At 38.3% G+C, this 139744-nt stretch overlaps 1 protein-coding gene across 1 annotated transcript; it reads left to right on the top strand.

Moving 5' to 3' along the window:
* Positions 1-20104: 20104 nt before the first annotated feature.
* Positions 20105-106394, top strand: HEPH (hephaestin). The gene is made up of 21 exons (XM_078063955.1): positions 20105-20210; positions 26336-26541; positions 28356-28600; positions 30175-30387; positions 31070-31252; positions 32375-32629; positions 34618-34786; positions 36485-36621; positions 47673-47804; positions 53865-54076; positions 55028-55178; positions 57564-57776; positions 63228-63441; positions 65396-65535; positions 66530-66661; positions 94574-94680; positions 95658-95883; positions 98477-98616; positions 99507-99669; positions 102626-102670; positions 105328-106394. Exons 1-21 carry the CDS (start codon positions 20187-20189, stop codon positions 105558-105560), a joined length of 3540 nt encoding a protein of 1179 aa, XP_077920081.1. The 5' UTR covers positions 20105-20186; the 3' UTR covers positions 105561-106394.
* Positions 106395-139744: the final 33350 nt, after the last annotated feature.

Genomic DNA, 139744 nt, shown 5'->3' with positions numbered 1-139744 from the left:
AAAACCAGGCAAAGACTCGAACAAAAAGGAGAATTACAGACCAATATTCCTGATGAACATGAATGCCAAAATACTCAACAAGATCCTAGCCCATAGGATCCAACAGTACATTAAAAGGTTTATCCATCACGACAAGGTGGGGTTTATTTCTAGAATGCAAGGGTGGTTCAACATTTGCAAAATAATCAACGTGATAGAACACATTAATAAAAGAAAAGACAAAAACCATATGATCCTTTCAATTGATGTAGAAAAAGCATTTGACAAAATAACCTAAACTTTCCTGATTAAAACTCTTCAGAGTGTAGGGATAGAGGGAGCATTCTCAATATCATAAAAACCATCTATGAAAAGCCCACAGCAAATATCATTATCAGTGTGGAAAAGCTGAGAGCTTTCCCCTTAAGGTCAGGAACATGACAGGGATGTCCACTCTCACCATTATTGTTCAACGTAGTACTAGAAGTCCTAGCCTCAGCAATCAGACAGCAAAAAGAAATAAAAGGCATTCAAATTAGCAAAGAAGTCAAACTCTCTCTCTTCACCGATGACATGATACTTTATGTGGAAAACCCAAAAGACTCCACCCCCAAGTTATTAGAACTCATACTGCAATTCAGCAAGGTGGCAGGATACAAAATCAATGCACAGAAATCAGTTGATTTTCTATACACTAACAATATAACTGTACAAAGAGAAATTAGGGAACTGATTCCATTTACAATAGCACCAAAAACCATGATACCTAGGAATAAACCTAACCAAAGAGGTAAAGGATAGAAACTACAGAACACTTATGAAAGGAATAGAGGAAGACTCAAAGAGATGGAAAAACATTCCATGCTGATGGATTGGACATTGTTAAAATGTTTATACTTCCCAGAGCAATCTATACAATCAACGTTATCCCTATCAAACTACCATTGACATTTTTCACAGAGCTGGAACAAACAACCCTAAAATTTGTATGGAATCAGAAAAGACTCCAAATCACTAGGGGAACGTTTAAAAAGAAAAACAAAGCTGGGGGCATCACAATGGCTGATTTCAAGCTATATTACAAAGCATGATCACCAAGACAGCTTGGTATTGGCACAAAAACAGGCCCATAGAACAATGGAACAGAATAGACAGACCAGATATGGACCCTCTACTCTATGGTCAACTAATCTTTGACAAAGGATGAAAAAATATGCAATGGAAAAACACAGTCTCTTTAATAAATGGTACTGGGAAAATTGGACAGCTATATACAGAAGAATGAAACCCAACCATTCTCTTACACCATACACAAAGATGAATTCTAAATGGATGAAAGACCTCAATGTGAGACAGGAATCCATCAAAATCCTAGAGGAGAACATAGGCAGTAACCTCTTTGACATCGGCCACAGCAACTTCTTTCAAGATACATCTCCAAAGGCAAGGGAAACAAAAGGGAAAATGAACTTTTGGGACTTCATCAAGATAAAAAGCTTCTGCACAGCAAAGGAAACAGTCAACAAAACAAAGAGGCAACCCACAGAATGGGAGAAGATATTTGCAAATGACCTATCAGATAAAGTGTTGGTATCTGAGATCTATAAAGAACTTCTCAAACTCAACACCCAAAAAACAAATAATTCAGTCAAAAAGTGGGCAGAAGACATGAACAGACACTTCTCCAAAGAAGACATATGAATGGCTAACACACAGATGAAAAAAATGTTCATCATCATTAGCCATCAGGGAAATTCAAATCAAAGCCACATTGAGACACTACCTTACACCAGTTAGAATGGCAAAAATTAACAAAGCAGGAAACAACAAATGTTGGCGAGGATGTGGAGAAAGGGGAACCCTCTTACACTGTTGGTGGTAATGCAAGCAGTATAGCCACTCTGGAAAATGGTATGGAGGTTCCTCAGGAAGTTGAAAATACAGCTACCCTATGACCCAGCAATTGCACTACTGGGTATTTAGCCCAAAGATACAGATGTGTAGTGAAAAGAAGGGGCACATGTACCCCAGTGTTCATAGCAGCAATGTCCACAATAGCCAAACTGTAGAAGGAGCCGAGATGCCCTTCAACAGATGAATAGATAAAGAAGATGTGGTTCATATATACAATGGAATATTACTCAACCATCAGAAAGGATGAATACCCACCATTTGCATTGACATGGATAGAACTGGAGGGGATTATGCTAAGTGAAACAAGTTAAGCAGAGAAAGACAATTATTATGGATTCACACATATGTGGAACATAAGGAATAGCATGGAAGACCATAGTGGAAAGAAGGGAAAAGAACAGGTGAAATCAGCGGGGGAGAGAAACCATGAGAGACTTTGGACTCTGGGAATCAAATTGAGGGTTTTGAAGGAGATGGGTAGGGGGATCAGGTAGCCGGGTGTTGGGTATTAAGGAGGGCATGTGTTGTGATGAGCATTTGGTGTTATAGCAACTAATGAATCATTGAACACTTCATCAGAAACTGATGATGTACTGTATGGTGGCTAACTTAACATAATAAAAATAAACAAACAAACAAATAAATAAATATAAAGCTGACTTACTCAGTAAAAAAATAAGGGATAATTTTGACTTATTAAAAGAAAAAGAAGAAGCAGGCTCCCCACTGAGCAGGGAGCCCAATGTGGGATTTGATCCTAGTACCCTGGGATCAGGACCCAAGCCAAAGCAGGCTCTTAACTGACTGAACCACCCAGGTTCCTGATAATCAGCTGACTTTAAAATGAGATTATTGTGCATTATTTGGTTGAGTCCAATATTATCACAAGAGTCCTTTAAATTGGAAGAGGAAGACAGAGGACGATGCCAGAGTGAGGAAGTGTGAGGAGGACTCAACCCACGCTTGTTGGGTTGGAAGATGGAGAAAACAATCGATAAGGCATGTCTTGAGAAGTTGGAAAAGGCAAGTAAATAGATTGTCTTATAGAACCTCCCAAAGAATGTAGCACTGTTGACATCTTGATTTTAGCCCAGTGGGACACATCTTAGACTTCTAATCTATTAGAATTTTAAAATAATAAATATGTGTTATATTAAGCAAACAAGATTTGCTAATTTGTTACAATAGCAATGGGAAACTAATAGAGGGATCAATAGACTTAACTCTGCATCCTGCTATTGCCACATACTAGCGTGTAATACCAGGATATTTCTTTATCTCTCTAAGATTTAGAGCCCTCATTTGTAAAATGAGGAAAACACCTTGCTGGTTAATATCACAAGTAGTCTTGGAGATCAAATAAAGTAAAAGTGCCATATAAATGTAAGACAGAATAGTTCTGCACAATGAAAACCTCATGAAGAAAAAGGAAATATGAGCAATATACCAGGGAAATTTCTCCCACATATGTAACAACATATAAAAATAATAAATTACTATCCAGAAAAATATGTATATATATGGCAAATACATGAAAAAAAGAAAACCCAAATAAAAAAATAAACACATGAAAAGATGCTCAATCTCATTAATAATCAGGGAAATGAAAACTGAAAATCAAAGTAACAAATGATACCATTTCTCACCAACCAACTATAATGGTTAACATTCTTAAAGCATTTCAAATATTCATAAATGTGCGTGCAAATGTGTGAAAAAACAAACCCTCTCTTACTTTATTTTATTTTTTGAGAGGGAGAGAATGAGAGAGAGAGCACGAGAGGGGGGAGGGTCAGAGGGAGAAGCAGGCTCCCCGCTGAGCAGGGAGCCCGATGTGGGCCTCGGTCCCAGGACTCCAGGATCATGACCCGAGCCAAAGGCAGTTGCCCAACCAACTGAGCCACCCAGGTGCCCAACCCTCTCTTACTTTAATGTGGACTGTATATTGAAATGACCTTGAAGAGTAATTGGTTTATATCTGCTAATATTTAAAATGAATGTACCTTCTACCACAGCAACACTTGCTCATATTCACCAAAATGGACATAAATGGACAAGAATATTCATTGCATCATGCTATATACAATGATCTGGGACAAATAAATTTGGTTATCACAATACATGAATTTCTATTAACCATTATTTTTTTTAGTTTTATTATTTTAATTATTTATTTTAATTCCAGTTAGATAACATACAGTGTTATATTAGTTTCAGGTGTGCAATATAGTGATTCAACACTTTCATATATCAAACTGTGCTCATCACAACTGCATGCCATAATCCCCATCAGCTATTTAAGTCATTCCACCCACGCATGCCCCTCCTAGTAACCTTCAGTTTGTTCTCGACAATAAAGAGTCAGTTTTTTGGTTTGCTTTGCTCCCTCTCTCTTTTTTTTTTTCCATTGCTCATTTGCTATGTTTCTTAAATTACACATAGATGTGAAATTGTGTTATTTGTCTTTTTTTATTATGTGCAGTTAACCAACGTATAATTAGTTTTTGATGTAGTGTTCAACGATTCATTAGTTGCGTATAACACCTAGAGCTCATCACAAAACATGCCCTCCTTAATACCCATCACCCAGTTACCCCATCCCCCCAGCCCCCTCCCTGCTGTAATCCTCAGTTTGTTTCCTGGAGTCCATAGTCTCTCATGGTTTGTCTCCTCTCTGATTTCTTCCCATTCAGTTTTCCCTCCCTTTCCTTGTGGCCCTCCATACTTTGCATTATGTACCACATATGAGTGAAACTATATGATAATTATCTTTCTCTGCTTGACTTATTTCACTTAGCATATTCCCCTCCAGTTCCATCCATGTCGATGCAAATGGTAGGTATTCATCCTTTCTGATGGCTGAGTATACACGAGACACATCTTCTTTATCCATTCATCTGTTGAAGGGCACCTCAGCTCCTTCCACTTTGGCTATTGCAGACATTGCTACTATGAACATAAAGGGGCATGTGCCCCTTCTTTTCACTACATCTGTATCTTTGGGGTAAATACCAAGTACTGCAATTGCTGGGTTGTAGGGTAGCTGTATTTTTAACATTTTGAGGAACCTCCATACTGTTTTCCAAAGTGGCTGTAACAGATTGCATTCCTACCACCAGGGTAAGAGGGTTCCCCTTTCTCCACATCTTCTCCAACATTTGTTGTTTCCTGCCTTGTTAATTTTTGCCATTCTAACTGGTATAAGATGGTATCTCACTGAGGTTTTGATTTGTATTTTCCTGATGGCTAGTGATGTTAAACATTTTTTCATGTCTGTGTTAGCCATTCATATGTCTTCTTTGGAGAAGTGTCTGTTCATGTCTCCTGCCCATTTTTTGACTGAATTAATTGTTTTTTGGGTGTTGAGTTTGATAACTTTTTATGCATCTTGGACACCAGGCCTTATCAGATATGTCATTTGCAAATATCTTCTCCCATTCCGTGGGTTGCCTCTTAGTTTTGTTGACTGTTTCCTTTGCTGTGTAGATGCTTTTTATCTTGATGAAGTTCCAAAATTTCATTTTTGCATTTGTTTCCCTTCCTTTAGAGACATGTCTTGAAAGAAGTTGCTGTGGGCGATGTCAAAGGCGTTACTGCCTAAGTTTTACTCTAGGATTTTGAAAAATTCCAGTCTCACATTGAGGTCCTTCATACATTTAAAGTTTATCTTTGTGTATAGTGTTAGAGAATGGTCCAGTTTCATTCTTCTGCATGAAGCTGTCCAATTTACCCAGGACAATTTATTGAAGAGACTGTCTTTTTTCCATTGGATATTCTTTCTTGCTTTGTGGAATATTAGTTGACCATAGAGTAGAAGGTCCATATCTGGACTTTCTATTCTGTTCCATTGATCTATGGGTCTCTTTTTGTGCCAGTACCATGCTGTCTTGGTGATCACAGCTTTGTAATATAGCTTGAAATCGGGCAACGTGATGCCCCCCAGCTTTGTTTTTCTTTTTCAACATTTCCTTGGCTATTCGGGGTCTTTTCTGATTCCATACAAATTTTAGGATTGTTTGTTCCAGCACTTTGAAAAATGTCATTGGAATTTTGATTGGGATGGCATTGAACGTATAGATTGCTCTGGGCAGCATAGACATTTTGACAATGTTTATTCTTCTGATCCATGAGCATAGATAGTTTTTCCATCTTTTTGTGTCTTCTTCAATTTCTTTCATGAGTGTTCTGTAGTTCTTAGAGTATAGATCCTTCACCTCTTTGGTTAGGTTTATTCCAAGGTATCTTATGGCTTTTTGGTGCTATTCTAAATGGAATCAATTCTCTAATTTCTCTTACTACAGTTACATTGTTAGTGTATAAAAAAGCAACTGAGTTCCGTGCATTGATTTTTTATCCTGCCACATTACTGAATTGCTGGATGAGTTCTAGCAATTTGGGGGTGGAGTCTTTTGGGTTTTCCACATAAAGTATCATGTTGTCTGTGAAAAGAGAGAGTTGGACTTCTTCTTTGCCAATTTGAATACCTTTTATTTCTTTTTGTTGTCTGATTGTTGTTGCTAGGACTTCTTGTACTATGTTGAAGAATAGTGGCAAGAGTGGGCATCCTTGTCCTGTTCCTGATCTTGATGAAAAGGCTCTTAGTGGGGCGCCTGGGTGGCTCAGTCATTAAGCATCTGCCTTCGGCTCAGGTCATGATCCCAGGGTCCTGGGATCGAGCCCCACATCAGGCTCCCTGCTCCGTGGGGAGCCTGCTTCTCCCTCTCCCACTCCCCCTGCTTCTGTTCCCTCTCTCACTGTGTCTCTGTCAAATAAATAAATAAAATCTTTAAAAAAAAAAAAGAAAGAAAAGGCTCTTAGCTTTTCCCCATTGAGGATGATATTCGCTGTGGGTTTTTCATAAATGGATTTTATGAACTTGAGGAATGTTCCCTCTACCCCTATATCTGAAGAATTTTAATCAGGAAAGGATGCTGTATTTTGTCAAATGCTTTTTCTGCATCAATTGAGTGGACCATATGGTTCTTCTCTCTCCTCTTATTAATATATTCTATCACATTGATTGATTCGTGAATGTTGAACCACACTTGCATCTCGGGGATAAATCCCACTTGGTCATGGGGGATGACCCTTTTAATGTATTGTTGGATCTTATTAGCTAGGATTTTGTTGAGAATTTTAGAGTCCATATTCATTAGGGATATTGGTCTGAAATTCTTCTTTTTGATGGGGTATTTGCCTGGTTTGGGGATTAAGTTAATGCTGGCCTCATAGAAAGAGTTTGGGGGTTTTCCTTCTGTTTCTATTTTTGAAACAGCTTCAGGAAAATAGGTATTATTTCTTCTTTGAATGTTTGGTAGAATTCCCCAGGGAGTCCATCCAGCCCTGGACTCTTCTTTTTTGGGAGGTTTTTATCACTGCTTCAATCTCGTTACTGGTTATTGGCCTATACAGGTTGTCAATTTCTTCCTGTTTCAGTCTTGGTAGTTTATAGGTTTCCAGGAAGACATCCATTTCTTCCAGGTTGCTCAATTTATTGGCATACAGTTGTTGAGAATAATTTCTAATAATTGTTTCTATTTCCTTGGTGTTAGTCATGATCTCTCCCCTTTCATTCATAATTTTATTAATTTGGGTCCTTTCTCTTTTCTTTCGGATAAGTCTGGCCAGTGGTTTATTGATCTTATTAATTCTTTCAAAGAGCAAACTTCTAGTTCTGCTGATTGGATCTACTGTGTTTCTGTTTTCTCATTTATTGATCTCTGATCTAATCTTAATTATGTTTCTTCTAATGCGTGGCTTAGGCATTGTTTGTTGCTTTTTCTCTAGTTCTTTAAGGTGTAAGGTTAGTTGGTGAATTCGGGATTTTTGTATATTTTTGAGTGAGGATTGGATGGCTATGTATATCCCCCTTAGGACAGCCTTTGCAAAATTCTAAAGGTTTGGACCAATATGTTGTCATTCTCATAGGTTTCCATGAATTGTTTAAGTTCTTCTTTCATTTCCTGGTTGACCCAAATATTCTTGAGCAGAGTGGTCTTTAGCTTCCAAGTGTTTGAATTTCTGCCAAATTTTTTCTTGTGATTGAGTTCCAGTTTTAAAGTATTATGGTCTGAGAAAATGCAGGGAATAATCTCAATCTTTTGGTATCGGTTGAGACCTGTATTGTGACCCAGTATGTGGTATATTCTGGAGAATGTTCTTTGTGCACTCGAGAAGAATGAGTATTCTGTTGTTTTAGTGTGGAATGTTCTGTATATATCTGTGATGTCCCTCTGGTCCAATGTGTCATTCAAAGCTCTTGTTTCTTTGTTGATTTTCTGCTTAGATGATCTGTCTATTGCTGAGAGTGGAGTATTGAGGTCTCCTACAATTAACGTTTTATTATCAATATGACTCTTTATTTTGGTTAACCTTTGTCTTATGTAGTTGGCTGCTCCCATGTTGGGAGGCGTAGATATTTACAATTGTTAGATCTTCTTGTTGGATAGACCCTTTAAGAATGATATAGTGTTCTTCTGTGTCTCTAACTACACTCTTCAGCTTAAAATCTAATTTGTCTGATATAAGAATTGCTACCCCAGGTTTCTTTTGATGTCCATTAGCATGGAAGATGGATCTCCATCCCTTCACTTTCAGTCTGGATGTATCTTTAGGTTCAAAATGAGTCTCTTGTAGACAGCATTTGGATGGGTCCTGTCTTTTTATCCAATCTGCAACCCTGTGCCATTTTATGGGAGCATTTAGGCCTTCATGTTGAGAGTGATTATTAAAAGATATGAATTTATTGTCATCATGTTGCTTGTGAAGTCCTTTTTTTCTATAGATTGTCTGTAAATTTCTGTTCTATATAACTCTTGGGGTTTTTCTCCTTTTATAGAAACCCCTTTAATATTTCTTGCAGAGCCGGCTTAGTGGTCACATATTCTTTCAGTTTCTGCTGGTCTTGGTAGTTCTGTATCTTTCCATCCATTCTATATGACAGCCTTGCTGGATAAAATACTCTTGGCTGCATGTTCTTCTCTTTTAGTATCCTGAATATGTCTTGCTAGCCCTCTCTGGCTTGCCAGGTCTCTGTGGACAGGTATGACATTATTCTGATATTCTTCCCTCCATACGTAAGAAATCTCTCCTCTTTATTGTTCTCAGGATACTTTCCTTGTCTCTAAGATTTGTACATTGTACTATTATATGCAGGGGTGTTGTTCTTTTCTTTTCTTTTTTTTTTTTTTTTTTTTTTGATTTTGGGATGGGTCCTCTCTGCCTCTTGGACATGAGTGTTTCTTTCCTTCCCCAGATTAAGGAAATTCTCAGCTATGTTTTGCTCAAATATACCTTCTAGTCCTCTCTCTCTCTCTCCTCCCCCTCAGGAATCCCCATAATTCTGACATTGGAACTTTTCATGGCATCACTGATCTCTCTAAGTCTGTTCTTATGGGTTTCTAGCTGTTTATCCCAATCCTCCTCGGCTTCCTTCCTTTCCATCAGCTTATTTTCTAAATCACTTATTCGTTCTTCTGCCTCCTTTACCCTGGCTGTTAGAGTATCCAGTTTAGACTGTATCTCATTCATAGCATTTTTAATTTTGGCCTGATTAGATCTCATTTTTGCCCTTAGAGATTCTATATTGTCACTAATGCTTTTCTCAGGCCTAGCTATTGACTTTATGATGGCTACCCTGAAGTATCTCTGACATCTTGCATATATCTATATCCATTAGATCTGCTGCTGAGGCCATTGTCTCTGATTCTTTTCTTAGTTGGGAGTTCCTCTTCCTAGTCATTCTTTTGAGGGGTGGTTGAGGGAATGTACAGAGTCCAAAGTATTAACCACGACCCAAGCAAGATGCACCTGTTTTATGGGGACCCTAGTGTTGTTGTCCTCTTGTTCTTCCAGCCTGGTTCTAGGGGAGGGGCCTGCTGCACTGTTTCTTGGGCATCCCTGCTTTGGCAGAGTTGCCCTGCCCTTGTTGAGAGGCTGGGCTCAGTGGAAACCGTTTTTTTGAGCTTTTGTTCTCTGTCAGCTTTCCGCCCCTCTTCCGAGGTTCAGAGCAAAAATAGCTGCACCCAAACCTCTGTCTCAGAGCATTGAAATCACAGTCTGCTCTTCACTGAGCCTTCCAATACACACAGTTTCCATTTCTGTATGTGCTTCTGAAAACCGCAGCCTCCCATGGTGGTGGGAGCCCACAGCAACTCTTCCAGAGTGTGATTCCAGCCCCGGGCATGTCTCTGCCCTTTGTACTTCTAAAACCAAGAGCTGGCTCAGGCCTGGATCCTGTTTGAGGGCTGCTCTAAAGCCCTTTCCCAGGCACTACTGCTCTGCGAGTTTTTGCCTGGTCCCCAGCGCAGGATGGTTTTGGGCTCCTGTGTTATATCACTTTCCAGGAGCCAGCTTATGGTGGCTCCCTCTCCCTTCTGTTTATCTTCTGATATCTGCCCAAAGATTCACAACTCCACCTTTCCTACCTCCAAACAGATGGCGTTTTTCTGTTCGTAGAGATACAGATATATAGTCTTACATCTCAGGCTGATTTAATCTATGTGCAGTATGGTTTGGTAGATATCCAGCTAAATTCAGGGAACCAGTTGAAACAAGGTCCCCTACTCTTCTGCCATCTTTTTTTTTTTCCCCTGGGGAGCCTGCTTCTCCCTCTCCTCCCTGCTGTTCTTTCTGTCGCTATCTCTGTTTCAAAAATAAATAAATAAAGTCAGCTGATTATCAACCTTAATTCCATCTACAACTTTAATTCCTCTTTGTCATGTAATCTAACATATTCTCAAGTTCTGGAGATTAGGATATGTACATCTTTGGGGAAGGCATTATTCAGCCTTCCTCATCCCCCCAAACAAGTGTCTTTTCCACTGTAACAGAATTAACAGGTAACCAAAGATGAAGATCAATAGATTTGGAAAGTAAGGCTGAGAAAGGACCAATCTGGGCTGGGCTATGCCCTGAGTTTTGACTGTGTTCATCTTTCCTGAAACTGTTGCTTTGTGAGAATGCCTGTGTTTTCTGCATGTGAATAGAGATCCAGATTTTGAAACTGCACACTTCTTTTTTCCAAATGGTTAACTTGCCATAAGTCACTCATGCAAATTAAGGAGGCCCAGAAGTTGTTTTCAGATCCTTACACATGCTTTCTGTATGTAGTATATTCTAATCCAAAAGCCTGAATCATAGTACAAATGGGAAGACTGAGGCCAAAGAAGAAAGGACAAGCAATGAGCTAGAAAGGTTAGGAGGGGCAGATGGCATCATGGAATCCTCCACCACAGTTTGAAGAATGTACTGGCATGAGAACAGAGACAAGATGGGATTTGGGAGCCAGCACTGCATTGTAGGTGCCCAAGAGGATAAACACTGTCCACAAGAGAACAGGTTCCTTTGCTGTTAAAAAATAGCAAGGTGGCACTGACTAAAATTTTTGCTCAGGAGTCCTGAATTCAATAGAAAAAGGAACCAATGAACAGAAGGTAGAAGAAGAAATATGTTTGGCTATTTTATATAAGGAAAAGTAATCCAGAAGTTGACTGAATTGCCTTAGGAGATTGTAAGCTTTCAATTATTGGAGGCATCCAAGCAGAGTTTGTGTAGCCATTTGGAAAGAATGCTGTATTGGGAGTTTCAGATTTATCTCACTAAGAATTCTTTCTTTGAGTGGTGCCTGCAAGGCACAGTCGGTTAAGTGTCTGACTCTTGGTTTCAACTCAGGTTGTGAGATCAGCCCTGAGTCAGACTCTGTGCTCTGTGTGAAGTCTGCTTAAGACTCTCTTTCCCTCTCCCCTTGCCATCCCCCCTGTCTTTCTGTCAAATAAATAAATAAATATTTTTTTTAAGAAAAGAATTATTTCTTTGAATGAGAGGCTACATGGTTGCTTAAACCAGAATATAAAACAGGTTAATTCAGCTCTTTTAAGAGCACTGTGAGGCAGCTTAATCTAGAAGCAAACACCCTCCATTTCTTCTGATGCCTCTTTTTGATAACTATTCTAACCCAAGATACCCCGGAAGAATGGGGTCAGAAGCTTGGAAAAACAAAGTTGGAGCAGTTACAGTGGGTAAATTATAATAGCAGAGGGACTGGCAGTGACATGCCATAGGTATTTTGGGAACAGGCTTTTTGACTAAACAATGAAACATCAGGTACATCTAAGTCAACCCCAAAGCTGGAAAAGTCTCACCTAAGTCATCTTCTTAAACATGAAGCTTACAAATGCAGCCATTTCTAGGAGAATTTTGCTGACTATGAAACCCAGCTCAAAGGCTATCTTATTATTATTTTTTTTAGTCATCACACATTTATTCATTAGCATATTGAGCACCAGTCTTTATCAAATTCTGTACTAGGCTCTGAGGCTAGAGTAGGAAGCATGAAAGAAATCCCTGACCTCACAGAGCTTCCATTATAAGCTTTAAAGACAGGCAATTAAACAAGAAATTTGAATAAACTGTGCTTAAATATACAGGGTGCATTGGGAGTATATGACAGGAGCATCTAACAGAGAAACATAGGAAGTCAAGGAAGACCTCTTGGAAGAAGGAAATTCTAAACTGAGACCCAAAAGATAAGTGGGAAAATGAATAAGGCGAAGCATGATTGAGCCAACTAGAATAACACATAAGATCTGGAGGTAAGAGAAAGAACACAGCACCTTGGAAAAATGGGAAACTGACAGAACTTTGGCATGGGTGGAACATAGCATATGAGGTGAAGAAGGCCAAAATGGTGAGCTAGAAACATTAGGAAGGGGCAGATCACAAAGGGCCATATAGGCCATGTCAAAGAGTTTGACCTTAAACCTAGTGAAAATGCAGTCATTACTTTTCTTAATATACAATTATAAGTTTCTTTCTCATGCATGGAAATACAAAGAAAGAAACAAAAGTGAGTTTATATTCACTTTCCAGAAAACTTTTTAAAAATTAATGTATGAAGTTTTAAAATTCAAACAGTTCAACATGAAAAATGCAAATCACCCTCCTCCCCAACCAGGTCACTCTCCCTAAAGGAAACCACTATTTAAAAAAATGTATATTTTTGTGATGACTTGCAGAAGAAAAATTCTTTATCTTACTTTATTAGTATATACATGTACATAGATGTGTGTGGATGCATGTGTGTGCATGTGTGTATCTATAAAGCAACCTCAAAGGGTGCCTGGGTGGTCGAATTGTTTAAGTGTGTGACTCTTGACTTCAGCTCAGGTCATGATCTCAGGGTTGTGAAATAGAGCCCTGAGTCAGGCTCCATGCTGGGTGTGAACCTGCTTAAGATTCTCTTTCCCTTTGTCCCTGTCCCCCAAAATGGGCAAACACAAAATGCTCCCTCTTTTGTACCCTGCATTGTACTTAATGATATATCTTAGAGATATTTCCATATGTGCAGTCACATATACACACACACACACACATTTTACCAGTTTGAATGTCATCCCTCCCTAGGGGCCCTGCTAAACTCCGTATTATTCCAATTTCAATCAATACAGCAATCACTGTTGGAGGGTGTTAAGGGGGAAATATAATCACCTTTGTGGTTTGGGAAAAGTAGTTTTGGCTGTTATTTGAACAGAATGTGCAGGGCAGGAATTAAGGCAAAAGGAACAGTGAGGAGGTTATTACAGTGATCCAATTAAGAGATGAGCTTGGCTCAAACTAAGGTTATGGCAGTGGAGAAGTAGAGAAGTAGGTGGATTCAAAAGGTATTTAGGGGGCGTCTGGGTGGCTCTGTCAGGTAGGCGTCCAACTCTTGATTTTGGCTCAGGTCATGATCTCAGGGTCATGATCTCAGGGTCATGAAATCTAGCCCTGTGTCAGGTTCCATGTTGGGCATGGAGCCTGCTTAAGATTCTATCTCTCCCTCTCCCTCTCACCCCCTGCACTCTCTCTCTCTCTAATAAAAAAAAAAGATATTTAGGGGTGCCTGGGGGGCTCAATGGGTTAAGTATCTGCCTTCAGCTCAGGTCATGATCCTGGAGTTCTGGAATTGAGCCCCACACCGGGCTCCCTGCTCAGCAGGGAGTCTGCTTCTCCCTCTGCCCCTCACCCAGCTCATGCTCTCTTTCTCTCTCAAATAAATTAATAAAATCTTTAAAAAATACTTAGAATATAAACATGTCATGATTTGTCAATGGAATGGGTGTGGAGGGTGGGAGAGAAACCAGGAATGTTGGAAGACATTCAGGTTTCTAGCTGGAGAAATGGGAGTGGGAGGGAAGATGCTATCACCTTCCTGAAGCTTATCCTGATGTCCACACTTTGAAAATGACCTCTCCCTTCTCTTAAATGATATATCACTTTGTATGGGCCTCCCTTCTCTCACTTACCATGTTCTTTTATAATAATGAAAGACTTTATTCCTGCATTGTTCAATCCTTATTTACTGCCAGCTTCTTAGTAGTGGGGGATGGATAGGCAGGTATAAGGAAAGTAGAGGGAGTAAATAAAAAGAGGCTAGTATTAACTGATAACTGACTTTGTGAAAGGTGTTGTACTAGGCCCTTTTATAGAAATTCTTCCATTTTATTTTCACAACCTGATTTTACAGATGACAAATTGAGACTCAGAGAATTCAAGTGACTTTCTCAAGATCACACACTTCAGGAAGAAGCAGAGCCAAGATTCAAACTAGAATAGTCCACGCCCAAAACCCACAATCAGGAAGCCATATGATAATGTAAAGAAAAGTAAAGTAGGAGCTGATGCCATTCATAGAGCTTTTCAAGGAAGGCAGCCAAAAAAAAAAGAAATGTTAACTGAGCATGAAGGGGAAAGAGAGGTTCACCAAGGCAGGCAGGAGGGGTCTGGGGCAAAGGGAATGGGCAAATAAGTGTTGAGAGGTGCTCAGGGAGACTCTACATGAATAGTGTAACAGGAAGCTAAAGGAAATATACCTTTGGTCGGGGACATGGATGGATACCTGAAGACCAGGAGTGTCAGAAGCCCAAGGATCAATCTGCATATTCAATTTAGCTGGCAGGGAGTGAGTTTCAAAGCAAGAGTCCCTTAGATTTGAGCAGTGGTTCTCAAAGTGTGGTCCTCAGTCCAGCAGCATCAGCATCACCTGGCAACTTGTGGAAAATGCAGATTGTCAGGCCTCACCCCAGATTTACTGAAGTAGACACTCAGTGCCTTAATAAATCCTCCAAGGAAGTCTGGTGCATACTCAAGTGTGAGACCCATTGCTTTGGAGGACAGAGAAAGAAGCACATAGAATTCAAGAACCAGAATTCAAGAACCAGATAGTGAAAAACAAACAAACAAAAGAACCAGATAGTGTTCCCTGAGAGAGCCCAGGACAGTTACACATTGCAGCAGTGTAGATCAATCCTTTCAAAGCATGATGGAGCCTGCTGGTCAGAAGCCATGGTAGGGATGTAAAGGAAAGGCAGTGGTTTCAGAGGTGTGGTCTCTAGGGGACAACCCCTTCCTCCTTGCACCTTTCTACTTTTTCCCATAGGTCTTTTTTTTTTTTTTTTTTTTAAGAACTATTAAGGGCAAGCTCATCAAATGACCCTGAGGTAAAGCAGGCGGACTTGCTATGCCAGGGCACTGCCCATGGCTTTTTATTCTCACTAAGTACCTTATGGTGCCACTAAATTTCACTGTAGGGAAGATGGGATGGAAAAATAAAACATTTGTTGAAGGTCCCTAAGGCATTGAGCACTGTGCTCAAGGTTCATGCAAATGCGAGCTTATTTAATCCTCACAATGTTTCAGTCATGGAAGTTTCATTGTTCCTATTTTATAGATGAGGAACCAACGGCTCAGAAAGGTTAAGTAAATAGTTGGGAAGAAGCCAGACAGGATACAAACCCTAGTTCTTTCTGACTTCAAACACTATGCTTCCCACACTAGATAGTGAGGGACCCTGTGAACTTCTCATCTAGCCATCCCAGGGCCATGCCTTTATGATTGTCCTGTTATAACCTGGAAATATTGATTAGGTGAATATATAACGGTATGAGTTAGTGACATAATTTGAAACTAGAAGAATTCTTTTTTTGTTGTTATTGAAGTGTAATTAACATACAGTGTTATATTAGTTTCAGGTATGTCCTGTAATGATTCAACAATTCTATACATTGCTCAGTGCTCCTCACGGTAAGTGTATTCTTGATCCCCTTTATTTATTTCATCCCTTCCCTCACCCACCTCCCCTCTGGCAACCACCAGTTTGTTTTCTGTATTTAAGAGTCTATTTTTAATCTTTTTTCCTTGTTTTGTTTTTTAAATTCCGCATATGAAAGAAAAAATGTGGTATTTATCTTGATGGATACTTAGGTTGCTTTCATATCTTAGCTATCGTAAATAATGCTGCAGTAAACATAGCGGTGAATGTATCTTTTCAAATTAGTGTTTTCATTTTCTTTGGGTAAATACCCAGTAGTGAAATTGCTGGATTATATAGTAATTTTATTCTTATTTTTTTGAGGAAACTCCATACTGTTTTCCACAGTGGCTGCACCAATTTTCATTCCCACCAAGAGTACATGAGGCTTCTTTTTTCTACACATCCCCTCCAACACTTGGTATTTTTTGTGTTATTTTAGCTATTCTGACAGGTGTGAGGTAATATCTCATTATGGTTTTGATTTGCATTTCCCTTATGATTAGTGATGTTGAGCATATTTCCATGTGTCTTTGGCCATCTAAATGTCTTCTTTGGAAAAATGTCAATTCAGGTGCTCTGACCATTTTTAAATTAGATTATTTGTTTGATTTTGAGTTTTAGTTTTGAGTTGTATAATTTTTTTAAAGATTCACTTATTTATTTTACAGAGAGAGAGAAAGAGAAAGAGAGAGAGAGCACGATCAGAGGGAGGGGCAGAGGGAGAGGAAGAGAGAGAATCTCTAGCAGACTCCCTGCCAAACACAGAGCCCAACACAGGGCTTGATCTCAGAACCCTGAGATCATGACCTGAGCAGAAATCAAGAGTCAGATGCTTAACTGAGCCACCCAGGTGCCCTGTGAGTTGTATAAATTCTTTACATATTTTGGATATTAACTCCTTATTGGATATATCATTTGTAAATATCTTCTCCCATTCAGCAGGTTGTCTTTTTGTTTTGAGACTTAAAGGACTTTTAAGTGCATTCTGGTCTTATGTTTCTCAAATGTGCTTTTAGAGCCATCAAGATTCCTTGCTGGTGCTCCAGGGCTAACCACATTGTCTGAGTGGGCAGCCATACAAATGGGCAGGTCCCTGGGTCCCCTTAGCCCTGCTCATATTCTTTCTCTCTCCTAACCCCACCAGGAAATCTCCACTTTCATCTTCCATAGATAGTGAGGGTTTACTATAAGATTCTGTTTGGGGAAATAGTTTTGCTCCCAAAAATAATTTTGAAAAATGATAAATTTAGATCACCTTTTTCATTTTACAGGTGAAGTAATTGAGTCCCATAAAGGCAAAATGACTTGTCTAAGATTATCTCTGTTTCTTTAGTAATATAACTAGAACTTTAAACCAAGATTCTTGAAATATTCTTTTTTTACCATGAATTAGTACAACTTGTTTTCTAAGAATGAGAAAGGAGAATTTAGATTAATTTATTTATTGAAAAATTTTAAATGTAACTTATTTTCTGGAATTTACTTTTTGCCAGACACTGTGCTAAGTAGTTCATATGTAAAATTTTATTTTGGTTTTCATAAAAGCCCTATTAACAAATACTATAATTATTCTCAATTTTACAGAGGTAAAACTGAGGTGTAGAAGGATTTAGTGACTTTTCCAAGGTCACAGACTCAGGAAGTTGTAGACCTGGGATTTGTATCCAGGATATCTGATTCTAGTTTCTGTGCTCTTAATAAGTTGCCATGTTGCAAGTGTTTATATTAAAAAACAGTCTATAGCAGGGATATTCAACTATAGCTTGTGGGGCAAATCTGTCCTGCTTCTTGTTTTTAAAATTAACTTTTATTAGTTCATAGATATACCTAATGTGCTGCAATGGCCTATTTTAGTAGTTATGACAGAGAGAGGTTACATGTTCTTCAAATAAAATATTTACTAACTGGCCCTTTACTGAAATAGTTTACCAACTGCTGTTCTATAGGTATTGACTTAAACATCTAGGTAACCCCTGAGGAAAGGAGCCAAAAATGTGTCCAGGATTTGTAGAAGAGGTATGCATTGTGTGCCCTCACAGAGAATTGCTGAATGAATAATACAAGCTCAGAAAGCTAGTCTCGCTGGCCTCCTGCAGCCTTCACTGTATTGACTTAAGTGTGTCTATATGACCTGTTTCTTGTTTTCTTTTATGAGTCAGAACAGAGACCTTATCCCCTCCACTCCCTGTCATAAATGCCTTAGAGCCTGGACTTGGATCTCAGCTTAATGGGTTTGATCCCCACCTTCTCCCTGTAACTTCAAGGTCTACATCTGTGCCAAGTAGGGGAAGAGGCAGATAACCTCAAGGGCTGCTATGGCCTGATCCAGCTTCCTTTGATCACTAAGCATTTCTGAGGGAACTGTAGCTTGTGACTCCTCCCTTCTTCCTGCTGGTTGCTTCTACTTGCCTAAGCCTGGGGTGCAGTCTGTGGGGGCAACTCCTAAATGTCTAGGCACCCTTAAGTACCTCCACTGGTTTATGACTCAGACTTTGCCCCACCAGCTCAGTCTTTGAAAGTTCTCCTCCCTGGACCCTGCTCCAGACACTTTAAATCCAGGAGAGAAAAATGTGTCGAGCCTGCCTAGAGAAGAGCATTTGCTTCTAGCCAAGATCTCATCACAAAGTAAGGATATCAGGCGGTGGAACCGCTATCATACCTGTCTCCTTCCTATACCTGGGTCTGGTGGGTAGATGCAGTCCTTTCCGAAGAGGTATGGAGTTCTCTAACTTTTCTCCACAAATTACTCTGTACCCATTCTTTCCTTATACTTTGCTTTTTTGAAACCTCTTTCTCTTCTACTCTTAATGTAAAGAATATGCTGTCTTCATGGAATCCCAGATATGTAAATTTATAGAGCTGGGAGGGTTCATATCTAGTTCAAGGTTCTCAATGTACAAATGGAGAAACGGAGACCAGGAGAAAAGAAGAGTCTGGGCCAAGGCCACATGGTTGATTACTGCCAGAGCAAACCAGGGCTGGAACCTAGGTCATTTGACTCAGGATAGTCATTTTTCACTACCCTCTCTTTCTGGCAGGAACAAGGATGACCTTTGGTTTAAAAAAAAATCCAGACTCCAGTTTTACTCAAGAATTTTAGGGCCCATTTGCTTTCTTTCAGTGTATTTTTTTAATTTAATATTTCCAATTCTTCTGGGTCTCTTAGGTTTTAGGATATTGATCTATGTTAATCCAGACTATCTTTTAGCTACATTTGGTCTCCTTGATGGAAAATGTTGGTAATACAGTCCTGGATTTTCACTCTAGGAGTTGCTAGAAATGGCAGAGGTAGAGTTAATGTACATTAAAAAAAAATCTATCAGTGACTGGTGCACAGCAGGCACATAATTTTGAAGTCACTTTCCTCATCTCAGAAAGGTTCTCTGTTTCTCCCCTTAGTAGCACAGTATGGTAATGTGGTGGCTAAAAGTCTAGATGGACCCAGTAAAATTCCCCCTTCCTTTTAGTTCCTAACAGTGTGTCCTTCAACAAGTTACCTTCTCTCTCAGAGCCTGGTTTTCTTCAGCTGTAAAATAAGAAGAATTAGAGTAGCTGTTTCACAAGATGATCATGAGACTTAAAGAATGCATGTAAAGTGGTTAGCATAGGGCCTGACATGTAGAAAGCTCTTCATTTTATTACCAGTTTCATTTTTTCTCTATTACCAAGCAACCATGGCCTTAGAATAACAGGCAGGGCTGATAACTGTGCTTCACAGCAAGAAGGAAAAAAGTTGGTGGGGGGGGGCCCTTCCCACATCTAATAACTCTTGCAAAGGGCCCCATTTCTTAAATAGGGCTGCTGGAATCTGTCTGTGAGATTTGACTGGCCACTCTGACAATGCATTCCCCTCCCCCTTTCAGCAAAGACCAACTATCAAGCTTTAATAACAAAAACGCAGCTCACCCCCCCCCCCCCCCCCGTAATTCCTCCTGAAATCCTAACCGGGATTTGAAAAACACCCGGATATGGTCAAAGAACCATCCCGGGTTTTGTACCAAACCAGGCCAAACAAGACATTCCAAAAGTTTAGTTTTAGGAAAAAAAGGCTCCCAGCATTGCCCTCTCTTCTATTCACTCCACTCTGGTAACACCAGCCAAATTGGAACCTTGGGCTTATTTATGAGAAGGGCTCTGTAACTCGGGATACTTACTAACTGAACAGGGCTGACCGACTCACGCTGCGGTCTGCAGTTCAGCATCATTGGGCCGCTGGATAAATATGGAAGGGTTTACCCTAGCAAAGGTAAGCTTTGTTTCCTCTCTTTCCAAACCCTACCTCACCTTCCTTTCTTTGCAAAAACCTTTATTTGGCTGGGTTTAAAGGAGTCCTAGGCCACTGGGAAAGTCAGTGTCAGAGAGGTTGGAGGAAGATTGGCTGGGTGGGCAGGGAAGTTAAAGTGAACAATAAGCCCCTTTCATTCCTCTCGCCAAAATGACCAGGACCACACTGGCTTGACCACTTCAAGGATAGTCATGGAGTTGTATAGAGTAGTTAATTTTCTTGTTGAAATAATGTGCTCATTTTCTGGGTCACAAATTGAGTTTATTGAGGTGATGGATCTGAAGGCTACATAAATGGGAACCTCAAACACTTAAAAACAACCACTTGGTTTCATGTTTTGAGATCCAAATTGGCATAGAATAAGCCAATAAATGATAGCTGAACCAAACTATCAGCTTAAAATCAAAATTATTTCTCATGCTTAGTGTCTAAATAGCAGAAATATTTTAGAAAACATGGGTTCATATTCTGGCTTTGCCAGCAACTGGCTGCCTGACTTTGAGCAAATACCTTTACCTCTCTGGCCTCAGTTTTCTGTATGTCACACCAAGGGGTTGAAAAAAGTTGGTTTCTAAAAGTCTTTATGGATGTATGAATCTATAACACATTTGATCTATTGTATTCCAAGCTCTTTGCTAGGCGCTCAAATCCATCATTTTGTTTGAACTTCAAAACAATCCTGTGAGATAAATATTCCCATTTTTGGATTAGAAAACTGAGGCTCAGGTAGGTAAAAGTGATTTGTTGAAAGGTCACATAGCTATTACAGGCAAGAGGAAGGATTTGAATCCAGGTCATCTAATTTAAAATCAGTTTGCTTTCTATGATACCACAACTGAGGTATGAAAATAAAGCAGTCTTATTACCACAAATGCCAATATATAGTGGAATCATATTGTCCCTGGAATGGTATGGTGATGATAAGCTGGACATTATTGCCAGGCTGGGGAATTAGGAATCTTAGGGTTTAGTACTGGCTCTCAGGACTTCAGGTGAGTCCCTACCTTTCTGGGCCTCAATTTTCCCACCTCTGGCATGCTAGGATACAGTAATAATGATTAAATAATAATGTAAATTGTACTTGTACTATCTGGAACACTTTGGGGCTTTTAACACTCTCTCCATTTTCCCTCCCTGAAGAGAAAGGCCTATACCTACTGAAGGTGAGAAAATCTCTATATGGAATCTATTTTTTTTAAGTTTTTATTCAAATCCTGTTAGTTAACATACAGTATAATATTAGTTTCAGGTGTACAATATAGTGATTCAACACTTCCATACAACACGTGGTGCTCATCGCAAGTACACTCCTTAGTCCCCATCACCTATTTAACCCATCCCCCACCCACCTCCCCTTTGGTAACCAGTAGTTTGTTCTCTATAGTTAAGAGTCTGTTTCTTGATTAGCTCCCCCCTTTCTTTCCCCTTTGCTTGTTTGTTTTGTTTGAGTCACAGAGTGAAGAAAGAACATTAAAGCATTAAGAAAACAGAGAACCAAAAGGTCAGTCCTGATGGAGGGTTCTATTAGAAAAGCTGCCAGGATTAGAGACAGGCCCCCAAGATTAGCTCAGCATTCCTGTGTTCAGTTGAGTGATCTTTTGTCTAGAATGAGCCTGTCCAGCCCCGTGTAGCCCAACACAGAGAGATGGAGGGAGAGAAAAGAGCATTGTGGCATTAAAGGAACAACTTGCAAATCCTAGGGAAAACAGTAATGCAAATTGTTAGGGGTAATGGGGACCTGGCCCGTGTGGCATTTTGACGACAGGAAGATGAGGTAAAGGAAGGAGAGGCTTGACTTGCTGCTGAGTTTCTCCCTAAGGCTATTTTCAAGTGTACATTAATTAAACTATGTCTAATTCCAAGTAGTCCAGCAATTAGTTCACCCTTTCTCTCTCTCTTTTTCCATCTCCATCTCTCCCTCTCTCTGTTTCCCCCTCTCCTCCTTTGGGCACCTCTTCATTCTGCCTTTCTTTGCTTTTCTTTCTTCTCTTTTCTTCTTTCTCCCTTTCCTTTCCCTTTCCTCTCCTTTCCTTTCCTTTCCTTTCCTCTCCTCTCCTCTTTCTCTTTCATTTTTCTTTCTTTCTTTCTTTCTTTCTTTCTTTCTTTCTTTCTTTCTTTCTTTCTTTCTTTCTTTCTCTTTCTTTCTTTCTTTCTTTCTTTCTTTCTTTCTTTCTTTCTTCTTTCTTTCTTTCTTCTTTTTCTTTCTTTCTTCTTTCTCCCAGGACTCTTGCTTACCTTACCTATTTCATTTCATTTTTTTTTTTTTTTACCTTTCCCTTGATTTTTCTTCCTCAGTCTGGCCTTTCTTTAAGACTTCCTTCTATGGACTCAGCTGAGAGACAACAGCCCTGCCCAAATGAAAAGTTTACATAAGGATTTACATCCTTTATCTCATCAAATTTCCATAGCAAACAAATGAGGAACCCAAAGCAGAGATTATCTCCATTTAAGAGATCATCACCATGTATGGCTCAGGATATTAGGTGATACAACTAATACATGATGTCATACAACTAATACATTAGGATTCCAGAACTAGAATCTGTGAAACTCTTACCCAGGGTAGTTTTATCTCTAGGTAAGTGAGTTTAAGGCACAATAGCTTTGCTGGCATCTTTATGAAATGGAAGTTTAAATGAGGCCTATGTTATATCCAGACTTTTATTGAACCAAGGACACCCCCTTCCTGTCAAGGGTTACCTTATGTGGGACTATATTTAAACACATGTAAATGCACCTATGTTTTATCACTGAATGTGAGTATTGGCAGAGTGTGAGAGCCTAAAATAATTCTTTATGTAAAACATTTTTTGTAGTTCTGCATTTTTGCATTTCATTATATTCTCAAACATTCATGACCCCCAAAATGTAAGAACTATATAGGGCTGCTCCATTATATTATAGGTAGGAAAACTCAGGCTTACTAAGGTGAATTGCTGAAAGTCACTCTTTGAAATCAGTGGCAAACTTGAACCAGAGTCAACTGGTGGGAAAATGTATGTTTGTGTCACTTTTATGGCACTCTAGTGGTAGCTGTTTATGGTATACCTACAGAGCCCCCATAACCATTTTTGGCAATAGATACACAAAGACTTCTAAGACATGACATCCACCTTCAAAGAGTTTATAGTCCAATCTGGGAAATAAAGACAATTCATGAACCAGCTCACAGAAAGGTAACAAAGCAGTTGGGTGTTATAGAGAATAAGTAGTCTTTCAGAGGACACTGATATGGAGAGCCTACAAGAGGCCTTCTGGGGAAGTTAAGATTTAAGTTAGCCCTTAGAGTAAAAATATAGAACATATGGTGTGTCAGGAGACAGTAAAGATAAATAAACTGTAGCCAGGTGGGAGAAGGAGAAGTAAACCAGCAGTTACTTTCTGTTATGTTCTAAACACGAATTGTACTGGGACCTTTTCATGTAAGTTTTCTAATTTATTTCTCCAAGGTTGACATTATTATAAATATTTTATAAGTAAAAAAACAAGTTTAGGGTGGTAAAGTATTACCCAAGTCTACACAACTGGTCAGTGGGAGACCCAGGTTTTGGAAAGAAAAACCCAGGAACTGGTCCTCCTCTATATCAAGAGCTTTCTGACAAATGTCATATGGAAACTGGGAATTAATACTTGGGCCACTGTTGTGTGTTGAAGGGCCTGAGATTTTGTAGGGGTGTCTATTGTTCTGTTTATTAACCAAGGTAAATATCTAGGCCTAGCCAGGGTAAATATCCAGGAATTTCCTGTCCATATGTGAGTCTATGCATACCTTTGATTTTCTGTTTTTTTTTAAAGATTTTATTTATTTATTTGACAGAGACAGCGGGAGCAGGAACACAAGCAGGGGGAGTGGGAGAGGGAGAAGCAGGCTTCCCGCTGAGCAGGGAGCCTGATGTGGGACTCGATCCCAGGACTCCGGGATCATGACCTGAGCCGAAGGCAGATGCTTAATGACTGAGCCACCCAGGCGCCCTGATTTTCTATTTTTGATTAATAGTCCCTATCTCATGTGTTTAGGACTAGAATTTAGTGAAATAACTTATATAAACCACTGAACATGGTGTTTAGTATACAGTAATCTCTCAATGAATGGTAGCTTCCATAATTATTATCCTTATCATGAATGGTATCAATTAGATGTAACTCTTCCTATATGAGTATGTATGTCTGTTTCTAGAAGTGATTATAACAACATGTGGTTGCATATTTCAGAGTGTATGGGGCTTTCCCAGATATAGCTATGGCTATGAGCATATGCATATTCTCTGTGTATATATGTATGTGAGTGTGCAAGTCTATTTTGTGGAAGGTGGTATAGTATAGTGATCAAGAACATAGACATTAAAGTCATACCTTCTGGGCTCACAAACCAATTTTACTGATTGCTAATGAGGTGACCTTGGGCAAATTACTTTATACTTCTGTAGTTTCTTCTTCTGTAATATAGGGAAAATAATGGCATATGCTTCATAGTGTGGTTTTCATGATTAAATTATTTAATCTATATAAAACACATAGAATAGTGTCTGGCTTGCCATGCACACACAATAATATTGATTTATTATTATTATTATTTTAAGATTTTATTTATTTATTTGACAGACACACAGTGATAGAGGGAACACAAGCAGGGGGAGTATGAGATGGAGAAGCAGGCTCCCCACTCAGCAGGGAGCCCGATGTGGGGCTCGATCCCAAGACCCTGGGATCATGACCTGAGCTGAGGCAGACGTTTAACAACTGAGCCACCCCTGTTGTTGTTGTTATTATTATTATTATTATTATTATTATTATGAAAGTAATAAGGCTCTGTGTGACAGTGTGATTTTATATGTGGATGCAAGTGTGTGCATTTCTGGTTTTAATTAAGACTACATGCACTTATGTCTGCTTTTAGATAAGACTGCATGTACTTATGTATATGTGTATTTATATTATTGTCTGTGTTTCTGGGTTTGACTGTAGCTGTGTATAATTTGACTGAATGCTTCATCCCATCCCCAAGAAGTCTAGCCTTTTGGCTGATGTACTGGAATGAGAGGCTAGAGACTCAGTTCTGACTCTGACTCGGGATTGGTCTAATGAAATGGGTTTGTGCATAGCAGAGAACCAGCAGAGAATATTTCTTCTGAGACGTTAATATTTGCCTCACATATTTTCACTTGTTTTCTTTCATTATTCACTCTTTTTGAGGCATAACACACATGCAGAAAAGTGCACAAATGTTAAATTCATAGCTTAATATATTTTCACAAACTGAATACACCCATGTAACCAGTATGTAGATCAAGAAACATAACATTACCTAGAAGCCTTTATCCTCTTCTTTCCTCAGTCACTTATCCCTTCCTAAAGGGCAAACACTATTCTGGCTTCTAACAGCATAGATTAGTTTTGCCTGATTTTGTACTTTACATAAATGAAATCATACAGTATGTATTCTTTTATCTGGTTTCTGGTGTCTTTTTTCTTTCTGCAACATTACATTTGTGAAAGACATCTATATTTTTATTTGTAGTCATAGTTTGTTCATCATCATTGTTATATACAATTCCATTGTATGAATAAAATACAATTTAGTCATTCATTCTAGTGTTCATGGACATTTTGGCTATTTCCATTTTTAGGTCTATGAACATTCTAGTAAATGTTTTTTGGTAAATTATCATTTGTTTTGAAACAATTCATGGAGGATGGAAAGTGGCAACAAAGGAAAAAGGCATAGGGAGAATTGGTGACTTGATTTAGACACCAAGTGAGTCAGTGGCCTAATCAGGTTTCTGGTGCCTGTTTCCTGATTCTTGGGCCAGAGTACATTCTTCCTTTTATGCTTCTGAAGGAACTGTGTCCAGGCTTCTAATCTGAAAGAAGTGATGCATAATTATCACTATAAGTGACTTTTCAACTTTGCTCTCCGAAGTCCAATGTACACAGATCATTGAATGTTTCTTGAACTGAAATGTATGAGGTAAGGGAGAGATTCTGGGCTAATTGATTTTTGCTTTCTCAGGCACTTGGTTTGGCTCTTGCCTCTTTAGTTTTCCAGACACATGCAAAGCCCTTCTGTTTTCTTTCTTTCATTCCAGCAGCTATTCATTTGCCAGTTTCCCAGAGTAATGTGGGCCATGGAAGCAGGCCATCTCATCTGGGCTCTGTTGTTGATGCAACCTTTGTGGCCCCATCTGACTGAAGGGGCCACTCGAGTCTACTACTTGGGCATCCAGGACGTGCAGTGGAACTATGCTCCCAAGGGAAGGAACGTCATCATGAACCAGACTCTGGACAATGACACGTATGTTTAATCATTTGTGGAATTATAGCTGGAGTTGGTGGGGGGGGGCACCCTTGAGGTCAGGAAGTAGCCTTTTGAAGATCTTTTCTCAGGGTGTGTCAGCAGCCGGCTCCTGATCTCCATGGCCATATACCCAGTGGTACATTTGCTGGTAAGAGTGTTAGTTGACTCAGGAGACAGAAACCTACATGGAGTCTGCTTTTCCACACTGAGGTGCCTCAGCATTTTTAGGGTCCTAAAAGTAATTCCATATTCTCTTGATTTTAAAATGATATCTATAACACTTTCAAAAAAGAAAAAAAACATGAAATATATACAGTATTTATAAGATGTGTGTGATGGAACTATGCTCCTATAGTTGAGTGGAACTACATTGATTTTGGATATGTGAAAATGTGAAAAAATATGGTAAGCCTCAGAATCAAGGAAATAATAGTAATAGCTATCACTTATGTAACAGTCTCTCTGTGACAGTCACCATACTAGGAATTTACATACTTTCTCTCACCTAATTCTCACAAAAGCTTTAGGAGGTGAGTATGAATATCCTCATCTTACAGATGAGAAAACTGAGATTCAAGCCCAAGTCCTACAGCTAGTAAATGGAAGAGCTGGAATTCAAGCCTGGGTAATGTGGATGCAAAGCTAGTACTCTTCTCACCATTCTGCCTTTCACAGATTCCATAAGATTAACCTTTCTTAATCTTAGAGCCTTGCTGATGTTCCACAAATATCTGTTAAAAAGAATATATTAAAGAATCTTTTGTGATCTTGAATCACTTTGCCTCCCCAAAGCCTCAGAATTTTCCAAAGTTGACTGTAATATCTCAGAGCTCTCTAGGACGTATTAAAGTAAGAAAAGCAGCTTTTTTTTTTTTTACAAACCACCTTCTGGTCCATCTAGTTTTGGAGTAACAGAGTCTTTTTATCAGAGGTGTCCTTGAGGGATAACTTCATTATCTTCCATCCCCAATACTTTGAAATAATAGTTAGCATTTATTAAGCTTTTACTATTTTCCAGGCACTGTCCTAGGCTCTTTATGTATTTTAATTTTTTTAGTCACCAGTATTGACTGTCTGAACTTGGTACCATGATTATGTCCATTTTACAGATGGGAAAATTGTGCATAAAGTAGTTAAGTAACTGGCTCAAAGTCCCACAGAGTTGGAAATGGTAATACGGGCATTTAATCAAGTCATCCCGGCTCCAGAACTTGTGATCTTAACAACTATGCTATAAGATCTCTCATATATAGCAAGATGACGCAAGGTCAGGCCATATGGATTGGGAGTTGATCACTTAAAAAGAGTCAGTCCATATTTGATTGTCTCCCCATTACTATATATTAGGTGGAACTATGTGAAATTGCCTTTTTTGGAGGTTAAAAGTGGTCAAATATCAGCAATTTTATATGCTTTATTTTTTAAAAGATTTTTTTTATTTATTTGAGATAGAGAGAGCATGAGCAGGGGGAGGGACAGAGGGAGAGGGAGGAGCAGACTCCCCACTGAGCAGGGACCCCCCCCCCCAAAGCAGGGCTCGATCCCAGGACCCTGGGATCACGACCCAAGCCGAAGGCAGGCGCTTAACTGACTGAGCCACTCAGGTGCCCCAATTTTATATGCTTTAATTTAATGCTTCCCATTGTCTAAAAGTTAGACTCTAACCTGTGTTTTGATCAGTACAATCTCATTTTCCCTTGTTTTGCCCTAAACAAAAATAGACATTTTTGGTCAGCTTCATGTGGAAAAGAACTCTCCAGAGTTTTGAAGACTGTGGCAAAATTCTGAGTCTTTCTCTTCTTCCTTCCCAGAGTAGCTTCCAGCTTCCTAAAATCTGACAAGAACCGGATAGGGGGCAGTTACAAGAAAACCATTTATAAGGAATACAGAGATGGTTCATACATGGATGAAATGGTCCAGCCTGCTTGGTTGGGCTTCTTGGGGCCAGTGTTGCAGGCTGAAGTGGGAGATGTCATCCTTATCCACCTGAAGAATTTTGCCACTCGTCCCTACACCATACACCCCCATGGCGTTTTCTATGAAAAGGACTCAGAAGGTAAATCAGACCAACCTTTCTTTCTCCTGTCCACAATAAATTTTCTTTTACTAATATTTGAGAAAGAGGAGCTAGGAATGAGAGTAGACTTTTTTCTCCTTATTGATCTGAGGTAGGAGGGGCACTCCCAGAAAAACTGGTAACTAACGTTATCACTTCTGCTATTCATACGCTATGACTTTGGGCAAGCCACTTCCCCTCTCTGGGCCTCATATTCTTCATTATGTATATGGAGATTCAATCTGCCTTTTATCACAAAGAATTACTTGAAGGACATTTCCACAAAGTATTTGGCTGTGCTTTGGAAAGAGAAATGTGTGCTGTGAATGTAAGGGAAGGCTATTCTAGTGTCATGGTCTTCTGAAAGGTCCATTTTTTTTTCTTAAGAGGAAGTTCAGTTTACTAATCTGTATCCCCCATCCAATGGCCCATAATGACACAACAGTGAGTGACGGGAGTAGAAAGGGAATCCAGGTTTTGACTGGGCCACTAACTCCTGTATAGCCTTGGACAAGTTATTTTTCCTGTTTTCTCCTCCATAAAAAGGGTAAGTGGACCAACTGATCATTAAGTTGGCTTCATTTATAAAATTTTAATTCTAATATAGTTAACATACAGAGTTATATTAATTTTAGATGTACAATAGAGTGATTCAACAATTCCATACCGCAACCAGTGCTCATGACAAGTGCCCTCCTTAATCTTCATCACCTATTTCACCCATCTCCCCACCCACCTCCCCTCTGGTAACCATCAATTTGTTGTCTATAGCTAAGAGTCTATTTCTCAGTTTGTCTCTTTTTTTTCCCTTTGCTCATTTGTTTTATTTTTTAAATTCTACATATGAGTGAAATTATATGGTATTTGTCTTTCTCTGACTGACCTATTTTGCTTAGCGTAATGCTCTCTAGCTCCACTCATGTCATTGAAAATGGCAAGATTTCATTCTTTTTTATGGCTGAATAATATTCCATTATATATATATATATATATATATATATATATATATATATATATATATATATATCTCACATCCTTATCCATTAATGGATGGACACTTGGGTTGCTTCCATAATTTGGCTATTGTAAATAATGTTGCTATAAACATAGGGGTGTATGTACCATTTAGAATTAGTATTTTTGTATTTTGGGGGGTAGATACCCAGTGGTGTGATTATTGGATCATAGCATAGTTCTATTTTTAATGTTCAGAGGAACTTAAGTTGGCTTTAGATTGAAATTCTGTAATCGTCTGCTTTCTGTTTCCAAAGTGAGTGCTTGAAGGGGGGAATTCTGTCTTCTTTCTCACTTCTATGGCACTGGTTTTGTACTAGGATACTATTAGATCAGGCTGTGAAGCACTTTCCATGGCCACAGCTCCTTTTCCAATGGCTGTCACCTCTCCACCCATAGCTGATGTGAGGTCTGGGATTCTTTGGCTGGATATTACCTGAATATGTACACTCAGGTTGTGAGGAACACTGTCTCATATGTCAGCTCTCTCTTGGCTTCTATAGCTGCCAGGCTCCCTCTCACTCACCCTGAGACTGGGCATGTGCAATTTCATTTTCTAGGCTCCTTATATCCAGATGGCTCCTCTGGTCAGCTAAAAGCTGATGATTCTGTTCCTCCGGGAGGCAGCCACATTTACAACTGGACCATTCCAGAAGGCCATGCACCCACTGATGCTGACCCAGCATGCCTCACCTGGATCTACCATTCTCATGTAGATGCTCCACGAGACATTGCAACTGGCCTCGTTGGACCCCTTATCACGTGTAAAAGAGGTACAGGCCCCATAGGGAGCTACTGAGATGCAGTGTGGGATATCTACAGGAAGCGGTGATGTAACTGAATCACCTACATATTGAACAGCAACCTGAAGGGATGTTAATTCAGCACCCTTGTTTATTAGCAGGAATAAACCCTGCTAAACTTTTTTCCACTATTTTCCTATTTCATTACCTTTAAATCTTTAATATTTTCTTATTTCATTTTAAAACCTTGAATTAGTAATGATGGGAGTCAAACCACATAAAAGTAAGACATGTGATAAGAGTTTAAGTGTGGTTAGGATCAAAAGTATAGCCATCGGTATTTGGGGAGAATTGGGGAACTTTGTTGGAAATATGGTATGTTTAAATATTGTCAGACCTGGAAGACCTGGGTGTTGCAGGAGAATGGTCAGATTAAGGCCCTGGGTTGAAGATACAGGCAGGGATGGTGGGAGGGAATTATTCTAGGTCCTGTATGTCCAGTCTTCAAGTCCTAGGCTCAGCTGAATTGACTTTAACTGGGGAAATAGAAATTTGGAAATAGAAATTAAGAGCAGAAGGCCTTATCTCCTTTTCTGTTGCCAAAAGACTTTAAAGGCACCCTCTCTTCCTATTTATTTTTATAAGTACCCCTTGCAGGTTACTGTTGCTAAGGAGAGAAGGTTCTCAAGGGCACATTTCTTACTTACTCTAGGTACCCTGGATGGGAATTCCCCTCCTCAGCGGAAGGATGTGGATAATGATTTCTTCCTGCTCTTCAGTGTGGTAGATGAGAACCTTAGCTGGCATATCGATGAGAACATTGTCACTTACTGCTCAGATCCTACTTCAGTAGACAAAGAAGATGAGGCCTTTCAGGAAAGCAATAGGATGCATGGTGAGCTGGGAGAGGGTGGCCACACCATGACAGTAAAGACTGATGGAGAGTTTACGTTGGGCCTAGCATTTGGTGGGTACTTCCATATATCTCACAAGAACTAAAAGTAATAGGTATATTTTCCCTGTTTTTACTCCTCACAGGAACTAAGAGTAGTAGGTACCTTTTCCCTGTTTTATCTATGAGGAAATTGAGGCTCCAGGATTACACAATAGAAAAACTGCACAGCTAAAATTCCAACACTGATCTGTATAATTGCACAGGTTGTGCTTTTGCCATTAGGTACCTTGCCTCCTAATGTGTAATAGCCGAGGTTATTGATTCCAAAGTCATGTACTTTATTCTAAGTCTCTCAAGGTGAGGGTTTTCCACTGATATAATTAGTCAACATTTCTTTGTCCTAAAAAGGTTGGGAGAATTACCCACTTTGTGAGGAAAAATGGTTGGCTGTAAGGAAGTTGATCACCTTAATTAAATTTAAAACAAACTAAAGACACAAGAGCCCTGAGGCATGGGTAAATAACTGATTTTAGTAACAAAAACAAGTTGATTTTATTTTTGTTTAATTAAGAAAAAGATTTATGTCCCTTTGGTACCAGAGATGGTCTCAAAGCCTGATAGTCCCAAGGGAAGGTGAAAACTCAGGGGGAAGATTTAAGGGATGGCTTGGGCAGCTCAAATTTCTCTTGGGTTTTACACAAATTACCTTTGATAACCATGGTAATTAGCTAACTTGAAAATTCTCCTGTGGAAATTTCAGAAGGAAATTGGCCTGGAAGGGAAGAATAGCTTGCAAAGTAAGCCCCATTCATTAGAAAGCTTCCTCAGATTGCTGGGTTGGAATCTTGGTTCTACTACTTAACAGCTCTGTGGCCTTGGGAGAGAAGTAACTTCACTTCTCTGGGCCTTGGTTATCTCATTGTTTGCTTGAGATCAATGATATCTGTTTATTTTCCCAGGCTGTTTATGAGATTTTAAATTAAAAAAAGTATATGGTTAGCACAGTGTGCTTTTTAAAAATTCATCTAAATGTCATCTATTATTATTGTCAGATGGCAAATCTTTCATCAGGCTTCTTTCCTAAGATATTTTCTGATATTTTCTTTGGATTTTCCTTTGCAGCAATCAATGGCTTTGTCTTTGGGAACTTACCAGATCTAAGCATGTGTGCACAGAAGCGTGTGGCCTGGCACTTATTTGGCATGGGCAATGAAGTAGATGTCCACACAGCTTTCTTCCATGGACAGATACTGACCATCCGGGGCCACCGCACTGATGTGGCTCACATCTTTCCAGCCACCTTTGTGACTGCTGAGATGATACCTCAGGAACCTGGCACCTGGTTGATTAGTTGTCAAGTGAATAGTCACTTGCGAGGTGAGATCTGACATTTTTGACCCTTGAGGTATGGAAGGGAGATGGCATTAATGATCATCAGGAACCTGGAGCCATAAGATAGGTCTTTCAGATGAGACAGCTAGGTATAAAGGATGAAATACTAGATTGGAATTTTGGGACCTAGCCAGATTTTTCCCTGGATCAGCCATTAACTTGCAGGGTGACCTCAGGGACGTTTCTCTGGGTTTTATCTTCCCCATCTCTAACATAAGATGGTATAGAGATGGATAAGCAGATATTCAAGCTGTTCTTCTTTGCTCAGAATTCTAAGGAATTAATACCTGGAGGTATTTGCAGCTTATTGAACAGGGAGTGAAGGAGAGATTAAAGAAAACAAAGGCTTCTTTGGGAGATCGTAGAGTATTGTGGGCAAGTAATGACACACTATTTGGGACCCAACAGTAACAGGAGTAGAAGGTTTGGTTTTTAGAGAGTAAATTGTTGAAGTAATGGCATAGTGCATCCAGGAGCATCAGAGGAGAAGAGGAATATATGAGACAATGAAAAGAGCACTAAACAAGTGATTAGAAGGTTTGAGTTATTGTCTCAGCTCTGTGAGAAACTCACTGTATGACTTTGGAAAAGTCCTTTCCCATGTATAGGCCTCATTTGCCACATCTATAAAATGAGGGGTTTGGTCTAAATAGTCTCTAAGATCCTTGTTATCTCTTACTTTCTAGAATTATTTGATATATGATAAATTAGGTAGGTGTTAGGAGAGTAATATGAGTATGTGAAAGTAGATTTGAGTAGGTGAGGAGTTATAGACTGGTAGGATAATGAGTCTTTGGTGGTAGGTTTGATGAACAGAGGCCACTTACTCATGCTCCATCATCCAGGGCCCGCCCTTGGCCCCAAAGGTACCTGGGTAAGAGAGTATGAATGAATATGAATGGAGGTTAGGGATGCAGCGCAATAGTGAAGCCAGATAAGCCTGAATTCAAATCTTGGTTCTACCAATTGTTTAATTAACTTTGGTAATTCATATAACTTCTCTGAAAGAAGAGAATGAGCATTTAAATTTTCAGTTAAAAGGAGATTAAGTCTCAGCTTCACGACTGACTAGCCACTTAATCTTGGGCAAGTTACTTAACCTCTCTGATCCTTAGTTTTCTTCATCTGCAAAAAGGGACATTAAAAGTCTGTTTCACATGATGGTTATGAGGACTGAAGGATGTAACACATGTAAAGCACCTGGCACAAGGCTTGGCATGTAATACATATTCAACAAAAATTAATATTATTTTCTCCTTTTTCTTACCTCCAATTTCAAATTTACAAATTTCAAATTTCCTTGGGATGATGTGAGACTCAAATGTGATAGTATACTTGAATGACCTCTGTAAGTTGCCAAGCAAATATAAGGCAGTATCATCCATTATCACTATGCCTCAATGTAAATTTTTCTACATTTGGAGATAATATTTAGAATTCAAATTTTCCTGGTATTCCCAAGTCTGAAGCTTCATCTCCATGTATAGAAGATGTTCCATTATTTTGGGAGCTTCCTACTTTACATGTAACTTACTCCCTTTTTTTTCTTACTCCCTCTTTTTAAAATGTGATGCTTCCACCAGCCCAGTGTGATAGACATCCCTATTCTCCTCATTTACAAAACAGGGGTTAAAGTTCAAATCTAGGAAGTGACTGGCCAAAAGTCCTACAGAGATTGATAAGAATTAGAATGGAACTCAAGTATTCTGACTTCAAATTCTGTGATGTTGCTACAATGTAAGCCTTTTGCAGAAGCAGGAATGAGGATCTGGTAAATGAGTCAGTTGTGGTTAGCAGGTGAAGGTACTTGAATTCCCACATAGGCTCCCTTTCTCCCAGCCAGGTTCTTGAGGAGTGAGAGAAAGTGGTCTAATGAAAGGTGGGAGGGAAAAACATTAGAAGGAGAAAGGTGGGTCATCTGGCTACAAGACCTGTTGGGTGGAATGGAGCCAGCCATGATGTTCTTCCTCCAGATGGCATGCAAGCACTCTACAAGGTCAAGTCTTGCTCCATGACCCCTCCTATGAACCAACTCACAGGCAAAGTTCGGCAGTACTTCATTGAGGCGCATGAGATTCGATGGGACTACGGCCCGATGGGGCATGATGGGAGTACTGGGAAGAATTTGAGGGAACCAGGCAGGTAAGAGGCAATGAGTTTCCTCCCCCAGCTTCTGGGCCCAGCCCAACTCCTATTACTCCCTCTCAGAAATCTCTCACTTCACTTGGGGGTTACAATCATTGTCTGGCTGGAATTACATGACAATGGTTAGCCAAATTCTTGTGGTCCCCTGGAGAACGTGCTCTTGGGAAGCTATAAAACTTTTTGTAGGGTTATGTCACATCCTCAGCAAAGGGTTCAAGCTGAGTTTGAGATTGCTTCTGTTATGATCCCAGGCTGCATTAAGAAAATAAGACCTCCCAAAAAACCAGAACAGTTAAAATGGCACTTATCCAACTCTCCTTTATTTTTCTCTTGTTTACCTCATTGTCCCTTCCTCTCTTTTCTATAATCTGAAGGAGGCACTTGGAGAAATATAGGAAGAGCAGGAACAACCTACCTTGTAGCCATTCCATTCTCATCCTTTGGATGGATTTATCCAAATTCTCCTGCCTCATCCACTACTCAGATGTAGGCAAAATAGGGCAGAAGTTTAGTTCTCTATTCAGATGCTAGGCCTTAAGTCATATTGACTCACTGGGCTATCAAGTGATTCCAGGTCTTTTACAGAAGAGGTACTTAGTAAATGACTAGGAGAGTTTTGGGAGGAATATTCTAGGGCACCCATCATATTTATTCTTCCAGTAAGAAATAATGGAATGAATCTAAAGAAACCATAAGAAAATAGGAACTTGTGTCTCAGCATAGCTTCTAGAATCTCCCAACTGTGCTTGCTAAATTAGTGGACTTTCATTTTGGAATGATATTTTTTAAAAGATTTTATTTCCCGTAGTCCATAGTCTCTCATGGTTCATCTCCCCCTCTTGATCGCCCCGCCTTCATTTTTCCTTTCCTTCTCCTAATGTCCTTCATGAGGGGGGTGGGGGGATGGTTAGCACAGTGATGGATATTACAGAGGGCAAGTATTGCATGGAGCACTGGGTGTTATATGCAAACAATGAATCATGGAACACTCCATCAAAAACTAACAATGTACTGTATGGTGACTAACATAACATAATAAAAAAATAAAAAATAAAAAATAAAACAATTCTAAAAAATTAAAGATTTTATTTATGTATTTGAGAGAGAGAAAGAGAGAGAAAGAGAGCACAAGCAGGAGGAGGGACAGAGGGAGAGGGAGAAGCAGACTCCCTGCTGAGTGCAGAGCCTGACATGGGACTCAATCCCAGGACCCTGAGATCATGACCTGAGCTGAAGTCAGTTGCTTAACTGACTGAGCCACCCAGGTGCCCCAAAATGAAGAATATTTTTTATTAAGGTGAGAAAGGATCTTGAGTATCTGAGGATGATTAGGACAGATGTAAGGCTATTTAACTTCAGAGGGCAGAACTGGTCCCATTGTCTGAAACTTACAAGAGAAGATTTTAGCCTACTATAAAAAAAAAAATTCCAACCATTAAAACTATCCAACAGTAAGAGGGATTGCTATCTCTGAAAATAAGTCCCTTGACTTTTGAAAGACTCAAGCGGGCAGAAGCCGTATATTACTTATTAGTGGTGTCATCAAAGGAGATACATTCATTGGGTGGAACTTAACTTGGATGATCTCTGAGGCTCTTCCTAAACATAAGTATCCATAACTTGATGAGACCAAGGGTGAGATGGGGATCTATTTGATACATAAGTCAGGTGACATTTGCCTTTTTTATATGCCAGTGGCTCAGATAAATTCTTCCAGAAGAGTTCCAGTCGGATTGGGGGCACTTATTGGAAAGTCCGATATGAAGCTTTCCAAGATGAGACGTTCCAGGAAAAGGTGCAGCTGGAGGAAAATAAGCATCTTGGAATTCTGGGTGAGAAATACTTAACTTATGAAATTCATTGACTGGAACTTGAGAACTGGGGAGGACTTAGAAACTGAGCCTGGGGGTACCTCAGAGGTACACTCGAAACAAGCATCTCTCAAACTGAGTTCCAAGGAATAAATGTTTGGTGAAAAAAAATGCTATGAGTCTGAATGTGTTTGCCAAACACTAGGTTAAACATGGTCAAATAGTATTCTTTGTTGCAGGGCTTCTCAGAGCCTTTTATTTATTTTTGTTCATCAAAAAATATCCAAGATGGGAATAGAGTATGTAAAATTTATCATACTTAATTACTGAACCTTTTATTAGTAAACATCTTTTGGTAGCACTGTTATACAGATCACACTTTTAGAAGTGTTTCTCTAAGTGTATTTCTGAAGAGCTATTTAATGCAGTAAGACTGTCCAGGTTCTTGGCAATATGAGGCCAGGAACAGATTGACATCACAGGCAGACATGCTTGCTATGGTGAGGGATGCAGTACAAGGCTTAAAGCCTGGTCTTGGATAAGGTATCCAGCAGCACAGATTTGGGTAAAGCACAGTATTGAAATGACATAGCAAAGTTCGGTGTGGTTTAGGCACTTGGTAGAGCCAGGAAGTAAAATAGATTAGATGGAAGAAAATTTTGGTAATGAAAGTAATATAATTGACCATGTTCTGGGGATAAGTGTGTCACAGTTGATTCTAGGAGATCTGAACATGGACAATAGACCTTACATCTGCTAGACAGGAAGATATAAAGAGCAGAAAATCACTTTGGGAAAGACAGTGGACAGTGAGTATTAAAGCTATCATTAGCTGGTGTTCAGTATGAGTTTCAGTCTTTTTTATTCTTCAATATTTTAAAATATTGGGGTAAAATACACATAACATAAAATTTACCATCTTAACCATTTTAAGTGTACACTCCAGTGGTATTAAATACATTCATAATGTTGTGTAACTATCACCACCATCCATCTTCATAACTCTTTCCATCTTACAAAACTGAAACTCTATACCCATTAAACAATAACTTCTCATTCTTCCCTCCCCCTCACCCCTGGCAACAACCATTCAACTTTCTGTCTCTATGATCTTGACTACTCTAAGTACCTTATATAAGAGGAATCATACAATATTTGTCTTTCTGTGACCAGCTGATTTCACTTAGCATAATGTCTTCAAGTTTCATCCATATTGCAGTGTATACAGAATTTCCTTTTTTTTCCTTGACATCTATCATTCCCATGCCCTTCTTTATCTTTTATTAAGCTTTTAAATTTTAATTCAAATATAGATAACATACAGTGTTATATTAGTTTCAGGTGTACAATAGTGATTCAACAATTCCATACATCACCTGGTGCTCATCAAGACAAGTGCCCTCCTCAATCCCTATCACTTATTTACCCCAACCACCCATCCCCTTTGCTCTGGTAACGATCAGCTTTTCCTCTATTGTTAAGAGTCTGTTTCTTAGTTTATCTCTCTCTCTCTCTTTCCTTTGTTCCTTTGTTTTGTTTCTTAAATTCCACGTATGAGGGAAATCATATGGTATTTGTCTTTCTCTTATTGACTTATTTTATTTTGCATTATACTCTCTAGCTCCATCCATGTTGGTACAAATCACAAGATTTCATATTTTTCATGGATGAATAATATTCCATTGTATGTATATAATATTTTGCTTATCCACTCATCCACTAGTGGACACTTGGGTTGCTTCCACATTTTAGCTATGGGGAATAATGCTTCTATGAACATGGGTGTACAATATGTCTTTGACACATGCTTTGGTTACTTTTCAGTATATGCACAGAAGTGGAAATTCTGGGTCATGTGGTAATTCTATTTTAAATTTTTAAGGAACCACCATACTGTTTTTCATGGTGCCTGTACCATTTTATATTTCCACCAACAGTGCAGAAGGGTGACAATTTCTCCACATCCTTGCCAATGCTTGTTTTCTGTTTTGTTTTGTTTGATAGTAGCCATCCTAATAGGTGTGAAAAGGTATCTCATTGTATTTTTGATTTTCATTTCTTTAATAATTACTGATGTTGGACATTCTTCCATGTACCAGTTGGTCATTTGTGTATTCTTTGGAGAAATGTTTATTTAAGTAATTTGCCCATCTTTAATTGAGTTGTATAATTTTTGTTAAGTTTTAGGAGTTCTCTATATATTCAGGATATTAATCCCTTATCAGACTTATGAACTGCAAATATTTTCTCCCATTCTGTGGGTGGCCTTTTAACTTTATGGTGTATTTTGATGCACAATTAGAAAATAATGAAGTCCATTATGTCTATATTTTTCTCTTATTACCTGTGTATCTGGTGTCATATCCAAGAAATCACTGCCAAAGAAAATGTTGGGAAGATTATGCCATATGTGTTCTTATCAGAGTTGTATAGCTTTAGGTCTTAAATTTAGGTTTTTAATCTATTTTTAAATTTTTTTATTTAAATTCAGTTTAATTAACATATATACCATATTATTAGTTTCAGAGGTAGAATTTAGTGATTCATCAATTGCATACAACATCAAGTGTTCATTACTTCAAGTGCCTGCCCTAATGCCCATCACCCAATCATCCCAATCCCCCACCCACTTCCCTTCCAGCAAACCTGTTTCTTTCCTAAAGTTGAGTCTCTTATGGTTTGCCTCCCTCTCTATTCTTGTCTTACTTTAAGTTCCTTCCTTTCCACTATGTTCATCTGTTTTGTTTCTTAAATTCCACATATAACTGAAACCATATGGTATTTGTCTTTCTCTAACTGAATTATTTCGCTTAGCATAATACCCTCTAGTCCCACCCACATCGTTGCAAATGGCAAGATTTCATTCTTTCTGATAGCTGATTAATATTTCATTACATATATACTGCTTCTTCTTTCTCCATTCATCTGTTGATGAACACCTGGGCTCTTTACATATTTTGGCTATTGTGGACATTGCTGCTCTAAACATTAGGGTTCATGCACTCCTTCGAATCACTATGTCTGTATCTTTTGGATAAATACCTAGTAGTGCAATTGCTGGGTTGCAGGGTAGCTCTATTTTTAACTTCTTGAGGAACCTCCATACTGTTTTCCAGAGTGGCTATACCAGCTTGCATTCCCACCAACAGTGTAAGAGGGTTCCCCTTTCTCCACATCCTCACCAACATTTATTGTTTCCTGTTTTGTTAATTTTTGCCATTCTAACTGGTGTAAGGTGGTATCTCATTATGGATTTGATTTGTATTTCCCTGATGACAAGTGATGAGCATTTTTTCATGTGTCTGTTGGCCATTTGTATGTCTTCTTTGGAGAAGTGTCTGTTCATGTCTTCTGCCCATTTTGTGACTGGATTTTTTGTTTTTTGGGGGTTGAGTTTGAGAAGCTCTTTATATATCTTGGATACCAGCCTTTTACCTGTTATGTCATTTGCAAATATCTTCTCCCATTCTGTAAGTTGCCTTTTAGTTTTGTTGACTGTTTCCTTTGCCATGAGGAAGGTTTTATCTTGATGAAGTACAATAGTTCATTTTTGGTTTTGTTTCTCTTGTCTTTGGAAACCTGTTTTGAAAGAAGTTGCTGTGATTGAAGTCAAAGAGGGTGCTGCCTGTGTTCTCCTCTAGAATTTTGATGGATTCCTAGCTCACATTTTGATTTTTCATCCATTTTGAGTTTATTTTTGTGTATGGTGTAAGAAAGTGGCCCAGTTTCGTTCTTCTGCATATGGCTGTCCAATTTTCCCAACACCATTTGTTGAGGAGACTGTCTTTTTCCATTGCATATTCTTTCCTACTTTGTCAAATATTAGTTGACCATAGAGCTGAGGGTCCTTTTCTGGGTTCTCCATTCTGTTCCCTTGATCTATGTGTCTGTTTTTGTGCCATTACCATGCCTTTGCTGCATCCCAACGGTTCTGAACTATCGCGTTTTCATTTTCATTTGCTTCCATGTATTTTTTTAATTCTTCTTTAATTTTCTTGTTGACCCATTCATTCTTTAGTAGGATGCTCTTTAACCTCCATGTATTTGGGTTCCTTCCAAATTTTTTCTTGTGGCTAACTTCAAGTTTTAAAGCATTGTGGTCTGAAAGTATGTACAGTAGAATCTCAATCTTTTTGTACTGATTGAGACCTGATTTCTGACCCAGTATATGATGTTTTCTGGAGAATTTTCCATGTGCACTCGAGATAATGTGTATTCTGCTGCTTTAGGATGAAATGCTCTGAATATATTTGTTAAGTCCATCTGGTCCAGTGTGTCATTCAAAGCCCTTGTTTCCTTGTTGATTTTCTGCTTAGATGATCTATCCATTGATGTAAGTGGGGTATTCAAGTCCCCTACTATTATTGTATTATAATCAATGAGTTCCTTTATGTTTCTTATTGTTTTATGTATTTGGGTGTTCCCAATTTGGGGGTATCAATATTTATAATTGTTAGATCTTCTTGTTGAGTAGACCCTTTTATTATGATATAGTGTCTTCCTTCATCTCTTATTACAGTCTTTGGTTTAAAATCTAGTTTGTCTGATATAGGGATTGCTACTCCAGATTTCTTTTGATGTCTATTAGCATGATAAGTGTTTCTCCACCCCCTCACTTTCAATCTGGAGATGTCTTTGGGTCTAAAATGAGTCTCTTGTAGCCAGTATATTGATGGTTCTTCTTTTTTTAATCCAGTCTGATACCCCATGTCTTTTTTTAAAGATTATTTATTTATTTATTTGAGAGAGAGAAAGAGAGAGAAAATGTGCATGAGCAGGGGTAGGGGCAGAGGGAGAGGGAGAGAGAGAAGCAGACTCCCCACTGAGCAGGGAGTCTGACATGGTGCTCAATCCCAAGACCCTGAGATCATGACCTGAGCTGAAGGCAGATGCTTCACCAATTGAGCCACCCAGGTGCCCCACTCTATGTATTTGATTGTAGCATTCAGTCCATTTATATTCAGAGTAATTATTGAAAAATATGAATGTAGTGCTCTTGTATTACCTATAAAGTTGATGTTTCTGTAGATTGTCTCTGTTCCTTTCTGGTCTTTGTTACTTTTGTGCTCTCTCTTTGCTCAAAAGATCCCATTTAATATTTCTTCCAGGGCAGGTTTAGTGTTCACAGATTTCTTCAGTTCCCACCCCCCTGGAAACTCTATCTCTCCTTCTATTCTGAATGACAGCCTTTCTGGATAAAGTGTTATTGGCTGCATTTTTTTTCCCATTTAGTATGTTGAATATATCATGCTGGTCTTTCTGGCCTGGCAGGTCTCTCTGGACTCGTTTGCTGCCAGCCTTATGTGTCTACCTTTGTAGATTAAGTATCTCTTGTCCTGAGCTTCTTTCCGGATTTTCTCTTTATCTCTGATGTTTGCAAGCTTCACTATTATATATCGAGGTGTTGACTTATTTTTCTTGATTTTGAGGGGGGTTCTCTTTGCATCCTGGGCTTGAATTCCTGTTTCCTTCCACAGATTAGGGAAGTTCTCAGCTATAATTTGTCCAAGCAAACCTTCTGCTCCCTCTCTCTCTTCATCTTCTGGGACCCCTATTAACTGGATATTATTTCACTTTATGGAATCACTGAGTTCTTGCAGGCTTCCTTTGTGATCCAGCAGTTGTCTTTTTCTCTTCTTTTCAGCATTTTTAAATTTTCCATCATTTTATTTTCTATATCACTGTCTATATCATCTGCCTTGTTCTTCCTTTCTGTTAGCGCCTCCATTTGTGATTGCATCTCAGTAATAGCATTTTTAATTTTATAGCATTTTAATAAGCCTGATTAGATTTAATTCTTTTATTTCTGCAATAAGGCATTCTCAAGTGTCTTCTATGCTTTTTTTAAAGCCCAGCTAGTGTATTTTTAATCATTTGTTTTTAATAGATTTTATTTATTTATTTGAGAGAGAGAGAGAGAGCACGAGCAGAGTTGGAAGGGACAGAGGGAGAGGGAGAAGCAGACTCTCCACTGAGCAGTTAGCCCGACGTGGGGCTCAATCCCAGGACCCTGAGATCATGGCCTGAGCCAAAGGCAGATGCTTAACCAACTGAACCACCAAGGCACCCCTATAATCATTGTTTTAAATTCTAGTTCAGACATAGTACTTATATCTGTATTGATTAAGTCCCTTTAGTGAGTACTACCTCTTGTTCTTCCTTTTGGGGTGAATTTCTTCATCTCATCATTATGTCCAGAAAAGAATAGAAGAGAGAGAGAAAAGACAGCAGTAGCAACAACAACTGAGATTTAAAAAAAAAAAAAAAAGGAGAAAACAAAACCAAACCAAAGTAAGATAAAATAAAACAAGAAACAAAATAGAACAAAACAAAAAACTAGATCTTGGGTGTATTTTGATCTGCTTGATAAGAGAAACTAGATCCCAAAATAGGAAAGAAAGAAAAACATATATATACAAAAATAAAATAAAATAAAATACAATGAACAAAAACCAAAAATCATATATATATATATATATGTGTGTATATATATATACATACATATATATATATATACATATATATGCATATATAGTAAAAAATAAGAAAAAAGAATTGAAAAAATAATAGTTCAAAAATAAAACTGAAAGACTAAAGAATTTTTTTCTTTATTATATTATGTTAATCACCATACATTACATCATCAGTTTTTGATGCAGTGTTCCATGATTTATTGCCTACGCATAACACCCAGTGCTCCATTCAGTACGTGCCCTCCTTGACACCCATCACCAAGCCAACACATCCTCCCATCCCCTTCCCCTCCAGAACCCTCAGTTTGTTTCTCAGAGTCCATAGTCTCTCATGGTTTGTCTCCCTCACCAATTTTCCCCCTTCATTTCTCCCTTCCTACTATCTTCTTTTTTTTTTTTTTTTTAACATATAGTGTATTATTTGTTTCAGAGATACAGGTCTGTGATTCATCAGTCTTACACAATTCACAGTGCTCACCATAGCACATACCCTCCCCAATGTCTATCACCCAGCCACCCCATCCCTCCCACCCCCCACCACTCCAGCAACCCTCAGTTTGTTTCCTGAGATTAAGACTAAAGAATTTTTTTAAAAAACATGAATGTTTTATACTGTTTTCCCCGAGAGCTGAAGTTCTTAGTTCTCTATGATCTGTAAACTTGGTTCTAGCTAGTTGTTCCTGCTGGTCTTCTGGGGAAAAGTGCCTGTTGAGCTGATTCTCAGGTGCCCTTGTAGTTGTGGAAATGTGCTTCCTTTGCCAGGGGGCTGGGCTCAGTGTAAGAGGCACTGGATTCTACTATGTGGTGCTGTTTTGCTCCCTGAAGGCTTTCAGTACAGATGGGCAGGATGAAAATGCTGGCACCCCACTCTTTAGCCCCAGAGCTGAAAGTCTGTGCCCTTCCACTCTTCAGTGAGCACTCACAAAGATGCAATCATCTTGTCTCCCTGGTTTCCATCTGAACTCTGTGTTCACCCAGCCTATGACTGAGTGTTTTCATCTGAGGCATGCAACTAAGTTTCAAGTATCCAAATTTTATGGACTCTTGCTGTGCAGATCCACGCTGTTCCTCCCAGGGGAGGGAGGGAGTCTCACCTCACTTCTGCCTTTTCCTGGGCCCCTGCCAGGAGAGGAGTTGTGGCCCCATGTGGCAGTTCACAGTTTATGGCAACACTGAGCAAAAAGCTGGTGCCAACACTTGTTGTTTTCAGCCAGCTTCCCCACTCTGATGCCTGGGAATTCTGCTGCACTCAAGCACCCCCATTCTTCTTGTGACCCTGGGGATCCAGAGACCACACTGTCCCACCTAGGATTCCACCCCACTTTGCCACTTGAGCACCTTTAATCCAGAGTTGTCCCCCACTAGAGTAGACTTTTAAAGTTCCAATTTTGTCCTCTGCTGCTTATAATACTTTGGTTTAGCCTCTTTAAGCTGGCTCCCTCCCTGCTGCCATCTCCTTCAATATATTGCTCCAGATTCATGTCTCCACACTTCTTACTTTCCCAAAAGTGGTTGCTTTTCTATTAGTAGAATTGCAGCATTTCTTTTCTCAGATCTCTGATTGATTTTGCAGGTGTTCAGAATGATTTGATAACTATCTAGCTGAATTCCAGGGACCAGACAAACTTAAGGTCTCCTACTCCTCTGCCATCTTAACTCCTCCTCTCTCCAGGTCTTTAATGTATTTTGAGTTAATTTTTGTGTATGGTATTAAATAGGAGTCCTGAGGGCGCCTGGGTGGCTCAGTTGGTTAGGCGACTGCCTTCGGCTCAGGTCATGATCCTGGAGTCCCTGGATCGAGTCCCGCATCGGGCTCCCTGCTCAGCGGGGAGTCTGCTTCTCCCTCTGACCCTCCTCCCTCTCATGCTCTCTGCCTCTCATTCTCTCTCTCTCAAATAAATAAATAAAATCTTAAAAAAAAAACTGTAAATAGGAGTCTTGATTCATTCTTTTGCATGTGGGAATCCAGTTTTCACAGCACCATTTGCTCAAAAGACTGTCCCCATTGAAAAACATAGTCTCTTCAACAAATGGTGTTAGCAAAACTGGTCAGCTACATGCAAAAGAATGGAACCAGACCACTCTCTTACACCATACACAAAAATAAACTCAAACTGGATTAAAGACTTAAATGTGAGACCTAAAATCATAAAAATCCTAGAGGAGAGCACAGGAAGTAACCTCTTTGACATTGCCAGTAGCAACTTCTTTCTAGCTATGTCTCCTCAGGCAAGAGAGATAAAAACAAAATAAACTATTGGGACTATATCAAAATAAAAAGCTTCTGCACAGTGAAGCAAACAGTCAACAAAACTAAAAGGCAACCTACAGAATGGGAGAAGATATTTGCAAATATCTTATCTAATAAAGAGTTAGTATCCAAAATATATAAAGAACTTACACAAATCAACACTCAAAAAACAAATAATTCAATTAAAAATGGGTAGAAGAAATGAACAGACATTTCTCCAAAGAAGAAATCCAGATAACCAACAGACACATGAAAAAATGCTCAATATCACTCATCATTAGGCAAATGAAATTAAAACTACAATGAGGTAACACCTCACACCTGTCAGAATGGCTGAAATCAACAACACAAGAAGCAACAAGTGTTGGTGAGGATTTGGAAAGAAGGGACCCCTTTTCACACTGTTGGTGGAAATACAGGAAATTCAGAGATACAGGTCTGTGATTCATCAGTCTTACACAATTCACAGTGCTCACCATGTGAAAGACATGTGCAAAGTGGTGCAGCCACTGTGAAAGACAGTTTTGATTTTCCTCAAAAAGTTATAAATAGAACTATGCAACAATCCAGTAATCCCACTACTGGGTATCTACCAAAAAAATACAACAGTAATTCAAAAGGATACACCTGTAAATTTATAGCAGCAAAATATATAGAAGCAGCCCAAGTGTCCATCAATTGAAGAGGTGGGGTAAATATATACAATAGAATACTATTCAGCCAGAAAAAAGAATGAAATCTTGCCATTGCAGCTACATGGTTAGAGCTAGAGTGAATAATGCTAAATGAAAAATGTCAGTCAAAGAAAGAGAAATACCATATGGTTTCACTCATATGTGGAATTTAAGAAATAAATGAGCAAAGGAAAAGTAAACAATAGAGAGAGAGAGGCAAACCACAAGACAAGACTCTTAACTATAGAAAACAAACTGACAGTTACCAGACGGGGGGTTGGTGGGGGGTGGGTGAAATAAGTGATGGGGATTAAGGAGGGCGCTCCTTGTGATGAGCTTCAGATGTTGTATGGAAGTGTTGAATCACTATATTGTACACCTGAAACTAATATAACACTGTATGTTAACTACACTGTAATAAAGTAAAAATAATAATAAAGAAAAAAATCTCTTTGCTAGTTACAATAAGATTCAGATTTTCTTTAAAAAAAAGATTCAGATTTTCTATTTCTTTATGCTTTAGTCTTGGTAGGTTTTCTATTCTAGGACTCTGTCTATTTCATCTAGGTTATCCAATTTGTTGGTGTACAATTTTTCATAATACTACCTTAGATATATATTTTTTTTTATTTCTGATTTTAGTAATTTCAGTCTTCTCTCTTTTTTCTTAGTCCATCTCACTGAAAGTTCATCAATTTTGTTGATCTTTTCAGAGAACCAACTTTTGGTTTCATTGATTTTATTGTTTTTCTATTCTATGTTTTATTTATCTCTGCTCTAGTCTTTATTATTTCCTTCCTTCTTCTATTTTTGGATTTAGTTTGTATTTCTTTTCCTAATTCCTTAAGTCCTAAAGTTAGGTTGTTAATTTGAGATCTTTTTTAATGTGAATATTCATAGCTATAAATTTCTCCCTTAGCCCATTTTCCATGGCATCTCATGTTTTGCTATGGTTTGTTTTCATTTTCATTTGCTTCTTGGATCACAGGTGTGGCATTAGGTGTAGAAATTGAGTAGAAAACAAGCCAGAAACACTGAAGTAGGGTTTGAGCCAGCATAAATGCTCAGGGTATTGTCTTGGTATTTCTGGTTAATATCAAAGGTGACTCAAGCTAGGTCAGAGGTGGTGGGTGGTGGAAGAAAGAAAACTCCAGGAATCATGGCTCAGCTACCTAGTTCAGGACCTGTACATAGATATGATAATTTTATTGCTCAGAACTGGTTTAGGATTGAGGCAAGATCAGATATTGAGATGGACCCTACCAGGAAATGCAGCTATGAGAAGAGGGACAATAAACGTAGGGGAAATGGGATTGAACCTGACAGTGGGGTGGGAGAAAGCCCTGGCTTTAAGTCCTGATTCTGTTCCTAATCAGTTATTTGAATTTGGGAAGATCAATTCCACCTCTCTGAGCTGTAGTTTCCTTATCTGTAAAATGAAAATATGCCCTGTCCTGTATATGATGTTTGAAGATCAAAATGAGATAATGGATTTTAAAATGCTTTTTATAACTGTAAGTTGTAATAAACTTGGAAGGGATTATTCTTATTATTGCAAATAGAGGATTTTTTAAATCTTTTTCACTTCCCCTTTCTCTCCCTCCTTCTTATTTTGTTTCCATCCCCCCTGGTCATCTCTTTTTATTCCCATTGTCTCTCCTTCCCATCTTCCAGGGCCAGTGATCCGGGCTGAGGTGGGTGACACCATCCAGGTGGTCTTTTACAACCGTGCTTCCCAGCCATTCAGTATACAGCCTCATGGAGTCTTCTATGAGAAAGACTACGAGGGAACTGTGTACAATGATGGTGAGCAAGCAGGGTTTCCAACTAATATGAGCTTCAGGTAATAGCAGATAGGTCTAGAGGAAAAATAAATAGGAGAGGGAATGAGGGAGGAGACAGAATTGATTGTCCTGCATGGATGTTGTTAAATGAATACATGATATTATAGTGAAGCAGAACTGAGTTCAATAAGAGACATGTTCTTTTAAATATATTTAAATATATTCTGATTGACATTTTATTTTTTAAAATCTTTTAAAAGATTTTATTTATTTGAGGGGAGAGAGAGAGAGCATGAGTGGGGAGTGGCAGAGGGACAAGCAGACTCCCCACTGAGCATGGAGCTTTATGTGGGGCTCAATCCCAGGACCCTGAGATCATGACCTGAGCCAAAGTCAGATGCTTCACTGACTGAGCCACCCAAGCACCCCTGATTGACATTTTAATGATATTTGTTCTTCCAATCCATGAGCATGGAATGTCTTTCTATTTCTTTATGTCATCTTCAATTTCTTTCATTTGTGTTTTATAGTTTTCAGAGTATAGTTCTTTCACCTCTTGGGTTAGGTTTATTTCTAAGTTCTTATTATTTTTGGTGCAATTGTAAATGGGATTATTTTCTTAATTTCTGTTTCTACTGCTTCATTATTAGTGTATAGAAATGCACCAGATTTCTACATTGATTTCTATGACTTTACTGAATTCATTTATCAGTTCTAGTGACTTTTTGGTGTAGTCTTTAGAGTTTTCTTTATATAGTATCATGTCATCTGCAAATAGTGAAAGTTTTACTTCTTCCTTACAAATTTGCATGCCTTTTATTTCTTTTTTGTAGTCTAATTGTTGTGGCTAGGACTTTCAGTACTATGTTGAATAAAAGTACTGAGAATGGACATGCTTGTCTTCTTTCTGACCTTAGGTGTAAAGCTTTCAGTTTTTCCCCAGAGTATGATGTTCACTATGGGTTTTTTTCATATAGGGCCTTTAGGGTTAGTATCCCAAATATATAAAGAATTTACACAACTCAACACCCAAAAAATAAATAATCCAATTAAAAAATGGGCAGAAGACATGAACAGACATTTCTCCAAATAAGACATCTGGATGGCCAACAGACACATGAAAAGATGCTCAACATCACTCTTCATCAGGGAGTGCAAATCAAACTACAATGAGATATCACCTCATATCTGTCAGAATGGCTAAAATTAACAACAGAAGAAACAAGTGTTGGCAGGGATGTGGAGAAAGTGGAACCTCTATCCCTCTGGTGGGAATGCAAACTGGTGCAGGCACTATGGAAAACAGTATGGAGGTTCCTCAAAAAGTTAGAAGTAGGGGCACCTGGGTGGCTCAGTCGTTAAGTGTCTGCCTTCGGCTCAGGTCATGATCCCAGGGTCCTGGGATCGAGCCCCACATCAGGCTCCCAGCTCAGCAGGAAGCCTGCTTCTCCCTCTCCCACTCCCTCTACTTGTGTTCCCTCTCTCACTGTGTCTCTTTCTGTCAAATAAATAAAATCTTTAAAAAAAGAAAGTTAGAGGGCGCCTGGGTGGCTCAGTTGGTTAAGCAACTGCCTTCGGCTCAGGTCATGATCCTGGAGTCCCGGGATCAAGTCCCGCATTGGGCTCCCTGCTCAGCGAGGAGCCTGCTTCTCTCTCTGACCCTCCCCCCTCTAATGTACTCTCTCTCATTCTCGCTCTCTCAAATAAATAAATAAATCTTAAAAAAAAAAAAAAGAAAGAAGTAGAACTACCCCTATGATCTAATAATTGCATTAATGGGTATGTACCCCCCAAATACAAAAATACTATTTAGAGTATCATGCCATCTGCATATAATGATGGTTTTTCTTCTTCATTGCTGATTTGGATGCTTTTTATTTCTTTTTGCTGTCTGATTGCTGTGGTTAGGATTTCCAGTACTATGCTAAATAACAGTGGTAAGAGTGAACATCCCTGTCTTGCTCCTGACCACAGAGAAAAAGACCAAATTGACAGTTGCCAGAGGGAAGGTGGGTGGCAGGATGGGGGAAATAAGCGATGGGGACTAAGGGGTGCAATTGTTGTGATGAGCCCTGGGTATGGTATGTAAGTGTTGAATCTTTAAATTGTACAACTAAAACTAATATTATATTGTATGTTAACTAACTGGAATTTAAATATAAGCTTTTATTATTATTATAATAGAAACAATAAAAATTTAAAAATAAATAAATAAATAAATAAATAAATAAATAAAGGCTTCTAAAAATTCCAAAAGCACTAATTCAAAGGGATACATACACCCTATGTTTATAGCAACATTATTTACAATAGCCAAATTATGGAAGAAGCCCAAGTGCCCATCGATAGATGAATGGATAAAGAAGAAGTGTGTGTGTGTGTGTGTGTGTGTGTGTGTGTGTATGTTTGTGATGGAATATTATTCAGCCATGAGAAATAATGAAATCTTGTGGTTTGCTACCAACATGGACGGAGCTAGAGAGTGTAATGCTAAGTGAAATAAGTCAAAGAAAGACAAATACCACATGATTTCACTCATGTGTAATTTAGGAAATGAAGCAAAGGGAAAAAAGAGAGAGAGAAACTATGAAACGGATTCTTAACTATTGAGAATAGAATGATGGTTACCAGAGAGGAGGAGGGTGGGGGGATGGGTGAAATAGGTGATGGAAATTAAGGAGTCCACTTGTCATGATGAGCACCAGGTGATATATGAAATTGTCAAATTACTATATTGGACATCTGAATTTAATATGACACTGTATGTTAACTATACTGGAATTAAAACAAAATTAAAAAAATAAAAATATCTGATTATAAAAGTAACATATATGTTTTATGGAATTTTGAAAAAACATGGAAAATTATAAAATAAATGCCATTCATAGATAAGTCGCCATTACTCTTTTGATATACCTTCTAATATTTTCCTGTGCTTATAAAAACATATCTATTGATATTTTTGTGATCATGTGGTTTTTGCAGGTTTGTATCATACTGTTTTTACTTACCATTATATCAATTTTCCCATGCCATTGTAATGTTATAAACTTGCTACTGATTATAAAATACTCTATTACATGGATTTGGCATAATTTATTTATCTTATCTTCTATTGTTTGAACATTTAGTTTGTTTTCATTATTTTTAAATGTTGTAAATCGTGTTGCAATGAATAAATGCTTATATTTTATTTGGATTACCATCTCAGGAGACAATCCTAGAAGTTTGATTATTGGGTATTAATTTCTTGTTTTCTCTGAGAATATTAATACATGCTAATCCCAAGTCAAAAATATAAAAAAAAATACTAAAAGCATTAAGGGCAACGTTACAGACAAATCTAGAACAAAAGAACATTCTACAAGGTCTAGTCTCTTCAAAAAGTGAATGCTATAGGGGAAAAAATAGGGACAACACAAAAAGCAAACCTTGTCTGATCCAGGTTATTAAAAAAAATAGCCTTAAGAGACATTTTTGGGCCTCTGAGTGGCTAAGTCTGCTTGTCCCTCTCTCTCACCCTCTGCCCCTCCTCTCTCTCTCTCTCTCAAAATTAGTATGTAAAATCTTCTTAAAAAAGAGACATTCTGGAGATGATGGGAAAATTTCTGATATAGACTACATGTTAGATGATATTAGGATATTTTCTTAGATGTAGTAATGTTATTGTGGCAATATAGGATAAAGTTACTGATGTATTTAGAAGTAAGATACCATCATGCTTCCAAATGATTTAGCAAAAGCAAACAATCAAAAACTCGTGTGTGTGTGTGTGTGTGTAGATATACATAGACATAGATGTAGATAAATTAAAGATGGAAAAATGTTAACAACTCCAGTTGGTAGGATGATTATTGTACTATCTATCCTTTAAAGTTTACTGTACGTTTGAAAATTTTAAAAGTTGGGAATAATAAATGAATAAGAAAGGATGTTAAAACCATCTTAAATTATACCACCTGTCATAAGTTCTTACTACAAATATCCTTGTGTATGCTTCTTTTCACCCTTTAATGAATATTTCCTCAGAATATATTTTTAACATGTGGAATTGCTGTGTCCGAGGGTATACACATTAAAATTTTTGATACCTACATCCAAGTTGCTATCTGGAAAAATTTGCAGTGCCATAAACTCCGACTTGCATCAACAGTAACAGCACATGGCAGCCATTTTCATCTTTGTCATATGTCAATCTTGTAGGCAAACAACACAATAACCAAAATCACCATTGTTTCAATTTGTATTAGGTTGGACATTCTTTTCAGTATTTATTGTATATCTTACTTTTTTGTGGGCCTGAACCTTCTTCAGGCTTTTGATACATTTTGTCAACATTTTTTCCTAAAGGTCTATTCTCATTTACACTTACCATTTCTATAGTTGAGTGAGAGGTGTAGGTGCCATTTAAGCCACTTCTCAACAGCATGGATTATTATAATATGTAAAATTTTGCTAAACTGACAGGCAAAACAGTTATATAGCTATTTTTTTCAGAGAGAGCTCTTGTACATTTATTTCATCTCAAATTCACCACAGTTTGTACTTTTGTGTTTTCATTTTTTTAATTTATTTTTTATTATGTTCAGTATGTAGCTATTTTCATTTGTACTTCTTTGATTACAAATAGGTTTAAAATGTTATTTTATTTTTTAAGTTTTTATTTAAATTCCAGTTGATTAACATACTGTGTAATACTAGTTTCAGGTGTGCAGTATAGTGGTTCAACAATTCCATACAACACCCGGTGCTCATCACGACAGGTGCACTCCTTAATCCTCATCACTTATTTCACCCATCCCATCCCCCACTTCCTCTTGTAACTATCAGTTTGTTCTCTACAGTTAAAAGTTTGTTTCTTGGTTTGCCTCTCTCTCTTTCTTCCCCTTTTGCTCATTTATTTTGTTTCTTAAATTATTTTGTTTCTTAAATTACACATATGAGTGAAATCATGTGGTATATGTCTTTCTCTGGATGACAGATTTCACTTAACATAATACTCTCTAACTCCACATCATTGCAAATGGCAAGATTTCATTCTTTTTTATGGCTGAGTAATATTCCATTGTGTATATATATGTATATGCACCACATCTTCCTTATCCATTCATCAGTCGATGGACACGGGCCATTTCCATAATTTGGCTATTATAAATAATACTGCTATAAACATCAGTGTAGATGTATCCCTTTGAATTAGTATTCATGAATAGACAATTTTCCAAAGAACCCATTCAGATGGCCAGTAGACACGTGAAGAGATGCTCAACATCACTGATCATCAGGGAAACACAAATCAAAACTATAATGAGATATCACCTTATGCCTGTCAGAATGGCTAAAAATCAACAACACAAGAAACAACAGGTGTTGGTGACAATGTGGAGAAAGGGGAACCTTGCACTATTGATGAGAATGCAAAATGGTGCAGCCACTATGGAAAACAGTATGGAGGTTCCTCAAAAAGTGAAAAATAGAACGACCCTATGACCCAGCAATTGCACTACTAGGCTTAAAATTTTTAAATAAAATTTCTATGCATCATTTGACCATAACTTGTGTCCATTTAAGGAATTACAGCCTTAGTGCTTGTGTTTTTCATATATATACACATAGATACGTATTTGCATCCACTCATATATACATACATATAGAAAGGAGAATGTGTTCGTTAATCAGAACCATTCAAAGATGAAACAAACTATGAAGGTAGGTAGTGAATCGCCTTTCTCTGGAGATTTTTAAACAATGGTAAGAATACAAGAACAGATGAATATATGTTTTCAAGTGAGGAGTATTCCAAATAAGTTTTAAAGACCCTTTTAATCCTTAGGTCCTTTGAGCTTAGAAAACTGAAACCTGGGAAGTTTAAATTTCCCCAGTTTATATAACAACTATTGTCAGAACCAGAAACTAACTATAGTCTCATCACTCCTATCCAGGATCCTTTTTAATATTCTATATTGCATATTGCTGTTGCTCCAAAATGCCTTGTAGTGTATAATATTTACCCCACTGTTTGGAGCTGATGATTCTCACTCTAGCTAATGTGATAATGAGTCCTAATTTTTTCCCCCTGCAGGCTCATCCTACTCTGGCTTGGTGGCCAAGCCCTTTGAGAAAGTAACATACCGTTGGACAGTCCCCTCCCATGCTGGCCCTACTGCTCAGGATCCTGCCTGTCTCACCTGGATGTACTTCTCTGCTGCAGATCCCATAAGAGATACAAATTCTGGTCTGGTGGGCCCCCTGTTGGTGTGCAAGACTGGTGCCTTGGGTGCAGATGGCAAACAGGTATTACCAAGGTTTTTGGCTGGAAAGCCTGCTGGGAGGAAGATAATGCTGTGTTGCTAAATAGGAGTTGAAAGTGGAACTGGGTTCTAGAGATGTGGAAATAGAAAAAAAATAAGCTATTTAATCAGAAATTAATAGTTGGTGACCTCATGCTATTTTGCATGCTATTCTTTCACTCACACATATCTCTTAGTCTCTATTCCTTTCTATTTTGTATCCTCTCATCATCTTTTCATTTTTTTAAACCTCAGTGTTCCCTAACCCTTGATCCCAATTCTTAAATCTCTTTTAATATTTGCTTGTGTTCTCTCATGTCCAGCTCACCATTCTAGCTGTATATTACTTAACCTCTCTTTGCCTCAGTTTCTTCATCTGTAGTAAAGGGTTAACAATGAAATAATATATCTTGGGTTTCTATGAGGATTAATTAAAATAATCCATATGAAGTGCTTATCACAGTGTCTGGATTACATAGCAAACACTCAGTAAATGTTAGAAGTAATAATAATAGTGATAATAATAAATGATAATAAAAATAACAGTATGTTAATAGCAATTTTATATCCTTTTCTCTTATTTTCTAATCCCCTCTGACTAGAGTCCTTTTCTGATATGCTAACCACCTTACCCCACTCCAAGCTCTCTTTTATCACTGTCTGTACTTGTCCATAATCCCCATCTTGTGCTACTTCCCTGTCCCCTTTCATATATTCGTCCCCTCCAGTCTTGTCATCTTGTTCTAACCTGTTTCACCCACCTTCAAATTTGAAATTACCTGAGGAAAAACTGCCTAGCAACAACTATAGCTCTAGGCAGGAAGTATGGGCTTGTCTCTGTGTCTGGGCAAAAAAAATGGGGAAGAATCAGGGCTCATTGGATCTCGAGCTGCACAACCTCCAACTGCTGAAACCATTGTCATTCTTTCCTATGTTCTCTTTCATGGACCTACAGAAAGAGGTGGATAAGGAGTTTTTTCTCCTTTTTACTGTGTTGGATGAAAACAAGAGCTGGTACAGCAATACCAATCAAGCAGCTGCTATGTTGGATTCCCGACTGCTCTCAGAGGATGTCAAGGGTTTCCAAGACTCCAATCGGATGCATGGTATGGGGAATGCTTTTGCCCTGAGCTACAATTGAGAGGTTACAAGTAAAAATCTAACCTAAACTTAATCATGTCCCATCCTTGAAAGCACTGACCCATTGGTCAGCTCTACCCAAGACATGAGCTAGATTGAAGAATTAAACCTAAGGCAACAGATCTTATATTTAGCACTTGGTTGTGCTGTGTCCTGTGTTACACAGTATGGGGGACACTGGAAAAATGTGTTGTGAAATGAGGATTGAAAACAGGAAAACCACTAGAGAGTGAGGAGAGAAAGCTGGAATGATGCCTTTCCAGTCTTATCTTATTCTCCTTTATTGACCACTACCCATGCTCCTCAACTCCATACTCCAGCCAAATGGGGCTGTTTTTTCTCTATATAGACATACCTTGTGCTTTTCTGACTTCATGCCTTTACAATGCTTTGCTCTCCAGTTGAAATGCCTCTCTTTACATTTTTGCCCTTAGCCTGTGGAAATTCTTTCCATTCTCTAAGGTCCTACTCAAAAGCTACTTTATCCATGTAACCATTTTTTTATCACCCAATCCCAGAATGATGACATCCTTTTCTGAACCACTATTGCATTTTATCAGAATATTTTAATATCATGTTCTATATAGTTATCTGTTACACAGCTTTTCACCTGCTAGAGTGTAGTCTCCTTAAATGTATTGTTTGTTGCTTATCTCTGTATTATCTATGCTTTCTAATACATAGTAAATGTTTATTGAACAAGTGAACTACCAAATTAATGAGTAGGTATGTAGGTGGGTGAGTGAGTGAATGGGAAGACATGGTCCCAGTTTGCAAAGAGCTCCCAGCATTTGCAATGAAATGATACTAACACACATGAAATAATTATAGAACAATCCAAGATCAACTATAATTAAATGCTAAATTATGTAGAACAGGTTTCAAGTGACATGGAGTTCACAGGAGAATATTAATGAAGAACAAACCAATTAAAGGATTCCTGGAAAAAAGGAGTGCTTGAGCTGGGGTTCAAAGGCTAAATAGGTTTGCAATTAGACATTACAGGAAAAGGAAGCAGAATCAGGAGATTAGCAATGTTATCAACAGCATCTAGGGGAATTACCAAGTAGGGTTACTTATTAAAGGTGGTTCCAGTGGATGTGGGGACATTGAAAAGGGGTCAGCTTTAAGCAGGCCTCCCTGTATTTTCAAGAGGAGTATGGAAGATGGGAGGGAGTCATGAATGAGTGTGTTGTCTTATGACTCCATCTCTTGGTTCTCATCACTAGTCAGTTATATCAGCTGGAAAAAGTAAACCAATCCTGTGAACAAAGTTCATTTCAATATGAACTTATGAAGCACCTGGGTAGTACCAGGCAACATGCAAGGCGACTGGGCAGTCACACTTATACAGAAAAAATGTGATTCCTGCTAGGTCAATCTAGTGTGGGAGATAGATTTGTAAGTAAATCATTGGACTGTGTGCTCTGCAGTAAGTGATATGGAAGAAAATTTTTTTTTGGGGGGGGGAGTTTCTTGGAAATGAGAGAGAGAGAAAGAGAGAGGAGGTGACATTTGAACTTCACATGGGAGGTGATATTTGAACTGGGGCATGATGTATGAGTAATAGTTTTCTGTAGAGGGACCAGAGGGAAAATTTATTCCAGGCAGAGGAAACAACATGTGAAAACTCAATATGTGTTTTGTACACACCTAACATGTTTAAGGCCTTGGGGATGCAGAGACAAATAAAACTCACAGCAATGGTGTCTACCTGTGTATGAGGGGGTTGGGAGGATAGACTGCAGCCAGGGGTGCCAGGGAGAGGACTTTTGCAGAAGTTCAAGCCAGAAGTGATGAGGGCTAGAACCTGGGCAGTAACTGCAAAGTGGAAAAAAAAAAAGAGAGAGAGAGATTGAAAGATGAATATGGAAGCTTGGGGGAACCCCAGTACTTTATGGAGGGATGGAGAACAAGAACAAGATGAAGGAGGAACAATCAGAAAGGAGGTAAGAGAACCAGGAATGTGTGGTGCTATAGAAGCCAAGGGAGGAGAATTTCAAGAGAGTGGAAATAGTAGAGGCTGGTACCCTTGTGTATGCATGTGTGTAAGGAGTTCTGGTAGTGGAAAAAAGTTCAGTTTTGCAAGAATTTGAAGTGTGGTAGAGGAGGGACAGGAGGTGAGGTCAGAAAGGCGAGTTGGACTCTCATCTCAAAGGGGCAGATCTTCATAAGTACAACTAAAGTGGCTTAGGGAAGAAGGCAGAAGAGTTAATGACTCAGAAATTTCAAGTTGTGGGAAACCCTAGTACAGAGCTGATGCTATGCTGCTGGCCAGTGCCTGAATATTCTGGTCTCATCTTCTTGTTCTGTTTTATGTTTTTTTTTTTTTTTTTTTTTTTTTTCTCCAGCCATTAATGGGTTTCTGTTCTCTAACCTGCCCAGCCTGGACATGTGCAAGGGAGACACAGTGGCCTGGCACCTGCTTGGCCTGGGCACAGAGACTGATGTGCATGGGGTCATGTTCCAGGGCAACACTGTGAAGCTTCGGGGCATGAGGAAGAGTGCAGCCATGCTGTTTCCTCATACCTTTGTCATGGCCATCATGCAGCCTGACAATGCTGGTAAGTGCCTTAACAGCTGGCCGTAGGCTGAGAGGCTCTGTTGGGCATGGATGAGAGGGGCTGGTGAAAAGAAAAGAAGACATGTTGAGGGTATATGGGAAGTTTTCAAAACACTCTTGTTTTCTCTCTCCTCAATGTGCACTCTGTATTCTGGTTATTTGGATTTTTCTCTTAGCTGCAGACAGAAAGTAAAGAGCTGAGAAAGCTCTTTTCTGGAACAATGGGGAAGAAGTAGGGATGTTGCCCAGCATCAGGGCAATTCTCATATAGGTAGAGGGTGGACTTGCCTGTGTAGTCCCATGGCTATGTAGAAATTTTATAGATACAGTCCTTGTACTGGGAGGGAGGTCCAGGAGATATACCTATAAGTGCTTTAAACTCTGATATTCTGTGAGAATTTCTACCACCTTCTGGTGGGAGTGGGGTGCAGTGTGCTGTGACAGTTTCAGCCCTGGAATCAGAGCATAAAAACTTTTAGTCCAAGCACTTTCATTAATTTGCTATTTAATTTTGGTCTAACCAACCCCCACTCTGTGGCTGCATCTCCTCCTTCTTTTCTTTCTCTGTCCCACTCCCCTACCTCCCTCCCTCACCTTCCTTTCCTAGTTTCCCCTTTCCTCCCTCCTTTCTTTCATTTCTCTCCCTGCCTCTCTCCCCCACCCTCTCTCCCTCTCCCATTTCTCCTCTTTCTCTCTCCCTTCCCCTCATTTCCCTATCTTTCTTTCATGAAAAACCAAAATTGAGTAGAACGTTTCTTTAGATTCCATCTATGTCTGACATTTTATCATGTAACAGTTACTTTGGTAAATACACATATGTAATTAAGCAGCTTTGCAGATGACTTAAAAACACCACGATAAATATTCAACATTTTGTATACTGGATGCTTACAGTTATGTTTAGCAAACTAGAAAAACAAATACCCAGAAAAAATGCAGCAAAGTGTTAAGAATGTTTGAGTCCTGTGGGTTTATTGGTGATTTTTTATCCTCTTTTTGCTTTGCTTTAAATTTTAATAAGTTTATATTGCATTTAATAGAAATTAACAATTGTATTTAAAAATATTATCTTACATACCTCAGCTCTTCCAATAAAACTAATGATACTAGAACTTTAATAGATAGGAAAATTGGCAGATAAAAAGCTAGGGCTTGTAATGTGTTATTTTCCACCAAATTCATGTTAGAGTTCTCAACAGCAAAGAGAAGAATTTATTATTTATAATTGCCCTAGTCCTTCAGGGTGTCTTTCCTTTCTTTCCCCATTGGAACTTTCTTTATTCGTTATTCCCCTCTTCCCCACCCCCTTTTTAATCTTCTTTTCTTTCCACTGCTCCTTTTTCCTGCCCTCTCTCATTTTTCCTCTTCCTCTTTCATCATCTTTTTCTTTTTCTTATCTCTTTTTATCTCTCATTTCTTATTCCTCTTCTCGTTCATTGTTTCCTTCCTTTACTTCCATCTATTTTTTCTCCATCTTACTTTTGTCTTTTCTTCTTTTCATTTTCTTCTTGCATTCATTCTTCTCTCCCTTTTTTCTCTTTCTCTTTTCCTTCCCTCCCCTCTCTTTTCTCCTTTTTCCCTTTTTTTCTTCCTTTGATTTTTCCCTCTTTTTTGGCTTCCCTTCTCTCCATTTCCCTCCTTTCTTTATTTCTCTTTCTTTGTCTCCCTTTCTCTCTCTTTTTTTAAAGATTTTATTTATTTATTTGAGAGAGAGAGAGAGAGAGCACATGAGAGGGGGGAGGGTCAGAGGGAGAAGCAGACTCCCTGCTGAGCAAGGAGCCCAATGCGGGACTCGATCCTGGGACTCCAGGATCATGACCTGAGCCAAAGGCAGTTGCTTAACCAACTGAGTCACCCAGGCAGCCTCCCTTTCTCTCTTTTTAAATTTATTTTCCTTTTCCTTATCTCCTGTTTTCTTTTTTTCCCTTTTCCTTCAATCTGTATGTTTTCTTTCCTCCTCTGTCTTCCTCTATTTTTCCTTATTTTTTATTCCTTACTTCTTTTTATTTTCCCTTTATTTTACAATAACATTTTCACAAAACATAGTAAATATCTGTTGTCTTCCACTTACTGGTCTAGATACTAGGGATGTGAGGATGAATTAGGCAGCTCACAGTTAGTGTGAAAGGGAGATGATGATACAATCTTGCCAAGAGCTATAGTAACACACAGGAAACTATAACAAATTCTGCCTGACTTGTGTAGTAAAGCTTCCCTAGAGAAGCAGGCATTTAAACTGATCATCTGAGGAAGAGTAAACCGTCACCACGCACAGAAAGGGGATGGTTGGTGAAGAGGGTGTTGTTATAAGCAGTAGGAAACTTATGGACAGTGACTTGGAAGCAGCATCTGCCTGAAGAAGTTACACAAACTGATTTTATTCAGTGACCCTCAACTCAAGGTGGTATACTAAAAGGTGTTTGAAATGTGTGGAGGTCATTTTAGTTGTCACAATGACTGGGGATATGGAGGGGATGATACTATTATTTAGATAGTGGGAGTCAGAAATGATAAAACTTTCATCAATATGTAGGGCAGTCTTAAACAGTGAAGAATAATCCCACGCAAAATGCTAATAGCAGCCCTGTGAAGGAATAATGAGAAATAAGCCTTAAGAGGAGGCAAAGTAGGAGGCTACTGCAAGAGGTGATAAGAGCCTGCCAATGGGTGGAAGCAATAAGGATGGGCAGAAGGGGTGGAGTTAAGGGATAGTTGAGAAAGAAATTATGGAACTTTGCTGAGGGGCTGAGCAAGAAGAAAAGATGCCTGAAGTTTCTGGCTTGTGCACTATATATATGGTGACAACCATTAACTAAATGAGCAAGTACAGAAACAAGGGCAGGATAGTAAGGTTTGGGTAGAAAGTATTCATTTTAGGGCATGTCAAGTTTTAAGTTCCTGGTGAAATCCAGGTGGTGTGGATTTTACAGTAGGTAGTTACGGGTAGAAATGTAAAGGTTGGAGAAGAAGTCCAGGTTAGTGAGTTTGAGTGTTCTCATAGTTCAAGTCCATAAGTTGTAAAGTGATAGGAAAGAAAACTTAAAGCAGAAATCAACATTTAAGAGGTACAAGTGAGAAGAGAAGCCAAAATAAGGAAACAGAAAAGAATTTGTCAAAGAGTTAGGAGGAAACTCAGGTTTCAAAAACAGAAGAGTACTGAAAGAGTGGCTTGGATAATAATATCCATATGAGAAAATTTAGATGATGTACTAACTAGTCCAAAGGCACATGACTTCCCAGAATGCCTTCTTTTTTGTTCTCATCCCCTTCAGTGATCATCAGATTTTCTTCTCCACATCAATCCCTGAGCTATGAGTTTTGGGCAGCTTTTACAACCACTCATTTGCACACACATTCATTCACTCAAAACATATTTATTGCACACCTTCAATGTGCTAAAACTGGGGAAGAAAGGTGAAAAAAATAGAATGATTCTTACTCTCTGGGAAGATCCACAATAAGAACATCAAAACACATACATAAAACAATAAGATAATTTTAGATTGTGATATAGATCACGAAGGAAATAAAATGTAGTGTTGTGATAAAATGATAGGGGCATTACTTTAGAGAGGATGTTCAGGGAAGACCTCTCCAAGAATGTGATATTTACACTGAGACCTAAATAATGAGGAGGAAGGAGCGATATAAAGATTTCTAAGGAGAACATTTCAAACAGAGGGACCAACAAGCACAAATGTCCAAAGGTGGGAACAAGCATGGCTTTTCAAGGGTCAGAGTGAAAGATCAGTAGTGTCGGATTGTAGTAAGCTAAGAAAAAGATCGACATAAAATGAGGTTGGCAAGATTCATATGTGGGGTCTTATAGACCATAGTTAGGAGCTTGGTTTGCATTCTGAGTATGAATGAAGCATTTGAAACAAAGGAACAATGTGCTCTGGATCATATTTTTTTAAAGAGGGCCTTGAATCCTGTGTGGGAAATGGTTGAAAAGGGAAGGGGAAGAAGCAGAGAAGACAGTTGGGAGACTGTTGAAGTTTTCCATGTGAGAGACGACGGTGGTTTTGACTGGCGGAGGGAGAGTGAAAATGGGAGGATAATTTGCAAGGAAAAGCCAATAGGATTTACTGATGGAATAGATGTGGAAGGGTAGGAGATATAGAAGAGTTGGGAAGTAGTTGTGGAAAGAAAAGAGTAGATTCTTTCAAGAAGTCTATAAACTAGTGGAAAAGACTGTTTTGTAAAGAGAGGAGTACTTAGTCTTTAATCATGTGGTTTAGGTGTAAAGTGTATTAAGAGTAGGGAGGCCAAGAATGTAAAGGTCAGTGTGAGCCAGAATAGTCATGGAGAGATTTCTGGAAGAGATGAAACATGAATTTGATCTTGGAGAATGAGTGAGCTCTGTAGATATTTGTGGGAGGGTTGGACAGGTACATTCCAGGAAGGGAGCAACAACATGAGTGAAAATTCCAATATATAAATGAGATATGTGATAAGGGATGTCTGGGACAAATTTAGTTGGATCACTGGTTGAATTTGGAACTGAGTCATAGTTTGCAGCTAGTTCACAGAGGCCTTTACAAGCCAGGAAAAAAGAGTTTGTAGTGATGGTATAGGCAGTGGGCAGCAAGTGAAGGAATGATGAAAATAAATGTTCTAAGAAAGTCAACTCTCCTGATCAACATTCTATGAGCCTTAATGTCCTTGACATTAAGAAACCCGAGGCTCTAGGCATTTCTAGGCAGCTCCACAGCCCTGATATTTAAGACTGATATCCAAACATTTTATTGTAAAAACTGAAGGAAAGCCACTCCAAAGCCCTCTGATATAAGCATCCCGATAGTCAAGAAGTATTTTTTTTTTAATCTATTTAACCACACCTTTATTTCTTTGGTACTTTGTAAAAAAGAGAGAAAACTGGTCAATGCATTTTTTGGAATAATAATTATTACAGATCCATTTACTTATTTATAACTTTATTTATTAAAATTTTCTATGCAATATGCTAAGCAATGTGTACATATTATTGTGTTTAATTCTAAAACAACCCAGTGAAATAAGTAAAATGATCCCCATTGTACCATGAGGGAACTGAAACATACAGAGGCTTAAAAATTACTTCAAGGTCATATAGCTAACAAGTTGTCAGGTAGGGTGACCAACTATCCCAGTTTGCTCAGAACTGAGCAGTTTCCACAGGGATATGGGACTTCCAGTGATAAAACTGGGAAAGCCTTGGGTTAACAGGGAGGAGTTGGCCTTCCTAATGGCAGAGTTTAGTTTTAAACCTAAACAATGTAGCTTTGGAGCCAGAACTGTTAACCTCTGTGCTCACTGCTCTCAATAAACTTGTAATAATCTTTTATCCAAAGCATAGAACCTTATCTGAAACTACCCACTCTCTACAGTATGCCTAGAAAGAGGCAGGAAATCCCCCAGGTGCTACACAGGGATATTCAGATTCAGGTTTTGCTCTCTGTTCCTTCCTTAGGGATATTTGAAATTTACTGCCAGGCAGGCAGCCATAGAGAATCAGGGATGAAAGCAGTCTATAATGTCTCCCAGTGTCCTGGCCATCAAGCCAATGATCACCAACGATACCAGGCTGCAAGAATCTACTACATCATGGCAGAAGAGGTGGAGTGGGACTATTGCCCTGACAGGAGCTGGGAACTGGAATGGCACAACCAGTCTGAGAAGGACAGGTAAGGTTTCAGAAAATAAGAGATCACACTTTCAGAGACTCTGGACATTTTGCAGATGAGGAAGATACTGAAATACTGAGAAAAGGAGACACTTATCTAAGGTAACCTGATAAGATACCAGCAAATCTGGAACAGGTGCTAGGATGCAGATAAGCTGGAACTCAGTGCTTCTTCTATATTACTATACTGTGGGTCTGAAGTAAAAGACCTTATCCATAACTTCATACTCTTAATCTTTGCCTCTTTTCCTCTGGTTGCTGGTAGCATCTACAGCAAAATTTAGATTTTATAGAGGTCTTACTCAAAAGACTGAACACCCCAAGCTTACCTGTCACTTGATAAAATGTCACTAAGGTACAGGCTAAGCTGTATAGCAGAAAAAATCCAACATAGAGTAGTTTGAGTGAGTTAGAATTTTATTTCTTGCTCAAATAATAGTATAAATATGAGCTGCCCAGGGCCTGTAGGTAAACTAATCATCCATAATACTTTCTTTCATCTTGGAAACTAAGATGCCTATGCTAGTTGTAGTCATTCCCAGCAATCACAAAAGGGGAAAGCAGTCCAGGGCAAGCAGCAGTATCTGTTAGGTAATGACCTAAAAGTTATATACATCACTTTCTTTCATAACCCATCATCCTAAACTTATTAATGTGGCCGTACCTAGCTGCAAGAAAGTCTAGGACTTGGAGAGGTTGGAGGGTGGGGCAAAATGAATGAAGTAGAGTGGGATATACAAGCTTCCAATTATGCAATAAATAAGTCATGGAAATAAGGCACAGCATAAGGAATGTAGTCAATGATTTTGTAATAAAGATGTACTGGGGCAGATGGTAGCTACACTTGTGGTGAACATAGCACAAATGTATACATTTATCAAATCATTGTGTTGTACATATGAAGCTAATGTAGCATTGTATGTCAACCATACTAAAAAATAAAACCTGGAAAATATAATCTGTATTACATGGTTATGTGGTCATGTACTCAGCTAAAATCTAGGTGATTCTATTACTAAAAAGGAAGGGGAGGAGAATGGAAACTGAAGTACAGCTTAACAATTTCCACTACAATTTATTTTTGGTACTCTCACAACTCTTTAGCAATTCCTGTCTTTTATGTTGGTTGTTGAATGTTGAAGTCTTCTTGCTAACTTCTTCTGAAACCTAGAGAAAGTGAATTTTCTTCCCTGGGACTTAGTTTGCTCATTAAAGTGATGTGGTATATGATGAATTATTGAACTCTACATCTGAAACTAAGGATGTACTATATGTTGGCTAATTGAATTTAACTAAAAAATAAATAAAATGATGTGGTATAGTTGAAAGAACTTGACTAGAAGGAAATAAGGAAGAAGCAGCAGAGTTGTATCCAAGTGCTAGCTCCCTTTCTGGCTGACAGTATCGATGAAGATAAGTTCTGTCACTTCTGGACCACTGATTCTCCTTCTACCTATCTCATTAGCCTATTGGAAATGTCAAATGATAAAACAAATAATACGATTCTTTGAAAACAGGAAAGCATCCCATAAGGGGGAATCTGTTAAATTTCATTTCCTCCTTACCTCTTTCTATTCCTTGCTCTCCATCAGCAGCAGCAGTTAGTGCTCTCCTTCCACCCTGTACCTTGTCCTTTTGTCAAAATAATTCCATCTGAGACAACACTAAGAATAGAGCTAAAGCCCAGAGTTTCTGATTCTTCTTCCAGTGTTCTTGTCATTGTAATTATTTTACAAATTACAATCTGGATTATGATAAACAAGGACATAAATAGATATTTAAATCTGGCATCTTTATTGCAATTATACAGCCAAACGTGGAAAATCTGACATTAGAAGGAACATGTCTTCTCTTTCTTCTATCTGTGATATGATGTTGGGTCTGACTTAGCTTTGTCATACCTGAAAATGAGGGGTCAAGGCCAGGTGCTGATACCACTCTTTGGATTCCTCTAGTTATGGTCACATCTTCCTGAGCAACCAGAATGGGCTCCTGGGTTCCAGATACAAGAAAGCTGTATTCAGAGAATACACTGATGGTACATTCAAGATCCCTCGGCCAAGGACTGGACCAGAGGAACACTTGGGAATATTAGGTAAGTGAGTTCCTCCTAAGGTCTAGATGCTTATGCTGCTCCTAGGAAGGTTATGTCATATCAGGAAGTCTTCTTCATTTCTTTCTATTAGTTTTTCCTTATGATATAATGGAATTATAGTCATAACTTAAAAATTGGCCATAAAAATAAGCAATCAAAGTGGGGGGACTTATGAATTCTGCTGCAACATGAGCCATATTTTTCCAGAAATCTCTCTAGGGATCTCTGACAGTGAGAGATTTTTTAAAAATACTAAAGGCAGGGAACTTAAAAACATCAAAGAGTAAGAAGAACACTGTACAGGGAATAAGTATTACCCTTGCACCCCAGTTTAATTATTGATGCAGTTTCTTCACTTTTGTAGGGGCCAGTGAGTTTCCTCATTCTTGTCCTCACACAGAAGAAACCCATTGGCCCTTCCAGGGGCCCATCAGTTTTTTTTGTTTTTTGTGTTTTTTTGTTGTTTTTTTTTAACTCCGTGCCAAATGCTCAGTCCTTACTGGCAGTGATTCCACAGAGCCTTAATTATCTAGATCCGTGTGATACTAGATATAGATAGATGATAGATAGATAGATAGATAGATAGATAGATAGATAGATAGATAGATGATAGATGATAGATAGATGATAGGTAGATTGATGATAGATAGATAGATAGATAGACAGATAGATAGATAGATAGATGATAGATAGATAGATAGATAGATAGATGATAGATAGATAAATAGATATATGATAGGGATTTGGTGTGGGAAAATTGGGATATTTGGAGGTACAATCTTCTTGTTGAAGTATCCTCATCCTGTAGGTGCCAGTATCAGTTTATGGGCTTCTGACTTTAAAAAAAAAAAATGAAACTAGTCATGATTTTAATTTTAATGACTGAAACCCCTAATTCTAGGGAGCTTGTGTGTATGTCCTTTTCTTCAATGCCTTTAGTATCCTTGTTCCACTACTCCACTAATGAGACTTCCCCTTCTTTTGCATATATTAGGTCCACTTCTCAGAGGAGAGGTTGGTGATATCCTAACTGTGGTGTTCAAGAATAATGCCAGCCGCCCCTACTCTGTGCATGCCCATGGAGTGCTAGAATCAAGCACTGGTTGGCCACTGGCTGCTGCACCTGGTAAGTGGGAACACATAGTTGAAGGGACGAAGGTTGTGTAGCACTTCGGCTTCAGCTCCATGGCTTGCTCCTTTCTTTTTTTTTTTTTTTTAATTGCTCTTTGAGAATTTAAATAAGAATATTAACCAGGACAAAGTCACAGCCTGAATAGGTCTCTATGAAATACTCTTTTTCAATCTCAGAACAGGGTACATATCTTAGGTCTTTAGTTTGACCAGACATCCTTAATACTGGCCACACATGGAGCCTTCTACTGGACTTTACCCTGAATACAGATTGAGCTTCTAACTCTCTCTAGATCTGAAATTAACCTTGGCTATAGTCTGAGTTTCTAATCATGGCTAGAGAGTGACCTGTCCCGCACCACAAACTGATCCTTAAGCTCAGTCATTGATAAGGTTATTGCCTTCTTATTATAGACTAAATTTTAACCCTGGTCATATACTAAATTTTTAATACTAAAATGTAGGGTGGACATAATCTTGACCACATTGTCTTCCATTCATTTATTCATTGAATAAATGCTTACTGGCAGCCTAGTTGGTGAAGACACAATTTCATTTTATTTTTTTTAAGATTTTATTTATTTATTTGAGAGAGAGAGAGTTAGAGAGAGAGAGAGAAGGAGCAGGAAGAGGGGCAGAGGGAGAAGCAGACTCCCCACTGAGCAGGGAGCCTGGTGTGGGGCTCGATCCCAGGACCCTGGGATCATGACCTGAGCCAAAGGCAGACACTCAACTGACTGAGCCACCCAGGTGTCCCAGAGACAATTTTAGAAGTTATGGATGTAGTGGAAAATAATACATGTTCCTACTTTTAAAAAGAAGCGATTATGATAGAGAGACAAGTAAACTTGTAATTGTAATGCAGTGTCTTATGTGTTAATAGGAGTTCTTAAAATATGCCAGAAATGTATAGCAAAGGGTACCTAGGAGGACAGCTAGGATGGTAGCATAGTAGGAGGACCCAAGTCTCCTCTTGTCCCTTGAACAAAACCAGATAATTGTTGGATCATTCTGAATACCTAAGAGATCAGACTGAGGATAGACAGGACAAATTCCACAAATAGAGGGGGAGAAGAGGCCTCATTGAAGAAGGCAAGAAGTACAGAGATACAGTTTGGGGGAGATATGGATCATGTATTCTGCAGAGGGGAAGGAGCCCTGGTCACAGAGAAAGGCACATGAGAGTGGAGCACACAGGGTAATGCAAAAGGAGAACACATCCCCCAAAGCCATTGGCTGGAAAAAAGAGAGGAGCTGATTTTCATGTGTTTTTGCAACAAACAGGGCTTGGAGACTGGAGTTTTAAAGGTCAGCAGGCACCTTAGGCATGCAGGGGAAAGATTGTTTGCTCTTCTTGGAGCACATCTGTGAGAGGTGGTCTTCACAAAGATGCCTCTTTGGGGACAAAAGAGCCACCGGGTGCCATATCACTCCCTTGCCCCTTCATATAGGCACAGAGCCACCTGCCAAGGGCACTTTGGTCCAACATACACTGCTTAGCCTGCTTGCTCCAAGTCCCATGCCCCTGTGCTTTGGTGCAACTACCTGTCTTGGATAAACCTGCATCAGTCCCAGCACAGCAAGACCCTCCCAAGAAGACCAGTGAAGGCCCCCACCCACACGCCATGTTCCTAAAGTTTGGAGTTTTAAAAGTCAGCAGGCTTGGCAAGAATAGAGACTGGAAGGCACTGAGCTGCTCCTAGAGAGAAGGCAGGACAACAACCCAGAGACAGCATGAAAACGGTGATCTGAAAAACACCTGGGATGCACAGGGGGAGATTATTTGCTCTTCTGGAAGTGATTTCCTAAAAGCAGCAAGCAAGGAAACCCCCCTGCTGGGACAAAGGAACTGACTGTTGCTATTGCCTTACCCCACCCCTCAACATAAGCACAGAACCACCTGCACTAGTATCTGCACATTGCACAGCACTGACACTGGCTGCCTAACCTGCTTACACCAAGTCCCACAAATATGCACTCTACCAGTACTGCCCTTCTTGGTCAAACTTGACTAACTCCCAGTGGAGTGGGCCCCTTCCCCAGACCAGCAGAAATCCCCACCCACACCACGTATCCCAAACAGAGATTTTTGCAAAGCTTCAGTTCTGGTGGAAGAAGCATCAGGTCTAATTTAACAAGTGGACCAGTGTACACCTAGATAAAACTCACCACATTCTGGCCAAGGTCCAAATGCTGTCCTATGCAGGCAAGGAGAGCCTCTGTAGAGGACTGGCCTGAAGGATAGAGCAGCCAAAACACAGCAGCAGAGTGCACACAACACACATCCCTGAAGTGTCAGGCCCTGGACACTATATGACCTCTTCTTTATAAAGCCATTTGTCTCAGGAATAAGGAACATAACAGGATTTTCTAACACATGGAAGATAGTGACTTAGACAAAATGCCAAGATGGGGGAATTCATTCCAAATGAAACAAGATAGGGTCATGGCCAGAGATATAATCAAAACCAATGTAAGTGACATGCCTGATGGAGAATTTAAAGCAACAATGGCAAGGATACTCACTGGATTTGAGAAAAGAATGGAAGACTTTAGGGGACCCTTAATGCAGAGATAAAAGAGTTAACAAAGAATCAGTCAGAAACGAAAAACACAAAATAATGAAATGAATGAAATGAAAAACAGACTGTATGTAATGAACATAAGGATAGAAGCAGCAAAGGAACAAATGAGTGATATTGAAGATAAAATAATGGAAAATAATGAAGCTAAACAAAAGAGAGAAAGAAGAATTATGGAACATGAGAATAGACTTACAGGGGCGCCTGGGTGGCTCAGATGGTTAAGCGTCTGCCTTCGGCTCAGGTCATGATCCCAGGGTCCTGGGATCAAGTCCCACATTGGGCTCCCTGCTCCTTGGGAACCTGCTTCTCCCTCTGCCTCTCTCTCTGTCTCTCATGAATAAATAAATAAAATCTTTAAAAAAAAGAGAGAGAATAGACTTACAGTCAGTGATGCCATCAAACATAATAACATTTATAACATAGGACCCCCAGAAGAAGAAGAAGAAGAGAGAGGAAAGAGGGCAGAAAATTTATTTGAGGAAATTATAGCTGAAAACTTCCCTAATCTGGGGAAGGAGACAGACAGCCAAATCCAAGAAGCACAGAGAACTCCCATTAAAATCAACAAAAGTAGGCCAATACCAAAACACATTGTAATTAAATTTGAAAAATATAGTGATACAGAAAAAAGTCCTAACAGCAGAAAGACAAAGGAAGTCCCTAACTTAAAAGGGAAGAGCTATCTAAGCTACAGATCTCTCCACAGAAAGTTGGCAAGCCAGAAGGGCATGATATATTCAAAGTGCTGAATGGAAAAAAAAAATCTGCAGCCAAGAATACCCTATACAGCAATATTATCATTCAGAATAGAAGGAGAGATAAAGAGTTTTTAGACAAATAATAACTAAAGAAGACTGTAACCACTAAACCAGCCCCACAAGAAATATTAAAGGGGACCTTTTGGGTGGGAAGAAAAGTACAAAGGTGACAAGAAAATAAATGATCAGAGAAAATATCCAGAAAAAAATTGACAAAAGAAGTAATAAAATGGCCATAAAAACATCTCTATCAGTAATAACTCTGAATGTGAATGGACTAAACAGTCCAATCAAAAGACATAAGGTGTCAGAATGGATAAAAAACCAAGACCCATATATATGCTGCCTACACTCATTTTAGACCTAAAGACACCTGCAAATTGAAAGGGAGGGAATGGAGAAACATTTACCATGCGAATGGATTAAAAAAAAAAAAAATCTGGAGGAGCAATACATAAAGAATTAGACTTTAAAACAAAGACTGTAACAAGAGATGAAGAAGGGGACTATCCAACAAGAAGATCTAGCAATTGTAAATATTTATGCCTCCAATTTGGGTGCACCCAAATATATTAAACAATAACAAACATGAAGGAACGCATTGATAATAATACAATAATAGTAGGGGATTTTAACACCCCACTTATAGCAATGGACAGATCATCTAAGCAGAAAATTAACAGGGAAACAATGGCTTTGAATGACATACTGGACCAGATGGACTTATATTCAGAACATTTCATCCTAAAACAGCAAAATACACATTCTTTTCAAGTGCACATGGGACATTCTCCAGAATAGACCACACACTAGATCACAAATCAGGCCTCAAACTGTAGAAAAAGATTGAGACAATACCATACATATTTGTGGATCACAGTTCTATGATATTTGAAGTCAACCACAAGAAAAAAATTGAAAAGGTCACAAATACATGGAGGTTAAACAACATGCTACTAAAGAATGAATGGGTCACCAGGATATCAAAGAAGAAATTTTAAAAAATACATGGAAACAAATGGAAATGAAACCACAGTTCTCCAAAAACTTTGTGATGCAGCAAAACTGGGTCTAAAGGGGAAGTATATAGCAGTAGAGGCCTGTCTCAAAAAGCAAGAAAAATCTCAAATAAACAACCTAATGTTACATCTAGAGGAGTTACAGAAAGAATAAGAAATGAAGCCTAAAGTCAGCAGAAGGAAAATAATAAATATTAGAGCAGAAATAAATGATATAGAAACAAACAAAACAAAAACAAAAACAATAAGACAGATCAATGAAACCAGGAACTGGTTCATTGAAAAAAATTAATAAAATTGATAAAATTCTATCCAGACTTATCAAAAAGAAAAGAGAAAGGAGCCAAATAAATAAAATCACAAAAATAGGGGAGAAATAAGAACCAACACCACAGAAATACAAACAATTATAAGAGAATATGATTAAAAAAAAAAAAAAAACTATACGTGAACAAATTGAACAACCTGGAAGAAACAGGTAAATTCCTAGAAACATATAAACTACTAAACTGAAACAGGAAGAAATAGAAAATTCAAACAATAGAATAACCAGCAATGAAATTGAATCAGTAATCAAAAATCTCCCAACAAACAGCTCCTGGGTAGCACAGTTGGTTCGTCATCCAACTCTTGGCTTCAGCTCAGGTCATGATCTCTCAGCTGTGAGATTGAGCCCCATGTGAGGCTCCGCACTCAGTGAGAAGTCTGCTTCAAACTCTTTCTCCCTCTCCCCCCATCTCTTCCTGCTCAAATTCTCTCTCTCTCTCATGAATAAATAAATTCTTTAAAAAAAAAATCTCCCAACAAACAAAAGTCCATGGTCAGATGGCTTCACAGGTGAATTCTACCAAACATATAAAGAAAAGTTAATACCGGGACGCCTGGGTGGCTCAGTCGGTTAAGTGGCTGCCTTCAGCTCAGGTCATGATCTCAGGGTCCTGGGATCGAGTCCCGCATCTCCCTGCTCAGTGGGAGCCTGCTTCTCCCTGTCCCTCTGCTTGTGCTCTGTCAAATAAATAAAATCTTAAAAAAAAAAAAAAGAAAGAAAAGTTAATACCTATTCTTCTCAAACTGTTCCAAAAATAGAAATGGAGGGAAAACTTCCAAATTCTTTCTATGAGGCCAGAATTAACCTAATACCAAAACTAGAAAAAGAATCCACAAAAAAAGTAAAGTATAGGCCAATATCCCTGATATTGGCAAAAATCCTCAATAAAATACTAGCAGAACAAATCCAACAGTACATTAAATAAATCATTCACCATGATCAAGTGGGATTTATTCCTGGGCTGCAAGTATGGTTCAATATTTGCAAATCAATTAACATGATACTCCACATTAATAAAAGAAAGGATAAGATACAAATGATTCTCTCAATAGATACATAAAATGTATTTGACAAAGTAATACATCCATTCATGATAAAAACCCTCAAAAAGTAGGTTTACAGGGAACATACTTCAACATAATAAAGGACATGTACAAAAAAACCCACAGCTAATATGCTCAATGGGGAAAAACTTAGAACTTTTCCTCTATAGTCAGGAACAAGACAGGGATGTCCATTCTCATCACTGTTACTTAACATAGTACTGGAAGTCTTACCCTCAGTAATCAAACAGCGACAACAACAACAAAAAATAAAAGACATCCAAATCAGCAAGGAAGAAGTCAAAATTTCACTATTTGCAGATCACATGATACTCTATAGAAAACCCAAAATACTCCACCAAAAATTTGTTAGAACTGATACACAAATTCAGCAAAGTCACAGAAAACAAAATCAATGCACAGAAATCTGTTGCATTTCTATACACCAAAAATGAAGCAGTAGAAAGAGAAATCAAGGAATCAATCCCATTTACTATTGCACTAAAAACAATGAGATACCTAGGAATAAACCTAACCAAAGAGGCAAAAGATCTGTACTCTGAAAACTATAAAGCACTGATGAAATAAATTGAAGATGACACAAAGAAATGGAAAAACATCCCATGCTCACTGATTGGAAGAACATGTGAACAAGTTGCTATGGTGCTGGCACAAAACAGACACATAGAACAATGGAACAGAATAGAAAAGCCAGAAATGAATCCCTAACTGTATGGTAAATTAATCTTTGACAAGGCAGGAAAGAATATCCAATGGAAAAAAAGACAGTCTCATCCATAAATGGTGTTGGGAAAATTGGACAGCAACATTCAAAACTTTGACATCACCCTTAGCAACTTCTTACTAGATATGTCTCCTGAGGCAAGGGAAACAAAACCAAAAATAAACTGTTGGGACTTCATCAAGATAAAAATCTGCACAATGAAGGAAACAATCCACAAACTAAAAGTCAACCTACAGAATGGGAGAAGATATTTACAAATGACATATTTGATAAATGGTTTGTGTGCAAAATATATGAAGAACTTATCTCAACACCCTAAAACAATCCAGTTAATAAATGGGCAAAAGACATGAATAGACCTTTTTTCAGAGAAGACATACAGATGGCTAACAGATGCATGGAAAGATGATCAACATCTCTCATCATCAGGGAAATATAAATCACAACTCCATTGAGATATCACCTCACACCAGTCAGAATGGCTAAAATTAACAACAGAAGAAACAACAGGTGTTGGCAAGGATGCAGAGAAAGGGGAGCACTCTTAGACTGTTGGGGGGAATGCAAAGTGTTGCAGCTATTCTGAAAAACAGGATGGTGGTTCCTCAAAAAGTTAAAAATGGAACTACCCTATAATCCAGCAATTGCACTACTAGCTATTTACCCAATGGTTACAAAAATACAAATTCAAAAGGATATACGCACCTGGATGTTTATAGTAGCATTGTCAACAATAACAAAATTATGGAAAGAGCCCAAATGTCCATCAACTGAGGAGTGGATAAAGATGTGGTATAGGGCGCCTGGGTGGCTCAGTTGGTTAAGCGACTGCCTTCGGCTCAGGTCATGATCCTGGAGTCCTGGGATCGAGTCCCGCATCAGGCTCCCTGCTCAGCAGGGAGTCTGCTTCTCCCTCTGACACTCCTCCCTCTCATGCTCTCTGTCTCTCATTCTCTCTCTCTCAAATAAAAAAAAAAAAAAAAAAAAAAAGATGTGGTATATATGCAATACATACCATAAAAAATGGTGTCTTGTCATTTACAATGATGTGGATGGAGGTAGAGGGTATTATACTAAGCAAAATGAGTCAGTCAGAGAAAGACAAACACCATATGATTTCACTCACATGTGGAATTGAAGAAACAAAACAAATGAACATAGGGGAAAAAAAGAGAGGCAAACCAAGAAACAGGCTCTCAATTATAGAGAACAAACTGATGGTTACCAGAGGGGAGGTGGGCAGAAAGATGGGTTAAATAGGTGATGGGTAGTAAGGGGGCACTTGCTATGATCTCATAGCATAGATTTGAAAGGCATCAATATTTAAGTAGTAATTGAAGGCAAAGTAATGAACACAGTTGCCACAGAAGAGTTCATTAAATGAGATCATAAGAATCCTGGGATAAGACCCCAAGGAAGGCCAATGTTTAAGGGAGGTAGTGATTGAAAAATAAGCCTGAGAAAAAATGAGCAAGACATTAGAAGGAAAACCAGGAGAAGATGATATCAAAGGTGTTAAGAAGAAGATCATTTTAAGGATGAAAAGATCAACAGTTTCAGTTGCTTCTGAGAGGTTAAATAGGAATGGAAAATTTTCCACTGGATATAGCAATAGAGGAGAGGCTGGTTGTTTTAATAAATTGGTGGAAAAGAAGCCAGATTAGAATGGACTAAAATGTAATTGGAAGATGTGGGAGTGGAAACAGCAAGTGCAGTTTAATTTTGACAGGTAGAGCAATTTCAGGTGATGAAAAGGTTTGGGGTTTGGCTAAGGGATAAAATAAAATGGAGATGAAAGACACTGGAATTGAGGATATCAAGGAACTGATAAACTAGAGTGTTGGATGAGTTATCGATATAGACTTTGAAGTCACTCAGAAGAATGGTGGAGATTGGGGTAAAAAGGAAGATCCAACAATAAAATCGTCAATAAATGACTAAAAGAAAAGTAAGAATGCATTGGAAGCAGGAAATGCAGTTAGAATTGTTGTAATAATCCATACAAGTGATGATAATGACTTAAAGGTGGTAGAAAATGATGACTGAGAGAATTACTTGGGTTTGAGAGTCATTAGGAAGAATCAATAAGATATGGTGATTGATAGTCGAGGGGATGAGGGAGTTGGTTGGGTTATGGTTAACAAGCAGATTCTAGGATTAAGTACCTGGATAGTGGTACCACGCACAAAGAAAGTAAATACAGAAAACAAGGGGTGTTGTTGTTTATTTGTTTAGTGGGGAAAGATAATAAGGTTGTTTTATAACATCTTGAATGTGAGGTATCTGTAAGGCATCCAGGTGGAAATTAGAGTGCTTATAAGAATATGAGGTTATACTTAATTTGAGTATGGGCTTGCAATTTGGAAGAGACACTTACGTATCAGTGTAAAATATGTAATTTTAAAGAGTTGACACCACAAAATATAAAAGATATTATAAATGCACATAATATAATCTATACATGCCAGATTTCTTTTTTAAAGATTTTTATTTTATTAGACCGAGAGAGCACAAGCAGGGGAGCAGCAGGCAGAGGCAGAGGGAGAAGCAGACAAACCACTGAGCAGAGAGTCTGATGTGGGGCTTGATCCCAGAACCATGGGATCTTGACCTGAGCCAAAGGCAGCTGCTTCACTAACTGAGCAACCCAGGCACCCCGGATTTACTTTTTTAAGTTTTTATTTAAATTCCAGTTAATTGGGATGCCTGGGTGGCTCAGTCTCTTAAGTGGCTCCCTTTGGCTCAGGTCATGATCTCAGGGTCCTGGGACAGAGTCCCGCATTGGGCTCCTTGCTCCATGGGGAGCCTGCTTCTCTCTCTTCCTGCTGCTCTCCCTGCTTGTGCTCTCTCTCTCTGACAAATAAATAAATAAATAAAATCTTAAAAAAAATAAATTCCAGTTAGTTAATATGCAGTGTAATGTTAGTTTCAGGTGTACGTTACAGTGATTCAACACTTCCATACATTACCCCGTGCTCATCATGACAAGTAAACTCATAAACCCCATCACCTTTTTAACCCATCCCCCCACACACCTCCCCTCTGGGAGCCATCAGTTTGTTTTCCACAGTTAAGAGTCTGTTTCATGGTTTGCCTCTCTCTTTTTGTCCCTTTGCCCATTTGTTTCTAAATTTCACATGAGTGAAACAATATACTATTTGTCTTTCTCTGGATGATTTATTTCATGTACCATAATGCTCTCTAGCTCCATTCATGACCTTGCAAATGACAAGATTTCACTCTTTTTTATGGCCGAGTAATATTCCGTGTGTGTGTGTGTGTGTGTGTGTGTGTGTGTGTATGTGTGTGTGTGTGTACATCTTCTTTATCCATTCATCAGGTGATACACATTTGGGCTCTTTCCATAATCTGGCTATTGTAGATAATACTGCTATAAACATCAGAGTGCATGTATGCCTTTGAATTAGTGTTTTTGTATTCTTTGGGTAAATACATAATAGAGCAATTGCAGGATCATAGGGTAGATCGATTTTTAACTTCTTAAATTTTGTTCTGTTTTAAAGAGGGAGGGAGGGAGGGACAGAAGGAGAGATAGAGAGAGAATCTTAAGCAGGCTCCACGCCCAACCCAGAGCCCAACATGGGGCTGGATCTCACAACCCTGAGATCATGACCAGGGTGAAAATCAAAAGTTGGATGATTATCCAACTGAGCCACACATGTTCCCCCTATTTTTAACTTTTTGAGGAACCTCCATACTGTTTTCCAGTTTTCCAGACTGACTGCACCAGTTTGGATTCCCACCAACAGTGTATGAGGATTCCACATTCTTCACATCCTTGCTAACACCTGCTGTTTCCTCTGTTGTTGAATTTAGCCAATCTGACTGGTGTAAAGTGCTATCTCATTTTAGACTTGATTTGTATTTCCCTGATAAATGATAATGAGGATCTCTTCATGTGTCTGTTGGCTATCTAGATGTCTTCTTTGGAAAAATGCCTATTCATGACTTCTGCCCATTTTTATTTTTATGTTTTTATTTAATTTTATTATGTTACATTAGTTACCATACAGTACATCATTAGATTTTGACGGAGTGTTCCATGATTTATTATTTTCGAATAACACCCAGTGATGGACCAACACCCTTGGTGATCATGGCTCCATGCAATACGTGCCCTCCTTAATACCCATCACCCCGCTAACCCATTCCCCGACCCCCCTTCCCTCTAAAACCCTCAGTTTGTTTCTCAGAGTCCATAGCCTCTCATGGTTCGTCTCCCCCTCCGATTCCCCCCCCTTCATTTTTCCCTTCCTTCTCCTAATGTCCTCCATACTATTCCTTATGTTTCACAAATAAGTGAAACCATATGATAATTGACTTTCTCTACTTGACTTATGTCACTTAGCATAATCTCCTCCAGTCCCATCCATGTTGATGTAAAAGTTGGGTATTCATCCTTTCTGATGGCTAATATTCCATTGTATATATGGACCACATCTTCTTTATCCATTCATCTGTTGAAGGGCATCTCGGCTCTTTCCACAGTTTGGCTATTGCGGACATTGCTGCTATGAACATTGGGGTGCATATGACCTTTCTTTTTACTGCACCTGTGTCTTTGGGGTAAATACCCAGTAGTGCAATTCCTGGGTCATAGGGTAGCTCTATTTTTAGTTTTTTGAGGCACCTCCACACTGTTTTCCAAAGTGGATGTACTAACTTGCATTCCCACCACCAGTGTAAGAGGGTTCTGCTTTCTCCACAACCTCTCCAAAATTTGTTGTTTCTTGCCATGTCAATTTTTGCCCTTCTAACTGGTGTAAGGTGGTATCTCAATGTGGTTTTGATTTGAATTTCCCTGATGGCTAATGATGATGAACATGTTTGCATGTGTCTGTTAGCCATTTGTATGTCTTCTTTTGAAAAGTGTCTGTTCATGTCTTCTGCCCATTTTTTGACTTGATTACTTGTTTTTTGGGTGTTGAGTTTGAGAAGTTCTCTATAGATCTTGGATATCAGCCCTTTGTCTGTAGTGTCATTTGCAAAAATCTTCTCCCATTCTGTGGGTTGCCTCTTTGTTTTGTTGACTGTTTCCTTTGTTGTGCAGAAGCTTTTTATCTTAAGTCCCAAAAGTTCATTTTCGCTTTTGTTTCCCTTGCCTTTGGAAATGTATCTTGGAAGAAGTTGCTGTGACCCATGTCAAAGAGGTTACTGCCTATGTTCTCCTCTAGGATTTTGATAGATTCCTGTCTCACATGGAGGTCTTTCATCCATTTTGAGTTTATCTTTGTGTATGGAGTAAAAGAATGGTCGGGTTTCATTCTTCTGTATATAGCTGTCCAATTTTCCCAGCACCATTTATTGAAGAGACAGTCTTTTTTCCATTGAATATTTTCTCCTGCTTTGTCGAAGATTATTTGACCATAGAGGTGAAGGTCAATATCTGGGCTCTCTATTCTGTTCCATTGGCCTATATGTCTGTTTTTGTGCCAGTACCATGCCATCTTGGTGATCACGGCTTTGTAATATAGCTTGAATTCAGGCAACATGATGCCCCCAGCTTTGTTTTTCTTTTTCAACATTTCCTTGGCGATTCGGGGTCTTTTCTGATTCCATACAAATTTTAGTATTGTTTGTTCCAGCACTTTGAAAAATGTCAAAAATGTCATTGGAATTTTGATCGGGATTGCATTGAAGGTATAGATTGCTCTGGGCAGCATAGACATTTTAACAATATTTATTCTTCCGATCCATGAGCATAGATTGTTTTTCCATCTTTTTGTGTCTTCTTCAATTTCTTTCATGAGTGTTCTGTAGTTCCCAGAGTATAGGGGTATAGAGCCTTTACCTCTTTGGTTAGTTTTATTCCAAGGTATCTTATGGTTTTTGGTGCTATTGTAAATGGAATCGATTCTCTAGTTTCTCTTTCTATAGTTACATTGTCAGGGTATAAGAAAGCAACTGATTTCTGTGCATTGATTTTGTATCCTGCCACATTACTGAATTGCTGTATGAATTCTGGTAATTTGGGGGTGGGGTCTTTTGGGTTTTGCACATAAAGTATGTCACCTGCAAAGAGAGAGTTTGACTTCCTCTTTGCCAATTTGAATACTTTTTTATTTCTTTTTGTTGTCTGATTGCTGTTGCTAGGACTTCTAACTACTATGTTGAAGAATAGTGGCGAGAGTGGGCATCCTTGTCATGTTTCTGATCTTAAGGGAAAGGCTCTCAGCTTTTCTCCATTGAGAATTATTTTCACTGTGGGTTTTCTATAGATGGATTTTATGAAATTGAGGAATGTTCCCTCTATCCCTATATTCTGAAGAGTTTTAATCAGGAAAGGATGCTGTATTTTGTCAGATGCTTTTTCTGCATCAATTGAGAGGCCCATATCATTCTTCTCTCTCCTATAATCAGTGTGTTCTATCACATTGATTGATTTCTGAATGTTGAACCACCCTTGCATCCCAGGGAATAATCCCACTTGGTCGTGGTGGATGATCCTTTTAATGTACTGCTGGATCTTATTAGGTAGGATTTTGTTGAGGATTTTGGAATCCATTTTCATCAGGGATATCGGTCTGAAATTCTCCTTTTTGATGAGGTCTTTGCCTGATTTGGGATCAAGGTAATGCTGGCCTCACAGAAGAGTCTAGAAGCTTTCCTTCTGTTTCTATTTTTTGAAACAACTTCAGTAGAATAGGCATTATTTCTTCTTTGAATGTTTGGTAGAATTCCCCAGGGAACACATCCGGCCCTGGACTCTTGTTTTTTGGAAGGTTTTGTTCACTGCTTCAGTCTTGTAACCGGTTATTGGTCTATTCAGGTTGTCAATTTCTTCCTGTTTCAGTCTTGGTAGTTTATAGGTTTCCTGGAAGGCATCCATTTTTTCCAGGTTGTTCAGTTTATTGGCATATAGTTGTTGATAATAATTTCTAATAATTGTTTCTATTTCATTGGTGTTAGTCGTGATCTCTCCCCTTTGGTTCATCATTTCAGTAATTTGGGTCCTTTCTCTTTTCTTTTGGATAAGTCTGGCCAGTGGTTTATCGATCTTATTAATTCTTTCAAAGAACCAGCTTCTGGTTTCCTTGATCTGATCTACTGTTTTTCTGGTTTCTAATTCATTGATCTATGCTCTATTATTAATTATTTATTTTCTAATGTGTGGCTTAGGCATCATTTGTTGCTTTTTCTCTAGTTCTTTAAGGTGTAGAGATAGTTGGTGAATTCAGGATTTTTCTATTTTTTTGGAGTGAGGCTTGGATGGCTATGTATTTCCCCCTTAGGACTGCCTTTGCAGCATCCCATAGGTTTTGGACCAATGTGTTTTCATTCTCATTGGTTTCCGTGAATAGTTTAAGTTCTTCTTTGATTTCTTGGTTGACCCAAACATTCTTAAGCAGAATGGCCTTTAGCTTCCAAGTGTTTGAATTTCTTCCAATTTTTTTCTTGTGATTGGGTTCCCATTTTAAAGTGTTATGGTCTGAGAAAATGCAGGGAATAAACTCAATCTTTTGGTATCGGTTGAGACCTGATTTGTGACCCAGTATGTGGTCTATTCTGGAGAAAGTTCCATGTGAGCTCGAGAAAAATGAGTATTCTGTTGTTTTAGGGTGGAATATTCTGTATATACCTATGAGGTCCATCTGGTCCAGTGTGTCATTCAAAGCTCTTGTTTCTTTGTTGATTTTCTGCTTAGATGACCTGTCTATTGCTGAGTGTGGAGTATTGAAGTCTCCTACAATTAACGTATTATTATCAATATGACTCTTTATTTTTGTTAACAGTTGACTTATGTAGTTTTCTGCTCCCATGTTGGGGGCATATTTACAATTTTTAGGTCTTCTTGTTGGATAGACACTTTAAGAATGATGTAATGTCCTTCTGTGTCTCTAACTACAGTCTTTGGCTTACAATCTAATTTGTCTGATACGAGAATTGCTACCCCAGCTTTCTTTTCAGATCCATTAGCATGGACGATGGATCTCCATCCCTTCACTTTCATCCTGGATGTATCTTTAGGTTCAAAATGTGTATCTTATAGGCAGTATATAGATGGGTCCTGTCTTTTTATCCAGTCTGCAACCCTGTGCCATTTTATGGGAGCATTAGGCCATTCATGTTGAAAGTGATTATTGAAAGATATGAATTTATTCTCATCATGTTGCCTGTGAAGTACTTGCATCTACAGATTGTAAATTTCCTTTCTATATCACTCTTGGGGTCTTTCTCCTTTTATAGAACCCCCTTAATATTTCTTGCAGGGCCACCTTAGTGGTCACATATTATTTCAGCTTCTGCCAGTCCTGGAAGCTCTGTACCTCTCCATCTATTCTAAATGACAGCCTTGCCAGATAAAGTATTCTTGGCTGCATGTTCTTCTCATTTAGTACCCTGAATATGTCTTGCCAGGCCTTTCTGGCTTGCCAGTTCTCTGTGGATAGGTCTCACATTATTCTGATGCTCCTCCCTCTTTACATAAGGAATCTCTTCCCCCTAACTGCCCTTAAGACGGTTTCCTTGGTTCTAAGATTTGTGAGTTTTACTATTACATGCTGGGTGTTGGCCTGTTTTCCCTGATCTTGGGAGGGGTCCTCTCTGCCTCTAGGACACGAATGTTTGTTTCATTTCCCAGATTAGGGAAGTTCTCAGCTACAATTTGCTCAAATATATCTTTTAGTCCTCTCTCTCTCTCCACCCCCTCAAGGATTCCAATAATTCTGACATTGGAGCATTTCATGGTGTCACTATTTCTCTCTTTCTGTTTTCATGGATTTTAAACTGTTTCTCCCAGGCCTCCTTGTTTTCCTTCTTTTCTATCAGTTTGTGTTCTAGATCACTAATTCGTTCTTCTGCCTCGTTTACCCTCGCTGTTAGAGTATCTAGATTAGATTGGATCTCAATGATTAAGTTTTGCCAGTTCAGCTTAATTTCTGCCCTTGGAAACTCTATGTTGCCATTAATCTATTTCTCCATTCTAACTATCATCTTCATAACTATTAACTTGAAGTCTAGCTGACATCTTGCTTATGTAGATATCTATTAGGTCTGAGGGAGAGGCTATAGTCTCTGGGTCTTTTGTTTGTTGGGAGTTCCTCCTCCTAGTCATTTTGTTGAGTTGTGTTTGAGGGGATGTACAGTTGAAAATATTAAACACAATCCAGGCAAGGTGCACCCTGGGAATATTTGGAGCAATCGGAGAAGCCACCACCATAAAAACCCAACCAAAATGAATTCCAAGAATAAGATTTATAAAGTACAAAAATAAAAAGAAACAAACAAACAAACAAAACCCACAAACAAAGCCAACAAAAAAAAAATGAAAAGAAAAAGGGGGGTGCAGGGAAGGTGGCTATAATTCCTCTATGCAGGCAAGGTAGAGTGTTTCAGCTCTTCCTGGGTGTATTTTTTTCTCTTTGTTAGAGAACAGTACTTCCCAGAGATACAGGGAAATTAAAACTGGTATATATTATACAGATAGTATTGAGTAGGGAAAAAAGGACTACATCTATATCATCTATCTATCTATCTATCTATCTATCTATCATCTATCTATATATTTATAAAGAAAAAAGTATATGTGTGGAAAAGTTCAAGTTAAAAAGTTACTATGGAATATGTTGTATTAAACATCTGGTTGAAATGATAAGTAGGAAAAAAAAGAAAACAGAAGAAGCATAAGAAAGGATTAAAAAAAGAGAGAATAGTTGTATCTAAAAAATACACAGGCCGTGAGGCAACATCAGGAGCTTAATATACTAATTTTCCCCTGGTGTTGGGGTTTTACAATTTTATGGGGACCCTGGGGCTGTTGTCTTCTTGTTCTTCCAGCTTGTCTTCTGGGGGAGGGGTGCCGCATTTTTCAGTCAATCCTGCTTGGGCGGAGTTGCCCTGCCCCCTATCAAGGGGCTGGGCTCTGTGGAAACCTGTTTTTTGGGCTTTTGTTCTCTGGCAGCTTTTTGCACCTTTTCAAAGGGTCAGAGCAAAGGAAAATGTCTGCACCCAGACCTCTGCCCCAGAGGAGAGAAGCTACAGTCTGCTCCTCTCTGAATCTTCCAGAACACAGTCTCCTGCTCTGTAAGTGCCGCTGAAAACCACAGACTCCGACAGGCAGTGCGCACCCCCAGTGATCACCTCAGCTGTGGACCGCGGCCCCGCTTGTCTCTGCCCACTGTGCCACCAACATCTCAAGCGATCCCGGACTGGGCGGGCCCAGGCCACAGCGGGAGCTGTGACTGGCCCCCGGGTCTGTGGGCACAGTTCCAAACCAGGTCCTCTTGAGCATGGGCAGCGAAGGCGGCAGTAGCGGCACTGGCAGCGGCTGCTTCCAGCCCCGTTTCCGCGGGCTCAGGTCCTTGTCAGGTCCTCCCAGACACTTGTGGTGGCGGTGGCCACTCCAGTGAGCCCCGGGTCCTCTCCGGCATGGGTTTGGGCTCCGGCAGTGGCTGGCCGCGCTGTGACTGCCCGGTCCCAGCGTTCGCCCCTTAAGCCCCTGTGTCCTGTTTGAGAGCTGTTATCAGTCCCTTCCTGTCCCTCAGCCACAGCTCTCCAAGCTATCGCTGGTCCCCAGGCCGCAGGCCGCTTTTGCACTGGGGTATTACTTTGCAAAGGCTAGCTTCTGGCGGTCCCCTTTCCCTTCTGTTTATCCTCTGACATCTGTCCAAGCAATCCCAACTCCGTCTTTTCTACCTCTGGACTGATGATCCTCTGCCCCTGTAGAGATCCAGACCTATAATCTTGTATCTCGGGCTGATTTCATGGGTGTTCAGAGTGGCTTGGTAGATATCTAGCTAAATTCAGGGGACTGGTTGAAATGGAGTCCCCCACTCCTCTGCCATCTTGCCAGGACTCTCTTACCCATTTTTAATTGGATTATTTGGTTTTTGGGTGTTGAGTTTTATAAGTTCTCTATATATTTTGGAAACTAGCCCTTTATCAGTTGTCATTTGCCAATATCTTATCCCATTCAGTAAGTTGCCTTTTAGTTTTGTTGATTATTTTCTTTGCTGTGCAGAAGTTTTTTATTTTGATGAAGTCCTACAAGTTTATTTTTCCTTTTGCTTTCCTTGTCTGAAGAGATATATCTAGAAAGAAGTTGCTACAGCCAATGTTGAAGAAGTTACTTGCTCTGCTCTATTCTAGGATTTTTATGGTTTTAACTCTCACATTAAGGTCTTTAATTCATTTTGAATTTATTTTTGTGTATGGTGTAAGTGGTCCAGTTTCATTCTTTTACGTTACTGTCCAGTTTTCCCATTTGTGGAAGAGGCATTCTTTATGCCACTGTATATTCTTTCCTACTTTGTCAAAGGTTAATTGCCCATACAGTTATGACTTCATTTCTGGGTTTTCTAGTTTGTTCTAATGAACAATGTGCCTAATTTTGTACCAGTACCATACTGTTTGAATTACTGCAGCTTTGTAATATAACTTGAATTCTGGCATTGTGACGCCTCCAGCCTTGCTTTTCTTTTTCAAGGTTGCTTTGGCTATTTGGGGTCTGTGGTGGTTCCATACAAATTTTAGGATTGGTTGTTTTAGCTCTGTAAAAAACACTGGTGATATTTTGATAGGGATTGCATATAATGTGTAGATTGTTTTGGGTAGTGATATTTTAACGATATTTATTCTTCCAATGCATGAGCATATAATGTCTTTCCATTCGTTTGTGTCATCTTCAATTTCTCTCATCAGTGTTCTATAGTTTTCAGAGTAATGGACTTTCACCTCTTTGGTTAGATTTATTCCTAGGTATCTTATGGGGTTTGGTGCAATTGGAAATGGAATTGATTCCTTAATTTCTCTTTCTGCTGTTTCATTATGCAACAGATTTCTGTACCTTGATTTTGAATCCTGTGAGTTTACCAAATTTATCAGTTCTAGACATTTTTTCGTGGAGTCTCGGGTTTTCTGTATATAGTTATCATGCAATCTGCAACTAGTGGAAGTTTTATTTCTTCATTACTGATTTGGGTGTCTTTTATTACTCTTTGTTGTCTGATTGCTGAGGCTAGGATTTCTAGTACTATGTTAAATAACTGTGGTGAGAGTGGACATCCCTGTCTTGTTCCTAACTGTAGAGGAAAAATTCTGTTTTTCCACAATGCGGATGATATTAGCTGTGGGTTTTTCATATATGACCTTTACTATGTTGAGGTATGTTCCCTCTAACCCTACTTTGCTGAAGGTCTTTATCATGAATGGATACTGTACTTTGTCAAATGCCTTTTCTTCATTTAGTGAAATGATCATATGGCTCTTATCATTTCTCTTATTAATGTGATGAATCACATTGATTGATTTGTAAATACTGAACCACCCTTGTAACCCAGAAGTAAATTCCAATTGATTGTGTTGAATGATTTTTTTAATGTATTATTGGATTTGGTTTGCTAGTATTTTATTGAGGATTTTTGCATCTGTGGTCATCAGGGATATTGGCCTGTAGTTCTCTTTTTTAGTAGTGTCTTTATCTGGTTTGGTGTCAGGGTAATGCTGGCATCTTAGAATGAATTTGGAAGTTTTCCTTCCATTCCTAGTTTTTGGAATAGTTTCAGAAGAGTATATATTAACTCTTCTTTACATGTTCAGTAGAATTCGCCTTTGAAGCCATCTGGTCCTTGACTTTTGTTTGTTGGGAGTTGTTTTCTTTTTAAGATTTTATTTTTAAGTAATCTGTACACTCAATGTGGTGCTCTAATGTACAACCCTGAGATCGACAGTTGCATGCTCTACCAACTGAGCCAGCCAGGAGCCCCCTGTTAGGTGTTTTTTGATTACGGATTCAATTTATTTGTTGGTTATCAGTCTGTTCAAGTTTTCTATTTCTTCCTGTTTCAGTATTTGTAATTTATATGTTTCTAGGAATTTATCTAATTCTTCCACGTTGTTCAATTTGTTGGTATATAATTTTTCATATTTCCCTATATTTATTTGTATTTCTGTGGTGTTGGTTTCTATTTTTTCTCTACTTTGTGATTTTAAATATTTGGTTCTTTTGTCTTTTATTTTTGATAAGTCTGGATAGAGGTTTATAATTTTTTTAAATTTTTTCAAAGAACCGCCTCCTGGTTTCATTCATCTGTTTTATTGTTTGTTTTTTTTAGCTTCTATATCATTTATTTCTGCTCTAATCTTTATTATATCCTCCCTTCTACTGGCTTTAGGCTTTGTTTGTTATTCTTTTTCTAGTTCTTTTAGGTGCAAAGTTAGGTTGTTTATTTGAGATTTTTCTTGCTTTTTGAGGTAGGCTTGTGTTGTTACAGGCCCTCTTAGGACCTCTTAGGTCCCTCTTAAGACCACTTCTGCTGCATCCCAAAGTTTTTGGACTGTCATGTTTTCATTTTCATTTGTGACCATGTATCTTTTTTTAATTTATTCTTTGATTTCCTGGTTTACCCATTCATTGTTTAGTAACATGTTGTTTAGCCTCCATGTAGTTCTGGTCTTTCCAGATTTTTTCTTGTGGTTGACTTCTAGTTTCATAGCATTATGGTCAGAAAAGTTGCATTGTATGACTTCAATCTTTTTGTATTTGTTGAGGCCTTATTTGTGATCTAATATGTGATCTTTCCTGGAGAATGTTCCATGTGTACTTGAAAATAATGTGTATTCTGCTGTTTTAGGATGGAATGTTTCAAGTATATCTATTATGTCCATCTGATCCAGAGTGTCCTTCAGATCCATTGTTTCCTTGTTCATTTTCTGTTTAGATGATCTCTCCACTGGTGTAAGTGAGGTGTTAAAATCCCCTACTATTACTGTATTATTATCAATTAGTTCCTTTATTTTTGTTATTGTTTTATACATTTGGATGCTCCCATGTTGGGTGCCTAAATATTTACAGTTGTTATATATTCTTGTTGGATTATCCCCTTTTTTATGATATACTGCCCTTCTTCATCTCTTGTTACAATCTTTGCTTTCAAGTTTAGTTTGTCCAATAGAAGTATTGATACCCCTGGTTTCTTTTACTATTCATTTGTATGATAAGTGTTTCTCCATCCCCTCCCTTTCAATCTCTAGGTGTCTTTATAACTAAAATGAATTTCTTGTAGGCAGCATATAGATGGGTGTTTTTTTTTTTTTTTTATCCATTCTGACACCCTATATGCTTAGATTGGCATCTTTAAGGCATTTACATTCAAAGTAATTATTGATAGATATATATTTATTGTCATTTTATTACTTCTTTTGTTGTTTCTGGAGATGTTCTCTGACCTTTTTTTGTCTTTATCTTTTTTGTGTTTTGCTGTTTTTATTTAGTGATATTTTTGGATTTTTTTCTCTTTATTTTTTGCATGTTTATTAGTCGTTTTTGATATATGGTTACCATTATGTTGTATATAACCTCTTCTGGAAATAGCAGTCTATATTAAGTTGATGGTCATTCAAGTTTGAACCCATTCTTTACTCCTCTCCTCCATACATTTCAGGTGTATGCTATCATATTTTATATCCTTTTTGCTTGTGTCAGTTCCTTCACTGATTTTTTTACAGAAATATTCATTTTTACTGCTTTTGTGTTTCCTGCCTTTATGCTGTCACTTTTGGTTTCTCCTTTGCATTCAAGGTGTCCCCTTTAATATTTCTTTCAGGAGTGGTTTAGTGATCATAAACTTCTTTAGTTTTTGTTTGTCTGGGAAACTCTTTATCTCTCCTTCATTTTTTTTTATTTTTTTGCATTTAAATTAATTTTATTTTTCAAATTTTTAATTTAAGTCTAATTTAATTAACATGTACTGTATTATTAGTTTCAGAGGTAGAATTTAGTGATTTATCAGTTGCATATAGCACCCAGTGCTCATTATTTCAAGTACCCTCCTTAATGTCCATCACCCAATTACCCCATCCCCCAGCCACCTCCCCTCCAGCAACCCTCAGTTTGTTTCCTATAGTTAAGAGTTTCTCATGGTTTGCCTCCCTCTCTGCTTTCATCTATTTTATTTTCCTTCCTTTCCCCTATGTTCATCTGTTTTGTTTCTTAAATTCCACATATGAGTGAAATCATATGGTATTTTTCTTTCACTGACAGACTTATTTCACTTAGCATAATACACTCTAGTTCCATCCACATCATTGCAAATGGCAAGATTTCATTCTTTTTGATGGCTGAGTAATATTCCATTGTATATATATACCACATCTTCTTTATCCATTCATCTGTCAATATACATCTGGGCTCTTTCCATAATTTGGCTGTTACAGATAATTCTGCTATAAACATCAGGGTGCATGTTTCCCTTAGAATTAATTTTTGCATCCTTTGGGTAAATACCTAGTGTGATTGCTGGATCATAGGGCATTTCTACTTTTAACTTTTTGAGGAACTCCCATACTGTTTTCCAGAGTGGCTGCACCAGTTTGCATTCCCACCAACAGTGTAAGAGGGTTCCCCTTTCTCTGCATCCTTGCCAACATCTGTTGTTTCCTGAGTTGTTCATTTTAGACATTCTGACTGGTGTGAGGTGGTATCTCATTGTGGTTTTGATTTATATTTCCCTGATGCTGAGTGATGTTGAGCATTTCATGAACAGACATTTCTCCAAGGAAGACATACAAATCTCCTTCTGTTCTGAATGATAGCTTTGCCGGATAAAATATTCCTGGCTGCAGATTTTCCCCATTCATCACTTGGAATATATCATGCCACTTCTTCTGGCTTGCCAGGATTCTGTTGAAAAATCTCTGGCTTTCCTTATGAGTTTTCCCTTGTAAGTTAGGGACTTCTTTTGTCTTGCTGCTTTTAAAATTTTTATTTATCACTGTATTTTGCCAAGTTAATTACAGTATGTCTTGGTGTTGTCCTGCTTTAGTTGATTTTGATGGGCGTTCTCTATGCCTCTTGGATTTAGATGTCATTTCTTTCCCCCAGATAAGGGAAGTTTTCAGGTATTATTTCTTCAAATAATTTTTTTGCCCCCTTTTCTCTCTTCTCCTTGTGGGACTTCTGTAATATGAATATTATCACATTAGATGGAGTCATTGAGTTCCCTAAGTTTATTCTCCTGTTGCATAATCCTTTCTCTCTTTTGTTCAGCTTCATTACTTTCCATTATTTTCTCTCCTAGGTCACAAATTCATTCCTCTGCTTCTTCTACCCTGCTGTTCATTGCATCAAACGTGTTTCTGATCTTGTTTATTGCACTCTTCATCTCTGATTGATTTTTTTAACTCTTATCTCTGTGGTAAGGGTCTCACTGATGTCTTCTATTCTTTTCTCAAGTCCAGTGAGTACCCTTATGAACATTGCTTTAAATTCTTCATCAGATATGTTACTTATATCTGTTTTGCTTAGATCTCTGGCTGTGGCCTATCTTTCTCTTTCATATGGGATAAATTCCTCTTTCTTCATGTTTTGTCTGTCTGCCTTCTTCTATGTTTTCGAAAAGCTTGTTATGTCTCCTGCCTCTGAAAGTAATGTTCCTGTGAAGAAGATGTTATGTACTGTCTGGTGCTACAGGGAGTGTCTCTGGTGTGTGCTGCATGCACTCTGCTGTTGTGCTTTGGCTGTTCTTTCCTTCAGGCCAGTCTGTAGAGGTTTCCCTTGCCTGCCATGAGTAGTGTTTGGTTCTGGCCTGAATGTGGTGAGTTTTAATTAGGTGTTCTCTGATCTGCTTGTGAAATGAGTTCTGTCACCACCTTGACAGGAAGTGAGGCCCTGCAAACTCTCTGGTCAGGAGACATGGTGTGGGCAGGTGTTTGTGCTGGTCTTCTTGGGAAGAATACAGGTGGTGGGCCTTGGTGTAAGCAAGTTAGACAGCTAGTATTGATGCTATGTTGCTTCCCACAGGTGGCTCTGTGTTTATACTGAGGGGTAGGGGAGGAAGATGGTGCTGGCCAGCTCCTTTGTTCCTGGAGAGGTGTCTCCCTGAACATTGACTCTCAGGGACACACTCTGAGAAGACCAAATTATCTCCCCACTCTGTGCCCCAGGCTTTTTTCAGATAGCTGTTCATGCTGTCTGCCCCAGAATTGTTTGCCTGCTTTCTCTCCAGGAACAATGCAGTGCCCTCCAGACTCTATCCCAGCCAAACTCACTGACCTTTAAAGCTCCAGGCTTTAAGCTCCGGTGATTGTTAGAACTCACAAAATTCAGCCCCTCTCATTTTCCAAGTCAATGGTTTTAGGGAAATATTCTTGTGAATTCTCTACATGCTCCTCTCTCACTCTTCTTCCTCCCTTCCACAGCAGCTGTGGTCCAATTTCCCCTTAACCATGTTTCCACACTTCCCATCTTCTTTGATGTGGCCTCTTCTCTCCCTTTAGTTGTGAATTCTGTTCTGTCAGACTTTAGGTCAATGTCTGGGGTATTTAGGTTGATTTGATAGTTATTGTATTCATAGGACAAAGCGAGCCTAGGATTCTCCTACTCTGCCACCATCTTCCTGCTCCTTAGAGTTCAAAATAGTGAAATATCTTGTCAAAAACGTTCCCATTTTGAATGGGGTTTTTGTTTTCATATTATTGAATCGAGAATTCTTTGTGTATTCTGGATACAGAGGTGAAAGCTTGGCTACTATGGTCAGAACAGGCCCCTCTGAGGAAGTGATGTTTGGACTGATACTTGAATGATAAATAGGAATGAGCCATATTAAGAAAATTTCAGAACAGCTTGAACCACAAATGTAAATAGCTTGAAACAGGAATAATCTCAGTGTGTTTGAGAAGTAAGAAGGAGGCTGCATAGCTATAGCATACTGAACATTATGGATAAGAGTAGGAAATGAATTTGGAGAGATGAACAAAAATCAGAGATATTATGTCATGTCTTGCAATTCATAGTAAGGAGTTTTTATTTCATTGTAATTGTAATGGAAAGCTGTTCCAGGGGTGTAGCATTGTCTACTTTATGTTTTAAAAGATTTCATTTGTGTTTATGTGGGGCATGTGTTACAGGAGGGACCATTTAGGTATCTATTATGGTTGTACAGGTGACAGAAGATGATGGTATAGACTAGGGTAGTAGCTGTGGAGACAAATAGAAGTGGATGGATGGGGATATATTTCTTAGGTAGATCCCTCAGAACATGCTGATGGATATGAGATATGGGGGGAAAGAATAAAAAATAACTCCTGATTTTTTTCCTGAATAACTGGTTTCACTACTGAGATAGGAGGAGTAGATTTGAGAGAGAAGTCAAAGATGTATTTTTAATATGTTGAGTTTGAGATAAAAATTAAACAACTTTAAGTGTCAAGTAGACAGTTGAATAAAGGAGTTTAAAACTCAGTGGAGAGGTTGGAGGATGGTTTAGGTAAAGAGAATAACATCATCAAAGCACAAAGCTGTGAAAGTATGGGATATGCTCAGAGGTAAATAATTAAGTTTGGCCAGTGTCCTTTTTACAGAAGTAGGAAGAGTAAGAAATAGGCTAAAAGATAAGCCAGGGCTGAGTTAGAAAGGGCTTAGATGTTTGGATGAAGTGTTTGGACTTCATTCTTTGGGTATAAGGGAGCTATTAAAATTTTGAAGAGAAGAGTGACTTGAAAAAGAGAGGTTTGGAAAAAATTGATATCACATAGCAAAAACAATCTTCAAAAAGAGTAACAAAGTTGGAGAAGTTACACTTACCAATTTCAAAACTTACTATAAAGCACAATAATCAAGACTTTTGGTAATGGCATAAAGATATATAGATTAATGGGATAGGACTGAGAGTACAGAAATAAACCCTTATATTTATGGTCAATTAATTTTTAACAAGGGTTCCAAGACTATTTAATGGAGAAATAATAGTTTTTTCAACAAATGGTGCTGAGACATAGTAGATATCAGCATGCAAAACAGTGGAATTGGACTCCCTACCTCTCACCATATAGAAAAACTAACTCAAAATGGATCAAACACCTAAATGTAAGAGCTAAAGCTACAAAACTTTTAAAAGAAAACATAAAAATTTGTGACCCTGAGTTAGAAAATGATTCTTAGATACAACACTAAAAGCACACATGACTAAATAATAAATAAATAAACTGGACTTCCTCAAAATTAAAAGTTTTTGTGCTTCACAGTATACCATCGAGAAAGTGAAAAGTGGTAGCTACTTCTGGGTGGAGTGGAGCAGCAATGGTTCCTTCTGAGTAAGGGAGCCATAGAAGAGCTGGCTACTTTTGGGGGCTCAGCAACAGCAGCTCCTTGTGTTGAGGATCAGTGCAGTAGTGGCTTCTACTTTGGGAGAACAGTGAAGTGGTGGCTCCTTGTGGGGGGACGGAACATAAGTGGCTCCTTCTTGGGGGGTTTGAGGTTGTTGGTGTCTCCTTATGGGGGGACAGAATGTCTGTGGCTCTTTGGGTGGGGAGTTAAAGCAGCTTCTTCTTGGTGAGGTATGTGGAGCACTAACAGCTCCTCCTGGGGTAGTGCAGAGAAACAATGGCTCCTTCTGGAAAATGCAACATTGAAGGTTCTTTCCTCAGAGGGAATAAGCAGAAGGGCAGCAGTTTTTTCTGGGTGTGGAGCATGGAGTGGTAGCAGCTTCTTCTTGGGAGGATGCCGTGGTGGTATCTCCTTCTAAGGGAGTATAGCAGTAGCAACTCCTTCTCTGAGGAAATACAGCAGCAATGACTCCTTGTGGAGCTGGAAGCAAATAACCTGTGACTCACTGGGGGAGGGAAGATGGGCAGTGGCTCCTTAGGGGCTCCCCCTTGGGGCACAAGATAAGCTTTGAGGGGACATATAAGCTATAACTTCTTGGGTTGGAGCAGAGTGGTCATGATTCTTGCTTGAAAAAGTGGCAGAGGGTCATGGACTCCAGGCAGCTCAGTCAGCTGAGGCCAGTGCCAAGAAAGACTCCCTGGCTGTGGTGGTGAGGGCTGCTGGGGTCCACCTTCTTTTCATGTCTCCCATGAGTGCTCTCCCTTGGTACCAGCTACACCAGACAGGGATGACGTAGGTAAGATACTTCCTACACTTTTTTTATATGGCCATATTCAGGTTTTTGCCCTGCTGGGTTGTTACAATTTCTTCATTATATTCTGAAGCTTTCTTAGAGCTATTTTTGTGGGTATATAGTTGTTTATTCTTTATTTTCCTTATTTTTGTTGTTATTGTGGGAAGAAATTAGCATTAAGACCTCCTTAGTCTATCAATTTGCTGACATCCATCCTGTATAATTGAATTTGTATAAAATACTCAAAATGGGCAAATCTATAGAGACATAAAGTGGGTTAGTGGTTGTCCAGGGCTTGGGTGAGTGGGTGATTAGAGAATGATGGCTAAAGAGTGAAGATTTTTTTTTTTTTTTTAGTGGTAATGATCTTTTAAAAATTGATTGTGGTGATGTTACAAAATCCTGTGAATATACTAAAAACCTTTATATATTTTTTTTATTAAGATTTTTTATTTATTTATCTAAGAGAGAGAATGGGAGACAGAGAGCATGAGAGGGGGAGGATCAGAGGGAGAAGCAGACTCCCCACTGAGCAGGGAGTCCGATGCGGGACTCGATCCCCGGACTCCAGGATCATGACCTGAGCCGAAGGCAGTTGCTTAACCAACTGAGCCATCCAGGCGCCCCTAAAAACCTTTAAATGGGTGAGTTGTATGATATGCAAATTATATCTCAATAAAACTGTTATAAAAATTAATATGGCATCAGTTAGAAGACGGATTGGAGAGGACAAAACTTGGAGGCAGAGAAACATGTTAGGGGGGTTTGTAATAGTCCATTTGAGAAAATAAGGGTCTATACTATCGCAGTAGTATTGGGAATTGGAAGGAGGATAGCATAGCAATACAATGTATTGTAGAGGTATTATCGATAGAACTTACTATTTGGTTGCATATGGAGTGTGTAAAGGTGGGAAGATGAAGAAAACTAAGGTTTTGAGTCTGGGTAAGGAGAAGGGTTTTGATGTCATTACTAGGTACTGGGAACACAGATTAAATTAACAAGTTATGTTTTCAAATGAGGGAGGTGAATTCAGAACAATTTTAGTTTTTGATGTGTTGTCAGGACAATCTTCAAAAGATGCCCAGTATCTAATTTAAAAAATTCAGATTGGAGCTTAATGGCAAGGGAGGTCTGGTTAGTATTTATGAGTCACCAATACATAGATCATAATTGATCTTCCATAGGGAGAGTATGGAGAGAGGAAGAAGGGGACTAGAGACAGAGCCTTGGGGAAACAGCTGAATATAGGAAGCAGCAGCAAGAAAAGGAGAACAAAGCAGAGCCAAAACGAGAAGGAGGGAGGACATTATAAGCAGAGAGAACAGTATCAGAACTGCTTTACCAGAGGATTGGACCGGGGCTTTTAAAGATAGGGATAGTAGAAGAGAGGCTGGAGGTGTCTCAGGAGGGAGAAAAGCAAAGTCACAAAAATAAAATGGAGACTGGTATGGAAATAATGGAAAAAGATCTTAAAGGTCTTGAGACTCACCCGTCACAGCACTTTGGGGCACCTAAGAGTTGGGAAAAAAATTGACATGGCCCAACTGGTAATCCCTATTACCCTTCCTAGGTGAGGTTCTCACTTACCAATGGAACATCCCAGAAAGATCTGGCCCAGGGCCCAATGATTCTGCTTGTGTTTCCTGGATCTATTATTCTGCAGTGGATCCCATCAAGGTAAAGACAATATTGGTTTCCTGGAGGTGAGTCCCATAAATGGACAGAGCCCAGCCCTGAAATACTGAAGCCCAGAGTTTGGGGGAAATTCCTCAAATATGGGGTTTATTTTAATAGACAGAAGGAGGAATGAAGGGAATAGGTAGCACCACATATTTATCCCTAAGGGTTTTCTTCTTTGTTTCTTTGTCTTGGGTCCTATAAGTCAATATGCTCTCATTTAAAAAGCCCAGGATTGGTTGTCAAGAAATTCGAGTTTTAGCCCCAAATTTGGTTCACTCTTGTCTTTGGAGTGACTTTAGATGAGTCATTATCTCCCTGTTTCCTCATCTGGAAAATGAGTTTATCTATCTAGGCAACCATTCAGTCAGCTGTCAGCAATCATTATTGAAAGACTACTACATTTTAGGCATTTTACTTGGTGCTTTGGATGATAAAAATGTAAAGATATATATATATCTTTATATATATAAAGCTCCTTGAAAACCATATGATAGAAAGTGCTATGGGGGGTGGGGTCCATGAAAGAGTGATTACTTCTGCTTGGAGGAGATGATTAAAGGGAACCTGGAGAAGGCACCACAATGGAAGGTGCATGTACTTTAAACCCTGAAATCTAAATAGCACTATGCCATAAGATAAGGTATATGGCAGAGGAGAAGGCATTACAGGAAGAAAAAAAAAGTATGAGGAAAAGTACTGGGTAGTGAAAGTGCCTTTGGGTTTGGTGATCAATGGATAGGCCAGCCTAGCTAAAGTAATAGGTTGGATAGTACATCTAACCTGTGTCCCAAGATGGTTATGAGAATGAATTCAGATAACATAGTGGAGGTAAATATATACCTTATAAATGTAAGACATTATGATAAAGTGCTGAACACAGTGGACTTGGATGTCAGCCTTGCACCCTGTAGAACACTGCTACCCAGGAATGACTCCATTTTTTTTTACTGTATCCTCCTCTTTCCCATTCTCAGGACATGTATAGTGGCCTGATTGGACCCTTGACCATCTGCCGAAAGGGCACCCTGGAGCCCTATGGAGGACGTAATGACATGGACCGAGAATTTGCCTTGTTATTCTTGATCTTTGATGAGAACCAGTCTTGGTATCTGGAGGAGAATGTAGCAGCCCATGGGCCCCAGGAGCCAGGCCATGTTAACCTACAGGATGAGATTTTTCTGGAGAGCAATAAAATGCATGGTCTGTAGAAAAGAACCTATCCCTCTTCCAAAGAACTCCCCACTAGTTGCATGGGGGTATATGATAGGCCCATCACTACCTAAGGGAGCATAATTCTTGAAAGAATGGGAAGGAAGGTAGGAAGGTGGTAAGTGAATAAATTAGAAGAACTGTCTCTTACTATTGTACATTTATATACACAAAGCAGATAAGTAGTCCACATTAGATCAGGTGCCCATAAAGCAAGAGGCTGACTCTGTAAAGTTGTAGTGACACCAACATATTTTAACACACTAGAAAAGGAAGATGGAGATTTATGACCCTCAATGTACCTGGTGGGTTGGCTGCTTATGGCCCTTCTGCGTCAAAATCCTAAGTTTAGTCTCTCAATGTCATCTTATTTCTTTACCACTATGGATCTGGGATCTACTTTCTCAATAGATTCCAATATAGATGGATGAAAGACAGCTTGTCTTTTAGTGTATTTTCAAAACAAAGTTTCAATTTACAGAGAGAAGCATTGGAGGAGAGAGCCTCAGAATATAGAATGCTGGATTTATATTACATACAATGAAGAGCTTTTTGATGCTTGGATGAATTTTGGAAGGAAATTGTACATCCAAGCCGTCCTTTGTTTCAGAGATCTGTGTATCATTTCACAGATGAGAAAATCTGAGTGAGAACTTAAATATACTGAAATGTATGAAGTGATTTCTCACCATCCTTTCTAGTGCGATATTTCTTTGACCTGACCTGAGGATAAGGTGTAGCTTTGATAATGACTCCAATGGAACTCAAAATTAGTATCTCATTGTCACATAGATTTTAGCTATTTCCCCTTGATGGAGATATAAGTGATTCACATTGGAATAGAAGATTCACAAAATGAACAATGTGAACTTTTTAGTTCCCGTCAAATCAGAGAAATAATTTGCTCAGGAGAAAAGGGGAATTGGGGCACAGTTAGACCTTGTTAGTGCCCAGTTGTTTGGTTAATGCCTATTTCTCTCTGTTTATGTGTTCATTCATCTAAACTCTTCAGGTATCAGTCCATCTACTTATTTATCAGGTATTTGTTGAGTTCTTTCTGAATGATGTTACTGTAGATAGATAATGTTGGGGTCTGAGGGAAAATAAATATTTTTCCCTTCTCTTCCAGATTCCTGAACCAATTAAAATTTTAAAAAAGATAGAGATTCTTAAGATCAAGTGTGAGCTTATTAAGAAAGCTAATTGGAAAACTGAATTTATTTCTGAAACTAAATGGACTCGCTAATATTACCCCTGCAGTGGATATTTTCTACCCTGACATTGACATAAATAAACAACAATAGCCCTCTCTTTTGCAGGGGTAGAATCTTCTCTATAAAGGCATAGTAAATCCATTTGCATTCTTTTCTGTGGTCAGACTGATTCAAGAGACAGAAGATTCAGAGGGGGTGGAGTTGAGCATTTTTAGTTCTATTTTTGTTTTTTCAAATTCACAATTAGTTGGGGTAATACAGAGAGAGGCTATAAATTTTCCTTCCATTGTTTCCCCTCTTGGAGTGTAGAGTAAAAATTACTTCCCCTCCATGAGAACATGTGGGGTACAGGAATGTATCCTGGACATAGTCCTGATGATGTGAATTAACATGGCTATGGGTAATTTGTTGTCTTTAGAGCATAGGATGTGGCCTGGGAAGAAACATATAATGAGGCCCATGCATTAATATCATTATTAAGCCCAAGAACATGACAAATACTTTTTATTTAGCATATATTGTAAGCTCAGGTGTCTGCTGGGTGCTCTGAAGAATACAAGGAAACTATATTAGTATAGTACATACATTCATTTCCTGCTTACTAGGAACTTATAGTCTAGTTGGGGATATAAGCTTCCACAAATTAAAAGATAAGTAAGTGTAGAAGGGAGTTTCTAGTGAGTTCCAAATAGTGGTACAAACAATATTGGAGGGGTTCAGAGGTAGAAGGAGGTGAAGGGAATGAGAGGTACTAAGAGGAGCTAGATCAAGGAAGTGTTCTTGGATAAGGTGAAGTTCTGACTGGGCTTTGAAAAGATGGATAAAAGAAGGCAGGATTTATAGGGGTAAAGATCAGAAGCATGAGCAAGGACACAAAGAACATGCATAGGGGGACATATGGGGGATGGTGAATAAAACACCCTAATTGGAATAAATATTTTAGATAATGAGAGATGAGCATGGGAAGGTGGTTTGGGCTTTTATTTTGAAGGACCTTGTTGGCTGAACTAAGGAGCCATGGTCTTGATTTTTTAGGCAGGAGAGAGCTATTACAGTATTTTTAACAGTAGAATGACATGGTCAGATTAGTTATTTAGAAAGACCACTCTGATAACACCAGTGTGTAAGATAGACTGAAGGGAGGCAAATGGAATAGAGATTAAAGAAGTTAAGAAGCTATTGCACTGGGTGTTATATGAAAATAATGAATCATGAAACACTACAAAAAAAACTAATGATGTACTGTATGGTGACTAACATAACATAAAAAAAAGAAGCTATTGCTATCATCAGACATGATAGGAATTATCTTTAAGGCAGTGGCAATGGTAAGTCAAAATGAGAGAAATGAGACTTTTTCTTTTTTACAGCCATTAATGGAAAGCTCTACAGCAACCTCGGGGGTCTTACCATGTACCAAGGAGAACGAGTGGCCTGGTACATGCTGGGCATGGGCCAAGATATTGACCTCCACACTGTCCACTTCCATGCAGAGAGCTTCCTATATCGGGTGAGTAAGAAAAGGGCTGAGTACCTCAAGAATGATTAGAAGAATGCTTTGACAGTCATTAAGGAAGAAGAGAACAACTTCTTAAGGAAGAAGATGTTAGTTAAAAGGGGAGAGGTCTTGTACATGGAGAATTGAGCTGGGAATTCTAGTTTGGCTGTGTATTCCAGGGTCAGTCACTTCCCTCTAGTCCTTAGCTTTTCCTTCTAGTATAGAAGAAATGAGTAGCTCATTTATGGTGTAAGTAGGTTGAAGAAATCAATGTAATTGGATACCAGACAAGGACTGGAGAGATAGTGAACAGTGATCCTAAGAGCAAGAAATTTCAGAGTGATATCTCAGAATCTATGAAAGTTCTTAATCAGTTATAAAAAGAACTTCAATTCAGGAGCTACATGGAACAACAGGCAGATTTTGAAAAAGAAGATTTAGTCTTAGGGAAAGGGAGCAGAGTTGAAGGCATTAATGTAGAATTAAAGTTATAGAAATGTGATAAAAGTGATAGCATGGAGAGGAAACTAAATTGAGTTCAATTTCTAAAGGAAATATGTGGTTCCTTCCTAGGAGTCAAGGCTTAAGCCAAAATCCCAAATGTCAGCCTGCTAAAAAGTATGGTGATATTAGTTTTATCCCCCAGAGGAAGATGGAATGTCTTTTACTTTGGGACACTTTAAGAAAAAGTAGGAAGAAAGGGTCTCCTCTGTTGATTCAGTTTGTGTGGGTGGGTTTATAAGGAAGATGGATAAGGCGGACTCTTTAAGCTGCTCTCTGATCTATGAATCTTGGAGTCCCATGTCCCTGATTGGGACATCCAAGCTTTTTAGCTCCTATAAGCTCTGAGATTATCTCTTTACCCTTTATTTCCTCTCCCCTACTCCCAATATTTATTACAGAATGGAGAGAGCTACCGGGCAGATGTGGTGGATCTGTTCCCAGGAACCTTTGAGGTTGTGGAAATGGTAGCCAGTAACCCTGGGACATGGTTGATGCACTGCCATGTTTCTGATCATGTCCATGCTGGTATGGAGACCCTCTTTACTGTTTTATCCCAAAGAGGTAAGGTCTAACTTCTCAAGACTGGAAATCTTCAAACACTTTATGTAGCCTACAGGAACCAGTTAATCCCTAGAAATTCCTTGCATCTGTCTTTCTGATCCCAGAAGAACCAGGATTTAAGACAGAACAGTCCCCACCCAGGTGTTCTCCCAACTAATATTTCTCATTCTCCATTGCCCCCTTGTTCCTGCCCCCTCCTAATTACTTTGACATCTATTGATTTCACATTAGTTGACCCAGCCTGAAACTCGTTAAGCTCTATGCATTGATGCTTACCATAGATATGCTTCCTTTGAAATATATTTCATTTGAATATAAATTTATTATTTTATGATTCATTAGAGGTGTTATTTCAAGAAATTTTGCAAATAAGTCCTTTCTTTTAAAAAAAAGAAATATAATTCTAATAGTCACCTCTTAATTGATTGGTGAAAAAGTTCTTTCTGTCTTGGAACAAGTTGGCCTAAAGCTAGATGGAGATATTGGCCTTCAATTATAGCTTATCCCAGAAATATGTGAAGGGTGAAAAAAAAAAAGGGTTTGTCTTATATTTTTATATGGAGAGTGAATTGCTGGGGTAATTTCTTTACCACTCAGTCGTTGTTCATCACCAAGAACATAGAAGTTTAGGCTGCCATGAACTTTGTGTCTTTGGGTCATTAATTGTTTAAGAGCCTCTTGACCTGAGTCTAGGATTTCCAGTCATTGACACTCTATCAGCAGAAGTAGAAAGTTTGAAAATGTCTTTGGGTATTCAAAAAGCTTAGTAAACCAGGGTAGAGAACACAACTCTGCTATTTACCCCCAGGGAAAGAGAAATTGTCCATTATGATATCCTGTATCTTTGAAAAGCTTTGTTCTCTAGTAACCCATAGTGCTAAAATGTGGCTTCAACTCTAGTACTACTACTTCTACTACTACTCTAGTACTATTCCTTACTACCCAGATAGGTCCACAGAATTCTTTGTTGTATTTTCTCAGTCTTTAGAACCAAAGTCAAGTGATGAATTGATGTGTCATCAAGATGCTATAGATTCAGGTACCTGGGTGGCTCAGTTGGTTAAGTGTCTCCTTTGGCTCAGGTCGTGATCCCAAGGACCTGGGATCGAGCTCCATGTCGGGCCCCTTGCTCATTGGGGAGTCTGCTTCTCCCTCTCCCTCTGCCTCCCCCCCTCCACTCATTCTCTCTCTCTCAAATGAATAAATAAAAGCTTTGAAAAAAAGGTGCTATAGATGGAAGACAACGGTTTTATCGGTCTATGATGAGTAATCCAAAATCTGGACCATTTAATAAACAACAGATTATCACAATACATATGATCAGAGAACCTCCATGAATAAGGATAGCCCATATCTCTGACAAGGAGCCAGCCCATAAAGCTCACCTATTTGCTTTTTTGTTTGTTTATACCTCATGATACTCTAATTCAATATTGCTCCAACTACATATGTGCTAACTGGCAAACCAGAGGAAATAGTTGAAGACAGATAGGGAAGAAAGGACTAATTGTTGAAACAAAGTTCCTGATGAGGAAACAGGGAATGAAGACTGGAGCTAAAATGAAAAATTAGACTGGAGTAAGTTTTTGTTTGTTTATTTACTAAAAGGGGAGAAAAGACAGAAAAGAAAATGATCAATGTGTAAGTTTGGGTGAGGGGTTTGTCAGAAAGAATATTTCTGTTTTATGGTCTCTGCTTCATTTGTGAGAGAGGAGACAGAGTCATCTACTGAGAGTGAAAGATAGTTAGTAGGATAAGGAATTGAAGAGAGTGGGCTAAGGTTTGAAATAACCACTCCAGGAGATGGGAAAACAAAATTTACTCTGAGTGATGGAAAATAAATTAATTATTGGCAGGCAACACTGAGGGCCTAAAGTTGGACACAAAGAATACTGGTATTTACAATTACATGATTTTTCTCCACCAATATTCAGCAAATCAGACAAAACACGGGGAAAACATAGTTACTATGGTTTTCAGTGGATGATTATAACACTTCTGGTAAGTTAGTAGTTGAAGTGATAGACCATAGAGTCTAGCCAGACCAGGAAAGGGGAGGGGGAAGAGAGGATGAAGCTAATAGTTTGGGAAAAATGGAAGGATCCAGAAACTGGAGATCTTTATGAAGTGAGGATAACAGGTTAAATGGAATAAATAGCATTAAAACATTGAAGGAATAGGAGGATGTTGTTAGATTTTATATTTCTGAGATGGAGCAGTTCTGAATAATAAGTCCAATGTGACCATGGGAGGTGTTGATAGAATAAGAGTAGATGTAAAAGTTGTTGGAGTTAAAAGTTCCAGAAACTGTGAAGCTTGAGGGGTGAATGGTGGGAATTGAGGAAGAAGAAGACTGTGCCGGGTACCAAATTCAGTCCATGAATGAAAATAACTACCAGGTAACAGTGACAAAAAATGGTTGTGGGTTTTCTAGCCAAATAATATAAGCCTCAAATGAGATAGAGATATGCCACAAAAAAAGGGGAGGAACAATTATCTCAAACCAGTATTGAGAGGATATAAAGGAAACATAGTGCTCAGAGAAGAGCTCAGCCTCATTAAAGCCAGAAGAAGAAGTGTTTGAGGAGATTTTGAATATGTAGGGATATCGTTTTGAAAAGGGACAGAAATGTCCTGAAGGGAAGGTAGGAAAGGGTGACAAAGAAAACAAGAATGTGGATAGGAAGTACCAATAAATATGTACATAATGGCAGAGGGTTGACTTACCTTTTGGACTCCCAAGCCTATGTTTTTGCTTATATTTTTATCAGTACTCAAAATCAAATCCATATACCAATATTGACTTTGACAATAAGGTAGTTAATTCCAGGCACCTTCATTTTACTTAGGATACCACAGAGAAATTCCTCTAACCAATGCCAATACCCACAACAAACCTGTGGATTGGTAGGAATAATAACAAAGCTAACTAACTTCTTTTTTTTTTTTTTTCCAGAACACGTAAGCACTATCACCACCATCACCAAAGAGATTGGAAAGGGTAAGGAGAATAACGCACAAACTGGGTAGTTGTATGTAGTATGTACTTGGGGGGGGGGAGGTGTAGTGCCTCTAGAAGATGAAGTTCACTGACCAAAAGGTGGACTATAATACTAGCAGGAAGCATTCTGAGATTTTTGTAAGACTTCAAAAGCCAGGAACCCAAGGTTCAACTTCTCTAAGCAGGTTTATTCTCTGCCCCCCACTCCCAACCTCCTAAGTTGAGGAAAACAGCTTAATCCCCAGTTGAAGGTTGCATTCTCAGCTTCCCACCTAATGTATGAGGGGGAAGAAAATTCAGAGTTTCACTGGGTTGGACATAAAGGAGCTATAACACAGACATAAACTACTCACAGAGACAGTATGCAACTAGTACAAATACCATACATACAGTCTGCATCAGCTATTTTTATTCTTGTATCTATGGAATACCAAATAGTTGACTCTTTGGAACCAGCCATTTCTGCCCTTCAAAAAAGTAGAAATTCTTGTCCTACCTAAACTAGGTCCAAATAGTGCTTTCACTCTCCCCACACCATTTGTGCCTGGACTGAGAAAGACTCAGAAAGTTATGAGAGCTAGAAGGGATGTTAGAGATCATCAGTTGAGTCTGGTGATTTTTTTCAGTTATGTTTGCAAAAGTCCTAATGATATCCCTAAGAAACTTATAAACTGTCATTCAGGGGACTAGGGTATGTCCTGGAGGGATCGGGGTAAGGTAAAGTGAGGCTGAGAGAGTGGAATGGCATACATATATATATATATGTGTGTGTGTGTGTGTGTGTGTGTGTGTGTGTGTATTTGTATATATAGAAAGAAGGTCACTTACTCTGGGAAACAAAGAATGAGTTATTGTGACTAAAGAGTAGAAGATAAAACCAAAAAAGGCAGGTTAGAGCCTGATTGTGAGAGTTGGAATTTGTATATATCCACACATATATATTGGTGTGTATATACATATTTTGTGTGTATATTTGGATATACATAATACATATTTCTATGTACATACATACTCATAAGCTCTTACTTGTAAGAAAGGTTCCACAATGGGGAAAAAACTCAAAAACTGTGGTCTAATAAAACCCAATAATTTTGTACATGAGAAACAGAGATGGAAGGTAATTTGTCCAAGGTTACAAAAGGAGTTAAGTGGTAGAATGTAAACTCAGAACTAGGATGTTTTCCAGCTTCCATTTGAACTCATTATATTTCGTCTTCTCTCTGTTCTTTTAAGAATGTTCATTCATCCATTTATATATTTATCAAACATGTGCTAAGTTCCAGGGACACTAAACAACTAAGAAACATAGTACTCTCCAGGAGGTTTGTGTCTAGATATGGAATGAGACACAAAAACAATAATTGCACTGCTGGTATACATTGTAAAAAAGGGGGGGGCAAAAAATAACAGCTATCAGTTATTGTGCATTTGTTATCTTCCAGGTGCTATGCTAAATACCATAAATATTAACTCACTTAAATCTCACAAGAAACCTCTGAGCTAAGTTTGGTTCTTTTTTTTTTTTTTTAATAGTTTTTTTTTTTTTAAGATTTTATTTATTTGACAGAGAGAGAGATAGCGAGAGCAGGAACACAAGCAGGGGGAGTGGGAGAGGGAGAAGCAGGCTTCCCGCCAAGCAGGGAGCCCGATGTGGGACTCGATCCCGGGACCCCGGGATCATGACCTGAGCCGAAGGCAGACGCTTAACGACTGAGCCACCCAGGCGCCCTAAGTTTGGTTCTTATCACCATTTCATAAAACAGGAGACTGTAAGGATACTTTGGGAACACAAGAAAGGACCATTGACTGCCCAGCTAAATTGAATAAGGCTTTGTAACATTTAAGATGGCTATAGAAGAAGGCTTTGTAACATTTAAGATGGGTATAGAAAGGTGAAGAGGGAAAAAGGGTGTTCAGAAAGTCTTGGGAGCCTGAAAGAAGGTCACTTACTCTGGGAAACAAAGAATGAGTTATTGTAACTAAAGAGCAGAAGATAAAACTAAAAAAGGTAGGTTAGAGCCTGATTGTGAGAGTTGGAATGCCTGGCTTGATTCTGAGTTTTACTCTGTGAGTTAATTGGAGATCAGCAAAAGTCTATATGCCAAGAACTAAGACAATCAGATTATTTCACCTGGAAAGATCAATGTGACATCAGTATTATCATGACCCAAAAAGGTGACAGACCAGACAGCACAGTGGCAGGCAGTTATCATGGTCCAATAGTCAAATTGAGCATTGATAAGCTAGATGATTTAGTCATACTGCCTCCTTGAAGATTCTACTCATTGCTCCCAATTCTATCATCTGGAAACATGCAGACCAAATCCAATTATTTTTATTATTATTATTTTTACATCACAAGCCTTTATATATTTGAAGAAATATATCAAGGTCCTTTCTACTCTGAGTTTTAGCTCTTTCCATGGGGGAATTGGGCCCTCAGTGATTCCTACGGGCTTTCTCAGCTGTGACATCTTGTTACACAAATTCTTTGTAACCTATAAATCTGTCTGCATCAGCTGGTCTTTTTAGGGATAGCAGTTCCTCTGTCCAGTTTTGATGGGGTTATTTCTTCTTTCCCAGGAGTTGACTGCAAATGGTGCCCCATTAGAGTACTCTCCACCTCAGGGTTCCCATTTTTTCTTATTCCATTTCAGCAACAATCCTCAGAGACATTGGAGAAGGAAATGTGAAGATGCTGGGCTTGCAGATCCCTGTGAAGAATATTGAGATGCTGGCTTCTGTTTTAATTGCTATGAGTATCATTCTCCTGCTCATTGCTCTGGCTCTTAGTGGTGTGGTCTGGTACCAGCATCGGCAGAGAAAGCTACGACGCAACAGGAGGTCCATCCTGGATGACAGCTTCAAGCTTCTGTCCCTCAAGCAGTAACAGCTGAATCCTGCAACTGCATGTCTTGAATGCAGTCCCAGAAGGCCATGCTCTAGTAACTGACCCCACTGTCAAAGGCACATGGATGGTAGAGAGGCAGAGGAGGGAATCAGACTCATCTGAGCATTTCTTCACTTATTTATTTACATGGAAATTATGTACTTTCTTTCTCTATTTTTTTTTCTCCACTTGGGCAGCTGGGGCAAGAAAGTCCCCTCATATCCTATATTACAAATTTCAGCAGCTGGATTATATCAACCACTGACACTTGGAAGATCTGGAAATTCCTAATAACTGATTCTTCTTACAAAGTAGATACCAAGGGTAAAACTCATTGATTAGGTTTCTGTTGCTTTTCAGGACCTAGGCAAGTTCACTCTGATCCAAGGTTAAGTGAGCTGTGAAAATAATCCACATCTAAACTAAGGACTAAGAAAATGGGCATGATGGAGAATGGGTGGGGTGGGATTTGAAGATCAAAATTTTATTTTGATTCTCCTTAGGAACAAACTATTTTGGAGAAGTGGGTAGATGGAATATTGTTGCTATGAGTACCTGCAACCCCTGGAGCCAGAAGCTCCTCAGGAAGTTAGTCCTCCATGTTTCTGGCACAGTTTCACTAAAGGGAATGTTGGGTGTCCTTTCCATATTTTAGACAACAAATCCTATACATTCAAGTACTTGGTAGAAGACTATAAGAGTGAACATGGTGTTTTTAATGATCCCTGTGGCCTCTGGGAGTTTGTGACCATTATTGAAACAAAGAGCACTCACTGAGGGGAGTGTAATATGGGTCTGTTTATCCTATTTATGGAGCCTGCGTGTTTGTGTTTTAGAAATGGAAAAGGTGTCTTAGTCAGAGTGGTGGCTATCATCTTTTAACCCATAGGTGCCAAAATATTTTGAATTCTAAGAAAATTTTCCAGATGGAAATAGAGGGCTGAGACAAGACTTAAACCTGTCCACTGGGCAAGGAGAGGTGGGCACAGATCTCGTGGAGTCCTTGGCATTTGGGGGTATAAGAGGTATTTTTGCAATTTGGGGAGCTTTTTAATAGGACAGGATCCTTCTCTCGGGTACCCTAAAGCAATATTCCTTGTCACCCGTAAGTTCATACCTCTCAGAAACCTTGGTCAGAGACCACAGGCAAGATATAAAAGCAGAGATGAAATAAGATGACCCACCCTCACTATAATATCCATAATACTATTTTACATGGCAAGTGGAGAACAGAAGACATAGAGGCAGAATGAAGATAATAACTGAAATATGTAGTGCTTTATACTTTAAAAAGCATCTAATATCTGATTGCATTTGACTTGTTTTAGTTCTATCAGGGTGATACTTTGTTTTATATTTGAATAAACAAAGGATCAGATAGAGTAATTTTACCCAAGGCTGTTCAGCTAGAAGTTGAGCAAGGATTCATGTCTTAATCTGTTTGACTCCAAATACCTGTTTTCATTCTGGTATATCATGGAAACTTCCATTGACTGCAATTTTCCTGTCTTCTTAGACAACCTGTCTGCCTACTTAGGTACCCTTTACAGATCAAATGTAGAAACCCCCCGGGCTGGTATTCAGTTGCCATATAATGTTGAAAGTTGAAGGAGAAAACACAGTCCAGAGCCTATTATTCATCTTGGCTTACAGCCGTCAGTGGATTTCTGGACACCTTTACTGGAAATCACAGACACGTAACAGAGGAAGAAAATGTTGGAAAGTTTAAATTGCTAGTTACAAAATCAAATGATAGAGTATTTAAGCCATTGCATAATTAATACACTTAACAGCAAAACTTTTTGTCCTATTGTTAATGTGGAGGATATTGAAAACCCAGTGCACATTGGAGACTCTATAGTTAATAGCTATGATTTGCATGCAACTGGGAGGTTGTTAGCTTGGTTATGGTCATGAATATGAGACAAGGAAGAAGTAGGTGGAATGGGGTTACATTTCTTCAGAGTGTGTAACCCTGCTTCAGATCAGGAAATGTAAACCTAAGCCCATGTATTTCAAAAACGGATGTATTTTTATGGTGGGTTTGCTCCCAGTGGGGATGTAGGAGATGTTTTTGACAATTAAGTGACACTTCCATTCATTCAGTTGTTCAAACCAGAAAACCCCAAAGTCAACATATTGGTGAGTCTTGTCTGTTTTGTCTCCTAAATTGCTGTAACTGATTAATTTGTTCTATCTTTACTACTACCACCCAGTATAAAAAAACAACAATCTTTTACCTGGACTAGAGTGGTAGACTCCTGATCACGCTCCTCGCATCTAATCTAGCCCCTTATATTTTGTTCTTTATGCAGAAAAATGATGTTTAAAAATATAAGTTAGGCTTACAGTTCAGATGAGATGCCACAAACTTATCTCTCTTTAGAGATAAACACTGTAAATAATAAAAGAGACAATAGAAGGAATAAAAAAGATGAAAAGGAGAAGGCAATCTGGAAAAGAACAGAGCAACAAAGCAACTGGGCATCTTCCCAACACCCAACCTAGCAGAACACAGCCCAAGATCAAAGAGGAATCCTAATGAAAACCCCAGATGGACCTAGAGGCACAAAGAGAGATTGAGGTGGATCCCTGCTGACATTGAGTAGCCAGGAAAGCTGGTCATCATCTCTTTTGGTCAGAGACTCCCCTTTCTTAATTAGACATTGGGAAGGACCTGCAAGGGGAATCTCAACATAATAAGCTGCCCAGCCCAGGAAGCACTCTCTTGCTGCAAGCTGGAGAATCCCTTTCACTACCCAGAGAAAGTAAGTGGCTCTGTCAGGGATCAACAGAAGCACCAGAGAAACCAAACCAAACAAAATACCACAACAAAGTCTCCGAAAATTACATTGTTATTGGAACACAAAATTATGTCAGGACCCCACATTGGCCTAGAGCCTACTTAAAAATAGAATGATAAAAAGAGCAGTTTCATTTTGCCCATATCGCAACTAGGCCAGTCTGGCACAGTGTCCCATGGAGAGGACCTCTCTGGGCCTATGTTTTTTTCAGTGGAAGAAAAGAGTCCAAAGTGAACATCTAGTTATCCCAGAGTTGTGATGTTTCTTGGGGGACCCATTCAGGTCCCACCTCATGAGGATCACTGGGAGATCTTCAGGGCTGAAACACTGGGGATCAGATACAGACATAGAATTGGTGTTGGATTTGTAGTAACCAGTACTTAGGCTTCAGTGGACCATATTCCTACTTGCAGCAGTACTCAAGTAGAGATTCTATCCAACAGCTCTACTCATCTGCAGAGCCAAGGTATGGCCCTGTCTGTCCAGTGAGCTTAGTTGGCAGTTCAGCCTGAATTGGGTGTCTAGCATACTGACTATGGAACCTATTCTAATGCCCCACCTGAGCAGGAAAGCAAACTTACAGCCCTACCCAAATGCTGAGCATAGCCCCCAGTTCATGCCAGAGGACCTGGGAAGTTGAGGAGTCAATTCTAACACCCCATTCAGGCAGGGAAACAAGACAGCAGCCCTGCACATTTGGTTTTTATTTTATTTTATTATTTTTATTTTTTTAATTTTAATTTTAATTCAAGTACAGTTAACATAGTGTTATATTAGTTTCAAGTGTACAATAATGATTCAACAATTCAATACATCACCCAGTGCTCATCATGACAAACACACTCCTTAATCCCCATCACTTATTTCACCTATCCCACCCACCTCACCTCTGGTAACCATCAGTTTGTTCTCAGTAGGGAAGAGTCTGTTTCTGCATTTGTCTCTCTTCCCTTTTTTTTTCCTTTGCTCCTTTGTTTTGTTTCTTAAATTCCATAAATGAGTGAAATCATATGATATTTGTCTTTCTCTCACTGACATATTTCAATTAGCATTATACTTTCAAATCCCATCCATGTTGTTGCAAATGACAAGATTTTATTCTTTTTTAGGGCTGAATAATATTCATATATATATACCAAATCTATCCATTCATCTATCCATGGACACATGGCCTGCTTCCATAATTTGGCCATTGTAAATAATGCTGCTATAACCATAGTGGTTCATGTAAATCTTTGAATTAGTGTTTTTGTAATTTTGGGGGTAAATAACCAATATGATTACTGCATCATAGGATAGTTCTATTTTTAGCTTTTTGAGGAACCTCCATACTCTTCTGCACAGTGACTGCACCAGTTTGCATTCCCACCATGAGTGCATAAGGGTCCATTTTTCTCCACATCCTTACCAACACCTGTTTATTGTGTTGTTTATTTTAGTCATTTTTATAGGTGCAAGGTGATATCAAATTGTAGTTTTGATTTGCATTTCCCTAATGATGAGTGATGTTGAGCATTGTTTCATGTGTCTGTTGGCCATCTAGGTGTTTTCCTTGGAGAAATGTCTGATCACATCTTCTGCCCCTTTTTAAATTGGATTATTTGTATTTGGGTGTTGATTTGAATAAGTTCTTTATATATTTTGGATATTAACCTTTTATCAGATAGATCATTTGCGAATGTCTTCTTCCATTCAATAGGTTGCCTTTTGAGTTTTTTTTTTTTTTAATTTTATTTATTTATTTGACAGAGAGAGACATAGTGAGAGCAGGAACACAAGCAGGGGGAGTGGGAGAGGGAGAAGCAGGCTTCCCGCGGAGCAGGGAGCCCGATGTGGGACTCGATCCCAGGACGCTGGGATCATGACCTGAGCCGAAGGCAGACGCTTAACGACTGAGCCACCCAGGCGCCCTGAGTTTTTTTTTTTATTGTTTCCTTCATTGTGCAGAAAATTTGTATCTTGAAGTAGGCTCAATAGTTTATTTTTGTTTTTGTTTCCCTTGCCTCAAGAGACATATCTAGAAAGAAGTTGCCACAGCTGGTGTCAGAGACATTCCTGCATATGCTCTCTTCTAAGATTTTTATGGTTTCAGTCTCACATTTGGGTCTTTAATACATTTTGAATTTATTTTTGTGTATAGTGTAAGAAATTGGTCCAGCTTCTTTCTTTTGCATGTAGCTGACAAGTTTTCTCAACACCATTTGTTGTAGAGAGTGTGTTATCTCTCATTGGATATTCTTTCCTGCTTTGCCAAAGATTATATGGCCATACAATGGTGGACTTATTTCTGGGTTTTCTATTCTGTTCCATTGATCTATGTGTCTATTTTTGTGCCAGTACCACACTGTTTTGATTACTACAGCTTTGTAATATAACTTGAAGTCTGGAATTGTGATGCCTCCAGCTTTTTTCCTTTTTCAACACTGCTTTAGCTATTTAGGGTCTTTTGAGGTTCCATACAAATTATAGGATTGTTTGTTCTAGCTCTGTGAAAAATGCTGGTGGCATGTTGATAAGGATTGCATTAAATGTGTCGATTGCTTTGGGTAGTATAAACATTATAACAATATTTGTTCTTCCAATCCATGAGCATGGAATGTCTTTCCATGAGTCTTCAATTTCTTTCATCAATGTTTTATAGTTTTCAGAATACAGATCTTTTACCTCTTTGGTTAGGTTTATTTCTAGGTATCTTATTATTTTTGGTGCAATTGTAAATGGGATTGTTTTCTTATTTTTTCTTTCTGCTGTTTCACTATTAGCATATAGAAATACAATAGATTTCTTTTTTAAAGATTTTATTTATTTATTTGAGGGAGAGAAAGAGAGAGAGAGCACAGAGGGAGAGTGAGAGGGAGAAGCAGATTCCCCACTGAGCAGAAAGCTGGACATGGGGCTCGATCCTAGGATGCTGAGATCATGACCTGAGCTGAAGGCAGACACTTAACCAACTGAGCCACCCAGGCTCCCCTACAACAGATTTCTGCACACTGATTTTATACCCTACAACTTTACTGAATTCATTTATCAGTTCTAGTAGGATTTGTGCGGGGGGGATTTTTAGGGTTTTCTATATAAAGCATCATGTCATCTGCAAATAGTGAAAGTTTTACTTCCTCCTTACTGATTTGGTTGCCTTTTTTAAAAATCTAATTGCTGTGGTTAAGACTTCCTGTACTATGTTAAATAAAAGTGGTAAAAATAGATATCCTTGTCTTGTTCCTGACCTTAGGGGAAAAGCTCTCAATTTTTCCCACTGAGTATGATGTTGGCTATGGATTTTTTCATATATGGCCTTTATTATGTTGAGGTATGTTTCCCCTAAACCTACTTGGTTGAGAGCTTTTAAAATGCATGTATGTTGTACTTTGTAAAACGCTTTTTCTGCATCTATTGAAATGATCATTTGATTTTCATTAATTCTCTTATTGATATGATGTATCTCATTGAGTGATTTGCAAATATTGAACCACCCTTGCATACCAGCAATAAATCCCACTTGATCATGGTGAATGATTTTTTTAATGTATTGTTGGATTATTCTGCCCAATTGTTGAGCATAGTCTCTAAACCTGTGTAGTTAGGGAGCCTACATAGTGACTCTGTGAACACTGTTATTAGCCTTGCCAAGCCATGTAGCCCAACCAACAGCAATGCCTGATTACTGAACACGGCCTTCAACATCACTCACACAGAGGTAACTACAGAGCCCAGCTAGTGTCCCCACTTGACTACAAAACCAAACAAGCCTGAAACCAAGAAACCCACCCAGTGCCCATGTTTCAATGTTGAGCTCAGCCAGCAGACCCACCCAACTGTAGAGCCCAGCCCTGCCTCCAAAGTTGGCCTCACCCAACTACAAACAATGATAATAAGCACTGACTGCCCATGGATGCTACCAACTGACTCATTCAGTACCTTAAGCAAAGCTTACTTGTGAAGGCCTTTCCTTGCTGAAGTTAACCTGTAAGTTCTGGAAGAGGAGACTGCTTATCCAAATGAGAAAATAACAATGCAAGGATACAGGGATTATGAAGAATCAAGTAAAAATTGAACCACTAAAGGAAATTAATAAAGCTTCTATAACTGAGCCTCAAAAAATGGAGATCTAAAAACTATCTGACAGCTCAGAATAATCCTCTTAAAGAGTCCAACAAACTGCAAAAGTGAACAACTAAACAAATCTCGAAAAAATAATACATGAACAAAGTAATAAGTTAAAGAAATATAAGCAAAAAACAAATATGAAGAATTCATAGACCTGAAAAATAAAGTGACTACACTGAAGAATTCAATAGAGAGCATAAGAACAGACTCAACCAAGCAGAAGTCAGAATCAATTAACTTGAAGATAGGTCATTTGAAATTTTTTAGTAAGAGGAGCACAAAGAAAAAAAAAATGAAAAAAAATGAGTGAAGAAAGCCTGTGGGGCTTGTGGGATATTATCAAGAAAAACAAAATACACATCATGGCATTCCAAGAAGGAGAGGAAAAAATGAAAGGACATGGTGCTGATTTAAAGCAATAAGTGGCTGAAAAACTCCCAAACATGAAGAGACAAATGGACATCTAAATTCATGAGGCCTAAAAAACTGCAAATAAGAACTAGGAAAGGGTTACACCGAGACATATTGTAATGAAATTGTCATATGTCTAAAACAAAGAGGATTTGAAAGCAAGAGAAAAGTGACTTGTCAATTATCACATAAAAGGGAGCCCCATAAGAATATTAGTGAATTTCTTGGGGCGCCTGGGTGGCTCAGTTGGTTGAGTGACTGCCTTCAGCTCAGGTCATGATCCTGGAGTCCCGGGATCGAGTCCCGCATTGGGCTCCCTGCTCAGCAGGGAGTCTGCTTCTCCCTCTGACCCTCCCCCCTCTCATGTGCTCTCTCTCTCTATCTCATTCTCTCTCTCAAATAAATAAAATCTTTTTAAAAAAAAGACTATTAGTGAATTTCTTGGCAGAAACTTTGTAGGCCAGGAGAGTGTGATGATATATTCAAAATGTTAAAAGAAAAAAAAAATCAACTAAGAATATTATACATGGCAAAGCTCTCCATGAAGGAGAGATAGACTTTTCCAAACAAATAAACAAACTGAGGGAGTACAACACCAGTAGACTTTCCTTATAAGAAATGCTAAAGGGTGTTCTTCAAGTTGAAATGAAATGATGGTAATTCACATGTAAAAATATATTAATGTGTAAAACTCACTGGTAAAAGTAAATATATAGTCAAGGCCAGAATATCTAATATTGTAATAGTGGTGTGTAAATTACTTACAACCTCAGTTTAAAAGTTTGAAAAAAAGCATATTTAAAGTAACTATAACTACAATAATTTTTATTGGATACATGTTATTAGAAATGCATATTGTAACATCAAAAAACTTAAATGTAAAAGGAAAGAAGTAAAAATATAAACTTTCTATAAGCTATTGAAGTTAATTTGTAAGCTTAAAATAGGCTGATATTTCATGTAAGCCTTATGATAATCACAAAAAAAGCCTGTAGTATGTAACAAAAGATTATGTTAAGGAGTTAAAGTATACCACCACAAAAAAGTCATCAAGTTAAAATGGAAGACAGCATGAGAGGAATCAAGGAACAAAAGATCTACAGCTGTTGAGAAATATAATTAACAATATGGTACTAGCCTTTATCTAACATTAATAGTTACTTTAAATGCAAATGGATTAAATTCTCCAGTCCAAAGACATAGAATGACTGAATTGATAAAAAAAAAAAAAAGATCCAATGATTTGCTGCCTAAAAGAGACTCACTTTACATTTAAGGACACACAAAGGTTGAAAATAAAGGGATGAAAAAAAGATATTTTGAGTTAATGATTACCAAAATAAAAATCAGGGATTGCTTTACTCATATCAGACAAAAAGGACTTTAAGTGAAAAATGGTCACAAATGACAAAAAGATATATAACGCATATGTGTATATAATGATATAGGGGTCAATTAATCAAGAAAATATAGGGGTCAATTTGTTCCATAACAAATGAGAGGAAGAGTTAAAATGATGGAGGTTTAGGGAAACCCTAAGTTTGTCTCATCCCTCGAATACAGCTAGATAGTTATCAATCATTCTGAACACCTGAAAAATCAATTGGAAATTGGCGAGAACAAATACTGCAAGGCTACAAGTAGAAAAGCAACCAACTTTTGGAAGGTGGGCAGCGTGGAGACTTGAATCCAGTGTGATATAGCTGTGGATATAGCAGAAGGGAGGGAGCCTGCTTAAGGAGGCTACCACAAAGTATTATAAGGAGTGGAGTGCAAAATTGGAACTTTTAGAAGTCTGCCACAGTGGGAGACGTGTCTAGCTTAAGGTGCTCAGGTGGAAAAGTAGGTGGAATCCCAGGTGTGACACAGTGGTCTGAGGCTCCCCTGGGTCACAAGAAGAGCAGGTGGGACCTAAGTGCCGCACTGTTCCCAGGCATAGGAGTGTGGAAGCCAGCTGAGAACAGCAAATCTAGGTACCAGCTTTCTGCTCTGTATTGCCATAAACTGCAAACCACTGTGTGGTTGTGCAGTCACTTTCCTGGGATGAGTCAGGCAAAATGCAGAAGTCTGACGAGACCCCTGGAGGAACAGTGTGGGTCCGTGCCACAGGAGTCCCTAAAATTTGGAGTTTTGAAACTCAGTCATGGGCCTGAGATTAAAAAACAAACAAACAAAAAATCCTCACACAGGCAGGATGAACACAGGGTTCTTACAGAAACCAGGGAGACAAGAGCTATTGATTGCTCTTTTGTAAGGGCTCACTGAAGAGCGAGGAACTAGATAGCGAGGTTCCGCCATTTTCATCCCACCCATCAGTGCTGAACGCCTTCAGGGAGCACAACAGCGCCACCTAGTGTAGTCCAGAGCCGCTTACACCGAGCCCTGCCTCACTGGGCATTGAAGGCACATTTCCACCAGGGCAAGTCCACCTAACAATCAGTGCAACAAACCCCTCACCCAGAAGACCGGCATAAACAACTTGTTCCCATCAGGTTTACTGATCATAGAGGGCTGCAAAGCTTCAGCTCTTTTACTTTTATTCTTCATTTTTTATTATTATTGTTTCTTATTTTTTAATTCTTTTTTAATTTTTATTTTTATATACACTTTATATATTTTTCTGTTCATTGTATTTCATTCTATTTTATATATGTCTTCTTTCTTTCTTTCTTTCTTTCTTTCTTTCATCTTCAGATCCAGTTTCTTTTAATAAGCAGACCAAAACACAGACAAGATCTAGTTTTTTTTTTTCTTTTTGTTGTTGTTGTCATTATTGTATTTTTTTTTCTCTCTTATTTTCCTTTCTGGACAAAATGACAAGATGGAGAAATTCACCCCAAAAGAAAGAACGGGAGGTAGTACTCACAATCAGGGATTTAAATCAATACAGATATAAGTAAGATGTTTGAACTAGACTTTAAAATAATGATTATAAAATACTACCTGGGCTTGAAAAAAGCATATAAGACACTAGAGAATCTCTTACTGTAGAGATAAAAGAACTAAAATATACTCAGGCCGAAATTAAAAATGCTATAACTAAGATGCAGTCCCAAGTGGAGGCTGTAAAAATGAGGACAGAAAAGCAGAAGAGCAAATCAGTGATACAGAAGATAAAATTATGGAAAATAAGAAAGCTGAAAAGAGGGACGAAAAACAATTAGATCACAAAGGTAGACTTAGGCAACTCAGCAATTCCATACAGTGAAATAATATCAGTATCATAGGAGTCTCAGAAGAAGAAGAACAGGAAAAAAAGGTCAGAAGTTTTATTTGAACAAATTATACCTGAGAACTTCCCTAATCTGGGGAAGGAAACAGGCATTCAAGTCCAAAAGGCACAGAAAACTCCCCTCAAAATCATCAAGAACAGTCCAACTCCACAACGTATCACAGTGAAACTTGCAAAATACAAAGATAAAGAGAGAATTCTGAAAGCAGGTTGGGAGAAGTCATTAAACTACAAGGGTAAACAAATAAGGCTGGCAGCAGACCTGTCCACAGAAACCTAGCAAGCCAGAAAAAAGTGGCATGATATAATCAATGTGCTAAATTGGAAAATATATGCAGCAAGAATACTTTATCCAGCAAAGCTGTCATTCAGAATAGGAGAGATAAAGAATTTCTGAGACAAAAATGAAAGGAATTAGTGAACACTAAACCAGCCTGAAAGAAATATTAAATGGGTCCCTTTGAGCAGAAAGAGAGACCAAAAGTAACAAAGACCATAAAGGAACAGAGACAATCTACAGGAACAGTGACCTTACAGTAATACAATAGCACTAAATTCATATCTTTCAATAATTACTCTGAATGAAGGTGGCCTGAATGCTCCAATCAAAAGACATAGAGTGTCAGAATGGGGGGGGGGGAAGACCAATTGATATGCTGCTTACAAGAGACTCATTTTAGATCCCAAGACACCTCCAGTTTGAGGGTGAGGGGGTGGGGAGCAATTTATCATACAAATGAACATAAAAAGTAAACTGGAGTAGCCATACTTTTATCAGACATGCTAGATTTTAAACCAAAGTCTGTAATAAGAAATGAAGGACACTATATCATAATAAAAGGGTCTATCCAACAAAAAAAATCTAACAATTGTAAATGTTTATGCCCCTAATTTGGGAGCAGCCAAATATATAAATCAATTAATAACAAACTTAAAGAAACTCATTGATAATAATACAATAATAGTAGGGGACTTTCACATTCAACTCACAGCAATAGACATATTATCTAAGCAGAAGATCAACAAGGACACAAAGGATTTGAATGACCAACTGGACTAGATGGACTTAACAGATATACTCAGAGCATTTCATCCTAAAGCAGCAGAATACACATTCTTTTCAAGTGCACATGGAACATTCTCCAGAATAGATCATATACTGAGTCACAAATCAGGCCTCAAATGGTACAAAAAGATATAGATCATATCATGCACATTTTCAGACCACAATACTATGAAACCTGAAGTCAACTACAAGAAGAAATTTGGAAGGACCACAAATACATGGAGGTTAAAGAACATCCTACTAAAGAATTATGATTCAGTCAGGAAATTAAATAATTAAAAAAAATACATGGAAGGAAATGAAAATGAAAATACAACAGTTCAGAACCTTTGGGATGCAGCAAAGGCAGCCCAAAGAGGGAAGTATATAGCAATATGGGCCTTCCTCAAGAAGCAAGACAAGTCTCAAATACACAACCTAACCCTACACCTAAAGGAGCTGGAAAAAAAAAAAAGCAAATAAAGCCCAAATCTAGCAGGAGAAGAGAAAGAATAAAGATTAGAGCAGAAATCAATGATATAGAAATTTTAAAAAAGACAGTAGAATAGATCAACAAAACTAGGAACTGGTTCTTTGAAAGAATTAACAAGATGATAAACCCCTAACCAGTCATATACAAAAGAAAAGGGAAAGGACCCAAATAAATAAAATCATAAATGAAAGAGGAAAGATCACAACCAACACCAAAGAAATACAATTATAAGAGAATACTATGGTCAATTATATGCCAACAAATTAGGCAATATGGAAGAAATGGGTAATTTCCTAGAAACATATTAACTACCCAAACTGAAACAGGAAGAAATAAAAAATCTGAACAGACCCATAACCAGCAAAGAAATTGAATCAGAATTCAAAAGTCTCCCAACAAACAAGAGTACAGGGCCCATGGATTCCCAGGGGAACTTTACCAAACATTTAAAGAAGAATTAATACCTATCCTTCTGAAAAAGCTCCAAAAAATAGAAATGGAAGGAAAACTTCCAAATTCATTCTATGAGGCCAGCATTACCTTGATCCCAAAACCAAAGACCCCACTAAAAAGGAAAATCACAGACTCATATTCCTGATGAATATAGATGCAAAAATTCTCAACAAGATACGAGCTAATCAGAGCCAGCAGTACATTAAAAGGATTATTCACCACAACCAAGTGGGATTTATTCCTGAGCTACAGAGGTCATTCAACATCTGCAAATCAATCATTGTGATACAACGCATTAATAAAAGAAAGGAAAAGAACTATATGATCCCCTCAATAGATTCAGAAAAATCATTTGACAAAATACAGCATCCTTTCTTGATAAAAACCCTCCACAAAGTAGGGATAGAGGCAACATAGCTCAACATCATAACAGCCATGTGTGAAAGACCCACAGCTAATATCATCCTCAATAGGGAAAAACAGAGCTTTCCCCCAAGGTCAGGAACACAACAGGGATGTCCCCTCTCACCACTGTTGTTCAACATGTGACTGGAAGTCCTAGCCTCAGCAATCAGACAACAAAAAGGAATAAGACATATCCAAATCAGCAAGGAAGAATTCAAATTTTCACTATTTGCAGATGTCATGATACTATATGTAGAAAATCGGAAAGACTCCACCAAAAAATTGCTAGAACTCATACATGAATTCAGCAATGTTGTAGGATATAGAATCAATGTGCAGAAATCTGTTGCATTTCTATACATCAATAATGAAGCAGCAGAAAGAGAAATCAAGCAATTGATACCATTTACAATTGTGCCAAACCCATAAGATACCTAAGAATAAACCTAACCAAAGAGGTAAAAGAACTCTACTCTGAAAACTATAGAATACTTGTGAAAGAAATTGAGGAAGGCACTAAGAAATGGAAAAACATTCCATACTCATGGGTTGGAAGAACAAATACTGATAAAATGTCTATACTACCCAAAGCAATCTACACATTCAATGCAATCCTTATCAAAATAGCCACCAGCATTTTTCATAGAGCTAGAACAAATAATTCTGAAACTTAATTGGAACAAGTAAAGACCCAGAATAGCTAAAGTAATGTTGAAAAAGAAAACCATGTCATCTGCGAAGAGAGAGAGTTTGACTTCTTCTTTGCCAATTTGAATATCTTTTATTTCTTTTTGTTGTCTGATTGCGGTTGCTAGGATTTCTAGTACTATGTTGAACAATAGTGGCAAGAGTGGGCATCCTTGTCCTGTTCCTGATCTTAAGGGAAAGGCTCTCAGCTTTTCCCCATTGAGAATGATATTCGCTGTGGGTTTTTCATAGATGGTTCTTATGAAATTGAGGAATGTTCCCTCTATCTCTACACTCTGAAGAGTTTTAATCAGGAAAGGATGCTGTATTTTGTCAAATGCTTTTTCTGCATCAATTGAGAGGATCATATGGTTCTTGCCTCTTCTCTTATTAATGTGTTCTATCACATTGATTGATTTGCGAATGTTGAACTACCCTTGCATCCCAGGAATAAATCCGACCCGGTAGTGATGGATAATCTTTTTAATGTAGTGTTGGATCCTATTGGTTAGGATCTTGTTGAGAATTTTGGCATCCATATTTATCAGGGATATTGGTCTGTAATTCTCCTTTTTGAAGGAGCCTTGCCTAGCTTTGGGATCAAGGTGATGCTGGCCTCATAGAATGAGTTTGGAAGTTTTCCTTCTGTTTCTATTTTTTGAAAGAGCTTCAGGAGAGTAAGTATTATTTCTTCTTTGAATGTTTGATAGAATTCCCCTGGGAATCCATCAGGCCCTGGACTCTTGTTTTTTGGGAGGTTTTTGATCACTGCTTCAATTTTGCTACTGGTTATTGGTCTATGAACCCTCTTACACTGTTGGTGGGAATGTAAGTTGGTATAGTCACTTTGGAAAACAGTGTGGAGGTTCCTCAAAAATTTAAAAATAGAGCTACCTTATGACCCAGCAATTGCACTACTGGGTATTTACCCCAAAGATACAGATGTAGTGAAAAGAAGGGCCACATGCACCCCAATGTTCATAGCAGTAATGTCCACAATAGCCAAACTGTGGAAAGAGCCGAGATGCCCTTCAACAGATGAATGGATAAAGAAGATGTGGTCCATATATACAATAGAATATTACTTAACAATCAGAAAGGATGAATACCTACCATTTACATCAACATGGATGGAACTGGAGGGGATTATGCCAAGTGAAATAAGCCAAGCAGAGAAAGTCAATTATCATATGGTTTCACTTATATGTGGAACATAAGGAATAGCATGGAGGACATTAGGAGAAGGAAGGGAAAAATGAAGGGGGGAAAATCAGAGGGGGAGACAAGCCATGAGAGACTATGGACTATGGGAAAAAAACTGAGGGAGTTTCAGAAGAGAGGTTGGTGGAGAGATGTGTTAGCCCAGTGATGGGTATTAAGGAGGGCACATGTTGCATAGAACACTAGGTGTTATAAGCAAACAGTGAATCATGGAACACTACATCAAAAACAAATGATGTACTGTATGGTGACTAACATAACATAAAAAACAAACAAACAAACAAAAATAAAACAACAATAAAACACCAAAAAACAAACAAACAACAACAGCAAAAAACAAAGCTTGAGGCATCACAATTCTGGACTTCAAGCTGTATTACAAAGCTGTAATCATCAAGACAGTATGGCATTGGCACAAAAACAGCCACAAAGTTCAATGGAACAGAATAAAGAACCTAAAAATGGACCTTCCACTCTATGGTCATCTAATCTTTGACAAACAGGAAAGAATTTCTAATGGAATAAAAGACAGTCTCTTCAGCAAATGGTGTTGGGAAAATTAGACAGCCACATGCAGAAGAATGAAACTGGACCACTTTCTTACACCATACACAAAAATAAACTCAAAATGGGTGAAAGACCTAAATGTGAGCTAGGAATCCATCAAAATCCTAGAGGAGAACACAAACAGCAACCTGTTTGACCTTGACCACAGCAACTTCTTGCTAGTCATGTCTCCAGAAGAAAGGGAAATAAAAACAAAAAATGAGCTATTTGGACTTCAGCAAGACAAAAGTCTTTTTCACAGAAAAGGAAGCAATCAACAGAAATAAAAAGCATCCTAAGGAATGGGAGAAGATATTTGCAAATGACACATCAAATAAAGGGCTAGTATCCAAAGTCTAAAAGGAACTTATTAAACTCAACACCCAAAAAACAAACGAAAAATCCAGTTAAGAAATGGGCAGAAGATATGAATAGATGTTTCTCCAAAGAAGACATACAAATGGCTAATAGACACATGAAAATATGTTCAGCATCATTCATCATCAGAGAAATAGGAATCAAAACCACAATGAGATACCACCTCATGCTGGTGAGAATAGCTAAAGTTAACAACTCAGGGAACAACAGATGTTGGTGAGTATGTGGAGAAAGAGGAACCCTCTCACACTGTTGATGGAAATGCAAACTGGTGCATCCACTCTGGAAAACAGTATGGATGTTCCTTGAAATTTAAATTTAAAACTGCTCTATGACCCACCTATTATACTACTAGGTGTTTATCTAAAGGATACAAAAATAGTGATTTGATGGAGCACATGCAACCAGCGTTTACAGCATCAATGTCCACAATTGCCAAAATACAGAAAGAGTCCAGATGTCCATTAATGGATGAACGGATAAAAAAGAAGTGATATATATATATATATATATATATATATATATATATATATATGTATATATATAATGGACTATTACTCAGCCATCAAAAAGAATGAAACCTTGCCATTAGCAAAGACATAGATGGAACTAGAGTATATTATGCGAAGCAAAATAAGTCAGTCAGTGAAAGACAAATACCATATGTTTCACTTATTTGGAATTTAAGAAACAAAACAGATGAACATAGGGGAAGGGAAGGAAAAATGAAATAAGATGCAAAAACAGAGAGAGGCAAACCATAGGAGACTCTTAACTATAGGAAACAAACTGAGGGTTGCTGGAGGGGAGGTAGATGGGGGAATGGGGTAATTGGGTGATGGGCATTAAGGAGGGCACTTGATGTAATGAGCTCTGGGTGTTATAAGTAACTGATGAATCACTAAATTCTACCCTGAACCTAGTAATACACTATATATTAGCTACCTTTAATTTAAATAAAAATAGAAGTAATAACAAATGTAAATATTTATGCACCCAATATCAGAGCACATAATATATGAAGCAAATACAAATAAAACTAAAGTAGAAATAAACAGAAATATAATAGTAGGTGGGGACTGTAATACTTTACTCTCAACAATGGATAGATCATCCAGACAGAAAATCAATTAAAAAAACGACAACAATGGATTTCAACAACATCATAGATCAAAAGAATCCACAGACATATACAGGACATTCCATTAAACAGCACCAGAATACATGTTTGTTTCAAATGCACACAGATATATATTTTTAAGATTTTATTTATTCATTTCAGAGAGAGAGTGAGAGAGGGGAGGGGCAGAGGGATAGAGAGAATCTCAAGCAGACTCCATATTGAGCACAGAGCCCGGCACAGGGCTCTCAACTCTGAGATCATGACCTGAGCCAAAACCAAGAGTTGGAAGCTTAAGTGACTGAGCCACCCAGGAGCCCCATGCACACTGATAATTTTTAAGGAAAAATGCATATTAACCTACAAAACATGTCCTAAAAAATTCAAGAAGTTAGAAATTATATCAGATATATTTTTTGATCACTATTGTATGGAAGTAGGTATCAATAATAGGAAGAAAACTGGAAAATACACAAATACATGGAAATAAAAGCACACACTCCTGAACAAGCAAGTATCTCACACACACACACACACACACACACACACACAAATATCAAAAGTGAGACTCAGGGAAGATAGTAGAGTAAGAGGATTCTGAGCTCACCTTGTCCTACAGATACACTGAGGTAACAACTACATCTATGTGACTAACTCTAAAAATGACCTGAAGACTGACAGAACAAACTTTCCACAGCTAATTATAGAGAGAAGGCATTATCAGTAGGGTAGAAGGGAGAGAGATGTGATTCAGGACCAAACCTCCAGTGCAACTAATCACAGACAGGAGGGATATAACAAACACAAAAAGCAAGAGGATCATGCCCCACAGCAGGCACCCCTGACACTAGGGAACTATACTGAGAAGACAAGTTCTCATAACATCTGGCTTTGAAAAAAACAGTGGCGTTTAAATTGCAGAGCTTTAAAATCAGCAGGCTTAACTCCAGGAGAGCCAGAAGGTGTTAGGAAGCTGAGTCCCCACCCTTAAAGAGACAGATTACCAAACAACTCAGCCTGAAACACAGCACAGAACCAGCAGTTTGGGGGGGGGGCGCTATGGTGTAATGCACAAGATTTATTGATTCTGGAGGGGAGGGATCTGCAGGAGAATTACCTGGGGACAAAAGTGCTGCTGGTGGCCAAGAGCTGGTGGTTGCCATTTCTATTCCCCTCCCCCAACCTAGATAGTTGGATGCTTACAGAAACTAACACCGCATGCTCTGTCTCAGCATTCCCCTGTGTACCTGCCTCATCCAACTCACCTGCCTCAGCAAGCATTCTTCCAAAGCAGTCTCTGACCCACCACACCTAGCATGCAGTCCCCTGCCATTTAGTAAACCTACAGCTATGGCAGAGAAGATAATTGCAGACAGCTAAGCTTACTGTCAGCCCTGCTTACCAATGAGACTGTGGTGGCTGAAGACAGGCCTCTCAACAGCACTGGGAACAAACTTGGCCCAGTGTCCCCACAAGAGGCAAAGCAGGTTATTGCATCCCTCTGGGATGAAGGCAAACATGTCTCAGACCCAATAGGAAGGCACACACAGCCCACACAAAGGACACCCATGGAACGCCTGGTTCTAGTGACCAAGGGGAATTGTTCTATAGGGCACCATATAACAATGGTCTCATCTACAAAAGGTGACTACTTTCAAGACCAGGAGACATAGCTGACCTAAGTAAGACATAGAAACAAACAAAGAGAAATAGAACAAAATGAAGAGAAGGAGCAATATGTCCCAAATGAAAGAACGAGAGAAAAATCACAGTAACACAGCTAAATACAATGGAGATAAACAATATGCCTGATAAGAATACAAAGTAACTGTCATAAAGACACTCACTGAACTTGAGAAATAAGTGGAAGAACTCAGTGAGAATTTCAACAAAAAGACTGGAAATATAAAAAAGAACCAGTCATACAAGAAGAATTTAATAACTGAAATTTAAAAAATCCACAAAAAGGAATCAACACCACATTAGAAGATGTGGAACCAAACAATGATTAGGAAGACAAGGTAATGGAAAACAACCAAGCTGGACAGTAAAAGGAAAAAAAAAAATGAGAATAGGTTGAAACTCTGTGACACCATTAAGATTAATAACATTCACATTATAGGGATCCTGGAAAAAGAGAGAGAGAGAGAAGGGGGTAGAAAATTTATTTGAAGAAATAATAGCTGAAAACTTCACAAATCTGTGGAAGGAAACAGAATTCAAATTCAGGAGGCACAGAGAGCCCCCAGAAACTCAACCAAAGGAGGTCCACAGCAACACATAGTAAGAAAAATGGGGGGAAAAAGGAGTGATAAAAACAGAAATACAAACTCTAAAAGAATATTATGAAAATCTAAATGCCAAAAAAATTGGAAAATTTAGAAGAAATGGATAAATGCCTAAAAACATGAAATCAACAAGAAGTAGAAAATTTAAACAGACCAATTACCAGCAATGAAATCGCATCAGTGATCAAAAACTCCCAACAAACAAAAGTTCAGGAAAAGGCGGCTTCACAGGCAAATTCTACCAAACATTTAAAGAAGAGTTAATACCTATATTTCTCAAAATTTTCCAAAAAATAAAAGAGGAAGGAAAACTTCCAAATTTATTCTATAAGGCCAATATCACACTGATACCAAAATCAGATGAAGACACCACAAAAAGAGAACTACAGGCCAATATCTCTTATGAATATAGATGTGAAAATCCTCAACAAAATATTAGCAAACTGAATCCAATTATACATTTAAAAAAATCATTCACCACAATCAAGTGGGATTTATTCCTGGGTTGCAAGTGTTGTTCAATATTCACAAATCAATATGATACATCACTCAATAAGAGAAAGGATAAGAACCACATGATCATTTCAATAGATGTAGAAAAAGCATTCAACAAAATACAACATCAATTCATGATAAAAACTCTCAACAAAGTAGGTTTAGAGGGAACATACCTCAACTTAATAAAGGCCGTATATGAAAAATCCACAGCCAACATCATCCTTAATAGGGAAAAATGAGAGTTTTCCCCCTGAGTTCAGGAAGAAGACAAGGATGTCCACTGTCACCACTTTTTTGTTTATTTTTTAAAGATTTATTTTATTTATTTTAGAGAGAGAGAGAAAGAGATTGAGCATGAGCAGGAGGATGAGCAAAGGGAGAGGGAGAGAATCTCAAGTAGACTCAGCAATGAGCATGGAGCCCAACATGGGGCTCAACTCATGACCCTGAGATCATAACCTGAGCCAAAATCAAGAGTCAGAAGCTTAACCAACAGAGCCACCTCAGTGGTCCTGTCACCACTTTTATTCAACATGGGAAGTCCTAACCACAGCAATTAGACAACAAAAAGAAATAAAAGATATCCAAATCAATAAGGAGGAAGTAAAACTTTCACTATTTGCAGATGACATGATACTATATATAGAAAACCTGAATGACTCTACAAGAAAAGTTTTAGAACTGATAAACGAATTCAGTAAAGTCACAGGATACAAAATCAATGTACAGAAATCTGTCACATTTCTATACACCAATAATGGAAACAGCAGAGAGAAATTAAGAAAACAACCCCCATTTAAAATTGCACCAAAAATAATAAGATATCTAGAAATAAACCTAACCAGAGAGATGAAAGACCTGTAAAACACTGATGAATGAAATTGAAGATGACACTAAGAAATGAAAAGATACTTCCATGCTCATGGGTTGGAAGAACAAATATTGTTATAATATCTATACTGCCCAAAGCAACCTGCACATTTAATGCAATCCCTATCAAAACACCACCAGCATTTTTCACAGAACTAGAACAAGCAATCTTATCATTTGTATGGAACCACAAAAGACCCCAAATAGCCAAAGCAATTTTGAAAAAAGAAAAATAAAACTGGAAGCTTTACAATTCTGGACTTCAAATTATATTACAAAGCTGTAGTAATCAAGACAGTATGATACTGGCACAAAATAGACACATAGGTCAATAAATAAAATAGAAAATCCAGAAATAAACCCATGCAAATATGGTCAATTAATTTATGACAAAGGAACCAAGAATATTCAATAAGGTAAGGACAGTCCCTTCAATAAATGATGTTGCAATAACTGGATAGCCACTTGCAAAAACATTTACCAGTATCCTAACATATACAAAAATGAACCCCCTAAAAGTGAAGTATAGAGTTGAATGTAAGACCTGAATCCATAAAATTCCTATAAAAAAGTATAAGTTCCTAGACACTCGCCTTGGCAATGACTTTTTGGATTTTGACACCCAAAGCAAAGAAAATAAAAAAGAAGTGGAATTATACCAGTGTGCCTGTTCCACCCAAGTGAGCTTATCTATTTTCAGTCTTGGTTTTATCATCTCCTGCCTCATGACGTTTTTGCAAATACCATTATTCATCAGCTTTCATCTTTTTTTCTTTTTGTCAGGGTTCTGCAGTTAACATAATAAGAAAGACAATCTATTGAAAGAATATTAGGTGGCTCAAAGAATTGATGAAATTTTTCACTTTAGGACACCCTAAACCTGGATGTTATTTTTGCCACTAATTGTGGAATAAATTCTGAATTAGTCCCTGCTTCTTTGCCACCATTCCATTTCTATAGTCCTATGTAGGAAAATCCAATTGGCCAAGTCTTCCTACCTTCTACTAACACTCACACAATGACAGATTCCTTAAACATGGGAAGGGAGATTTGAGGCTGAGCAGCTAAAAAGATAAATAAAATAAAAACAAATATCCATACATACGTCCTAATGTTTTCCCTACTATCTTTCTTTTTTTTAAATTTTATAATGTTATGTTAGTCACCATACAATACATCATTAGTTTTTGATGTGGTGATCCATGATCCATTGCTTTCGTATAGCACCCAGTGCTCCATGCAGTATGTGCCCTCCTTAATACCCATCACCAGGCTAACCAATCCCCCCTCCCCCCTCCCCTCTAAAACCCTGTTTGTTTCTCAGAGTCCATAGTCTCTCATGGTTCATCTCTCCCTCCGACTCCCCCCCCCCTTCATTTTTCCCTTCCTTCTCCTAATGTCCTCCATGCTATTCCTTATGTTCCACAAATAAGTGAAACCATATGATAATTGACTTTCTCTGCTTGACTTATTTCACTTAGCAGAATCTCCTCCAGTCCCATCCATGTTGATGTAAAAGTTGGGTATTCATCTTTTCTGATGGCTGAGTAATATTCCATTGTATATATGGACCACATCTTCTTTATCCATTCATCTGTTGAAGGGCATCTCAGCTCTTTCCACAGTTTGGCTATGGCAGACATTGCTTCTATGAACATGGGGGTGCATATGGCCCTTCTTTTCACTACATCTGTGTCTTTGGGGTAAATACCCAGTAGTGCAATTGCTGGGTCATAGGGTAGCCCTATTTTTAAATTTTTGAGGAACCTCCACACTGTTTACCAAAGTGGCTGTACCAATTTGCATTCCCACCAACAGTGTAACAGGGTTCCCCTTTCTCCACAACCTCTCCAACTTTCGTTGTTTCTTTCCCTGTCCATTTTTGCCATTCTAACTGGTGTAAGGTGGTATCTCAATGTGGTTTTGATTTGAATTTCCCTGATGGCTAATGATGATGAACATTTTTTCATGTGTCTGTTAGCCATTTGTATGTCTTCTTCAGAGAAGTGTCTTTTCATATCTTCTGCCCACTTTTCGACTTGATTATTTGTTTTTTGGGTGTTGAGTTTGAGAAGTTCTTTATAGATCTTGGATACCAGCCCTTATCTTTCAATACGCTCATGCTTTTTGTTTGTTTGTTTGTTTGTTTGTTTGTTTGTTTTTTACAAAGTGCTCTCCTAAAGTAGTGTCACATGTTTCAAATGTATTATGCCCTTTTTTCTTTAGAATTCTGTTTTCTTAAATTAATAAGATCTGGATGATCTGGAAACCACTTATACAAACCAAATAAATATTGTTTGGGTATCATATCATATAACAGTGTATGATACACATCAGTCCACAAAAGAAGTGGGATTTGTTGTTATTAAAACAATGTGCTAATTGCAAACAAAATTTATCAAAAATTATTTCATTATTATACTATACTTTGTTTCACATAATAAAATACAATCATTAGAAAGCTTAATTTATTGGGAATTTTAAATTCTTCTTCATCAGAAATTGACAAATGTGAAGAAAGCAAAAAGCTTGATATCTACCATCTGTCTACATCTGTAAATATTGCAGAGGTGATTTGTGTCCACAATAATGCTGCATATGGTTCTGCCCTCTAATCTTTAAGTTATGCTTCTCAAAACATATTGCACCCAATTTGAAGAAGCAAAAAAGGGCAAAGACCTTTGAAACTGTATCACTAAAATTTGTATTCCTTTAGGCCACTAATCTCTGCTGTCAAATCACTAATTCACAGTTTAGAACTAATGACTGTAAACTAAAAGCATGATCTGACTCAAAATTCCAATGACATTTTTTCACAATAATAGGGAAAAAACCCACAAAATTTGTATGGAATCACTAAAGACCTTAAAAGGCCAAAGCAATTTTGACAAAAAATACAGCTGGAGGCATCATACTTTTTTTTTTTTTTTCAAACTATATTACAAAGCTATAGTGGTCAAAATAGTATGGTGTTGGCACAAAAATAGGCACATGAACCAATGAAACAGAATAGGGAGCTCAGAAATAAACCCATGTATATATGGTCAGTTAATATTTGACAAAATTTTCAAGAACACACGATGGGGAAAGGATACAGTAAACAAGCAAGCAAATGCCCAATCAAAAAATGAACAAAAGACCAGAATAGACATTTCTTCAAAGAAAACACACAAATGACCAACAGGTACATTAAAAGGTGTTCAACAGCAGTAATCATCAGGGAAATGCAAATAAAATTCACAATGAGATATCACCTCACACCTGGATGGCTATTCTCAAAAAGACAAGAAATAACAAGTGCTCGTAAGGATGTGGAGAAAAAGCAACCCTTGTGTATTGATGGTGGGAATATAAATAGGTACAACAATTATGGAAAACAGTAATGTGATTCCTAAAAAATGAAAAATAGAGATACCATAAGATCCAGCAATCCCATTCTTGGTGTATAGCCAATGAAAATGAAGTTAGTATCTCAAGAAAATATCTACACCTCCATGTTCATTTCAGCATTATTCACAATAGCCAAGATGTGGAAAGAAACTGCCCATTGATGGATGAATAGATAAAGAAAATGCTATACACACACAAACACACACATATATAATTAATCCATGAAAAATAAGGAAATCCTCCCATTTGCAACAACATGGGTAAACCTGGAGGGCATTATGCTAAGTGGAATAAGCCAGGCAGAGAAAGAAAAATACTGTGTAGTATCACTTGTATGTGGAATCTGGAAAAAAAAAAAAAACTATCTCATGGGAACATAGAGTAGAATGGTGGTGATTGTCAGAGGCTGGAAGATGTGGGAAACAGGGAGATGTAAGTTAAAGGGTATAAACTTTTAGTTATATGATGAATAAGTTCTGAGTATCTAATATCTAGCATGATTAATTAGTTAATTATACAGTATTGTATACTTAAACTTTGTTGAGAGTAAATTATAAGCATTCTCACCACAAAAAGAGGAAAAATAATTAACTATGTGAGACAATGGATGTGTTAATGAAATTCCTCACAGTAATCATTTCACAGTATGTATGTATATCAAATCATCACATGTGCACTTTAAATATATACAAATGTATGTGTTAATTATTCCTTAATAAAGCTGAAAAAAAGAAATACTTTCCATTTTGAAAGGTGTAAGGCTTTGAAAGGCTTGGTGTAATGATGATATCACATAAAGAATGAAACATTTAAAATAACAGGCAAGTGCACAGAAAATTTGGTAATTTCCTACTTTTTTACCCTTACCCCCAGACACACATCCCTGCTAAATCCTGGAGTAGGGGGCTAGTATCTTAGTATGAATCTAAGAGCTGCTATTGAGCTACAGTGACATGAAGTTTTGGGGTTGATACTGTGGAACTGAGGCTGATAATCATAAAGAAGCAAGGCCAGGCCTAATGACTTAATTGGGGTACAGGCCAGGTAGGGGTTTTGAGGAATGCTGGTCCCAGGACAATTTGGAAGGTTTTTGGGGAGACCCTACACACCCATTCCACAGAAATCCCTGAGCTTTTTATGGACTTTCCTTTATACAACATTTTGATCCCTACCCAGGAGAATTTCAACAAAGCAGATGAGGTTAACACAACCTCCATTGCCCTCTGCTCTATGGAACATACCAGGCCTACTATAGGCTGTTATTAAGTTGTGAGGTAATTCAGATGCCTGATTTCATGGAGCCAAGGGATAAGGGCTCCTTTGGGAAGTGAGTGGGACCCATGAAGGAACCTGAGGATGAGAGCAAATCATTGCTGGAGCAAAAGTAATGACCAGGTTTTTTTGTTTTTGTTTTTGTTTTTTTAATGCACTATGACATGAAATGCTCTCTTGTCATCATTCTGTCTATCAACACTACTCCATCCTTGGAAGAGGCCTTTCCTGACTATACCAGAATTTATGTTTCTGTTGCATACCACAAAGAATCTGTACCATGTCACTTAGCAGTTAATCTACAGTATTTTATGCTACTTATAAATTGTGTCTAATTATGGTATGTGGTATAAGATACTGATCAAGAAAATAAACTTTATATTCAGTCAGACCTGTAATGAATTCTTATCCCACACTAACTAGCAGTTTCAATTACAGTTGCCTTAGACTGTAAGAGAAAATCCATTTATAGTGGCTTAAACAAATAGTTTTTTTTTTTTCACATTAGCAAGAAACATAAAGTGGTTGCTAGTGGTTTAGTAACCAAGTGACATTAGGGTGAAGTCACTGAGATACTCTTGAGTTTTTTCTCGCAATAACAAAAATGGTTACTATTATTCCAGCCACCATAACTATATTTAAGGCAGGAAGAAAAAAGAAGAAACAGTATTGTATTTTTCCATGTTGTTTTTTGTTTGTTTTGTTTTATTTTTTAGTATCAGGGGTAGAATTTAGTGATTCATCAGTTGCATATAACACCCTGTGCTCATTACATCAAGTGTCCTCCTTAATGCCCATCACCCAATTACCCCATCCCCCACCCAGACCCCTTCCAGCAACCCTCAGTTTGTTCCTTATAGTTAAGAGTCTCTTACAGTTTGCCTCCCACTCTGTTTTTATCTTATGTTTCCTTCCTTTCCCTTATATTCTTTTGCTTTGTTTCTTAAATTCCATGTATGAGTGAAATCATATGGTATTTGTCTTTCACTGATCAACTTATTTAGCTTAGCATAATACACTCTAGTTCCATCCATTTCATTGTAAATGGCAATATTTCATTATTTTGATGGCTGAGCAATATTCTAGTATATGCATATAGCATATATATGTATATATATACACATACCACCTCCTCTTTATCCATTGATCTGTCAATGAACATCTGGGCTCTTTCCATATTTTGGCAACTGTGGACATTGCTGCTATAAATATTGGGGTGCATGTGCCCCATCAAATCACTACTTTTGTATCCTTTGGACAAATGCCTAGAAATGCAATTGCTGAGGTGTAGGGTAGTTATATTTTTAACTTTCTGAGGAACCTCCATACTGTTTTCCAGAGTGGTTGCACTGGTTTCCATTCTCACCAACAGTGTAAGAGGGTTCCCCTATCTCTGCATCCTTGCCAACATCTGTTGTTTCCTGAGTTGTTAATTTTAGTGATTCTGACGGATGTGAGGTGGTATCTCATTGTGGTTTTGATTTGTATTTCCCTGGTGCTGAGTGATATTGAGTATTTTTTCATGTGTCTGTTAGCCATATGTACGTCTTCTTTGGAGAAACGTCTATTCATGTCTTCTGCTTATTTTTTGACTGGATTTTTTTTATTTTTTGAGTGTTGAGTTTGATAAGTTCTTTATAGATTTTGGATACTAACCCTTTATCTGATATGTCATTTGCAAATATCTTCTCTCATTCCATAGGTTGCCTTTTATTTCTGTTGATTGTTTCCTTTGCTGCACAAAAGCTGTTTATCTTGAAGTCCTAATAGTTTATTTTTGTTTTTATTTCTCTTGCTTCAGGAGACACATCTAATAAGAAGTTTCTATAACTATTGTCATAGAAGTTACTGTCTGTGTTCTCATCTAGGATTTTGACGGTTTCCTCACACATTTAGGTCTTTCATCCATTTTGAATTTATTTTGGGGTATGGTTTAAGAAAGTGGTCCAGTTTCATTGTTTTGCATGTTGCTGACCAGTTTTCAAACACCATTAGTTGAAGAAACTGTCTTTTATCTATTGAATATTCTTTCTTGCTTTGTCAAAAATTAGTTGACCTCATAGTTTTGGGTCCATTTCTGGGTTTTCTATTCTGTTCCATTGATCTATGTGTCTATTTTTGTGCTAGAACCATACTCTCTTGATCACTCCAGCTTTGTAATATAACATGAAGTCCAGAATTGTGATGCTTCCAGCTTTGCTTTTCTTTTTCAAGATTGCTTTGACTCTTTGGGGATTGTTGTGGATCCATACAAATAGTATTTTGATAGGGATTGCATTAACCATGTAGATTGCTTTGGGTAATATATACATTTTAACAATATTTCTTCTTCCAATTCATGAGCATGGAATGTCTCCATTTCTTTTTGTAGTCTTCAATTTCTTTCATCAGTGTTATAGTTTTCAGAGTACAAATCTTTTCCCCTTTGGTTAGGTTTATTCCTAGATATCTTATTGTTTTTGATGCATATCAATTTAGGACAATTTAGGCAAATTACTGTTTCGATCAGATCTCCTACCATGACCTTTTCTTGTTGTTTCATTTGGTATGAATTCCTTCATCTTGATGTATTGCTTGGTCACTGTCTTCTCTGCGTTAGCAAATCTTGTTGTTTCCTCCTCCTGAAAGTAATGGCTTTATGAAGAAGAGGTCATACACTGTCTAGGGACTGACACTTCAGGAAGTGTCTCTGGTGCATATTGCATGCCTTCTCCTACTGTGTTTTGGGTGCTCTGTCCCTCAGGTCAGTTGTCTGCAGAGGTTTTACTTACCTGCAGTGGGCAGTGTTTGGACCTTGGCCAGAGTGTGACAAGTTTTAACTAGGTGTGCTCTGCTGTGCTTGTTAAATGAGACCTGTTGCTACTTCCACTAAAACTGAAGCATCCATAGGTAAAACTGAGAGCTTTTTCTCTACAGTCAGGAAAAAGACAGTGATGCCCACCCTCACCATTGCCATTTAACATATTACTGGAAGTCCTATCCTCAGCAATCAGACAACAAAAAGAAATAAAAGGCATCAAAATTGACAAGGAAGAAGTCAAATGTTTACTATTTGTAGATGACATGATACTCTATGTAGAAAACCCAAAAGACCCCACCCAAAACTGCTAAAACTAATACATGAATTCAAGAAAGTTGCAGGATATAAAATCTACATACAGAAATCTGTTGCATTTCTATACACCAATAATGAAGCAGCAGAAAGAGAAATCAGGGAATTGATCCCATTTACAACTGCACCAAAAATAATAAGACACCTAGGAATAAACCTAACTGAAAAGGTAAAAGGTCTGTACTCTGAAAACTATAAAACACTGATGAAAGAATTGAAGATGACACAAGGAGTGGAAAAACATTCCGTGTTCATGAATTTGAAGAACAAATATTGTTAAAATATCTACAGTAACCAAAGCATTCCACACATTTAATGCAACCCTATCAAAACACCAACAGTATTCTTCACAGAGCTATCACAGAGAGTCCTAATATTTGTATGGAAACACAAAAGACCCTGAATAGCCAAAGCAAACTTGAAAGGGAAAAGCAAAGCTGGATGCTTCAGAATTACAGACATTAAATTATATTTGAAAGTGGTAGTCATCAGGCTGCCTAGGTAGCTCAGTTGGTTAAGTGTCTGCCTTCAGCCCAGGTCATGATCTCAGGGTCCTGGGATCAAGCCCCACGTCAGGCTCCCTGCTCAGCGGGGAGTCTGCTTCTCCTTCTCCCTCTGCCCCTCCACCTGCTTGTGCTCTCTCTCTCTCTCTCTCAGATAAATAAATAAAGGGAAGAAAGGGAAGGAAAATAAAGGGAAGAAAATGGTAGTCAATTCAGCACAGTATCATACTGGCAGAAAAATAGACACATAGATCAACAGAACAGAATAGAAAACCCGGAAATGAACCCATAATTATATGGTCAATTAATCTTTGGCGAAGTAGAAAATAATATCCAATGGAAAAGACAGTCTCTTCAACAAATGGTGTTGGGCAAACTGGATGGCAACATGCAAAAAAAAAAAAAAAAAAAAAAAGAAAAGAAACATGACCACTTTCTTACGCCAAACACAAAAATATATTCAAAATGGATTAAAGACCTAAATGTAAGACAGGAGACCATTAAAATCCTAGAGAAGAACACAGGCAGTAACCTCTTTGGCATCAGCTGAAGCAACTTCTTTCTAGATATGTCTCCAGAGGCAATCAAAAGCAAAAATAAAATACTGGAACTACATAAAAATAAAGTTTCTGCACAATGAGAGAAACCATACACAAAACTAAAAGGCAACCTATTGAATGGGAGAAGATATTTGGAAATGACATATTTGATAAAAGGTTAATATCCAAAATAAATAAAGAACTTAAAAAACTTAACACCCAAAACACAAATAATCCAATTAGAAATGGGCAGAAGACATTAATAGATATTTCTCCAAAGAAGACATACAGATGGCCAACAGACACATGAGAAGATGCTCATCATCACTTATCATCAGGGAAATGCAGATCAAAACTACAATGAAATATCACCTCACACCTGTCAGAATGGCTGAAATCAAGAACACAACAGGCTTTGGTGAGGACATGGAGAAAAAGGAAAATTGTGTACTCTTTTTGGGAATTCAAACTGGTGCAGCCACTGTGGAAGACAGTATGGAGTTCCCTAGAAATGTTAAAAATAGAACTACCATATGATCCAGTCTTTGACTACTGAGTATTTATCCAAAGAATATAAGAACACTAATTCAAAGTGTTACAACCACTCCTATATTTATCACAGCATTATTTACAGTAACCAAGATATGGAAGCAACCAAGTGTCCATCTATTGATTTATGGATAAAGAAAATGTGTTATATGCATACAATGTAATATTGTTGAGGCATAAAATAATGAAATCTTGTTATTTACAAGGACATGTGTGGAGGTAGAGAGTATGATGCTACTTGAAATAAGTCAGTCAGAGAAAGAGAAATACCATCTTACTTCTTTCATGTGTAGAATTTAAGAAACAAAACACACAGTCAAAGGGAAAACATAAAAAAGAGTGAGATAAATCAAGAAACACGTTTACTTATAAAGAACAGACTGATGGTTATCAGAGGGGAAGGTGGAAGGATGGTTTAAATAGGTGATGGGAACAAAGGAGTGCACTTGCGACGAGCACAGGGTGATGTATGGAAGTGTTGAATTACTATATTGTTCACTTAAAACTAATATAACCCTGTATGTTAACTAACTGTAATTAAAATAAAAACTTAAAAAAATATATGGCATAGTTTACATATAAGGATGAAGAGCATTGAAAGCAGTGATGGTCACCAAGTCTGTGAAATCTGCAGGAAATTCAGACCTGCAGACAACAGCCAACAAATGACTATAAGTCAAATAATGCAATAGGATATCTGAGGTCCCCAAGAAGATGCACAACTGGAAGTCTTAAGAAAATTAAGACAATTATAGGCAGTTGTGTGTATGGGGAATCAGAGATAAAATGTACATGGATGGGTCAGGTGCCTGGGTTGTTCAGTTGGTTAAAAATCTGACTCTTCATTTCAGCTCAGGTCATGATCTCATGATCTCAGTGTTGTGAGATCAAGCCCCATGTCAAGTTCCATGCTGAGCGTGGAGTCTGCTTAAGATTATCTCTCTCCCTCTACCCATCTCCCCAACACTCACATTCTTTCTCTCTCTTTCTCTTTCTCAAAAAAAAAAAAAAAGTGCATGGGTGGGCTCAGAGAAAAAGCATAGCCAGAAAAAGTCCAAGAACACCTTAATTCTTCACACCAGTCTGATTTTGTTAAGGTCTTCCTATGAATGGACCCAGTCTGCAAAGAATGAGAGAAGTTCCTTTTTTCAAATATTAAATTTTCAACAAAAGATCACAAGGCATACAAAGAAACAATGAAACATGGCTCATTCAATGGAAAAAAAAAAAAAAACTTTAGTAAGCAATACTAAGGAAACACAGTCTTTTGACTTACTAGACAAAGATTTTAGAACTATGTCTTAAATATACTCAAGGAGCTCAAGGAAAACCCAGGCAAAAACTAAAGGAAATCAGGAAAATTCCATATGAAGAAAATGAGACTATTTTTAAAAGATTAAGAAGTTATTTTTTATAAAACAACCAAACAAATTTTGGAGCTGAAAAATACAATAATTCAAAATTCAAAAGTTCAAAATTCAAATTCAAAGTTCAAAATTCAGAATTCAAAAGTTCAAAATCAAAGTTCAAAATTCAGAATTCAAAAGTTCACTGGAGATCAATAGCAGATACAAACAGGCAGAAGAAAAATCAGCAAATTTGAGGTCAAGTCGTTTGAAATTAATGGGTCTGAGAACCAAAAAAAAAAAAAAAAAAAAAAGGAATGAAAAAATGTAAACATAGCTTGAGGTACTTATAGGACACCAACAAGTGGGCCATATATGCATTATGAGAATCTCACAAGCAGGAAAGAAAGATAAATGTGCAGAGAGTGTAACTGAAATAATGACTAAAAATTTCTCAAATTTGAGAAAAGATATGGATATATACAATAAACTCCTGGTAAGAAAAACCTGAAGAAATCCATGCTAAGAAATATTATAATCAAACTCTTAAAAGCCAAAGCCAAATAAAATCTTTAAAAAAAAGAAAAAGGTGATTCATAACGTACCAGAAATCCCCAGTCAGATTATCAGTGGTTTTCTCAGGAGAAACCTTGCAGGCTAAAAGACATTGGGATGCATATTTAATGTACTGACAGAAAAAAAAAAAAAGTCAACTGATAATTTTTTAAAAATATTTATTTATTTTAGAGAGAGAATGTGTGTGCACGGGGGGAGGTGCAGAGGGAGAGAATCTTCAAGCAGACTTCCTGCTGATCACAGAGGCCAATGTGGGACTCGATTCCATGACCTATAATTATCATGACCTGAGCTGAAACCAAGAGTCAGATGCTTAACTGACTGACCGCACAGGGGCCCCTCAACTGATAGTTTGATGTCCAGTAAAACAGTCCTACAAAAATGCAAGAGAGATTAAGATATTCTCAGATAAAGAAAAGCTGAGGGAGTTAATTATCACTAGATTTGCCCTAGAATAAATGCTAAAGGTGTCTTTCAAATTGAAATGAAAAGATGTGAGACAGTAACTTGAAGTCATACAAATATATAAAGTACTCCAGTAAAAGTAAATGCATGGACAAATATAAAAATCAGTATTATAATTTTGGTTCACATCTCCACCTTTTATTTTTTAAATGATTTAAAAAACAAAAGCATAAAATAGTTATAAATCTATTTTAATTTGTACACAATACATAAAAAATTAATTTTGACATCAGAAATATAAAGTAGGAGTGGGACAGAGATGTAAAGGAGTAGAATTTTTGTATGTAATTGAAGTTAAGTTGACATAAGTTTAAAGTAGAATGTTATAATTTTAGGATATTTTATGTAATTCCTATGGCAACCACAAATAAATTATATAATATACACAAATGGAATGGAGAGGGGAATCAAACTTAATTCATATTAGTTTGGCATGGTTCCCATAACAAAGTATCACAGAATGGGTGGCTTAAGCAAAAGAAATTTACTTTCTCATCTTTCTGGAAGTAGAAGTCCATGATCAAAATTTGAGCAGGGGTGGTTTACTCTGATGCCTGTTTCTTTGTCTTTTCCCTATGTCTTCACATCTTTTTTCCTCTCTGCGTGTGTCTTAATCTCCTTTTCTATAAGGACACCAATCATACTGAATTAGCACCCACCCTAATGACCTCATTTTAATTAACTGTCTTTTTAAAGACATTGTCTCAAAATACAGTCACATCTAGGTACTAAGAGTTAGGGCACCAACATATGAATTTTGGGGAGGACACAATTTAGCTTATAACATCATCACTACAAGAATAAGTAAATAAAACCAAAGGAAGGCAGTAAAGGAATAAATGAGGGACAGGAATGCTGTAAGTAGAAAACAAATAATAAAATGCCAATAGTTTTCCTAATTTGTAATTACATCAAATGTAAATAATTAAACTCCCCAACCTAAAGACCGATTGGCTGAGTGTACAAAAGCACAACCCAATTATATGCCATGTACAAGAAACTTATTGTAGATCTAAGGATACACATAGAATGAAAGTGTAAAGATGGAAAAATTTATTCTATGCAAGCAATAACCAAAAGAGAGCAGATATGTGTGTACTAATATGAGATAAAATAGACTAAATGAAAAACTGTTACACTTCTGGGGAAGATGACAGAGTAGGAAGACCCTAAACTCTGCTCATCCCATGGGTACAACTAGATAGCACTTGCATCAGAGTAAACAACCCAGAAAAGGAATGAAAGTCTGGTGGAACAAACTCTACAACTAACTGTAGAGAAGAGACCATGTCAAAGAGGTTAGGAAGGGCAAGGACTCAGGGGGAACCTAAATTCCATGAATCTGACTGCCAGAGGGTGGTAGCTCCAGGTGCAGAGAAGGACAAGAAACTGACTAGCACAACAGTGAGTGCTTGCCACCAGCAGGACATAAACTTGGGACTTTAAAAATTAGTGGGCTCAGCTCTGAGAAAGTCCAGAGGGTGATAAGACACTGAGCCCCTGCCCTTAAAGAGACAGCACAGAAAACAGCCTGTCAAGTTACAACTTGAAAGCAGCAGTTTGAAAGGTGCCTGGGGCTTCTGGAAAGTAGCGTTAGTTACTAATCTCAGAATTCACTGAGGGACTTCTCCAGGAACAAAAGAGCTGGCAGGTGTCATTTTCCTCCACCACCCCTCATCATAAACGCAGAGCCACCTGCAGGAACCAGCACAGTGCCTGCACTCACTACCTAATTTGGTTACACCATGTCTTGCTCCCATCAGCCAGGTCTGCATCAGTCCTGGTGCCATGGATCCCCTCCCCTAGAAGACCCACACAAACCTTGCCAACACTGCATCTCACAACCTCCACTGGAGGATGTGTGCACCTTGTTA

The sequence above is a fragment of the Halichoerus grypus genome, chromosome X (genome assembly GCF_964656455.1).
Source record: "Halichoerus grypus chromosome X, mHalGry1.hap1.1, whole genome shotgun sequence".
Classification (NCBI taxonomy): domain Eukaryota; kingdom Metazoa; phylum Chordata; class Mammalia; order Carnivora; family Phocidae; genus Halichoerus; species Halichoerus grypus.
The sequence above is the reverse complement of the archived record's forward strand: the minus strand, read 5'-3'. Positions and strand labels throughout refer to the sequence as shown.

Excerpts from the sequence above, each read along its gene's own strand:
- HEPH (XM_078063955.1), top strand. The coding sequence starts at position 20,187 with ATGGAAGGGTTTACCCTAGCAAAG. Across the intron at positions 55,179-57,563 it reads AGACTCCAATCGGATGCATG|CCATTAATGGGTTTCTGTTC; the intron begins GTATGGGGAATG and ends TTTTTTCTCCAG. Across the intron at positions 99,670-102,625 it reads TACTGTTTTATCCCAAAGAG|AACACGTAAGCACTATCACC; the intron begins GTAAGGTCTAAC and ends TTTTTTTTCCAG.